Here is a 144,179-nt window from a genome sequence, read left to right on the forward strand (position 1 = left end):
TGGGGGAAATTATATTTGCATGTTTGAGAGCACTGAATAAATTATAACATAAAATAAGACTTTGTTTAACGTACGTAAAGAATCTGTTCTCAAATACATTATTCCTTGTCAGGCTTGAGATAAGTAAAGTGTCCTACCAAGCCTAGGAAGGCGGTAAGCAGGGAGATGGCYGGTGTTCAATGGTTGATTAGCAGTCTGGAAAACAGATACGGAGCAACCACAGCAGATTGCTCAGTMTTCATGCCAGACCTATCATTATTAATTTTTTTTCTTCCTTGCTGCTATTCTTTTGCTTAAGCCTCTTAAAGTCTGCTTGTCCTTTTTCCAGTTCCTATGAAAATATCTCATATAACTTAATAGCCTTGAAATGATTTATTTTGATAAATTTAATGTTACAAATTGGAAAGAGGAATGGATATTTTGGCTCCTAGGTAAGCCTGAGGGAATGGAGGAAATGAATCGAGTTTAGTGTATGTACTGAACTATGTATATATTTTTTTTCATGGCCTCAGGAAGACCCCAGAGCTGAAAGCTCTATATTAATTTTTGATGGTTAGCTTCTATTCTGATGAGAACTATTTCTTTATACCTCTGAGAATAGAATTGAAGAAACAAGAGCTATAGGGCTTGGAAAAATGTCAGTAATACTTTTATGATTTAATTTTAAACTTCTGGCCATACTGGAGAAAACAGTTCTTGAATCATTTTTCCATAACTCATGTATTATATACATCCATAATGAAATGACTGAAAAGAAAATTGATTAGACAGGATTTTCCAGCTTGTTTCATCTCCCAAACATGAGCACTGAGAAGTGCAAGATATAACATTTTTGAGCCATTCTGAAGAACTGACAAACTCCAAATTTGCTACTATACAAAAAGAATTTAAAAATCCAGATCGTTGGGGAGCGGGGGATATTCACCACCAAACTATAGTTTTTGTGCTAAAATAGACGCATGTGCTATAGGCCTGGTTGTTTGCACTCACTCTGCGCGGATGGAAATAGAGTGATACGGAATTGGCCCAGCATAATGAAGTCTGTTTGCAATAAGTTTTGGTGAAGTTCTCTGATGAATAATATGCCATTCTCTGGGACAGTATGGTGGCTGTGTAGCATCCATAATCTCCTCTGCAGTTGTTTGGAGGTCACTGGGTGCTTAAAAACAGGAACGTGGTTACCTTTTCTCAGCTGTGTGCGCCATGGATAACTCGGTGCATTCCAGGGCAAGGAGTGCAAAGCATTTCATGTTGGCAAGGCATGCTGAAGGTGTATTTAAGCTAGTCTCTAATGCTTTCTCTGTGTCCTCCATTGTCTTAATATCAAAATAGCAGGGGATTTGTTTTATTGTAAAACTAATTTCAAATGTTTATTCTTTCTTTGCCTTTTTTTTTTAAAAATACCCTCTTTTAATCAACATTTTATTAAATAAGACAGAACCATGTGAAAAATTGTGAAATACTACATAAAGGAAAACAAGCCTTCAGAATTAATTGCACAGAAGTAACAAGTGCACAGAGTGGTCTAAAACAGAGTTGTATGTGGTTACTTAAATATGTTCTAAGACACGATTCCTAGGTAACAATAGGAAGAATAATTTTCTTCAATTTTTTTTATCTACTGAAAATTAATATGCCCTGCAATATACTGAGATCTGAAAACAGAAACTGATGGACCTATGCCATCAAACCTGCTGAAGACCTGGCTTGATATGCTGAGCTAATTTTGCTATGTTCAGTGTTATTTGGAAAAGGCTTTATAGGCAATGGCTGTTTTAAGGAAGTAAAACATATTTGYACCTGTCTGGAGTAGTTCTGTGCAAGGGGTGCTGTGTGCAAGGAGTGCTAGCTGGTAGAAAGCAAGTGATGTTTCTGCTCATGTAGCATCTGGTTTTGATTTCAGAAGAGAGACAGAGGAAAATGACTTCAATGGGTGGTGACATTAAATACAGCTGTTGCCTGGCAGAAAGCATGTGAGCTCCCTTTTACCCAAGTTAAAGTACTTCTACCTTGCATCATGGATAGGATCAGAGCTCCAGCTGTGTTCTCCCAGAGGAAGAGGCAGAAAGGATTGCATTCCCCAAACCCTCCCTGCAGCTATGAAATCAAGTTCAATAAATTTGTCATTTTTATTATGCAGAGGAAGATGGGGATGACCAGAAGGACATTTCTGATGGAGCTGGCAAGAAGGAAAGGTTTCAGAGTAGAAAGTGAGCTAAGGTAGGAAAACCCTTGTATACGTAGAAATAAAATATAGTCATAATGCTTGAAACATTCTAACTTAACAAATACAATCATACAAGTGATTGCAGTGGAAGTTTTTGTGTCTTTGGTGTTTATGCTTTGCTCTTCCAACTATAWTGATGTTTCAGGATTTCAGCATGTGTTCTTAAAGTGCGGCTCATCCCTGTTATCTTCTGGGAAGAAAACGGAGATCAGGCATAACACAGACATTAGCAAAAATGCTAATTTTTTACCTTTGAAATCTATATTTCTAATTTATCTTAGTCTGTCAATTTTAATGTGTTTGCACTTCTCAGTGTGCTACTTCTCACATGGAAAATCAAGCAAATGTAAGGTCTGAACCTGCAAATGTTTCTCACAGAATTTGTTTCTGTGCGTTTGTGTAGTCTCACTGGCATCAATGAATCATGTCGTTAGCCGATGTAAATCAGTCATTGTTTATTTCCCCATTGAAGTCGGGTTGGAATTGATCTAAATTTAATGGCCAATTCCTGAAACGAAAAAATTAAATATACTGGCATGGAAAATGTGATGGGCTGACAGGGATATGTTTCTCTACAACATTTATGGCATTCTAATAGTCTTTCTTTGAATTATACAATTCGGTGAGTTTCAAAGTAGTGACTTTTTAAATAAAGAATTACTGTCATACTTTGCTCATACAGAAAAGCACTGCACAAAAGGCCAAGGAATGAAATACCACAGATGTTGCATTTCAGGATGAAGGTGTACTCCAGCTGCAGATTTATTTGGTGGTGCTTGGGTAACATCAACACGGTTTGAAGCAGGGCTTCCTCCAATTAGTGCTCTTCAYGAGTGCAAGTTATATCATTGTATAGTGTTCAATAGGTTTTCTGAAAAGTTGGAAGAAACCCAAATATTGATCACTTCTCTATRTCTGTATGCATATATATATCACTGGGTCTTCCTTGTAAATGCTCATTTTCCACAGATTTTTCAATCCCATCAACTTTGAAAGGCTGAGGAAGGAAGAAGAAAGTTCATAGGTAGAAATAATTTGTATATCAAGATTCAAGTAGGTATTGTATAGAAGTAGGCAATTAGAGTCTAATACAAAACTAATTGAATTCTTAGAAAAAAATGGATGGGGCTGTGCTGAATCCTACATTAACAGTCCATTAAGGAGTGAGTGTAGGGTTCATCTGGGCTGCTTTGACAGAGGCATTTATTGCTGCTATTTCAGGCTTTCTATAAGTTGTATGCAAGCCAGACAGGTGTATGTTTAATTTCAGCTCAGCTGCTACTGGATAAAACAGAACTATTTAACTGTTAATTTTTGTTTTTGAGAATGCCAGAGGAAACGCTAAATTTGTTACATTCTGTGCCAAGAAAAAGGCACAGCTGTACAGGTACCAGAGGAAACTGGTGCACAGCAACTAAACTGCTGCTGCGAGCATAGCGATGGCAAAGTTCCCAGATCTGCAGCTTGGTACAAATACATTAAATATGAATAATTTATATAAAGTAAAATAAACCACAGGAAGCAGAAGTTCTGTGTGTCTAACTGAATTTTTTTTTTAGTCAAGTGAAGATGTGACAGTTTAATTAAAGTAGAASCTAGCAGGGTTAAATAATAATAAAAATAATAATATTTCATGGAGACTGACCTAACCTAGGTTTGTCATGTTTTAGATTATAACAAAATGGCCATTTTTTTCAATGGTCTCTCTCTACAAGTTGAACACTATAAAAAGACTGTGTTATACTGTGATATTTTTCTTATTTCTAAAATATAGCAGATTCAATGCATTTTTTTCAACTTTCCAAGATATAGTAAATTGAATGCTTTGGAGGGCTATGTTACAACAGTTTTCTAGGGGATGACCCTACAGCATTTGCTTTTGTAATTAGGCGATTTAATGAAATCACTGACTGTAGGTGTGAATCAGGGCCACAGGGATAGRTCCAGGGGTTTTGCTGGTCTCCTAGAATGCAGTTTGCTTTGAAAGGTTGTGCATGATCCGTCTCCTCCAACAGTTAGCACAGGTTTTCTTAAAGTCCATATTAGCCAGACATCTTCACCAGTGGTGCCCTGCCTTCTAGCTGGCCGCTTCACGTTGTCTGGTGTTAGGGAAGGGCTGCAAAGCGACCTGTGCTGTCCATCAGGATCAGACAGTGCTGTTGCCACTGCGAGCTGGTGGGAGGATGCGGTGGCTTGGAAATGGGTGCTGTTGCCATCRGGACAATTCATGTTCAAAATTTGGGCTGTATTTCTATTAAAAACAAGGTAAAATAATCACACTGGATGTATGTGTGTTTTCCCCAGTAAGTTTAGGAATATGGTGGCTGATCTCAGTTAATTTTGACATAGATTTCAGGGATATTGAGGTCCTACACGTTGAAAATCAGCATGAAAATCAGCAGTTAGGTAAAGATGGAAATGCAGCAGACACAGGTAAAGGAGAACCGGGTAGGCGTGTGAGAACAACCTTGCACTTTATTATGTTCTAGAGACTCCACATGGGTGAGAGCCGTGCTCCAAATGCTGGAGTACCATCAGCTGGAGGTTGCTTCTGCTTAGATCCCAAAGCCCATCAACCATGAAACACAGTTCCTTAGCAAATCTGTTTGGGGGTCAACTTGTTCTACTGTCTGTTTAAACGGGATCCTTAGTTTCCTCCTTAATTAGTTATCGGYTTTGTGGGTGACTCTACAACACTGACAGGGGAGACACGCTAGGAAGTTCGCACTTAAAATTTCCTACTGTGTTGGTAGTTTTCTGAACTTCCTGAGGAATATCAACAGGACAGGAAATTTACAGACCATGCCAAGCACATACATAGTTTCTTGAAACATAAACCTTGTCCCTGTCTATTCTTTACCTGGAGAAGATGCAAAACAGTAATTCTTTATAAAAATGAAGTATCAGGTGATTCTTTCCCATGTTATTCTAATATATCAAACTGACTTTAGTATAGTAACCGTTGTGCTGCCATATTTTTAAGCAATGTACACGTAACTACCATATAATCTATTGAACAATAACTCAAACTAATCTGTAAATTTTGTGTCAACTAAACTAGGATATCAGTTTTCTAAGACTGGTTCTTAATAGCAAGGAAGAGGTTTTTAGAAGGAGTGCATAATTCATAAGATTTAGATCACGAACATTTGCCAATGCCATATATAAAGAGCTTAATATAAGCACAGAAGATCTAAATTTACAAAAAATATTAGCTGTAGAGCTTTAGAGGATTATTGTTAACAGACTTGCTGACACTGTAAAGCTTTCATTCATTGATCAGGAATTTTGAGGGGGGAGGGAGTCTGTCAGGTACCATGAAACAGCCTCTTCGTTCTGCTACTGCTTGTACAAGCTAAATATTTTCAAGGCTGCAAAAAGATGTGTAATAGCATAGTGTCCTACAGAAGTTAAGTAATGCCGAAAGAAAGAAAATGCTGCACTTACAGATGGTGTCAGGCTAAATTTTTTTCTTAAAGTAGATTCGCTGAATGGAAGAGCTATATTGTGATATGAAAACGCAACCTGCTTCCCACATCCTTACATACGACACGTACTACAATTTTCAGGAAGTGAATGGTATTTAAATATGGTAATAGCAGCTATATAGTTGTCTACAGTTGGGTTCAGACAAAAAGAAAGCTTATTTTTGTGTATTTCCTGACAGTGACTCTGTCACTCACATTGTGGCAGAGAACAATTCCTACCCGGAGGTGCTGGACTGGCTGCGAGGGCAGGCGGTGGGGGACAGCTCCAGGTTTGAACTACTGGATATKTCCTGGTTCACAGCCTGCATGGAAGCTGGGAGACCAGTTGATTCAGAAATGAAATATCGACTGATGGTAAGTCAGATACTTCAATGTGCATGCAATGTCATTCAAAATGAATGACTGTGATTTTTTTTTCTACCCCCCCAAATATATACATATTTATATATAATTATGTTGTGAATCAGTTTTTGATTTAAGCACATTTTTCTGAAGCTTACATTAGTAATTCACACAGTTTTAATAAATTAAGAAGGATACCTTCCAAACCTTTTCTAATAGGCTATGTTGGTGTCTGCCAATATAAGTCATCATGCTGATGCAAGTTACAAACTGCATAATATCTGTCGTTTATGCAAGATTGGTGCCATTAAAGGGAAAAGATCCCTCAATGAAATATTTGCTTTTGTTGTGGTATTTGTGGTATTTCCACAAATGCTTAAATGCCATGGTAAATATACCACTGAGAGGGATGCGTTTTAGTTAAGCTCCTGGCAGAACACTTTGTCTCTTCAAAACAATACAAAAATGTTAAAATCTTCGCTGTTCAGAGCRACCAGCTGACTAGTTGGCCCTTGAAGAACCTGTGAAGCGCAGGCCRCTGCAGTCTGGGGCCAGACACTTACAAACTTGGCACCAGCAAGCAGGACGGCGGAAAGAACTGAAGGTTATTATCGTKTTGCGCTGTCTCACAGCAGGCTGGTTATTCTGTGCACAGGGTTTGACCTCCAAGCCATGGATGCCCTCTGGTCTACATCTGATAAAATTGTGCACTAGTTTCTCAGGTTGGAGTATTGTAGTGAAACGGTGGTATGCAGTGCACCCAGGGCAGACAGGTGTATTTACAGGGTGTAAATGACGACTGTGCGGTGGTGATACCTGCACGCGCTGGGCACGGTGTGTCTACAGCGTGTCCCTCTGGGCCAGGAAATAGATCCTGGGCTGCGGTGGGATTAATGTGTTTCCCTGGGYTGTGTGCGCCCGAGTCTCACCATGGTGGATGTAACGTGGCCTGGTGAAGACGTTGATTCGTATGTCAGGAGAATTGCAGGTCTGATCTAAAGCCCTCCGCAGCGACGTGCAGGGCTCCTCCTGGCCTCGGGGGCCTGGACCAGGCTCTGGGTGAACGATGCTGCCGCTGCCAAACGGGATCTGGGAAACCCGTGAACACCGGGACCGCAGCAGGATTTGCACTGTATATCTCCCTGTTAGGTAGAGCAGGTCTGAAAATTAAACAGCAATGTCGCACTGTTTTCTTCCTCTTCTTCATCACCTGGATTTTTAGAATATGAAGACTGATTCAGCAATAAAAGCTATTGCTTCTGATTCATTTTTCAGTCATCTTTCATTGCCAGAAACTGTTTTCCCAGATTTTACACACAAAAATTGCTGTTTAATAACAATTTAAAAAGCAATGAATACACCAGATGGAGCTGTCGCTCCCAGACTCAGCATAATTCTGTGACAGAATGTGTGTTTATATTTGCAGTACTTCCAGGGAAATATTTCTGCAGTATTTTTGCAATATTTCCAGTGAACCTGCTGAAAGAAGAATATGCTAAAGAAATGAAAGCAAAAGAGAAATAAAACTAAAAACCTTGTGACTGCTATATTATATAATCTTATAGACAAACAGGTCATAAAAATATAAATCCTGTGATTGCAAAAAATTTCTCTAAACAAGAAACAAATCCCAAACAGGTGAGGAAATCTATAAACCCCGATAAACTATGCTGCTTTGCACCAGGATTAGAAAGTGAACCAAATCACCCATTATGCAACTTCCACTTAATTTCAGCAGTGCTGAAAAGCCTGTGGCTTCAAATGTCTCAGAAAGTATCTTTTCATAGACTGATTTTTCTTTTCAAAGCAAGAAATACCTTTGTCTCTCTCCAAAATGTCTCCAACTATGCTGAAGCTTACTTTTTCTTTTTTTTTCTTTTTTTTTCCATCAGTGAGAAGGCTACTGAAAATTGAACTGCCTTAGTTTTCTTTTATATATAAAAAGTAGGTCTTTTTGGAATAATGCTAGAGCAGAAATTTCTGAAAAAAGCTAGCAGCACTGTCATGGGATCATTACTATACTTCAAGGCTGGCTCTGTAAGCAAGAGCTTCTATATTTGTTGAGGCATAGAGACTTCATGCTAACAATTGTAGAGCACAGCACGCAAGCCAGCGATAGCAGTACTGTTAACTTTAAAACTTATAGTTAAGACTAGTCTTAATTACATAGTGGTCTCCAAGTAATAAACATTTTTGTAATGCAAACAAGGAAGGAAGTAAAAGGATTCTAGAAATTCAGCAAATTTAAAATAGTTTTATTATTGCTATGTCGTCAGGATTTTTTTTTGCCTGGAGAAATGAGGAAGGACTGGAATAAAGGGTAACTTTCCTTTTAAGTATTGGGCCAGACTTGTAAATAAGGTGAATTAATTGGCGTTTCACTGAAGACAAATTTGGTCCGTTACGTCAGTTTTGTGAAATGAAAGTGAATTAACAAAACTTGAACTCAGGCTATATCATAAAGGTTTGGGGGTAAAAAGAAAGGATGGCAGTGGGTGAATGTCGTGTGTGAAATCCCATCTACAGTGGGTTAGTGACAAAATTCCCGTTAATTTCAATAGCGACAAGATTTCATCTTTCAGGTCTCACAGTAGTCTGGAAGCTTGTGCTTCCTTCAGGACATTTGTTTTAGTGCGTTGCTGAAAAGAAATGTCCTTCACAGTGCAAAACAAGGGGAATAAGTCAGAGTTACAGACCATTAGGTAATATACTAATTAAAACTGTCGTTAAAGTACAGAACGCTCTGCAAGATGCTCTGATGTTAAAATGATTTATATAGTATAAAAGGTTGGGTGAGCAGGCCTAAGYTGGTCTGAATTCTTAGAGATTCATTCAGCGACAGTTGACTTTTATAGTTAATAGCCATCACTTAACTCCATAGGCTACGCAGRGGTGGTGGCCAAACAGCAGCTTTAAAGGGAAATCCAAATATTTCTGTGCTTTGCAAACGCCTTTGTCCCGCTGACACCTCCGGGCAGAGAAGCACCTGCGCAGCCGCCAGCAGGTGGGTTTTCGGGGGACGCAGGCGTCGCACGAACGTGCACGCAAACGCCGGGGCCCCCCGCGCGTCGGCCGGCCCGGCCGCCTCCTGGCTGGGGGAGAAAGAGGCAGCGGGGAAGCTTGCGGAGGGGTGGGAAGAGGGGCGAGGGGCCGGAGGCGGGTTGGCCTCCTCGCCAGCCTTGCGAGCCTTCCTTTCCGCGCTGGGAGAAGGAAATCCCCCTCCTCCTGAGCCCCTGCGGCAGCATGCGACAGGCAGCTCGTATTTAACATTTTCCTGAGTGTCTCGCTCTATTGCCTCATGAAAGAGGGAGGCTTTAACTAATGGAAGAAATCTTTCATACAGACAGTTAGAGTTCCCCAGAAAATAAAATGAAACTTATAATCTAGCCATCCTCTGTTCATAAAACGCTGGCTATCAGCAGACTTTATTATTTGATCAATGCTGTCTGGACTTTACAAAGCTGCTGGCTGTTGAATAATGTGGCCTGACACCGTCCCTAGTATCTACCTCGGCGCCTCATTCACTGCTGCTGCGCTCGCCCTTTCTGCCTTGTTTCCCTGTGCCGTTATGSTGCTTTGTTTGTGTAGTCAAAGAAATATTTTGACAAAGAGCAAAGCAGGCGCTTACAGGATTGATTCTGCACCTGAGCACCTCTCCTGTAAAAACTGGTGTTAATGATGCAGGCTGCTTCTCCTGCTTATGCCGTGCTGAAAATGTCATTGCAAGGGAACGCGAGTGACAGTCGCTGCTCGGCACGTTGTTCCTGCAGCACAAAAGCAGGGTAAAAATGCTACCAATAGGGAAAGAAGAAAATGGGCCAATAAGAGAAGTATTAAATTGAACACTTCAGAGACTAGAACTTTGTCACATTCGTACAATACCATTCATACAATACCAAATAGAGCCATTTTGCAGGTTTTCTGTAGCAACTCTACAGAATTAAGGCATGGGTTTTATCAGAAGCAAGCAAGCAGCCTGCACTTTTGGATATTTTCATGCCAGTCCCTGTGTAGTTTGCCATAATTTGGTTTTAATGCAATGGAGATGTCTGCAAAAGAGGGATTTAAATGCTTACATTTTGCTCATGTTTGTAGTTGTTTCCTCCCAATACTATAAATTGTTCTGAGGTTGTGCGAGTTTTGCAGGATTGCTTGTATTACACTAATTGCCACTGGACAGAACTTTGTTTTGTCCCATAATCTGTACAGATTATATTCTCCCATCTGCTCTTCCCACCAAAAAGCAATATAAATTCTGCTCTTGTGTTTCACTGATGATAGGAAAAGATCATTTCTGTAGTTCTCATGCAGACACTGTAATATTCCCTACAAATCAGACTGTAGCAATTAGAGTTGCAATACATTTTTGCTATTGATTTCTAGCCCAATTTTGTTCTGTTATTTGTATAACCAAGTCCTGCTAATTAAAAGCATAACCATGTGGATGCTGAATGAGGAAAAATGCTCAAATAATTTTGCTAAGGTGAAATGGGATGTTTATGCGCCAGTCTATCACCCTCCTAAGTATGTTGAGTTTCTGCATTAATTTTGCTCTCATTAGGCTGATGCCAGATAATGCTATGCATGGGGCTTTTGTTCCTGGATAGCGTGTCTATGTTCTAATGAAGATAATAGCTTATTGTGTATTCTGTTCAGTAACACTGTGTTTGTTCACAGTCTTCTCAGCTGGCACTATCATTGCAAGCAGTATATTAGCTATAATCAATCATAGTTTATATGATTTAAAATCAATTTTAAAGTATAATACATGAATGTGTGCAAGAGTGGATGAGTAGTGCTGTTGATCCTGACTGAAACCTATTTTGGTTATTCCCAAGAGTGGATTTAGGCATAAAATAACTTCCTTCCTTTTAGCATATACTATGCAAACTGCCATATAATTCTCTGCTCTTTCAGCTGTGTAAGCAAATGCCTTTATTTTTTTGTGAATACTATCATGTAACTATTCTGAATCAAATACAAAGGCAATTTAGTATGAAATTATATGTGATATGTGTATGCATCTGTCTCTCTCTCACACACACACACTCTTACAGGTTTGCCTAGCATAGTTGCTATCTTTATGCCTGCATTTATTTTGAGAAAGGGGCCATTATTCCGTTGTTGGGATGAAAATTTTCTCAGCATATCTGTGTGATTTTTTTGTTGAAGCATTTGCCTGTGGCTTTTGGATAGTGCAATGTAATATGTTTTTGACAGATCTGCCAAATGTTTTCAGGCAAAGTGATAAATGGGAAAAAATACACAGAAATGCTGAGAACACTGTGGGTGTTTCCAAAGTATTTCAGATTTGGGCACTTTCAATGAAAGCAAAGGAATTAAAGGGCTGGATGTATAAGGCAGTAGAAAAGCTGGTGCCAGCTCCTCTGTTCCCAGTTGCTCACTGGTCAGGACACTGACATGTTGAGGACTCGTGGACTCGGGACTCCCTTCTGCTCTGGGGGATACGAATCGACATATCCCACCTTTTAGGAGATTCCCTCCTCACTAGGCTGGAGAGACTCCTGGGGTCGGAGGTTGCCCTCAGACTTTCTTGTCAGACTGGTGCCTTTTGCATGGAACAAAATGAGAAGAAAAGAGAGCGATCACATATGTGGCCTGGTGCTTAGGACGCTCTCATTTAAGATTAGGCACCTGGCTCCTTTTCCTTGCTCCAGTGAACATTTAAAAGTAATGTGTGAAGTGGATCATCATCTACAAAAGGAATTGAGTGAGAGACGACATCGTCAGGTGAGCACAGGTGGCTGGATGAAAGGATTTTAAGACTGTTTGTGATGTTCCCTTTGCTTCATAATGACCCCGAAATAGAACATTTGCTTTTGGCTGAATCAATTCAATCAAGGCCAAAAATGTTTTCTTTTGTTTTGCCTAGAAGACAAGAGAGGAAAAGTTTATTTTAGAATCATATAAACATTTTTTCTCCAGCACTAAATTCAGCTACAGATGAAAAAGTCAGTTATGGGAGCACCACTATTTTTTTTTTTCCATCTAACATCCCTGATTTTCYGTTGAATCAGCTAGTGTTTTCTGGTTAAAAAAAAAAACAAAAAAAACCTGTCTGTGTTCTTTCAACTTTATCCACTTTTACGGCTTTATAGTTTTGGAGTCCTACTGTAATAGCAACAAAAGCAATATTTTCCATGTAAAGCCCCCCTGTTTTTAAATAACAATGCCACTGAAATCTCTCTGCAATAACTTTCTGCACAAAATGAATAATCCTGGTAGTCACCAGATAAACCAATTTTGTCAGTGGAGCTAATGGGAAATCAATTGATTTTCCTAGGAAGATAGTAAGGGCATTATTGTTCTCTTATTACATTTAAAGGAACATATTTTGGGCTCAAGGAATGTATTTTTGGTATTTTAAACTACTTAATAGATGCAACACCATTTTACCTCCTCCCCCTCCCCCTCCCCCCCCTTTTTTTTTGCTAGGAACAGCAAGATCAGTTTCCTGCTTTGGATACATCTGAATCAGAAGTACCATCATTTACTGCAAGCAAAGTATCTCAATATTCATGTCAAAGGAAGACAACTTTAAATAACTTCAACAAGAAATTCACGGTAATATGTATTCCATCCATGAAATAAAAGCTAGAACAAATAAAATAATACAGTACTTGGGTCAATGCTATCCATGGTATCCTCAGAAAATTAATGGGTTAAACATTCAGCACAATGATAGGAATCAAAAAAAATTAAAATCTGCCATATTTAAAATAAAACTGAGTGTAAACTTAATTGCATCTTTTATGTATTGCTGCTGAAAGCTTAACACTGTATCTTTAAATATGCTAATAGCTTGCAAGCACATGATTTTTTTGCAAACAAATGATTGAATAACATTCTGAAAATGTCTTTTGGCCTTTCATTACAGTCTTATTTGACAAGATTAAGGTAATAATAAGCAAAAGTTTGGTATTGTTCAGTCGAAGACACTTTACAATTGCTGTGCTCTCCGTTCTTTTCCCCAGGTGTCCAGTTCTTCAAAATGAGGCTGTAAGCTTTGTATTTTCACATTTGCTTAATTATAAAGACAGATTGTGTGATCAGTGTAATCACTTTAACATGATGAAAACCTCCTTAAACTGTCCAATTAAACAGGTATCTCAGAAACTGTCATATATCCTATTTAAAGCTCTTAACAATACAGACTTCAGTGGACATGAAAAGCCTGAGTCAMCTAGTCTAAATTCCACTTAAGTTCTTGCGCCTTACGTCTCCTCTTGGCTGGCTCTGGACAGTCGGCAACAACAGGTCAATAGGAAACATTTGACACAGGCGCTCTAATGTAATTTAGTCTGAATCAGTCTGGCCTAGATACATTCATACATTTTCAACTATAATATGAAACAACTCTSCATCTTCGTGAAGATTTATTATTTATTTGGTTATCACTTATTATTTTATTAACTTTTACTTTTGGGGGGTGTGTGCCTATAAATAATTACAAATCTTACAGATAAATATTATTTGTGAGATCCATATACAAAGAAAATGCTGTTCAGAGTAACAATAGATACCAGTATTTTGGAAATAAAAAATATTTACAAGAATGTAAATATTAAAAACACTGGAAGTTCAGAATTAAAGCTAAACCTGACAGAAATTTCAAAATGCTTTGGTCTGGAAATGCCCAGTTAAAAGTTAAGCACCCTGGGTCGTGCCTTGAAGTAATGCTCTGAAATAATCATTGGTTATGATGAATATATAATAGTGTTTATGGAACTCAAGTAGACAAAACTGGCCATTTAGAAGTTTTCCCTTCGTTACATAATCGCAGCATAGACAATTAAATTTAACTGACAATTTTGTTCTTCACAGCCAAAGCTTGTAGCTGGGTAGGACTTGAGCAATGTATTACTGCTGAAATTGGATGGTGGCTAGAGGGCTGGAGCACGTGACTGATGAGGGGCACCTGAGAAACTGGCCTTGTTTAGTGTAGAGAGGAGATGGCTTCATGGGGACCTAATAGCAGCCTCCTTGTTCCTGCCAGGAGGCTCCTGGGCAGATGGAGCCGGGCTCTTTGCTGAGGTGCAGGACAGGAGAACAAGAGCCAGGGGTCATAAACTGAAACAGGGAAGGCTCCAAAGGGGGAGAAAGAAAAATTTTCACTATGAGAATAATAAAGCTTTGGAGCAGGTTGTCCAGAGAGGCAGTGCAGTCTCCATCCTTACAGGTTTTCAAAACGTGATGGGACAAAACCCTCTTTTGAACCTGCTTTGAGCATGAGGTTGGGCTTCCTGAGCTCCCTTCCCTCCTGAATGTTTCCATCACTCTAAAAACTGCTGCTTTCAAAATAGCTCCCGTGTCCCACTTTCTTCTAGAGGAGCAAAGCTTCATACTATGTTTTCATTTAGCCTCTTGAAAATAGTCATTGTTTTTCATGATTCATAAAAAACAAATTCAGGTTGTCATAAAGGAAGATGTCAGACCCAATGCAATATGACCCAAAGTTTCTGGAAAATACTGGCCTTCGTGAAGAGGTTTGAAATAAGTATCTTAGTTTTACATTTGCTGAAAACAGTGAAATATGGTAGTCATTTTGAAAGTAAAAAGGGAAAAGCAAAGGGAAAAGCAAAAAGTAAGTGTAATGGAAAATGACAAAAATACAATAACTACTCTTAGAAGGCATGACGTTGTCATGATTTTTAATTATTAATAAGATACTGAGCACAGAAAGATCCAAAATAAGGGATAGTCCTTTTTAATGATACATTTTAAATATAATTTTAACTTATTAAATAATTTATCTCTTTACTTGTAAATTTTCACAGTATTTTTCTATTTTCAAAGAGGGAGTACTATAATTTTGGGGAATATATAGTTTGTCTTCAAGTTGTTGAGTTCCTGAATTTAGTCCAAGATTCAATTCAAACTTTACTGTAAAACTATGATAGCAGCAACATATTATTTATTGAGTGGTTTCTCAGTTGTACCTGCTTTTCATAGAGAGGCAGTCCCTAAATTATTTCCAGGTTTTTCATTGCAGCAGCCTTAATGTCAGACTACAACTTGTACTTGATAAATTAGCTGAAAACATTAGAAGGAATATAGTTCAATGACTGAAGTACTGGGGCTGTGTTCAGTTATCCTATATATCAAACATTTCTAAATCTGTGCAGAAATTAGGTTTAGGAGTGACAAAGGTGGCCGTTTTTCATCCTCCTACTTTGAGAGAAACTGTTCTGAGCTCATGTTGTATTTTACTTCTGGAGGCGGTACTGCACAAATTGATAATGCTTATGAGTCTATCCAGCATCTGTATCTTGAAACTTATAATGTAACTCCTTAGGGCTGTTCTTTTTCCTCATAACCAAAACTTGCAATGACAGCTGAAGGCTTAGGTGTTTATGGACTGCAAGTGTTGACCCATTTCCTGGAGGTCTGCCAGTCAGTCTGCCTAATGTCACATGGGCTTGATTTTCAGTTTTGCTGTTGTTTTGTGGGTCTTGTATTAAACCTGTAATTCACGTTCTTGAATAAAAGTGTTCCAACATATTTTTCAGTGCTTAGCACTTAACAAATGCAATGAAGCGTTGGTATAATTTGGTTGTGCATGCTGTGGGCAGCCAACCGTTAAATGATAGATTTTCCCTGGCTCAATGCCATACATCCCGAAAATTAGGTCTAAACCATCTTGAATAATGGGCTGATGATAGTATTTTGTTCTAACAACTTTATTCTATGAGACAGAGTTATTCTCTTTTCTTACAAACGTTTTATTTTCTTTGGTTAGCTTGAAAATACTGAGTTTTGATCTTGCCTTTTACAGGGGCACAGAGCTTTTATTTGCTTTTGTATTCTTGGATGAACTCAGGGGTCCTTGCTTTTGCTAATGGACCTTGATGCCTTGATACCCTAGATCAAATTCTTCCCKTGAATGAGTAGAAGTTGTATTTGAGAAGGAGTAGCAGTTATATTTGACATCTTTTAGTCTGTCCATAATAGCATGAAAACAGTCACTAATATGGCAGTGATGTGAGTATAATGAGGCTTTGAATCTCCTGCTTTCTAGAAAGAGACACTGTTGGAGACTTGATTATCTGGAGCTCAGATAACTGTAATTAGTCATCAGTTTTCATCTTAAGTCCTGTTCTGTATATATTTTACAACTGAAAGACCATTTATTAAAACCAAAGGGCAGGGAGATTTGATGAGAGATCGTGAGAACAATGTGGAGGAGGTCTAGTATATGCTAGATGCAATTTCTATGCTCGGCTGTCCCATGTTCCCTTTATAGGGGAAGACTTGGGAAATGACTTACAGATAGGTGCAGCAGATCAGCTTTACATCATGGAAAAAGCTACAGAAAGGTTGGCAAAGACAGTTCAGATGTGAAGTTTTCATGCCTATGTTCAATATGATGCAAATTCTAAAAAAATCATTTTTTGCGGGCCACTGAGTAGTAGCAGGGCCTGTTGTTTGTATAGAGAATAAACTTAGTATGTCCGGTCACGTGCCAAGGAAGAAATAATGGCATTGTGTGGCAGCTTACAGAGGAGAAGTACAACCCCTTCAGACCTGTGGGGCCTTCTGCAATCTTTGGGACATGCTGCAGGTGACCCTTTTGTGTAATGGCAACTGTTCAAATGACTAAAGATGCAAAACAAAAGGCCAAATCATTGCACCAGAGGCTGTACTTTAACATGTTTCCTTTATGTTTGTCTTAAACATTAATGTTATGATAGAATATAATATTGCAATATTGTTCTCTGACTCATTTGGAAATAGTTAGCCATCCTCCCCCTCTCCCATCAAAAATAGACACTTGGGGGCTGCATTGGGTTTTCATGTGGTAAAATAAATGGAGTCATTCTGCTTCGCCCAAGAGGGATTGCTGGATCTGAATATTAATACCAGACTGCAATAAAATTCAGAAAGACATTCTTGTTTGAGAAGAATACAATTTAATTCTTACAGAAGAAACTAATTAAGTTGGTGGCAAATGGTTCTTTGATTCTGAGGCTTACTGCTAATGCTACTGACTTACCCTGCCTTGGCTGTTACTCGAGGTAATGAGAATGTGAATGTTTAGCCTGGGAAAGATGACTGGTTTTCTTCCCAATCTCTTAGTGAAAAAAATAGTTTGCTTTTTATTTTCTCTTCTTTTTGTACCTAGAGAAATACTTATCAGTTCTGCGAGTGGCTCTAGCATTTATTATTCTTCCATTTTAAAACCAGACCCTCAGGAGTCCCTCATTTTTAATTTTATAATGAACTTGAAGGCTCTATAGGTAGAAAACCACTCACTGAATACATGTTCTAAATAATGTGTACTGTGTCTTACTGACATGGCTTATTTGAGTAAAATTCTCCAGAGCGTACATCAAAATGGCAATGTGAAGTGTATATCTATCCAGAATGAACTGGCAGCTTGGTCTGAGGAGAAAATATGTCTTCTCATTTTTAAGACAATTAACAGGATGTCCCCGAAACACAGGGAGAGTATAATACATTTGCACCTTTCAGCAACTCAAATTCTCACATACACATCAAATCTATGCTGTTTCCTTTGAGCATATTAATACATGTAATATCTTTTTAACATTTTATATTTCTCATTTCCCCGTCTGTTTTAATCTGCTCAGGGTCAGTGTTACAGAATTGACACTCTGTCTGCATTGCTGTCCTCTGCCAGTGAATCTTCTCTCACAGTTGTCTGGCTTATCTTTCATGTTATGTGGAAAAATATGGAAACTCCTTGAGAATACTATTCTTTTCTGTTATAAGAAACTAACCTGTTACTATTATTTAATATGAGGAGCAGTTGGAGTTAACAGATATTTATCTCTGGAAAATATGTGTATATAAGAGCCTTGAGATTGCACACATCATACTGTTACTGTTATTCTTGTTCTCTCAGCTCCTCTGTTTCTCTATCTGACTTAAGGTGACATGATAAAGTCTTTGGAGTTGGGCAAGGATTGGGCTTTTCCCTTCAGTTTAGATCTGAAAAATCATAAAAAAATTACTTCAGATTGAATCAAAATAGATCATTTTTTTCACTTGGAAACCTCTTCAGTAAATACTACAAGTTGACTCAACATGTTTAATTATCCTYGAAATAAATACTTGAAAGTATATATATATTTTTCTCTGTGTGTGCATTTGTATGTGTGTGTATATATATATTTATGTAAATATATACTATATATATAAAAAGGTGTATACATGCACGATGTCTCTTCTCATTGACTCGTGAAATTACTTAGGATTTACACTGGGGAAAGTGAGAAGAAAATTAAGCCTGTTCTATTTCAATGGATTGTTCATTCTAAATCTCTTTAAAATCCCTTTGGTCAGTTTTGAATGGACGCTGAACATTGGCAACAGCAATATTATGAGAACTAACCCCCCCCCCCCCAGATGTACATCTTACCAAATAAACTTCAAGTGGAAAAAATGAGAGAAAAAGCAATTTAACTCAAATTGCTGTTCTTAGTGTAATAGTCCTTCATAGTCCTTCAGCCAAGTATCATGTGGTTTGGTTTCTTTCTCTCTTTCTTTCTTTTTTTTTTTCTTGTTTAGCACACTTCAATATTTAGCTTTTTGGCTGATTAAGTTCACCTTTACAATGACATGATATTGTTGTTTTTTTATTTGTGTTGCAGTAGCATTTGAAGGCCCGAGTAAGACAGAGGCCTTTTTTATAAGAGATGCTGTACAAACACATCGTAAAAGACAATTCATGCCCTGGAGAGCTCAAAGCCCTAAATGGCGGCAGAGGAAAAATAGCAGGGGAGATGACGACAGGGAGAGCTGAAGCAACTCCCCAAGGTCACACAGCAGAAAAACAGCAGACATGGGCATGGAGCTGAGACAAGTGTCCTGTCCATGCAGACATAATTCTTCTTATTGTGACACCTTCCTTTGCAAAATAGTACAAGTTTAAAATATTTTCTTAATAACACAGTATTAGCAATGTCTGTCCTTGCAGAGTTTTAAACTGAGGTTATTAAAGACTATTTTGCAAGTAGCAATGCAATTTTCTTGATAATCTTATTCAAATCATATTCTTCTTGAATCAGATTCTTATCGAATCACAGGCTGGAAGCGTTAGCTCCTTTTGCTCTTCTGACTGTGAGCAGTCTCGTGCTCTCGGATATTCATGTTGCAAGTCATGGGGTCAGTTCTTCAGCAGGCGTAAACTGGCATAGCACTTTCGATTGTTTTTTTTTCAAGAATCATTTTCATTATGTATTAGTTGAGGATCTTGCCCTCTGTGTTGATTTCAGTATTGTGATTTTCAGCAGTTAAAATCTTCTAATATTTTAATGTGCATTTTTACACATGGAAAATGCTTACTAGTGGTTTTGCTTTGTTGATGATATTTAACTTCGTAAGCCTTCACTACAAATATTAAATGAGCTTTGAAATTTCTGACAGTAATTCCATCCTATTCCCTATTTTTAACATAGTTCAGTAAAATCTTTGTTTACCTTTGTGTCTAAGAAGCTGGGATCTGGAAGCCCATTTCACCCCAGAATTTTTCCATAGCCCAGGTCTCACCAAAGCGCGTTCCACAGTTTTGGGCACAGTTAGAAAATTTGCAATCAAAACATTTCAAAAAGTGAAGAGCTGAAATGTAGCCCAGCTATCTTTTACATTTAATTAGAGCATCCTCTGGAGAATACTCTGGAGATTATGAAAATCCCACATGTGCTGGAGAACTCTAGAAATTTAGTTTCCTGTTAAATTATTATCTTTTAAACAGGCAATCTGAGTATTGATCTCATTGCTAAAGACGGTAAGAAGTTTAATGTAATAAATACCAAGGTTTAGACTAAAAGAGAGGTCAGCAGCTTTCCTTCTTATAACACCATAAATAGATTTCACCAGAGATCTAATAGACTGTAGGCTTTTTCTGAGTTAATATGGGAGTTTCATGTGCTTTTCCCCTCTGGAATATTATCCAATATGGACTATAATATTGAATAGATAGTAACTCCACTTGGAGATTAGTTGCTTTCTTTTTTTAAAGCAGAAAGACTTTATCAAAAAGAATGTCAAAAGCAGTTTTATATAAAGAGACAGATCTGTAATTAATTGCAGCATTTGCAGGCACTGTTTTCTACAGGGAATAATGCATATTCAATACTAGTTTAATTGTTTATTTAAAGTAGCTTAATGAGCCCTGCAGAGGCAGGAAAACACTGAATAATGCAAACTAGAATGATAAAAACGCTTTGATAATATTTTCTCATTGACTGTCAACAGCCTCTGAGTAAAATGCTACATATGATCATCTTTTTCAATAATGGTGGTGACACAGCTTTTCTGAAAACCGTCCACCTGCTAGCAAAAAAGGGACTAACACCTCTCTAAAATAGCAATGGTACTGGTATATACAGACAAATTTGTCATGATGGCCGATTCTGCTGTCTAGAATACATCTATTTAAATGCCCATGTGAGATGCCTCCTATTGGGAGTGAGAAGAAATCTCCCTAAATTTTTTCAGCTTCCTTATCCAAACGATGATGACTTTGCTGGTCTATGTCATTACTACATACTGCTGAGCAGGTACTTACAAGAACTGTTTTCTATGTGTCTGTCTGTATAGGTTATTTTAACAAGAAGGCAGCACTTGTACCTTTTTGTTTCCAACCTCTGATTAATTCTGCTAGCGTTAACCAGCAATAAGTGAGAAACTTCTCGCCAAACACTTCTTTCTTTGAGTATTCATTTGCATGGATTATAAAGGGGGAGACAGAGGGGAAAAGTAATCCTAATTTTGTGAGGGGAACTCCAAACCTCACTTGAAACAAGAAGTGGCACCTCTTATTTAGTTAAAAAAAAAAAAATTCTTTGAAGCTGTAACGAACATAAAGAGGAAGAACTTGGCAGAACAACCTTTGCAGCTCATCCGCCCTGGACTCCTTGGGCACTGTGTCCATCCAGGAAAGAGGGCTGCCATGGTCCCAGACCCGCTGCCAGGACAACACTGAATCAGGGCAGTCCTTAAACCGCTTGAAGCAGAGGCTAGCTACGGAGCTCACAGTAAAATTTTGTACTTCATTTAAAAAAACAAACAAAAAAAGTAGAGGAAACATCTGGCTCCTATCGCCTCGCTTGTAAAACGCCTTTGCCCATTGGCTTTGCAGTCGGTGCACGCTGGGTTTGTTCTTCCAGAAGGAAGCTGGGATAAATCCATGTTGCTCATGATCTCAAATTGGGCGTTAGTTTTCTTTCTAAATGGGAATTACAATGTACACCTGACTTAAACCAAAAAGATGTGTAGTTAGGTACAACATAAATGAATCCGTCAAGCAAGTAAAGACCTTAAATGTTTAAAAAAAAAAGGGGGTGGAGGGGGGAGTAATACTTGAATGAATCCACCAATTAGCTACTGTGAGAGCTTTAAAGACAGTGGTAAGGAGGCTAAGGTTTTTTATACTATTTTTATAACTTGTTTTCTTTCAAAGGAGCATTCTCTCCCCCCATGCTTTGAATTCTTATACCCAGGGGTTAGCTGGATGTAAATAGTGATAGAAACTTCCACATCAAGCATCTTGCTAAACAGCTCTCTATCTCAAGAGGTCTTTCATTAAATGTTCTGAAAACAGAACGGCACAGCACTTACGAATCTGGCATAAGCTGATAAATAAATATGCAGCTAAGAGTAGGATTTCTCTAGCGAGATGGACTACAGGTGACTGATCCTTAGAGAGAGCAAGGAGCGAGGCTGTGCTGGGGATGTAGAGCAAACCCAGTTCTCTGTGGTAAGCCCGAATCAATTAGTGTTATAAGAAACTTACCCTTGAAAACAACAGAAGAAACAATGACAGATTCAAGATGGAACTGGTTCTAGACCTATTTTAGCTCTATGCTGAAGACCACAGGAAAGCAAGCAAAATATTAACCCCATTTCAGTCTATAAAAAATACAGAACTACAGATTTTAATGCTGCAACAATAATAATAAGTATTAACTTTATCCTATAATTTTGATTTTATTTTTTTCTTAATAATAAAATTAACTATGCATTTTTGCCAGGGTGGTTACTTAATCACTTAATGACTTCATTATTTCTTTGAAAATTCTGGTTATTGATACTTTGAGTTTATTCAGAATGCAGAACTCTGTCCATTTCTGGGAAGTCTATGAGAACTGATCCAGCCGAACAGACCTGAATGTCTGAGCTAATCTTTGAAGATAAACTGTTTTGTTTGGGATCCTGTTTTTTTCCTAGAGAAGGAAAAAAAGAAAGCACAATTTCAACAGTTTCAGTCTGGATCAGATCATCTTCTATACTAATGGCTGAAAAACAGATATCGGACAGATGTGCTGATAAATTGTACATACAAGGTTTTGCAAGTTAACTAGATCTTAACTGTAAGTACAGGAAAAACTAGAGAACAGCAAGCGAACCTCCCTAACCCAGAACACAGAGCAAACCATCAGCTTCAATATTCTCTTAGCAAAGTCTACAGGTGTGAAGAGAAAGATGCAAAACTCTTCAACATGGCACCACAGAGAAAAAGAGAAAATGAAGTGTTTTTGATCACATAAGGTGCCTCTAAAGGGATTCTGTCAAGCCAATTAAGCTTGCATGTTTTTGTTTTGTTAAAATGAAAGTTTTGCAAATCCTAGGGTCAGTAGAGATAACATTTTCTTCAAGATTTTGATTAAAACCTTCATTTTGCTTTAACGAGACAATAATGTTTCTGATCTGAACAACACAACATCCCAGATGGTCTATTTTTCCAGAACTGACCAAAATGAATGGAATTTAATATGTAAATAATCTACATTCTATGTGAAAGGCATATTTAATTTTTAAAAATCTTTCTGTGCTTTAATAATTTAAAGGATTGATGCTCAAATAAGATTTTTTTTGTGTGTGTAAATCAGACTATTTCACCAATGCAGTGTGACAGAAGCTGTTCTCAATTCTGTGGGTGTAAGAAAGGAATGATTCACTGGATTTGCAGTCATGTCAGTTAGTGGGATTGGAACTGAGTCCAGTTCATCTGGAAATATTAAGTATATAGCATTTAGGATGTGCGAGGGCTGTTGGTTTTCATTTGGCTTTACCTTCCAACACATAACACATTAATGCAATGATAAAAATCAAAGCAAAATCTAGAGTTGTTTTTCTTTAAACTATTTAATCGTACATTTAACTACAAATGATACAAAATCTCAACCCTAAATACAAAGAGCAATCCCATAAATACCGAGGGCAGGAAAAAGCAGTTTAATCTTATTCTCTCCTACTATGAGTTGACATCACTGTTCTGATAAGTTGCTTTCTATRTCTCTGATACCTGTATTATTCCCGCTCTAATCTAATGAATGGCCAGATAGTGCCTCTAACCCTGCGTGCAGGGTAAAGTATAGGTAGGTTAAAGTAAAGGGAACCAAGTCCAGTGGAAGGAGGGATATGATAATATGGGTAGAAAGTTACTGCCAGACGTACAGGTTGTTACTTCTCCTTATTCCTAAAAGACTTTCTGAACAGCCACGTGGATTAAAGCTCAGGGAAGTGTCACCAGCAGGCAGATGCATGCCACTTCTTCAGTGTTTCTAATGGCCTGTGGGTCAAAGAAGAAACAGCAGCAAGCTGGAAGACAGGCAGGATAAGCAACAGCTGATAAATACAGCAAGACCCACTAAACGCGACACCTGGCACTTTCAAGGCTGAGATCCCTTAGCTGCTCTTGAGAGACTGCCGGAACAGTGAGAAATTGGAAGAAAGCACTTACCTTTGCAGACGTAGTAAATTTTGAGGTTTTGTGTAAGGTTTTATTTCACTCAGTAAAATTTCTGGCTGCTAATCAGCAGCAAGTCTTCAAAAGTTCCTATCTTACTATTTTAGAGGTTATTCATATACTTTTTGCAGCATTTGTTTTCTCTCAAAAAGAAGTATTCTACACAAGGGAAGACAAAACCCCCCTTCTTCTTTTCAGCACTGTGGGATATATTCCCTGCATTTCATTTCTTAAAATTGTTGCTATTGAGATATATATATATACTATGGGAAGGAGTGGGGCACAAAAGCTGCATAAATGACATGGATAGTAAAAAAAACAACAACAACAAATCATATTGGCAATCTCCAAGCAGTTTTGTGTGCAATATCTTCAATAAACCTAGCCATGGATAGATGAAGAACCATAAAATAAAATGTTTTTCTCATTGTATGGATCGTACAACTGGAAAGAGAGGGAAAGAGAGTCTGTTCCTTAAACTACTAAATAGAAACACGGCTACAAGTTCAGAAAGAAGGCGGTGGTTTCCAGTGTTGGCACAGACTCCTCTTTGGTTTTGTCTGAAAATGAAGATGTCACATACTGATCTGCTGCATTAATTACATTTGGGTGTAACTCACGGAGTAACGTAAAATCACAGAGATACTTCATATCGTGAGGCTCAGAGGGTTTCCTTAGCTTTTCAGAAGTGCTGAAAACATCTCTGTATGTGAAGCTGTTTATTAGATCTTCACAGAAGATGTAAAGTCTATCTCCTAAAAGATTTTAAACTTTGGCTTTATTCTAAATTAGAATCTTTTACCACTTTTGTCTCTAAAGTGAAATTTTAATGAAACCTGGAAAATTTTAAGCGATTAGATAATAATGCTGTTTTTTTCTTTTCTGGCAAGCTCTAGTTTTTCACCCCAGTATAAAGAGGTTATCTGTGAACTAGTACACAAACAGTAACTTTTCTAAGGAGTATGCTGAACACTTTAAGCGCTGATTAACCTTTTTTATTTTCCCCTCATAGGATGCCTTTGAAATAATGGCTGAAAACTATGAGTTCAAAGAAAATGAAATGTTCTGCCTGGAATTTCTGAGAGCAGCTTCTGTGCTGAAATGTCTTCCATTTCCGGTGGTCAGAATGAAAGATATACAGGGGTTGCCCTGCATGGGAGACCAAGTCAGAGACATCGTTGAGGTAGCGTAACTCTGAATTCTATGCCAATTGAGTCTTTTACAAATTTACTTTTAGAGGTCACAGGAAACATTGATATTTATGTCTGTTTACACAACCTGATGTATCTTTTGCAATAAATTTTATCCTTATTACTAAGAACACAATGATTTCTGGAAACCTTCTGTAATAACATAAATTTCTGTGCTTTCCTTAAATCTGTACAGAAAAATAGCTGTCACAGAAAGGCCCCTTATGAATAAAGGTAATTTATGAATAAATACAAATAAGTAATGTGGTGTGATCTGCGTGTGTCATTTTAATAGGTTCACTCTAATTTGGATGTGAAGGTTAACTGTTAATAGTTTTGCTCATGTGACTTATTCTGCCCTTGGCAACATCATTTTTCTCAGTTGAATGCTTTATTGCAAATACTGTTTTTGCAAAACTAGTAAATATTTTAGTACTTTAATGTTAAATCCTACCTTGCCATGAGGTATAACAGGCCCTTTTATCTAGGTGATGGACAAACTTTACATTCTTATTGGAGCTTTGAATATCCCCTGCATTTTTCTTCTCTTTAATTCTTGGCCTTTTCAGGACCCCATGTCTTAGTTACTGTTATTCCAGTAGGCAGCTGATGGAGCATCTTAGCTGTCTGGAGAGGTCATTGCTGAGTGCTGTGATTCACTCCAGCTCCTCTTCTGCCTCAATCCACCAGTTAAGAAAGCAGCCTCTGAAGTGCTCTGTGTACCTGCTACCTGGGGACTGCAAATTCAATTACGGTGCCTCAGACAACAGGATGGAGTTTTTTGTTTCTTTATCAGAAAGACTAAAGGGAGCATAACTCAACAAAAATATGTCTGCTCTTAAAGTGCTCCTATTTTTTAAGAGAGGTAAACTCAAATAATGAAATTTAATTTTCAGGGCAACTCATTGATAGCTTAATTATTTTCCAGTTGTCAATTTGTGAGTAAATAAATACTGCAAAATATATTTCATGGTCCCAGTTTTTACTTCATCCTTGAGTAAATGGGAGTTCTGTCTGAAAAAGGATTGCAGAATTTGGTCCTAATGGAATAAAACAACATGCTTGTTAAGGGTGCTCTCCATGTTTGTACAGGTTGATAAGAGTTTCAATTAGATTATTTTATTACAGCTTTCTGTAATCTTGATTTTAAAAAGTAACATGTTTTTCTTTGTTTAGGAGATTATTGAAGAAGGAGAGAGTTCTAGAGCTAAAGATGTGTTAAATGATGAACGATACAAATCATTTAAGGTAAATCTTTTTAGGTGTGCTACTGCTGCTTAAAACTGCATATAATTCCCCATTTAGTGGATCTTAGGCATAACCTTCAATTTTATTATAAAGGAACATCATATATGAAATCTAAAGAAAGAGAAAGACTTGAATGAAGAGAGAGAGAGAGACTGTGGTAGAGTAAGAAATAACTCTGAAATCAGTTACCTTTTTTTAATAAGTGTGATGCATATACAATGACTGTTAAGCTCAAACTAAACAACCTCTTTTTCCTGAAAACTAATGTAAAGCATTACGTCTTCCTTGCTGTAAGTTTAACCCAATGTATTTTTCTCAGTTGGTTATCATTATTACGCTACACCTTCTTATTCTGATGACTCAGATCTATTTTAATTCTGTTGTACCTGAGGAAAAAGGAGGAAGACTGGGGACATTTCTTTGTTGTTAGGCATATTATAGATTCAGAAGCATATTCATGCTTCTGCATAGTTACAGGGAGTCTAGAACACATAGGAACTGCAGTTCCTATTTATTAAATATTTGTGAATTCTCTGCTGGAAAATATATTTTCAATTTTATCTGCATTTTTAGCCTCTGAAAATATTCTGTTTGTGTCTTCAGAAAAATTTAAAATCTGAAAGATTTAAAGATTTTAAATCTGAAAGAGTAAAACAAATTGGATTGTTTAATTGTCCTCTATATTATTTGCTTCTACTTCAGCTATTCAAGGGCACTTCCATTCTCTCTGACTCATAATAGAGGTATGAAAGGACATTCAGTGATAGTTGTTGAGCCCATAACATTGGCAAGATTCAAAAAAAGAAGTGCAGATTCATATATATAGCAAGATTCAGGAACCAGACTTAGAATTAATGGTAATGAAGGTTGAGGAACAATCATAAAATGTTATGCTTTAGGGTTTAAGAAAATCTCTTGGAGATTAGAATAAAACCTGTTGGGAATGGATTATTTCAAATATGCTTTATGCCGCCTTTGACATGTCAAATTACAACAAACCTATGTGGCTCTTCTGTTAGCTGAGCGCAGCTCTCAACATTTCGGCTAAACTGGCTGTAGCCAGTTTTTCCAATGATTTTGCACAGGTATCTGGGAAAGCCAAGAAAAAGCCCATAATATAGTCACACAGAATTACTGAATTCCTGAATTGTACTGTTTAATATGGTTCTGGTGACTGTTGCGAATCACTCATCATGACTTAAAAGATCACCACTGGTCCCAAGATCACAGTTATCAAACCACCAAAATAAATTATACAGTTTATGTTTTAGATGTAGGGTATGTGAATGGCATGGTCAATTCTCTTCCATATGGAGGTAGATGCTACAGAGAAGGAGTTCATACCGTTCACTTGCACCAGCTGAAGCCCAGCAATGCTTGAATATGCAATCGAGGAAATGGGCTATCTGTTCCACAGAACACTCTCAGCAGTGTCTCTAAATTGATGTCTCTAAATCTACTGAGTAATAATGGATCTTAGTATGGGAAGAAGAAAAAGGTTTTTTTTTTATCCTAGAAATTCAGATAGTGGCATAGAATCCATTTTCTTTAGTCCTCTACACATTGCACAATATCAATAAAGTTTCTTGGAATAGTTCTGAACCAAGTAATAGACTCTTTTGAAAATGCAGCACTAGCAAACATTAAAAGATAACAATCTAAATGATTAAAAAATCACATTTTTTCAAAACTTCCATGTCTCAGACAAAGAGTAGGTAATTTCGTGCATTATATATAAAATGTTGGATAATTCCTATTTAATATTATCCAAGATTTTCATCCTTCAGTTTTCTTTATCATAATTATTTTCAAGGAATTAATCTCATTAGAAAAACACAAGATAAAGCTAACAAGTTTGGAGTTTAAAGTTTGTAGATTCAATGCAAAAGGACAGTTATTTGTGTCATACATAGCTATTCATTGAATTCAGTAATAGAACAATGAAACTGTTGAGAGCTTCAGTATTGACAAAGTAAAGACAGAATGTGCTTTTGGATGAGCATGAAGGTTTTCTCTCCTGCTTTCATATCACTATTTATCTGAGATATTGATCCAATGAATAATGCTTACATCCGTGACATTTTTGCTTTACATCCTTTTTTGGGGAAGAAGTTAATGTACAAAATGACTTTGTAATGAATGGAATATAACCGTAGCAAAACTTCAGAGAGTGGTTATTTTTGGGTGATTTTTTTTTTTCTAGTGGGMAAAATAGTGAATTCTGTATTACAAATGAGACTGATTGGAATTTAGTTTGGCTCACATAAGGACTGGCAGATTGTAAGACTGTGCTTATAATACGGAAGCAAGCAAAAATTACCCCTCTATTTGTACTTGGAGTTGAATCCCATTTTGGAAAACAATATTCGATATGCCTTCCAAACGTTTATGTTTTATAAGATGCAGTACAAATTAGTACTACATGATTAGATGCCTTTATGTACTTATCATCTGTATCCATGCACCACTGAGGCCCATTGCCCTCAACGTAGAATATAAAGAGCTGCAGTGTTGCCGCTCATCCCATCTCTTGGGAGTGCAGTGGCACCAACATCAGATTTACAAGTGAAAGCTGGTAGTGCATAAAATAAAAAATCATGATGTCAGTCAAAATTAGTAGATTGTATTGAGACATTTCTTAGACTTTGATGTCGGTGTGAGGTGACCCATCTGCATAACATAACATTATTGTTTGTGTCTCTTAATTACTTTGTGCAGTAAAAACAAAGACTACTATTCTTATTTCAAATGTTTGTTGAAATTGCATGATTAGCTTCATCATACAAAGATGCTGGGTATACTGTATTATTGCCTATATGTCACTCTAATGAGAACTGTCCATGTATAAAGACTACTGTCTGCTGGAGGTCACTGTGCAAAGAGAGGAAGTTGTATCTGTATGTCTGTATTACAGTATTATTTATCTTCAACAGATGGTGAATTCTGCCCAATATTTTCATTGTTAAACCTGTTTGTTACCTACTTATTGGTAACTCTTTTAGAAAAACTGAAATGTATGTTCTTTCATTGAACTTAGCAATTTACTTCAGTCTTTGGAGTGGGAGTGAAGACATCTGAGAAATGGTACAGAATGGGTTTACGGACTCTGGAAGAGGTAAAAGCTGAGAAGACCCTGAAGCTATCAAAAATGCAGAGAGTAGGTAAGATCCCATTAAAAGTCCCATTAAAAACTCGTCATCTCTGTGCTCTAAGAACTTGAAAACAGAATTGGCATAGAGACAAAGTTCATTTATACATCCTTTATCTTGCTGCGGTATGTTTTGAATACTAAATTATGTTAAAAAATAATATTTGGGGTATCAGGAACCTCACTTTAAAAATGTCACTCCAAAAATACAGATATGCAATTTTTATTGCTTACGTAGATGCCCAATGAAATCTGCTCTCATACACAAATCTATTAATAGGACATAATTACACAGGTTGTGGAAAAACTCCAAAGCTAGGACAGGCCAGAACTATTTTTCAGAGGAGACTTGTCTCCTTTAAGACAGCCCTACTCTAGAGATGAATCAAGATTTGTAATAAAATATGGACACTTGTAGGATAACACCATAATCCTAGCATATCTTAACTCATTGTCATTGGCAATGAGTATGAAACATCGTCAAATGAATAATGTTGCTTCACTTTTCTGTGCCATTTCCTTAAATAAAGGAACCCATTTAAACAAAGGAATCCGTCACATCAAAAGAAGAGATTCTATAGCGTGGTATTAGAATCATATAACTTTATTTTTTGCGTCTGTGTGTTTTACACCTCCTTAGAATCCTTTGGATTAGTTTAACTACATTCATGCTCATTTTTCCTTTTTCCTTTACAAATCATATCCAAATGGGTTGAAGCCCAGCAAGACTGGGCTCTTTTAATACCAGGCAGACATAAAAATAGGTGGGATACTTTGCATACCCAGTAATCCTCTGAGCCCTGTACTTGGGTAGAATCCTGTCATTTCACGAAGAGTGTCTTTCAAAGCTGTATACCCAGAAATGCCACTGATGAGAACTGGTAGGCAAGCTAGAGTGATTTATAAATAGCCAGGTTCTCAAAAAGTGGAAACAGGTAATACTATTACTCTGACTGATATGCTATTATAAATTATAGCTGCTCTGGAAGGCTAGATGTTGTGCATGTGTTCCACAGATGAAAAGTCCTGACCTTTGGATCAGTTTGAGCTGGCCTTTCTGAAGAGCTGGATCTTGGTGGGACCTATAGTAGAACTAGGTCATTCCTCTGTTTGGCTCATACAATATTTATGACAAAGATGAGGCAAAGAAGAGTTAGGTCTATAGCAAGGTAAAAAGATGGTGTTTGCTTCAGTCAGAAAGGGAGAGCTAGGACTGATTAGGACAACAGGCTGGACTGCTGGTGCTCTCTGAGGGAGATGGGTAGGATCTGCTGTGTGGGGGGTTCTGTGGTGCTCTCATGGGCCACATGAGTGAAGCATAAGTATGGTTTATGGGGGGCTTAAGGGGACACTGCGATCCTCTACATATGGAGTGACTTGGCTTCTTGGTGGCTCCTTATTTCACACCTGGCTTACATAATGCAATGTAGATTGTCATAATTTCACAGTGGTCACTCTTTTACCTTTGATGTTTAGGGCTTCTCTACTATGAAGACCTTGTTAGCTGTGTATCTAAGGCAGAAGCAGATGCAGTAGGCTTGATTGTCAAGAAGACTGTGCGTACGTTTCTACCAGATGCTTTAATTACCTTAACTGGTGGTTTCAGAAGGTAAGTGAAAACTAATGAGGTCGCTTGACATTTTTATTCATACAAACCCCAATGATTTTTGCTTCTTGCAGAAATCAAAGAAACTCAGTGGGAAAATATCAAAGTTTATTTTTAATAGTTTCTTTAAATGGGAGAGCAATCCTAGGGCCACATGATTCTTCTATGACATCCCCAGGTTACTTTTCTGTCCGGTTATTTTTCCTAAAGCTTTCAGCCTTGCTCTGTAAAACCAAAACCAAAACTATAGCTCAGAACATACATGATTAATACTTCCAGCACTCACTTGAGAGTTTTCCTGAAGCCACAAAGCAAAGTATTAAGACTGGGAATAGTCTTCAGGAGTATTGGGTTCCCTGCTATGTATTCAGTCCACTGTTATGTCACTACTTATACATGTCATGCTCAATAAAACAAAGCAGGCTAACATCTTAGTTAACACCTTAAGTGTGCTGCTTAATTTGTTTCTTTGTGAAACTTTGGCTATATTTTGTTATAAAAAAAGACTTTCAAGAATAGTTAAAGTATTCTCGTAGGACTCAGAAAATGCAGTTCTGTCAATCTCTTTCTTATGCAACTCAAACAGTATGGGAGGGAAAGAGAGAAGAATGAAACATTAATAATTAGCATCTCAGTYGCGTGATTTAATATTGTGTACTTGGATAGGATTTCATAGACTTGCTCCCATGCCATTGGTAGTAAAATTAGGACCTTATACGATTTGTAATTGCAACTGTAATTGCACAGTGCTTGTGATGAATGTATTTCATCCCCTTTGTGCCACCTGGTATTTATTTGTAATTATTCTTTTTATGTCCCATAATTACTGCAAAGATATTTGCAGCCACCATCTACATATTTTCTACAAATATGTGAGGTCAACAAGAAGCATAAGGCTCAAATATGAACCCTGAGCAGAGATACAGGAACATGATGGGATTTTATATTTGGGAACCTCAAGTGTCGTCATGCTGCCCCTCCCGGTTCAAGGGGAATGGGATGCCAATCTGTTCATACGGATGCAAATCAGCCAGGGACCTTGTGTTTTTAGTAGCTTGGATATAACTGATTAACACATGCCTGGGGAGGTCAGAGAGTTGCAGGGACATAACTGTCATCCCACTCAAAACTCCCAGTTTCTTCTGATACAATGTGTATGTGAGGCTTGTTGGCAGCATAGTTGTCTGCAATGTGTGAATGTCAGAGGTTCAAATGTAAGCCTGTTGTGTTGCTTATTTATTTCAGGGAAACATGGTAGTTAGCCTTTCTTTTTTTATATTAAGAGTAAGCCTTTGTGTTTCTAAATGGTTGTGGCAAACCAGAAGTGAAAGTACTTAAGTATTTAATGATGACTTTGGTGAGTAATCCTGTATATTAATTACATGCCTTTAAAATACACAGAGAATATATTAAAAGCTCAAAATATACTCAATATACTCAACATACTCAAAATCTCAGTTGAAATTTTACCAGCCCATGGAAAAGAAATGCTGCAGTGTAGGATTTGTAGAAAATTTGATTTTTAAGTGGATTGAAGTAACTTTGTTAAGCACACATATTTTAATTACTGAATTACAATAGGGGGTTTGTAAGACTGTGTCTGTTCTTTTTTTACCTGTATCATATAGTTGCATTGTTCGAATAGCTGTAGTATGACCTATGTGTAATCTCACTAGCTCACAGTTTTCAGTTAGCAAATCATTGCTTCTTTCTTTCATTCTCTATTGTGTGAATATCTTAATAAAGAAGTAGGCAAATTTTATTCATCAAGCATCATGACTGGCATCCCCAAACACTACACTTTGGACATGGCTAACATAACAGAAGAATAAGCTCATGATTATTCTGAATAATATATTCACTCCCCAGGACCCTGATTTGCCTTGTTTTTCATATTTGTTTTGTAACTTTGGAAAAAAGAAGCAGTGATTGCCTTCCTCCAGGTTTGACCAGAGTGTTGAAAATCAAGAGTCTCATTTTGATTTGGCTGATAGATATGCCTGGAGGCTGTGTTAAGGCCCGGCTTGCTTTATTTTGAGGAAGCAGGGTTTCAGGATTAAGCCACTAGTTGTTTTTTATTTGCAGATTATGTAACATTGGAGATTATTACTTGTGTGTTTCCAAGTCACAGTGGTAGAAGTAGAAAAAAAGACCACAGACAGGAAGGAAAAATCAAATTACTCCTTTGGATCTATGTAGTTTATCCAAATTGCAGGACTTTCAAGTTTTTCCAGTAAGGCATGAAAACTGGAAGATGTGCTTCTGTGATGCCTATTGAGAATGTACCAAGACCTATCTCTCTGACCAGTTACAGCTAATTTCTTTCTTCTTCCACTCTAACACCTTTTAGTCACAGCTCAGCCCCAAAATTCCCTCTTTTACCTCTTCTCAAGGGTCATATTACCAGACTTCATTATCTGCTACTTCCTTGGTGCCTTTTCTTTCTGCTCCTTTCATCTTTCTGCTACTCTTCACAAAACAATACCTTGTGAAACATCTTTATTCAGAAGTACTTTCCATGCCTCTTTGCTTGGAAGTGGTGATAATGCTATATTTGGTTGAAGGCTACTCTTTTCAGCTATCTGAATCCATAAGGGAACATAACAACTTTTTACAAGTACCTGAAATAAAGGGTTGTGATGGCAACCCTTCACAGCTCCCAGTTTTCATGAGCCTTAATTAACCCTGTAACAACCCTCTAATTTGAAATCATTCAGGAGCAGAAAAAAAACGAATAAACTGATGAAGTCTGGATGAGTTTATCCTTTGTTAGTCTCCAACAGAAACACTTGTGCAAGTATCTGTAAAACATGTTCCTTGAGGGTTTGAGTTGGTATAGTCTGTTATGACAGATTGGGAGAAGTTTTTTTTTTTATATATATCTTTTTCTGACACTTATCTGGGTCATTGTGAAACAGAAATTACAATGCTGAAATGCAAGGAAATACAGAAGTGGAACAACTGTACTTATGAAATAAATCACTCTGCTACCCACACTGTCCATGGGAATGCATTTTATTGCCTCTCTTGTGAGGCCTAGCAGCTCCAGTGTGGAGAAGGATGTACTGAAGGTGCTGATAATGCACTGTCGAGCACCCTATGGACAGTGTTATCAGAAAGACTTGAATCTGTCATGCAGTCTGTTTGATTCAGGAACTGTCATGGCACTGTTTTCAGTGGTCAGCCTCTCTTATATCGTATTGCTGAGGTTTAAGACTATTTTCTTCATAAAGTTAATGGGACAAATCCTGAGGGGTAAGGAATAGCATCTCTTAGTACAGGTTACAAAAGCTGTTGAGGGTGAAGTTTCCCTTCCAGCACTGAGTTAAAGTAGGTCCTTGGATGGGGGAAAAATAAGCTTTATCTTAACATGAGACAAACCCAGTACCAATCAGGAGTAGTCTCAAGTGACTCCAGTGAGGGAGTGTAGCATTATGACTCTCAAATGAGAGCTAAATTGAGGGCCTGATTGTTTCTTCTAGTTATTAAAAATCTCATCCTATGAAGAGAATTAAGAGCTTTTCAGTGGTAATAGYATTATCTTGTATATATTACTGTGTTTTGTATAAAATATGACTCCTATTAGCAGTAATGCTAATGCTGCTAATAGTTAATGCTTTTATTAGTAATTTTACCTTTATTACAGGATTGTTAGTAACGAGAAGCACACAGAGAACTTCATACTAGGTTTCCTGGAGGTGAAAACTCCCATAGCCTCTCCCTTAACTCCACGTCAGGACGTGGCTCCACAGTGACTTCAAGCAAAGGTTGTCGTGGGCAGAATCATTATCACCGCACTCTGCAGCATCCTGGATTTTTGCTAACTTGATTTAGCTGCTGATATTTGATTTTACTACCAGAGGTGGTCTAGATTGAAGGCTTCCTAAGAGCAAAAATGCTTGGAGAAAATTCCCAGAAAAAAAATTTTTAAGTGAAAAGGTCATATCAAATATAGTTTGTGGCTTCAGTCTCTAGACTAATGATTCATATCCCGATACACAAAAAATCTATTTTGACAGGAGAAGTAGAAGAAATAAGATCTGTTATATAAAATTATCCTGCTCATTTATTGTAGCTGCAGTATGGCTTTCTGTTAACCTTTCTGTGTGCTTTGTCCATATGAATTCCCTATGACTTAAAAGTTAAATTTGAGTTTTCATGTATTCCATGTAGCATGCTCAAATAGTTGTGGTTAGATCTGCAGTGGCAGGATGTTTGTACGTATTTTGTAGGATATTCAGTTCTGAAGACTGTTCTGAAGAAAATAAAATAGCCATCGAATGTATTTTGCTCATAAAACTTTTATAAGCGCAGACTACAGGCTGCATAGTCAGGGGCTATGGCAAATTAAAAAAATAAAGGAGTCTGTGAACAGTAGAAGAAACCACTATTTCAAGACTTTTCAGCCTTCTCTAAAGTCAAGTTCTGAACTTGACTTGATCTGTGGGTTTTTCTTCTATGTTTATTTTTAACAATCTGGCAGCTGAGTTAAGTAAGTACTTTTTGTGTTGAGCAATTCAGTTATAGTGTCATTCTTAATGGATGACATCTGAACATTACTAGTCTCCATTCTGTATCTATATCCTTTACATCCAGGAACCGTTCAGAATAGCCACGCTACTGGAAGACCTTTGTGGACTCCATTGGCTAACAGTATCTACCTGCTCACTCTTAATTAGAATAGAGAATGAAATCTATGTGTAAATTGTTCTCAGCTTTGATATAAATAACTCTACACCTGTGCTAAAGCTCCATAGCACCTAACAAAAATCAGTCCACAACTGGAAGACAGTAGATTTCTTGCATGCAGAGCTATCAGGAAGATTTGCTATTTTAGCCAGCAGATGTCCCTGTTAACCTCAGCCAACCTCTGTAAAAGGTGTGCACCAACAGCAAAGAATATTTTAATTTATTTTGTTTCATTGTGATATATTTAGTGCCTGTGTCATTGTGTAAAAATCATCGAGCTTTTGCTTCTAAAACTCTCCAGAAATATTTCTGGACCTTTTTTTTTTTAATCCTGATATTTCAAAGTACTGCTGTGACATGAGTACATACTGCCTAGTGATACTCTATTAATTTATTTTTGTTCCCAAATATCCTATCATTATTATTATTTCAGTTCTGAATTTCCTAAATATGATTTGCTCATATAAACTTTTATCAACTTCTACTGGTGTTTGCCTTTAGATAAAGTACATTAAGGAGACATTCTGTTTTAGAAAAGTTTTTATATTGCAGTCTCTACCAAGATGTTCAAGTGCCACTGACAATGCATCAAGCAGAATAACTAGTGTTTATCATGTATTATTTGTCTGATGGGAGGTCCTCAGTCCCAGATTAGTCTTCAGGGAAGTTTTGTCTCAGATTCTCTTATTACTGAATTCTGTTCTAACAAGAGTCTGTGGATCACTATCTCCTCCCTTGAATTTTATGTCACCACACGGAAATCAGGATTTGAGGCCCGGTAGCATCTGAAGATGAGACTTGTCTGTGGCAAGGCAGTAAAGAGAGCAAAGGACAGGGTCAGTGTGTTCATCAGACAGCACCGCTAGGGGAATGTGCTTCTGTATCGTGCAATGCAAAAGTTTCCTTCCTCAGTGCAATGAAGTTTCATATGAGCTAAAGGAATGCATAAAGGAATGGCATGGCACAGGACTCCGGTGTTATTGTGTGTTTCAAGAGAATAGTTTAGATATTCCTTCTGTTCTTCACAGAAAAAAAGAAAAATGTAATAGCTGGGACAAAGAAAAACTTCCAGAAATTGTCTTACAGGCTCACACACTGAAGAATAACTGGTGTTATTGTGGGACTCTAGTTTCCAAAATGGGACATCTGTAAGGCTTCTGGAATCACAGTTATCTCACAGTATCGACACAGGCTCATAAATGAAAGAATATGAGATAGAATATATGAAAGATACCACACTTCCCAAGCTCTTGAAATATACTCAGGACCTTATGGTCTGTTTAACAGAGCTAGTCATGTGGCCTCTAAGTGAATTCCTTGGTAAGTCCTGATAAAAAGCTTCATTTGACCTTGTCATATTGGGATACTCCTAATAAAAGTATTCCTTGGCAGGAGACAGAGGGTTTACAGTGAGTCTAGAACACTTGACATGACTCCAAATCTCTGGTAAGTCTTCCTACACAAATTATTTGCTTTCTGCTCAGATCTAGGATTCAAATACTACAGATCTAGGATTCAAATAGTATAATTAATTCAGCAAAACTTGTTTTTGTTAAGTTTTTAGACAAGCTCACTATCAGAAGTTTCTTATTCTAGTCACACCTTGGCATAATAGTATATTTTGGAATTTACACTGTTCCTTAGGTACAGTTATTTCTTTGCCTTTTTACTCCAAAATATTAACTGCAATAAGAGAATATGTAACCAGTACCCAGATGCTCAAGTCYGAATAATTTCTGCTAACTTGCTTCTACTGCTGTTACAGGAAGTACATTTTATCTGCTCTTATTTGATTTTTTCAGGGAGAAAACTGCTATAAGGGAGCTGTGAGGCAAGCTGCACACTGAACATTTGAGCTGATATGGTAGTTTGCACACTCTAATTTAAGCAGATCCCAGAAGAATCTGGCAGTTCTGCTGGCCACAGAGTGAAGAGACAGTTTGGATATTGTTTATGAGTACAGGTTTGCCTCTGATAAGCGATAGCCCGTCCAGCTACAGCCTGGACGATGCTTCCAACCCAGAGGTCTTCTGACCTGGTCTGTTGTGAAGCAGTAAAACACCTTCCCCTCACAGAAATCCCTAAGATTAGAAGTGTTTGAGCTTGTGCTGCCGGGATGCTCTGAATACAAATATTCTGTGGCAGGAGGTTAGAGGCACTACAGCTGAGCTACAACAGAGGTCATCACTAGTTTCTGCTTCAAATTTTCCATAACCATTACAAAATAACTTAGGGAAGGAGAAAATAGTTTTCATCCAACTTAATGGCTAGCTAAGTCCATTTAGAAGATAATCTATTGGACTAATTCAGACACTTCCTTTGGTCATTAGTATTTTGATTATTTTTCTCGCTCATTTCATCTCCTATTAGCCATGAGGAACCACGAGGTGGAAGCTGATGGAAAAGGTACGTGGGAGTCATGGACTAAAAGAACTCCATATGAATCCATGAGACAGCTGAGATCTCAGCAAAGCATATTACCTGAAAGCCTTTCAGAAACTATCTTGTTCCAGGATTTTTAATATGCCTTACTCTGTATGTCCTTAATATGAAAGGAATCAAAATCCCCAAACCTTTACCACTTTCACAGGCTTATCAGCTCATAAGAAGGATGACGGATGACATCCAACTATAAATCTCTCTTCTCTCTAAAGCCAGTTCAAGTGCTAGGTCCAGAGTAGAGGTGGCAATGCCACTGATTTCTGTGAAGCCAGAAATTTTACACCATATATATAGAGCCAGAAACTCCCCAGAGCAGCCTTATGGTTTTTATGATAACCTTTACCTCCTAGAGTGGATTTGGCATAACCTTAACAACATTTGTTGTTTTCTGTTTGTTATCACCATGGCTGATGAATCTGAGCAAGTCAGCTAGAGCAATAAAAGCAGTATGTATACAGCAACATACGAAACTGCATATTATATTATTCTAGGATCTTTACTGTATAGACTTCTGTACTATCATACTAGCATTTAAAATTATATATAATATGCAATTGAAAAAATAAGAATGTAAGACAAAACAGGGAAGAAATACGTTTCCTTGTCAGGCAGTGAATCTGAAATTTTGGTTATTTACTGATACATGAACAGATTTATTACTATTCTAATTCTAGACAAAGTGTTTTATATGAAATTTACAATTGGCTAAAATCTTTCAAATTACTCCTTTGAAAATGCTCTGTTATTTTCAGTATTTGCTGTTATATGTAAAATATGAGAAATACTGGCAGTAGTATTTTCAAATCGCGAAGGCAAACTTGTAGAGGCAAAGCAGCATATGACAAGTACACTAAGAGGAGTAAAATAAGGTATTGTTTTTAAAATAGTTTATATCTTTAGAGTTCACATAAAATAGTGTGCTGTCTACTTGACATCCAAAGCTGATATTCAATGTTAAAATGAAATCCAGTCCGCAATTAATATAAAAATTCTAGCGTTTATAGTGAAGATGCCACTAGTTTTAATATAATAATAGGACTAAAATTCACAGGACTCTACCTGTTTTTGAGGACTCCAACTATTTTTGATCACAAATAGCAAGTAGGTTGCTTTTTCCTATGAGAAGCTATTTTAAAATAGTTTATGAAAGAAAGTTTCCAGTTGAGCTTAGGTTTTTAAGTTAACTACACAGATCAAATTGGCCATTATCAGAGGCAGAAATGCCCTGTTACAGAGAATTCTGCTGATAGTTGCGGTAAGATACAGTAGTTTAAAATCAGCAATAATAAAAGAAAAGTGATTTGGAATATGAGAGAGCTTGATTGTGAGCAGATAATTAGTATATGCAAGTGTATGCGTTTGTACAGTAATAGTACACTTACATACACAAAGCTGTATATATACAAAAAAAAGAGCAGAATGACAGATAACCATAGTATTCAAAGAATTTTTCTGCTTTTTTCATATTTGCCCTTTAAGGTCACTTTCAATCATTTTTGATACATAAGGGTGAGCCATTTGACAATTCAGGGTTTCTGAATTATAAGAAAATATTTTTAGAATGCTTGCCACTGCATGAAACCAAAATGTTAATGGCCTCACTAAGTCAAATTAAATTTTAATGGCCATGGTTTAATTTTTCTTTTAGCCTGTTCTCATCCTTTAAATAGCATTAAATGTGATTCAGTTGTCTTCTAATATCACAGCTGATCTGAATAGCCTTTTCAATTAGCCTTTTAGATGAAGCAAATCTGATACATTTTAAATAAATAAAGATCTCTTCTTATGGCTAAATGCTGATATTCACAGATCATTTAGTCCATTTATTGAGATGCAATGTCAAAAGAACAGTTTCTTTGTGTAGTGTTGGTGAAATATGTGTAGAGATGAGACAGAAAAAATTCATAGTTTCTTTGCTTTGTAAATGAATGCAATTTAAGAAAAAGGAACTCCAATAGATCTATTTAAGATATATTATTAAGAAATTAAGAATTTTTTTTTGCCAAGAAATTGTGTAACTTTAAAACATTTTAGGAAGTGGTAAGTGGGAAAAGTAGTGAGCTAACAATGTGGAGTTCCCGCCTAAGTTTATTTGGACATCTTGCAAATAATCTAATCTCAAAACAGTATATGGATGTCCTGTGTTCTTTAAATCTGTTCATTCTGTATTAATGTTATATTATTTAATTTAGTTTTTTCATAGATAATTTTGGTGTTTACAACATAATATGCCTATTACTTATACAAAAAGTAACTGAAATTTTTAAAAAGCTACYATGGTCCACTCAGAAGCGTCTTTAATGTTTCCGTAATTCTGTTTGATGTTTGTTCTCCTTTTTGGACAACAGGTTCTCAATATCTTCCCTATATAATGGGGACTACTTACTGTGATAAAAACCTTCACATTGTATGGGGGCAGAAGTGGGGAAGGATCCTTCTGGGCTGAATGCTCAACATGAGATATGACAAAAGCAATCTCAGGTGTCTGCTATGTAGAAGAGCTGGGAGGAGGAGGATGTGCTACCTAGATGTACCACTTCCAGTTGCTTTGGTCATCAAAGCACAAGGGAGTGGCATTGTCATTAGCTAGAGAAAAGATTTCAGTACTGACTTCAGTTTTGTCATTTGAGTAGCTTTCAGGAGTGTCGGATTATAAGCATGCCCACAAGTAATGTGCTCTCTCCTGGTGTGAAGTCCTAGCTCTGAAACAGGCACCAGCTGATCCTGACGGTTGGCTCATTAGAGTCACCCAAGCAGAAAGCAGCCGTGACAGCTGTGGCTACGAGTTCCAGCACTCCCAGTTCAAACTCCAGCTGCTCGTGCAGTGGTGCTCTTTAAGATAATAGATGATTAGAATTCAAAAACATTGAGACAAAATTTGCGTTATTTAGACTACTTTTTGTAAAGTTATAGAAAAGGGGTTATAATGCAGCTGTTTATAATCCTAATATGTCAGTGAAACAATATACTCGGCAACCTATATTCTACTGACCCTTCCCTTTCTTATGCAGTTAGATATAGGAATTTTAGTGATTTTTATTATGCTAGCTTTACTCAGAACTATTCATTCAGTGTTTTAGAACAGTTAACATATGCAATACTGGTATTAACATTCTGAAAATGTAACATATAAATGACTAAGCTCTGGGCTACCTTACACTGGAAACACTTCTCTGTTTTCTTGGAAGGGGAAATCCTTTGCCTTTCCTTGAAAAGGAATCTCCGAAATAGTCAATTTTCAAAATGCATAAAGCACATGTATTAAGTTAGCTTAAAAAAGGTTTGTTGCATGGGACATAGGCACAGTGCTAATACACTTTGTGCAGGAAAGCGTTTCATCCAAAAAATCAAATCTCTTCTATACTAGGTTGAAGTCCAACGGACCTAGGGATTATTAGGAAATACAGTCTGGGGGAATGGGGGGCTGTGTGACACAGAGCATGCCAGTTGTACTAAGATTGACTTACCAGTATAATTTTATAAAGTGGAAAATCTGCATCCTACAGTAAGGGTGAACTATTGCTCTTTGAATGTTTTAGTAATTTGGGAGTACATTAGTATGATGTGTCATGAGGGAATAAAAGCTGTTCTGATTAAAAGGAAATTGTACAGGTAATTGGTACCTTATATTAACATGTAAGGAGAAGTATTCACACTGAATAAGCTTCGTTTTCAAAATCTGTAGAGAGAATGGCAAGCAACTCTTTACAAGAATATCTCAGGCAAGATCAATAATAATAACCTTAGAACTCTTCTGTAGCAGTTGAATTATGTGTGTTGCAGGTAATTTGAAGGGCATAAAACAGTGTTCATCTACAGTTGTTTGCAGACTGATTCTTCTTCATGCTACTGATATCTGATATATTATTTAATGGTAGGAATATGCTAAACAGAGAATATGAATATCCTCCTCTAATTTTTAGTACATTTTGGATTTTATCACTTACATCCTTCACTAGGTGTGAGGAAGTCTAAAATCAGCAAAGATTTGATTAACTCTTTTTGAAAAYTTACTTTGGTGGCTTTTCATTGATGACTTTTTTCTGAGATACTGGGGGACAGTAGATTAGTATTTAGGAAGAGGTTAGATGACAGGGGATGCTGGCAATGTGAAAATTGCAAGCAAAAATAAATCAGTGGTGTTATAAAACAGCTCATATACAGAAACTGAGATAGATATAAATGTATAATCTACTTTATTCACTATGGCTAGTTGGAAAATATCTGTGAAAATATTTATAAGAATTGTCTGTTTTCTGAGAATTTTTTTCAATTTTTTCATTGAAAAACTGGACTGAAATGTGATTTTCTTCCTTGGTAGATGCTATAATTCAAGTGATTTGTACTCCCTTTGTGAAATGAGCTCTTCAGCCAGAATTTCTCTTTCATGAAAAGCCTCARCTATAGAAGTCTCATTCTATTTTGTCTCCTTTCACCTCAAGAAAAGAGTATGTATATTGTGGAAGGTGTAGTCAGAGGCACAGAAACCTCTGAGAGGTGTTGCAATGGATTTTCAAGATCCCTGAAATATTTTGATTCAGGTTTTGTCCAAGAAATTGAAATGACAACTTGAATTAAACAGCTCTTCCTCATTTACATTGACCACTACATGCAAATCCTTCTGCTTTCCTACATTTAGTAGAGTTGCTCAGGAAAATGTTCATTGTTAGTAATAAATTCAGTGATTAGAGAGTGAGAGAGAATAATCTGTCAGCTATAATTATCACTAAGAGTTTGTAGTAAAATCAAGCACCAGCAAATATTCTCCAGTCATTAGTGATTTTTCATGGTTGCGTTTTTTGGTATTCTACGTGGATATTCCTGGGAGGCATCAGATTTTCAAGTACTGCTTTGAACACCATCAATAATCCAGGTGTCTCTTATAAACATTTAGCATGAAGGCAGCTAATATCATGCATTGATTTTGAAATGCTCAGCCACTGAGTTTTAAGACTCAGGCCAGGAAGCTTGGTAAAGTGGATATTTAAAAGACGCTACCTGAAACTGTTTAAAGTATTTGCTGTAAATGTGTGCTAAGGGTTTAATGGACTCTCTCACAATAAATAGCTGTAGAATAAAATATATTCATGACGGCACATAAAACTGGTAAGTAAAAATCTTTTTCTAAAAGTTATAGAGCATTAGGTACAAGTATTAACATAGTGGAATACATAGAGAGAAAGATGAAGTAACAAGATAAAAAGAAGAATAGAAGGGAGATTTGAGATCAGGTGACAAGATAAAAGAAAAACATAAAGAAGAGCAGGTCAAATAAAGAAGTTACATGGCCTCGAATAGATGGGATACTTGGTTTGTTAGATCATTTTCTTGTTGCTTAGATTTTTTTCTATAAAATAGTTTCATTGGAGTACACCTGCTAAAAACAGGATGCTTTACAAACCCAGCAACTCAAAGTGGGAATGGAATAAAAAGAGACAGATAGTGACCAAAAATGTGTTTAGAACAATTGAATTTTTCCCTTCTCTTTCAAAGAGCTGCACATGGTGCTTGGAGAAAATACAGTGCACACTTAAAAATCCTTAATGAGCTCATCCTTGCACCAAAAAAAGGGTGAGGGAGAAGGCTCTGTCTGGCCTCATTATTATCTCTGAGCTTTGCCTTCTCACTTAGCTCGGGAAGGTCAAAGTGCAAGCAAGAGTTAAAAGTTGTATTTCCTCATGTGAACATATATTTGAAGAAACAGTAAGCTTCCTTTGAGACTTGTCATTTGTCTTGTAGAATATCCTTTCCTGACTTCTATGGCTATGAAGTGGCTTTGTTGGGCACTGATTTCTGTTCAGCAGGTTCCTCTGTGACTGTTTTCTTCCTTTATGACAGTCCCTAGATTCCTCTCTATATGCATCTACAAGGACGTGGGTTACTGCTTAGGTGGGAAAGTAAAAGTTGCCACAGCATTTTCGGTGTTCCCATACCCAAGTGCAACATGGAGTCTTTGAGGAAGTCTGGCATGTCATTCAAATGCTGAACACATTTTTTTCCTTCTTTGGCTTCATTAAAGGTGTGCTTAGTGCACGGGTTATGCCTCRGTGTTCCTGTGCAAATGTGTCAGCAGCTGTAAAGATTCCTTTGAATTTTGTCTCCTCTMTGTTCTAGGGGTATGGATCTTTGTAACGCTGAGAGAGCTGCAAAAGAAATCGGTACTTTTGTCTAAGGCAAATCTGGTCAAAAATCTGTCAGCGCTCCTAAACTAAGTTTCCAGCAGTAGGGTCAGTTGTAGCATTGACGGGCCAAGGTTAGTGTCTAGTTCTGATTAAGAGATACAATTAATACATCAAGAAAGAACAGTGTTAATGACTCCTAAGCAGCTTTCAGTCAGACGTGTCTAGAAGTACCAGAAAACAAGCATCTATTTCTTTCTTTGGTTCAGACAGTTGCACTTAAGCATCTCTTTCATGTATAAGCTCTGTTGTCTGTCCTTAAGCAATTCAGGAGAGAAACAGAAATAATTCATTACACTTTGTTTGTAGTTCTAATCAAATGTCAGTTGCTTGGTCTGAAAGCCTTTTGATGCCTGAAATGTTTTCAGGGATATTTCTTACTATTCATGTAGCAAGATAATTTTGTTTGTTAGTCCTAAGTGTTTCAGGGCATCTACTCCAGAAATGAGGTTGTTTTGAGCGTTTTACTATTAGTGAGCAGTTATTTAACTTAATAATATTCTTCTATGAGTTACTGTTTGCAAAAGACATTTTGCAGGCCCCGATACCAGACAGTTCACTGGGATTACTTAGGCGAAGAAACTGATCTCAGAGTTTGCAGGATCAAACACCAAACTGGTTGTTGTTTAGAGTCAGAAGACTAAACCACAATTCTAATTATAATATTTATTACATTGCATTGCTTTTGCCATTCCTAGAAAGTTGGCTTGAAAACAAGATATTAATAGCAGAGTTTACTYGTTGCTGCTATTTACTCTAGCAGAAGTCAACATTTATCATAGGCTAGCTAGTTGCTGTAAGTATGGTTGACAGCACAAGCAAAGAATAAGGTTTTCCTGGCAGATAATCATGAGGAAAGTTGCAAGCACCAGTGACCTTGTATTGTGCTTAGAGCAACCGCAGTTTGGTTGAGGGTATGTGTTGCAGATCCCCGTGAGCCAGAGTAGCCATAACATTTTAATTGTGTGACATAATCATACTAGTGATGTGGGGAGATGATAATGAGGAGGTAGCTGCTGCCTGAATTTTGTTTTATTAGGATGTGATTCAGAAAGGACAATTTTTATATGTCAGATAACATGGGGGGAAAAAAATCATGTAGGAAACTCCCGAAGTAAAAGATAGAGCTAGAATTCATCCTTATAGTTGCTTTTAATGCTTGGGGATGGCAGAATTTATCATGGATTATTGCTGTTCTGTGGGAGAGCTGGAGCAAAACATTTCAAGCAATTTTTTTAAAGAAGCGAAAACCAGCACTAAATAGAGAACAGCAAAGCCTGATAGGATAGACTCAGTTATAACCATCAGCTATCATAGGTGTCTCATGATATGCCAAGGGACTAACCTGGAGAAAACCTCCAAACCACTGAAACCTTATGGATTACCTCTTTTCACGTGCAAGTTTGTAAACTCATATTAGTTCATAAGCACTAGTTGCACCTAGTTTTTGCTTTAGTAATAATATCCTCATTAAACACTGCTGCTCATGAAATGTCTCATGTTTGATATTATAGTATGCATTCGTATTACTGTTAGTAGCACTACATCCAGACTTAGTAAATGTAGATCATACCTCCACCACTCAAATATCATAAATGAAACATGAAAAAACTATTGCTATATTCTAGCTAAAAGACCTGATGTCAGTGGGAGTCTTGATATTGATTTCAGCTGAATCATGACCAAATRGATGGGTGTTCTCATCTGAATGTTTGAGAATTTGCACAGGCAAGAAATGGTGACCCAGGAGAGGTATCTTCACCTTTCACCTAAAAAATATATATATATATGTAACTACAATGAGAGTGTGAAGAAGCCCTTAAAATACTCTCAGAATTTTGGGGAAATTATTTGAACTCACATGACAATGCAGGTTGAAAAAGTCAGATTGTATTCGGAAAGAAGTCAGATTAAGAATTTAGTATTCAGAGCAATGGCACAGCTGGCTCTGAGAGATACTCCGAAAATGCATGGGGAGAACTCTGCAATATCTGGATCAGGAAAAAGGGCGCTGAAAGAACATTCAAAAGTATTGTTCTCAAACAGAATATCTTTTTGCCATGCTTTGGGATTAGGAAGTTGTTTAATAATAACCCCAGAACTTTTCAGTTCAGGATTAAATCAACTAAGTCTGCTTGATGAGCTCCTTAGACTGATGGAGGGACATGTCTGGAAGCAGAGCAAGGGAATTTTGTAAAGGAGGGTGAAAAGATTTCAGCAAAGCCAATCTGCTAGTGGACCTCTATGGAGAGATTTACTTAGGGTGGAAGGTAGATTTAATGACAAGCCTGTCTACACTTAAAAGGGTTCTCTGGTATGCTTATACTCATAGTGTACACTGGCAGCCTTTCTCTGTGGAGACGCACTATCCCTTTGCCAGTATAGTTTAAATGATTTTCTCGAATGGAATAACCTATATTGGCCCAAAAGGTGCTGTATAACTATTTCAGCTCCACAGAACTGCTGACTTGTAGTGTGATAGTTTTCACACAACACAGCTGTCTTGGTAAAACAATGATGTAGACCAAATTGRCAAGTTTTGCATTTAAGTTTATATTTGAAAACTGACTGCAAAAATGACATATTCATTCTGTCTCAGTAATTTTGAAGTAAAATATACTCACTTTAATAGTAAATACTATTTTCTGTGCAGCAGTCTAGTTTTCTAAATGTATCCCATAGTTTAAGAGTAAACTGTTCTTCTCTTGGACAAAATTGGTAGATTATGCAGTCCAAATTAGGTCTCGGAAAGGGAGCAATCTCATTTTCTTCAGGTTATGCCTTCTGAGAAATTCCCAGTGATCTTACTTGCAGTAGGGATATGCAAGTATAGTTATGGAAAATGTGAGCCCAATCCTGATAATGCTTAACAGTTCCCTGTAAAAATTCAAGCAAGTGAGCAACGTCATTGAAGCTAAAGGGATTGTACACACGCTTGGAGTTTAACCTGTGCATAATTTTTTTCAGACGCRCTTAAGTAAAACTTTAAATTCTCAAGGCTAGCCTCAAACTCACCAGCCTGCAGCTATATGCTAGCAACCATACAACTGTTTAAATTCTAAATTAGCAGATACCRTATTCTATTAGATGGAATAGATGAACAAAATGTCTTAAAGTAATTACAACTAAAGTAGAATTATACACAGGAACTCCATTTTGCCACAAAATGMCGGAAAGGTCAACTTCATAACTCAGCTTCTCATGTCTTCGTGACTGACCCACATGCCTCAACAACTGTCTGCTCCCCTCAGCTGCCACACCGTCAGCTCAAACACAAGCCKCACTCCTATTTTATGTTAGAAGTTGGGATTTTTTTTTTCTTGTTCCCTTTTTTTGGCAAATGTGAGTAATCTATTTCTCAGTTCAAGGAATTTTAATAGAAAAACTGTCATGTATACATAACTTCCAGTACAGCTGAGCAAGAAGCAAATAAAAACCTTTCTTTTTATGGTAGGTTGATTCTACATACTGTCCCATCACTGCCAAATAAGTGAAACCCAGGCCAAGTGTCTAATATCATTCAGACATTCTGAAAATGTGTGTGTTTCCTTCCTTGCATGAACATTGATAGTGTCTTTTAAATCGTTTAAAGAGAATGTTTTGACTTTTGAAAATGCCAAAGTAGACATGCATGGAAAAGAACATTTTGATGGARGTTTCTGTGGTAAATACGACAAAGGAATAATCCATTTGCAACTCTCAAAGGAGTTAATGAAAATTAAAATGGGCTGGGATTAAATGCACATTTTAACTCTGCCACCAGAAAGCTTCAGCACAGCAAATGTTGTTGCTATTAAGCTATTTGTTAATTTTATTATAGTGTCAGTATAGAAAAATATCTTTTCCTTTCTTCTTTCAAAATAAAATATCATCTCCTAAGTATTAGTTTATATATATTAATGAGATTCTGAGTAAGTAGAATAGAAATATAATTCCAAACCAAACAATTCTCTTTTGGACAATAAAAATCTAAACTAGTAAATGGAAACTGCCCTAGTTGCAAAATCTTTTTTCCAGTGGTTAAAAAATATAAGTGCAATGAATAGCTTCATAAAAGCATTTTTTGAAATATACAGCTTTTGTAATTAATAATGCAGACTGTTGTCTACTTATTTCAGTAAATAATTTGAATGCAGCTGACCTTTCTGTTTTCCCTGCTGCATTATTAATGATGCTGAAGAGATCACTGGGTTATTGTTCTAGCAAATATATCCTGCTTAGCTGAGGTTCAGTTTTACCACTAATGCTGTTTAAAATGTGTCACCTGAGTAGATTATGTACAAACTGAGRAAGAAGCAATAAACTGGACAGTTTTCTGACTGCACAAACTCAGAATGCCAATGTATTTCTACAGTTCAGTTCCAGCTTCAGACATTTGGAGTAAAAGTATTATCTGTAGCAAGCTCTTAATTATCAACATCTAAATACGGCATGATGACAAACTTCGCTTGTTGGCAGAACACCAGCAGAAAGTGAAGCAGGACCTCAATTTGCCTTGGTTCAAAGTGATCTATATATAATGGCTAATCCAGATCTGGAAAGATCCATATCCCTCCCTCTTTGCAGGAGCCTGTCCTGAGAAGTGCTGATCACCAGCCACCTCCAAAGAAATCAGRCAGTATAAATGTTCATCCCAGACCATTAGAGGTTCTCCTGGAGGAAGACCAGATCAAATCCTGAAAACCATAACCCTCTCTTTTCATTATCTCATATGAATTTCTTGTGGGAGAGAGGTTATCTTCTTTTCTTTTTACAAATTTCATCATAATCTCTGAGATATCTGGCATTTTTGAGTGCACTGATCTCTCTTTGTTGCATTCTTTAGAAGCAGAGGCTGTTGAATCTCCTTGGCTCTCACTTTGAATAATTCTCATGTCTTTGTTAGGCCTTTGAATTAGGGACTAGGGATTTCAAGATGTCTGAGTAGGTTTAGTTTGAGATTATTGTTCTTATAATTAATAAAAATATGTACCTTTTCTCCAGTTAAGGCTGATTCTCCAATACTTACTAAATATTGGAATGTGTTCTTTTTTCCCTGCAGATTTCAGAATGTTTAAAATTTTATAATTGYTGGTAACCAAATATACTGTACCAGTATCATACAGAGTGTTTTTTAAGAGTGAGAAAGTTTACTGCATGTTAGCATATATAATATGCTGACAGCAGAGTTTGCACATGCAAAACTAGATAGATGTTTTAAGACTAAAGTATCATCTTCATACTCTTATATTTCAGCTGAGTACATGAGATCCCAAAGCCACATCAATACTCATTGGAGGGTATTTCTTTTTCAAACAGCATTGAAGGGATTTGGCTTCAGCATTGACTGGCACTCAGCAAAATTTATGTATGCAGGAAGTTTCTATGATGTCATTTGAAATGCTTGATTGCAATGGAGTGTAATTTAAAGGATTTGCCAAGACAGCAAAAGAAAAACTTCAGCAATGTATTTTATGACTTTAAATAAAACTGTGACAGATTGGAATAGTACATTTCATAAGCTTTAAAAGCTTGAAATTATATGGACAGCTTCCAGGTACAGTTGCATTATCTACATGAAATTGAGACAGCCCTCCCAGTGATTCAAAGCTCACGCATAGTTTTGTTTTGGATGGTAGAACAGTGGGTTTACTTGAAACATAGAATTTTGAGAGTCTAGAGCTGTTAGCAGTAAAAAGTGTTATTATGCCCCAGCCGAAGCAGGATAAATCTTCAACATTAGGGTATAATTGATGACAGCTATGTTTATGTGCCTGAAAGCTAGAAGACAATAATGCCATGTAGGCAATGCAGCTATGATAATACACATAGGTAGCCATACTTTCTAATTAAGAGGTGGTTGTCTAAATTCTTGTATGGCCATCATCTTTCTTTCTCTCAGTAGAAACCCAGTTGGTAAAGGACTAGTTTTATAAACAATTTTAAAGTTGTCTAATAAAATTAATTGAAATTTATTTTTAGTAGCTGTTTTCATAGAAAAATTAACTTTCAATAAACTTAATAAATTTCAGATTTTATATTCCTTTACTAAATCAACCTGGTCAGTCAGTAGTTTCCTTTGCTAAGGAAACTTCCTTCATTACTTATGTGTATTGATGATCTATCTATATACACACACACACATATATACATCATACATATATACAAATGGAAAGTTAATTTTGCCTTTGGTAACAGCATTTGATTACAAAATACAGTTTAGAGCTACAATTCATAAAAAGGTATATTGAATGAAGTAGCTGAGGAAAGAAGATTCCTAATTTAACTTTCTGTATTCTAACAGCTCTGAAGTTAAGGCAGAAGGGAGTTAATTTCAACATGTGAGTAAATATATGGTCCTCCTCAAGATAATGCATAGAAAAAATAAGTCAATAAGACTGTATGTGTGTGTTTGTGGAATACTTTTCTGTTTTCTGGTCAATTTTTCTCTGATCAGGTCTTCAAATCTTGACTTTTGTTAAATTTTTCAGAAAGCTCCACAACATAATATTGTTCTTATATATCCATATATGAAAGAATCCTCATATGGATTTATTTTAACCTGAATATGCTATRAAATAAGCATTTGGCCAGGAGTCCAAGGAAGCCAATACATAAATCAACGACTTGRCATTCATTCCTTTCAGAAGATAGGGAAATAAATCTTTTCAAGGTTTTGCATTATGATATTTTCAAACTGTTAAATAATTTTTAATGCAGATAATATGATGGAGCTTTACAAGATTAGTGGATAATTTATTTTTAATTTAGCTATGCTGCCAGTCATTTAAATTCTTCAGTGAATAACCATTTCCTGATTTCTCTTTTCTTCTCATTGTATGAAAGAAACATCAAATATCTGCTAAAGCAAAACTTGAAAAAAGACATCAGCATGACATGAAGAGGAGTACCCAGGTGTCCTGTTCTCTGAGAAATGGTGTCTAGGCTTCATTTGGGTCATAAAAGTAAAAGACAGACATACAGTCAAGCATAGCATGCTATACACTTGGTCTTTGAAAGAGCATTTAATGAGATACTAGGTGAATGGCATGCATTACTATACATTTTTGAAGGGATGCAGTCACTGAGGGTGAAATTAGCTTTTAAGTAAGATTTAGGTGGTATTGCACAGGTCTCGCACTGGTTCTCCACACTTCAGTGATTTATGCCCTCAGAGCGTAATTCACATAAATATTCAGAGATGTGATCCCTTCTGCTGCAGCAGGTGACACTTTTATCCTGACTTGATAAAAGAAAGATAATCTTTCAAATAGGATATTACTTTGTATTCTATTGGGTGCTTTCCTAAAATTCTCCTTGGATAGCAGCTACTGATGCTCCGTAGTGCTGCTATCCCGCTGAATAAATCAGAATGCAAAAGTGCTTGTTTTGTATATCCACTACTGAAGCTATATTCCCATAAGCTCCATATGCTGTATAAGTAAAGTTCCTGCTCCTAAAGGGAAAGGGATTTTTCTATTGCTATTTCAGCACAGAGTTGGATTAACTTCAAAAATAAAATAAATAGCTTCCACAGCTACAGAAAACGAGTTCTGCTTTTGATGAATTAGAATTAGTGTTCCACTGTGCAACAAAAGTAGGATTTTAATGAAGTCTCCACCTTCAAGCACCTCTCTAGAGAAGACACCTGTGAATCTTAGCCAAATACTTATGTAGCTCAGCTGAGTTTCTGTTGAATAACTTGCCTGGGTAAAGAAGCTGCTATATACTATCTTTGGCAACTCAAACCTTGGTAGAATACAAGCCTAATTTATGGCTGCCCAGGAGAACACTGGCTCAGTTTTACTTTGTTTTCATTTCATAGACCATCTAATCTAAAGCTATTTTATTCTTAAATCAGTGGAAGAAGTAATTCTGCAGACAAATCTACAACAGCATGGTTTTTCATCCACAAATTGCCTCAAATGAGTCAGAGTATCTCTCATAACTGTATGTTATCTTTTCAGTTAAATATATCATGAAGTCAATTTTAATTTTAATTGTCCTTGCTGGTGGCAGAATTTATTTCAGTTARTTTAATTTGATTATTGCCATTTCAGACATTAATCAGCATCTTATTAAACCATTGCACAAATATTAATTATGCCAAAAAAAAGCCCCATGATGTACAGTTAGGAAAGAATAAGAGAGCCAGAAATTCCAGAATTTCCCTTGATATGGAATATAAAACTTTACTCAGTTTGCATTTAGATTTCCAGAAATACTAAACTCAGATATTTTTCATTGACTGTCCCATGCTTGTACAAATCATGTCCAGTAGGATAACTGAAATGCCAGATGCTAAAAGCAGAGTCTGGTTTGAAATGTTTGCACAAATAACTCTCCCCGCTCACCAGCACTTCTCATCTCAACAGGCATTTTATACAGCATCACCATCTATCCCATATTAGAAGGAAAAGTAAGTGAACTGTGACACTCACTGTGAACCTGTCCATCAAAGGCAGCTAGGATCTAACTCCCCAAAACAAAGCATGAGAGCAGAAATTAGACAAGGAAGCCAGATACTGTCATACCCTTCCTCTTCCACAGAGCCCTGATCAGATGCTCCAGTATTGTTTTCCTCATTACTTCAGGAACTTTATTCCTGAAAAGCAGCGAACTGTATGTGGGGAGTGTATTGGGATTCATCCAYTTATGGTAAAATAACAAATGACTCCTGCCCTAGGTAATCAGAATGTCAGGTGGATACGTTCCTTCACAGTTATTCATTTTTAATATCCTTGGGCTCAATTATGATCTTGGATCATAATGGATAACTGTAATTATCCATTGCATTGAATTAGCTGTCAGTCTCTACAGCTCTGTCTTCCTATTTACCATCCTAATCCTGCAAAGGAAGGCTTCGCTGAGTTATAGTTCTGGAATTAGCTCAATTTATGATTCCGGGAATTACAAAACTTGAAAAGTTTACTATATCTTTGCCATAATAAATAGTATAAATGAGGCCTTCTGACTATACAATTTGATGAATTATAAAACAAAATCTTGCCTCTGAGTCTCTATCACTCAAACTATAAAGTCCTACAGTTTTCGATAAAGCACGAAGAGAAAAGGTGTCCTCATCAATGTTGTGTCTTTGTCATGTTTAGGATGGAGGTATAAAGATCATGAGATCTTTATAGAGAGCAGGTGAAGTTAGTGGTAGTTTCATATCTTCAAGTGCCCCTAGTTTATTCTAGCTGACACTCCCTCTTTCACGATCTCTGTGTTGATGAAGGAAACAGAAAGTGAGCAGTGTAAGTCAGACTTGAGAACAGTTACCTTCTGCATTCTGCTATCTCTGTTTTCTCTGTGTCAGTGTTTTTTGGACAGTTAACTTTGAGCCGCTTTTGCAGTTCAGCACGCCTTTATTTTCTCACCACTTACTCTGTATGTATGTGAACCAACATTGGATTGACACTGTTGAATCTAAATGTCGTTTTGGAAATGGGGAGCTGACTTGAACATTAAGGACAACTGCCGAGCTAAAGCTGAAAGTGATTTGAAGAAAAGCTTGTGTGATATCTGGGGTTTAGCTGGTAACTTATGATAGCGATGGACTGGTATAGTATTTATGCTGCCTCTTAGGCTGTTAGTATTCTTTACAGTATTGATCAGATTATATAGTTGAGAGGTTTTGAGGAAATGACCTCAAATAAATGTTTTAGTATTTTATTGTAATTTGGAGGACTCTTTTTGTCACTTACAAGATAATTTTCCAAGTTCTGTTTTTATATACATTACCCAGTTCTCATTGTTGTAAATGCTGAGAAACATTCTTATTCCTTTCATTCGACAGAATCCCTCAGCATATCATCTCCGTCACAGAAACCCTTTACAGATCTGGTTCTGTTGATTTCTTTGGAAAGTGCCTTGTTCCTTGCTGTCAGTAAGGAGTACTGTACCTTGCTGTCCCTAGGAAATGAGAGTGTGCTTTTGAGCCGCTAAAGCCACCTACTCTAGGTCCTGTTTTCAGACCTGAAAAAAATCATAGAAGAAATAATTAATTTCTGCTTATATTCTGAATCCAGTAAATTCACTCAGGCAAAATTTTCTGGCAGTTTCACTTATTGGTCTGCTTTGCATTTGTGTTCTTTTAAACTGCTAGTAACTTTTACCTGAATATGAAACCTTAGCATAGTTATTCAAGAAATTTTAGGGAATTTGTAGTATTACAACCAACAGGAATTCGTGGATGAAATCTCTGATCACCTTGCAGTTGATGGGTTTTTTTTCTTCTGGATGTTAAACAGTCCAGGATTTTACCTTTTATGTGAAAGCTCTAGCACTGTTATATGCCAGTACTTCCAGTTTAAACATCTTTCCTCTTTGGAGTTTATCAAAAACTGTAGGACTTTATAGTTTGAGTGATAGTAACTCAGAATTATTTTCGTATCTGGATATAAGAAATTGTTCATCTTTAGTTCAAGGTCTCACCAAGGGCTGCTTATTAAGCAAATCCACAAGCATGCCAATTACCTGGAACTTAGGACAAAATTTTATATCCCTCTTCCTCTAAGAAGCACATAATGGTGGGAGACAGGTAGTAGAAGCATCTTAATCAGGACTGCAGATATTCAGGCCAGAATTCCCATGCTATTTCTGTTTGGCCCAACTAGGCTCATGTCAAATAACAGTTTTACATTGGGAGCTAGATCAGATCCAGACAGAGCATACCTCCCTAGAGTAAAAATGTGGCATCAGTAGGGTATCAGAATAGTCGGAAAGAAATCTTAGAACTATATATGTGTTTGTGTGCACGTTTGATTATAGGTGTAGTTATGTTTGACTATGTATGTACACTGAGGCTACTAGAATTTTCCTTCAGGAACATGCATTTTATAGTACCTATAAATTATTTGTTTGCTGTATCTAAAAAGAATGATTGTCCTGCTTATCTAAGCTTTCTCTCTGCTGTTTAAAAAAAAAGTTCATTGTGCTGTATCTCAATTTGTCCATTCCTTCAGCTATGTGTAATGTTCTGCAACATTTAATCCCTTTTCCATTGCCACACAATCATCACTTTAGCAATTGCATTTGGTCTTCCTAGATGTTTATGCATACGGCTCATCTATATTCAAGGCAATATTCAAATGGCCTCACATGTTTTCAGATCACTTGGGGATGTCTGTCTAGAAGCTGTCCTCCCTGCATTACCCAAAAGAAGAATGCTTGGAAGATGGCACTTAATTTAACTTATAACGAATTCCTGTATTTCTTTCCACAAATAAAGGACTTGTCATTTTTTTTTACATTGGCTTTTAGCATTTTAGCTAGTGTGCAGCTTGATCTACAAACAACTTTCATCTGGATTCCGTTTAATCTAAGCTCTTAGGAAGGGAGGGAGAATTATATCCTGTGATATTTTGTTCACACTCTCCATATGCTATCTAAATCCCTGCTCCATGTAGTTCTGGTCTGGGATTCTTTAACTGGTTATCCTAGCTTTCTGTATCAAAATGTGATTAAATAATAAAATAGTGGAGAAAGGGAGAGTTTAAAAATCTTACCATTTTACGGTGAATATTGGTTGCATAGCAATTCCTGATAGCCTGATTTTTTTCGCTGTCTTTCCTGATAGCAATCATTCTCTAACAGCTATTCCACAGCTGAGGCTTATTTTTTGCTTACTCAGTGTAAAGGCTGCAAATGATATGAGTTAAACACCCACTAACATTTTTAATACCATTTGAATCTGCTAAATCTGGATATTAATATTAGTGTAAATGTACTGTTTTAGTAAATACAGTCCAGTTTCATCAAACAGATTAACTCAGAACATTAGCCAATATCCAATCTTTAAGAGTTCGTATGCCTTCCTCCACAATCAATATTTTCCCACAGTTTTAGCAAGAGTAAAATGTTCAATCAAAAAGCAAGAAGCCTGAAATGTCTGTGCAAAATCTGTTTGTATTCTCCAGTATTTGTCCTCACTTTAGTATGTTATATTTTGTGGCAGTCAAATGAATGAGTATATCATTTGAAGATTCATGGTCTGTTATGTAATTAATTATATGTAATTAATTTGCTTCATTCCATGAACCTTAGATGAGCTTGTTTCTTTATTATTTTATGTAATTCATCAGATATTAAAAATAAGCAACTGCTAGTTGTTGTTAGTCCTCCAGGATTTTACCTATGTGCTTGACTTAGAAGGCTGAGAGGAGATCTTATCAATGTGTACAAGTATCTGAAGGGAGGGTGTCGAGAGGATGGGACCAGACTCTTTTCAGTGGTGCCCAGCGACAGGACGCGAGGCAACGGGCACAAATTGAAACACAGACACTTTCATCTCAACATGAGGAAAAACTTCTTCACTGTGAGGGTGACAGAGCACTGGAACAGGTTGCCCCGAGAGGTGGTGGAGTCTCCTTCTCTGGAGATATTCAAAACGCGCCTGGATGCGATCCTGTGCAATGTGCTCTAGGTGACCCTGCTTGAGCAGGGGGGTTGGACTAGATGATCTCCAGAGGTCCCTTCCAACCTCAACCATTCTGTGATTCTGTGATTCTGTGACTTCATGCATGTGACTAGTTTCTTTGGTATCAGTGGAAGTGTTCTCATGTGTAAAGTTCAGTAGATGTGTGTAAGCATGAAGGACTTGGCCCGCATGAACCTCATTCAACACTTAATAAACAGAGACTTGGCTATGATGTGACTGTTCCAAAATGAACATTTTTTAAAATGGAAGTTTTCCATCTGTTTTTCTGAGAAACAGAAACAAAAGTCGGTTGTCTTCTCTTTAGTCCAAGCTCTGAGAATGCAAGCCAGTGGGTCAAAGTTATTTCTGATGATCTTTCTGAGCAGTTTTTGGAAAACCTTTCTCTTCTTTTAAATATTAAGTGCTTTCTTCCGCAGCAAGAGTGTTCAAGTACTCTCAAAAGATGCTTTTGAGAGCTGATTACATTACGGACTATGGCAGGTATTCCAGCTGCCATGGAAAGTCTGATACTAAATTGGATTCCTGGTAAAAAATTCTAGCCAACAGAGCAAGGTTCAATTTGCATGTCTAATCGGAAGTTAGACAAATCACTTGTTATTTAGCAGACAAGGATAGAGCTGAGATGAATCATTCAACTGTCTTCACACACAAGTAAAGTCAGTCTTGCTTGAGAAGGACTTGTAAAAACTGTAATAATCCCCCTTTGTGTAACATGTGAGCTTCTGAAAACATCTAAAATGTAGCCTGAAAGGAAAAAAAAACACCGTGCTCCATTACCAAATAACCTAAATAAACCAAAGACTTATCTAATACAGTATTCAAGGTTTTAAAGCCAGAAAGGATTGTTATGATCATCTAATACTGGGTAGATCCATTACATTAATCACATAAGTGTTTTGAAGGATTGCATTGAAGACTTTTCTCCAAGGCTAGAAGAAGATTTATGCTACTCATTCTGGTTTATTCCACAGCATTGCAACAGTTTAATTGTCAAACAAGAGAAAAATTTTATGTCTACCAGAATACTTCTGGCTTCTAGGAACATGAAAACTAACAGGTACATTTTGAAGAGTTGTCGGGGAGAAAGAACAAGAGAGTGTACCTAAGAAGAAAAATCTAACACTACAGAGACAACAAAATTAAGCTAGGAAAGAATTCCAGGGCAACAAAAAAGCACCCAGATCTGACTATTCCTCTTCATCATTGCCCAGTCTCTGAATTCCAAGCAGACAGACAGGATGAGACTGTCACAGCAGTACAGCATAAAATATTTCAAAAATAAGTGATTATTCAGGAAAGTATTGTGAAAAAAAGGGAGGAATCATATTCTAGGCCAAAATCGTAAAGACTTAAAAGAAAAGTGGAGACAGAGGATGTCAGTAAGGAAAAAGTGTAGTATTGCAAAGTTAGCTGGAAAATACAGGGCTGTGTGAAAATACTGAGTGAGTAATGACAGACCTGGATACTATCAGAGCATAGCTGAAGAAGGGGGCTGCCCTTGGAGAAGGGCCCTCACAACTGAAGGGAGCTGACTGAGATGGTGCTGGTGGACAAATCTGAGACTCAGACTGCAATGATTCAAAGAAACTTCTTTTCCTTGGTTTGCAGGCAGAGCCCAACACACTTTGGCAACACTGAGAACTGAGCAATATTTCTATGCACAATGCAATATCAATAGTAAAGGTAATCAGTGTTATGACAGATCTATCCAAAAGTATTGCGCTGTCTGTGATTTTACTTTGATGTTTATATTTTCTTGCCATATGCCTGGGCATGAGATGCAGTTATTCTTATAATCATAGGCTGTTGCTGTTCATTTTGCATTTCACATGCTTCAAGGGGCTAGAAGGTTAAAGAAAGCTTACAGTTTTACCTAATGCAAGCACACACATGGAAATACAGTATCTTCTTCCATATCCACTTGAACTCTGTATAAGCACAAAGATTGCTAAATAGTTTTCAGGCTTTTAACGCATAACTCACCTCTGCAAAAAAGGTAGTTCAAGCTACTCCATTACTGAATCTTTGTAAGTGGTAGAGAAATGTCACTCCATCTTTCCTCAACTAAATTCAATTTATCAGAACGGGTGTTGCTATGCATTAGTCATTAAAGCAAATCCTGAGGCTTCAAAATACACTTGGCATGGCACAATATCTAATTTTGCATATGTTGCCCTTATAAGGTAATCAGTGTGATTTCCTTTACAGTCTTTTGATCCATATATTTAAGTCTCAGTCATAATGATAGTGATGTTTAATGACTTAGAATCTAGATTTTATATTAAAACAATAAAAGTGAAAAAGAAAACTCCAACAACTTTAGAGTTAATTAATTGACTACTCAGAGACACTTATCAGCTTTACACAAGTTCAATCTGCCAAGAATTCAACACAGTTAATTAGCAATGTTCTGTCTTTTATAGTCTTCAGGCCTGAATAGATTATTAGGACAAAACCTAAGCTGCAAATTCAGTTCTGCAAGGTGCTGGTTTTCTTTTAGCTCCAGCTCAACAAGCACTTCAGATTAGATTTAAAGGAAAGTAGAAGAAGATGTAAATGGATCTGAACAGCAAATCCAAAATTTGAATCCATGCCCCTCCTGTTCTTAGCCTCAGAAGCCTAAACTCCCTGGTCATGTCCCTGATTGCACTGCACCTAGGGGCACACAGGCTTTTGCTTCTTTACAGCCCAACACTTCCTGGCACAAGCAGATCATTTCCCAGATCCCGTTTGTGCCCAGCTGGAATCTGGACACTCGACTGAGTGTCACTGTCATCTCCTAGAAGGCCTAGAAAATAGACAAGCTCTGAGCTAGTTTCATACGCGTTAAGAGGGCGTATATAATTCTTTTCCTAAAATGTCATTGCAGCTGTTTCTATTTTTACAATAGTATTCAACTTTTATATAAAAGCCTTGTGATTAGCAGACTTGAGCAGTGGCATGCCAGAATCACATCCCTACATCTCCCACCATCCATTTGCATGCTAGTATCACTACCCTGGGTGGATTCATGCCACCCTGCAGTATAAAATGCAAGATTTGTAGAGCTGGGAAGAAAGGGTGTGATGCAGTGTATACAGTTAGTTTTTGATTTTCCAATAAACTGCTGATCTGCATATAGTTAAACATATGCTGAAGTAATTCCTGAACTGGAGACAGAGCGCCTTGGCACTGTCAGATCCGATGTGTCCTTCCTGTGAGTTTCTGAATATCCATGGTTGTATGCTTTTATATACATATGATATATATATATATACACAAATATATATACACACACAGACATATACACACATATACACACATATATGTGTGTGTGCGTGTGTGTAGCAATATATATATGTATGTTCTGTGAAGAAAAACCCTACCCTGATGAAATAAATGGCCGCATTCCCATTAACTTCAACAGAATGAGTATTCAAACCAACATGGGCACTTTCATCTATCTTTTTGCATGATTTACAAGCTGTGAGAGCTATATATTATATAGCTTTTGAGTTTACTAGATTATTTTCCTCATTTGAGAGAGGCAATAAATTTATCTAGAAATTATTTGGTAAGTAGTGCTAGTGGAAATTGGACTAAATGTTCCAGTAACCTCCTAACAAATTCAGACAATTCAATCCAGTGAGAATTAGCTCAAAGAGAAGTTGAAACATAACTCTGATGATAAGTATAATTTTATTTTTTGTGCTTTTATATCAGATCCAAGCACTCTAACTTCACATATAAACAGCATTTCAGTAAATACTCTCTCTCAGGAAACAGACAGCCAGTGAAAATCCCTGGATTTCATGAGATTTTATGGTAGGACTGAGGCAGGAGGTTGTTGATAGGGTTAATTTAAATGTGCATGTGTTGAGTACTGGAGTAAGAATCGGGAATCGWCTCCTGATTCCATCAACTTCCAAGTTCTTCCTCTGCTTAATTTTTTTATAATTTTAGACAAGTTTCCTTATGCCATCTTCTGCATCTCTTAGGTAGGAATAGTAAATTCCTTCCCTTTGAAAAAATATTTTGAGACTTGTAAGTAAAAAGTGCTATGCAAGGGCTTTGCATTATTATGGTAATTTAAAAGATAATGAATGTCATCTTACAAAATAAGTTAAAAAGTGTTATGTGGAATGCCAAATGTTTTTTAACTTCTTAAGTTTGAATTGCTATTCAGATTCTAAGCCTAGACTGTTGCTTTGTTTGAAACTTCTTTTGAAATCATTTCCACCTGTTTAAGCAGTTTTGACTTTGCTGCAGACATGGCACAATAGTTGCATTATACTAAGTTAGACTGCTTGTCAAATGTAAAACCTTGGTTTTCATTTCCTTATATCTTGCTGCTAACTCTCTTCCACTATCCATCAGTTAGATGATTTTCTATCACACAACTGGCAGTTGACATATCTGCCAGTCAGATCTTTTCGTACAAATTTCCAGGTTTGAGAAATCAGATTCACTATTATAAGAGAATGAAATATTTCATTAAATCCAAAAAAATGCAAATCCTTTGTTTGGGACAATTCCAATTTTAACTTCTTGTTTAACAATTCCCAAGTTCTCTGAAGACTGGACACAGTTTTGAACTGAAACACACCTGAGCTATAACACCACATACCCTCGTAACCATCACAAGGGTAGCTGTGCTGTGTCCTGTGTGACTTATATAGCATGACTGCTAGTGTGCTGAGAGGACAATGCACGTGCCCTGTATGGGGATATAAGGGTTTCTGTGAAAGATTTGCAGGGCGATTAGACTTTTCCCACCAACACAGAAGAAGGATTTGAAGATGTGCTACACCCAGGTGCTGCTACTCCAGATCTTAGATGTTTACTCCAGGTGCTGCATACCACATGCACAAAGTTTGGGCAGGGAGCATTGGATCTGCTGCAGAAATATCTCCTCTACTCCTTTCCCCTCAGGCTGCCCAGACATAGGCTGGCCTCATTACAGCCAAGGAAGAGATGTGTATGCAGTCCCTGTGGCAGTACTTAGACCAAAATGAAAACCTTGTATGGGTTCTGCAAACCTCACATGAGTTGCACACTAAGATAAATACTTATATGGCCTCAAACATTTTATAATTCAAAAGAGTAACATTCCAGATAGCTTGCTTTTGCCCATTTATTCTAATGATAGCTATATCTTAATCTGATTTAGGTTTAACACATTTGGTAAGTGAATGAAAGGCAAGCTGAATGCTTAGATTTAAATGAACAAAAACAAGAGGTTATGACATCATTTTTCTTTAAGAACGTTTACAATTAAATTTTGTGCATAGGGGTTTAATTGTGAAATCCTTAGTGAGTGTAATAAACAAGCTCTAGTCACATTAAGGCTGAACTGTTCTCAAAAACCTTCAAGTTCAATCTCTGCAAAAAAACACATTTTAAAAGAAAAGAAATGTAAAATATTCAGACATTTTATGTCTGCCATAAAAAGGAATAATAAAATAGTCCATAATCACACTTTTGTTCATTAAAATGTTCATCAAAAGCTAAAGAATAATGTTTAAGCCTGCGTAGTTAGACTGGCAAGTTTATCTGCAATGGATTCATAATATGTACTACGGTATTTTGATTATGATTTTTTTTCCAGAAATGACTGAAACTTCTTTTCTGGGACTTAAGGGGAAGAAAGAGAGAGATTTAACATCACCAAATGGATCTGCACTATTTAGCTGAATAACAGAGAAAATGCATCAAAAACTTTAAATTATTGCTTAACAAAGAACACTGAAAGACCTGATAAAAGAAATAGATTCCATTTTGATTATGTTTCAAGAAACATTGCTATCACTTTATCCTGCAAACTCTTTTTATAATGCAGCAAAAAATATGCTYTTTGAAAGTAGTGTAAAATTCATCAGGAACTTAACTCTTTTAGTCTTCTTGTTATTTATTACTTGCAGGGGTAAGAAGATTGGACATGATATAGATTTTTTGATCACCAATCCGGGACCAAGAGAAGACGATGATCTTCTGCATAAAGTTGTTGACTTATGGAAAAAGCAGGTATGAAGTAAATAATATTTGGCTAAAGAAGACATATTCTAACAGCACTGAATTAAGCCTGTGTAGTGTTGAAAGGATGCCAACTCCTTTTCACAGACGATGTTAAGATTTTGAAGTCAGATATTTTTCCATTTAGTTATCAAGCATGATGATCCAGGTGCATCCTCCAGCTCTGAATGCTGACATTGAAGGTTATATCAGGGGAAGAGTAACCCTATGCACACTCTGTTATGTTTTCCCCCAAGAATCATCTTCTGGTCAGAAGCAGGAAATCAAGATAGATGGATTTCTGGGTGACCCACTATAGCTGTTATTATACTTTGAAACAAAACAATATTTGTTTAAATTCCCCTTGAGATGGGTTTAGAGTTTCCCTGTTCTCTAGGGAACTGCAGCTCTAAGAGTAGTGGATTTCTGTGAACTCACATGGTGAGGTGAACAAGTCCAAAAGCTTGGGTACCAAAAATTTGGAATTCTGGCTTCTTTTCAGACCATAGATTACAATGGTTCCTGGTTTCCATTGGAATATTGTCAAAATTGACACAGTCCTCCATAACGTCTGGATTTTGATGAATGCACACATTTCAGAGGAATATTTCATTTAAGTTTTTTTCTGTTCAGCTTTCTTCAGTTCCAACCAGCTTTAAAGTTGGAAGATTCTAAATTATAACAGGTGCAGGTACCTGAAAATATTCCTAAGTCAGAAAGACAGTATGTTGGGATTAACAAGCCTTTCTTTCTTTTTCTACCTTTTTAGTCAGCTAAGATATCTTTCAACATTTAGAACCTGTACTGTTCAAAGGAACTGACTACATTTCAACATGTAAAAGGGCAGCTCTCTGTCTGAGGTGAATCATCAAATGTCCCACTGCCAAGCACAATCAGCTTTCAATTGAGATAGCCTGGAGCGAATGCTGTTTGAATTGGTTCTTGAACTATGTAATTAATGTGTAATGGGTTAACATGCAGAAGATATTAAAAAAATCCAAACAGACAAAAGCTTATCTGACTATATGACGAAGTGATCTGTTTTAGATGTGGTCAAAACCTTTTCTATTGACTTTAATGGAGAGGCATCAAACTTGCTCTTTCCCGGTAAAATACTACCCTAGCTGCATTTCTCTTTCTCCAGGTGACTTTCAGTCTTTAAAATGTTAAAAGATTATTACTAATTTCCCAGATTTATGTGACTTTCATCCTAATTCTGTACAGTAAGTGTATGTATTGAAGTAGATTGCTAGCAGATACAGTTTATCAAAAAGCAGTGAAGCTGTGGCTATTAATGAGTGCTGAGGAGCTTTTTTATTTTTATTTTTTATTATATTATGTAAAGCTTTTTTCTCAGTGATTCTGCTCACTTCACTCTGAGCAAAGCTGCCTTTCTTCTTGGAAGCCATCCTTTTGCCTTCTAAAGCAGACTCAAACCTCTGGGAAGCCATGTGCAGGTCCTCCAAAAATCCTGTTTATTATCACACTGCAGAAAGGAAAAGTGCCGACAGGTTGAGAGCAAGAGCCTGCCCCTGAGTGCAGCCTTTCATTCCGTCTCCCATTCCATCACACTCCACTTACATTAATGTGAGAACAATGCCTGTGATCTGAGAAGCCTGGCAACTGCTGAAGCTTTGCAGGTCACTCCGCGTTGCTTTCATTAAATGGAATTGAAAGGAAAGAAATAGAAAATAAATTGCTCTTACTGATTTTTTTAAGGATGAATTTTGGCTAAAGCGAGTGCAGAGAGAGTGAGGGAGGTCAAGGGTGGCCAAGGGTCTGATGAAAAGATTAGGATTCCTCTAGAGAACCCAGAATGAAGAAAATGTCTAAAGGGGAGATACACAATGGCAGTAGGAACCAAACCTAAACAAGATGGGGATTGTTTAAGCTGATGGACAAAGATTTTTCTGTGTTCTGTGTTTCCTCTGGAATCTTTATGGCTAATAATACTACTTATATGGCCTCTCAACTGTGACAGTTGTCATATACTGGCTTTTACCRTCACTGCTAAAAAATAGCTGCCAGCAAAACCAAAATGCAAAAACAAAGACAGGAATTATACTCCCCTTGCCTTCTTATTACCTTTGATTTCTAAGAGGAAAAAAGGAAAAAACCCCAAACCTAAAGCACTTTCATACTTTTTGACAGTACACCTGTCGGCTGCTTCACAGCTTTCCACTTTTGTGCTACTGCTTCAAAGCCCAGATTCATCAAAGAATGTCGCTGAGGTCATGATGTTCACTTCCTTTCAGCAGCTCTTAGTGAAGGATTCTGCAATGTTTAACTTGTAAACCATGAAAAAAAACCCTAATTTAAATAGTTTAAAAGGGCCTTTTTCTTAGCTGAAAAGTTTACTGTAACAAGATCCTTCCACCGAAAGTTGTTGAAAACTAAGTGGTTAAATCAACACCATCAAACTCTTTGATGCAGCACCATCAGAGATAAATGGGCTGAGGAACAGAGAACACAGAGTCTCCACTGAGCTTCAAAGTGGAATGGAAAATGGAAACGCTGCAATGCAGTACACAGGTTATAGTTTTAATGGTTCCAAGAAGCTTAATAAAGAAAGAAATTACGTCCTCTGTGGGTTAGAGTTTGCAAGTCTGTGTGCTAACAGGCTGAGCCATCTGTGTCAATGCAGCCTCATGCAAACACTCTGTAAAGAGATCTTTATTCTTTGCTAAAAACCTATATAGCTATATTTAGCACTGTTCACTTGTTACATATATACCATCAACAGAGGAAGAGATATGATTACTGTTGGCATTTCAGCACTCTTAATTTTTTTCCTTTGCATTTGTGCAAGTATAATGTTGCATTAGCCCATATTGCCATTCCATTTTTCTTTTGTCTTTTAAGAAAATGAAGAATAGGGAGACCTGCTTGTGCTTACTCATTTTAGTATCTAAATGGTCCAGTTTAGATTCTGTCATTCATCCTTGCTGAGGTGCATGGATCAGGAAGGGGAAGGGTTGATGTCCCATTAAGGTGGATGGTAAGGAGCAAGTAACAGGACTGACTTTTCCATTGCTGGAAACAGTTTTTTGTAAAGAGGGTTCAAAGGACAGCAGCACATTCATTATCCAGTGACAGCTGGAGTTTAGCAGTAACAAAACCTGTTTCTAAGACAAGATAGAGAAACAGTTATGAGGCTGGAACAAAGAGCTTATTTCTCTCAGATGAATGCCTTGCCCATAAGACTGTGGAGTTGTGTTCACATATATTTTCTCTCCTTTTGACTCAATTAATTCCGAATTCTTTATTGCATTTTGGCCCAGCTTCAGCAGGAGCTGAGGACATCCTTACTTAAAATAGACTATTGCTTTGTGGTTAGGGCAATAAAGTGTGAAGTGAGAGAAGTCGGCCTAAATCCCCTTAAGCAGAGGAGGGGGCTGAGTCTGAGTGTCTTGTCTCCAGGGTGTTGCATAAAGCAGGGAGAAGTGTTCCACTTCCTGCAGTGTTTTCAGTGAAGCTCCTGACAGTGGTGGCATTTCATATGAAGTCTAATCTTGCTGGTGTGTAWTATACATCCATATGTGGGTGTGTATGCATATGTCCCTATCTATCTATCTGTCTGTCTTGCCCACCTGTGCAAATGCTTGTGGCATGGAGAGGGGGAAACATCTTCATTCCTGGACTCCAGTGCTGGGTTGTGCATTCCTGTCAAAAGCAGGTTTTTCAGGACATGATCAGAATTAGACCATTCTGACACGTGGGGAACTTCAAGATGAAAAACTGTCATCAAAGGAAGCAAGACACCTGCACAGTTAGGCAGCAGCTGTGAAGTTTTGTATTACTGATTAAGCCTGGGACGCCATTAGCTAATGATTCCTCGCTCTAGCAGGCCTAACTGCTCCCAGGCATCAGTTTCTCGAGCTGCTCCACTTTATAAAATTCCATTTGTCTTACCTAGCTAGGGATTTTTTTGGATTGAAATCTTGAACTAACATACCTACGTCCTATTTTGGATTAATCAGAGCTATTTCACTAAAAAAAAAAATAGATTCACTTCTGTATGCCACCTTAGAAGAAAATTAAGAACAGCATATATACATTTCAGAAGAACATACTGCAATACATTTTGAAGTAGTATAACATGGTCTTACTTAGCTTTAAGAGAATTAATCCAGCCACCAATACTTAGGAATAATGACTACTGGTATCATTACACATGGGATAGGATTTAATTTAATTAAATATATTAAAAAGTGCTAATGACCTTATTTGGAATGATTCTTCAGCTACTGATTACATACCTCTCTAAAAYTTCACCACTCTTTTCCAGTTTGATCGTGGATTTACTTCAATATCAACGCCACTGATGTACAAACATTCAATCTATTTAAATACAAGTGCAGAACCATTTTAAAAGGGGCAAATTGTTGTGGTTATTAACATACTTGCCCTACAAAAATACATTTGGTTTTGATGGTATTGTAAATCTGAGAAGTGATAATGCCCACGTTTTAAAACTTGATTTTTTTAAGGTCTACAACGACTTACAATGTGTAGCTCAAAATGATACTTGCAAAGAGCTACAGATTCACTGATAAAGAGTAATATGAAGGCCTCTGTTTCGCAGCTAGCAGTAGCCAAAGCTTTGCACAGTCTTCAGAGCCGACTACCACTTCAAGCAATCTTTTTTTTCCAAAATGCACAGAAGTGCCATTTCACCGTTATTTTAAGGGTGAGGGTGATGTCCAGTGCCTAATCAAATTAGGTTAATCAGAAACATTATCCCAATAGATATGACCTAGACTTTGTTTCCTATTTAAAGGTGGTTCCTATTCAAATTTGAATCAGATTTCAACTGCTTATTGAAGTCAGCAATCATGTAAYTGTTGCCAGATTGCATTTTTTTAAGGTTGAAGTCGATTTTTACAGTAGGGTACAACCTCTTATATTCTTCCTATTATATAAATTCCTATATAAATTGCCTAGCCACTTAACTATGGAAATGCAATAAAGCATAACCTAGAGATATACAGTCCTAAAATATCCTTCTAGTCACACTTGCTAACCACTGCCATCTGCAAATACTTAAAATGTATTCAAGTAGAAGACATGGTCTAGTCAGCAAGGAAAAACAGAATTCTGGAGAAAGGAAAACTGCTTCATAATTGCCTCGTGTTAAACCTCAGGGGCACCAAGGAATGTTCCCTTGATATTTCTAAACATGAAAATAGGCAGCCAAAAAACAAAAAAAAACAAAAAAACCAAATAGAGAAGTGCTCTATCTTCTGTGGTTTAACAGACAGAAGCTGTACTCTTCAGGCAGCTGGCAGCTCTCAAACAGAGGATTAATGGAATTCTCTACAGGAAAAACAATACAAGGCACTAAAAATCACACCAAATTTAGAACTTGGAAAAAAGTTTGAAAGTTTAGGAAATAAATTTACTCTGACAAAGGTGTGGTATCCAGGATGACTTCAGGTAAAGAGAATTTATTCATTTTTATTTTGGGCAACATGGTAATGTCTCGCATGTCAAACTTGCTCAGTTTTTATCTACTGCTATATATTCCTGTAAAGAGAAGCAAGCTGGAAGAAATGAGTCTGAAACCTAAGTAAAGCTGATACAGAAGAAATCATCCATAAGATAATAGCAGAGCTAAGTGTCAGAATGAAAATAAAGATGAAACAGAGGATACAGTGTATTACTGAAAGTTAAAAATGAAAGGCTCTTAAAAGGGTGAGCCTGAGCATTTCATATTAATGCCATTATATCTATTGCAGACACAGGTGATACATAATCATAGCTTCTCAAAACCTTATGTGTTAAAATTCCAAGWATAGGGTGTTGGTGGCCATGTGCTGCTGTCCTCGGATCTCACTGAAAGATCCCTCACTAAGGAGTTTTAAATACTTCTTAGGTGCTTGTCTATGAAGAGAGAAATCACCACAGTGTCCTCACCAAGACTGAGGAGATTTCAATTTCATTTGAAAAGACAAAGAGAATTCAAGTATTGATATAAACTGTGGTAAAYGTGTAAAACTGGTGATCGTTGTCTGAGCACACTACTTGCAAACAGAATACAGCTACTGGAAATGTAGGTACTTGGAAAGACAAAAAGACCAGTTTACCAAAACTTAAAGAAGCTGTTAGAGTTCTGCCTAGAGAAATATATTTTAAAATAGATTTGTTTGGGGTATGTGCTACGTAATGCCCCAAATCTCAAAAAGGAAAAAGAAGAAAAAGATGTGAAAGCATTGATGAAGCATCTAAAAGATATTCACAGAGAATGGGAAGAATGTCAGTGCTTCAATTCATCAATTAATAGTCAATGACCAACACGATTAAGAGCATTTTTAGCATTAAAAGCAACAGAAATAACCTGAGGGCAGGCATGGTTTCATCAGTAGAAGTGAAATTATAAGCAGTTACACATTAACATTCAATAGCTATTTTGTCTCTATATTTGGAAATAGCAAGCACCAATCCCTTGTGATGTTGGGGGGAAATCAATAAAAAAATACTATCTATTTTAAAGATGAATGTGATAGAGCATCTGCTAAAATTAAGCATTTCCAGATCAGCAGACCTAGAAACTAGTAACCCAAGAGAAGGAGCTAAGTAAGGAGTTTTGTTGTATTAGTTTAAAATAAATCATCAAAATCAAGAAAAAGTCCATAGAAGTGAAGGAGTACCAATGCAAGTCAAATAGTTATCATTAGTAGGGCTGGCCCAGTGACCCATAAAACAGCCTATGACTGACGTCCAGTAAAATAATAGGATGGTTAATTTGGAACTATCATCAACAAAAAACTGGAAGCCARAAACGTAATACTACTTATCAGTGTCACTTCATGGAAATCATAACTTGTTAAATGTTCCTGTTACACTTTTTTGTCAGAATTATACCTCAGACTGATAAAAGTAATTTTATTTGCTGTAAAGTATTCTCTAAAGTACAGTATATGATACATTACCACATAAAATTAGCACACTTGCACTATATAAATTAAATAATCACAATAACATATTTCAAAATTTRGTGCTTAATGGGGAGACAACCTTCCAAAAATCAGCTAATTGCCCCCTGTATTCAGAAGAGGTCTGACTTGGAGACCATCATAGCTAACCATCAACAACATCAAAGAAAACCACTTCTATGTATTTTCACTTCAATATAGCAAATTAAAAAAAAMCAAAACTAATATGATCCTTTATCATATATTAAGGGATATAAAAGTCAGGAAGCATTCTTGACCATACATTTTATGATGAGACTAGTATAMGAATTGCTAATCTAGTGGAAGGAGGATGTGTAAATATTTGAGGAACTTCAAAGGAGAGACTTTGGAGCACTTCAGAATTGATCCAAGGACCTAAAACAATCCTTACAATGGAAATTTTAAGAAACTCAGTCTATTCATCTCATCACAGAGAAATTTGAGAGGTGGGTTTGATCAATGTGTAGGTTTAAAGAAATGTAAAAGAAGATATGAAAAGACATCTGACAGCTGCAGGCTTGTCGGTCTTGAAGATTAAGACAAAACTAACAAGCTCTTCTAGCTGGAGGATGAAGTTAGTAAGTTCCGCTTAGTAATAAGATGTAGTTTTCCTTCTAATAATAATAATAAAATGCTTGATAGCCTGTGAAGGAGGTGGTTAATACATAGTTGTTGCTAGTCTTTATGATAAAGTTAAATTTATTTTGCAAAGCCAAATCTTGGAGATCTCTACTTTCTGTTTAATCAGGAGCTCAGAGGAGGCAGTCACTGTGGTCTCCTATATTTTATGAATTTATAAAAGCTAAAGTAAGGTTGAGAGTACCAGGACTTAGCACCTGAGTATTTTCATCTTGTGGAACCGCTCTCAAAATAYGCAGTCTTTTTGCCAGCTGAGCCCTCCTGCTAGAGATGGCTTCAGTGATACTGAGCATCCTTATATTACTATATATCAAGTTCTATTTCTATTCTGAAGACCCAAGGATGACTGAAGGAAGCAGTGTGATAGACAGTATCTGCTTTATTTCTTTGTTTATTGTGTATGCAATGTTTTGTTCTTTAAAAGGGTTGTGCTGGGCAGCAGACACAAGGAGGCTGCTCCTTGTCTTGTCCCTTGTCGTTGCTGTGCTTTGAGTGGGCAGAAGTCTTCTGGCAGGTGGGGAGAAACTGTGCTTTACCTGAGGGCAACTGAACATGCTCAGGTGTAAGAAGCTTTGGGAGAAAAGGGCAAGTCTGAGATGCCCAGAAAGCCAGTAACCTTGGAAATTGCTTAGAAGTGCAAAGTACAGGCATACAGACAGGCCTGAGGAATGACAGAAAGGTCATTTGCTAGGAACCTAGATGGGATAGTGCAGAGTTTATTGCAGGAACCCAGGAACCATGGAAAGGTTGCTGGATACAGAGCAAGGCTGGCGGAAGGCATTGCCCCTTTCCACCCAGACCTCCCTACACTGCTGTATTGGAAGGAATGAAATTACAAACCTCCACTAATTCTATTTTGTTTCACTGTGAATTTTCTTTATTATAAAAAGAAAATAAAATTTATTTTAAAAATGTTAATAAAATCTGGCTCTTGCRGTTCAACAGCTTTTTGGTATGCTCACTTCAAACAGACAGTGTGGGCAAGGCCATTGCAACGCTCTGGTGAGTCCAGGCCTTGTCACAAGGAAATCTCACGCAATGGACACTGTCTGAATGCTCTACTTGGAAGCTGTCAGCAAGACTATGCTCTGGACTAATCTATTTTTCTAGATGTCTGCCACGTGGGAAAGAATCAGTCCCTACTCAGAAATTTCTGTTGACTGTTGACATCCACAACAAAAGGCTTAAAGGGAAAGATGGGGGAGAAGARCTGCAAATATCGTCCTCTGAGTACAGAGCAAGGCATTGCCACTCTCAGATGACTACCACTGCAGATTTCCCTCTCAGGATCTGCTGATATTTTTCCAAAGGCTGCAGCTGTTTCATGTCTGAACTGAGCCCAGATTTAGCCCTGCTGTGCAGTTCTGTGTTTACTGAAACTGTACTTTACATAAATTTTTAAGACAACTGTCTAGAAACTCTGAAATTACAATAAAACCAGTCCAGTCACTCAATGTGAGCAATGTTTTCTCTTTAGGGCTTACTCCTATATTGTGATATCATTGAATCAACATTTGTAAAAGACCAGCTACCAAGCAGAAAAGTTGATGCCATGGATAATTTTCAGAAATGTTTTGCCATTTTAAAGTTGTATCAGCCAAGAGTAGACAACAGGAGTTACAACGCATCAAAAGAATTTGATATGGCAGAAGTCAAAGACTGGAAGGCAATTCGTGTGGATCTGGTCATATGCCCCTTTGAGCAATATGCATATGCTCTGCTAGGCTGGACAGGCTCCAGGGTAAGTAACCACAAGAGCCTATTTTTCCTTAGCACTGCTAGCCTATTTCCGCTCTTGCAGGACTGTTCATGGAACTTTTAAAAATGTTCCTTCTCTCCACATATCACATTTTGTACTGTCATCACCCCGAGATCAGAGCTTAGACTTGCTGAACTCATCAGTGACATTTCTGTATTGTGTCTAAAAGAGTTTGTTTTCCTTGAAGCTTTGCATGTAGCTACATARAGTTATAAGCTAGATTTTCAGTCTGCCAAGTTGTTTTTTTACATCATCCCAGTGTTAACACGCAACTTAAATGGTATTGAGTAGAGGGGTGTTTTGGAAGGGTGAAAGAATTATCACAATGATATTATGAGAATTAAACATTTCATGAAGAAATGTTATGAATTATAATTCAATTTGCTTCATAGGAAATTGAAAACAGAACTTGAAAATTTTCTTTTTGCATTAATGAAAATATTTTGTTTCAGTTTTATTTTACTTGAATATTGTGTTTATTCATTAGCTTTGAAGTAAAATAAAACATTTTGATTGGTAATCTAATAGGTAAAGAAAATGTTAAATGATAGCTACTCTGGTATTAGATATTATTGTTTGTGGGTAATTGCTATTTTTGTGGGTGTAATATAAAATTTTTGTGGGCATATTTCCAAAGTAAAAAGTTCTAGGTAAATGTAAACTCAGAACTCAAATGATTAATATTTTTCCAGATAATTATTTTTTAAACTATTCTACATGCTTGCCCTCTGATGTTAATTTTTTTTTAGGGAATGATTACATGGTGTAACAGAGTGATCCTTAAAATTATCTGAGCTCACTTTGAATGAGCTCTTTGATGTGCTAGAAGCAGTACAGGTGCATTAGTGCTCTATTCTACTTAGGTTAATTAGAAGCAGGATGTTTTAGACAAGGCAGAATGCTGCAATTGATGTGTTTTCCTGCTGTGCTGATGAGTTACTTCAGTCAATTTTCTGTTTTGAGATAATAAAATGTATTTATTTGGACCTTGGAATAAGTACTGCAGACTTTAGGGTCCTTTTTATCCTGGAAGTGTTTGGCTACTTAAAAGCTTGCCTCTCCTCTCAGCTCTGCAAGGGGATGCCCCACTTTGTGAGGCCTTTTGGTTAAGTGGGTAAGGACTTCATCTTTCTCTGCTTCGCTCAGCTGCTACCCTCTGAGATGATTCACCTGCAGACTGTGGGTGCCCATAACAGGCCTTACGTAAGTCAGGCTTACTTTCTCTTGTAAGAGCCAGCTGTTCTCAGGCTAGTTATAAATGACGGACTATTGCCTATCAAAACCTTGCCCTTTTGGATTATCCATATGTTCAGACTATAGTCTTTTAAAGAGCTAAGTTTTTCCATGTATTCATTTGTCATGTGATTTGGTGTTGGAATTCTTACATGAAGGATAACCATTTGGGCTTGTTGGACTTGCTCATATTTGTTACCCCTTTTACAGCAATTTGGACGTGATTTGCGGAGGTTTGCCAATCATGAGAAGAAGATGATATTGGATAATCATGCCTTATATGATAAGAGAAAGGTACTGTTTGTTCTTTTAAATAAAACTATCATGTTTTTATTTCTGTGTATACATTTTCAGTTTATTTTTGATATCCAGATATATAGTATATTTTGTCTTGAATATCTATTTGTTACATGGTAAAACAGTCCCATCTTCACAAAATCTAATTTCATTGACTAAGCCTGATTCAATCTGAATGAATAAGTCTGGAAATCTTCTTTGTCATTGCTGAGGAATTTTCTGAAGTAAGTGTGTGTTGGACAGTGGTGTTTGGAGAGAACTGGGAAACCATCACAAAAATCAGAACGCATCATCTACAGGCATTTGTAAGAAGTATTTTACTCTTCTGTTCTAGAATGAAATGTCCTTTCTGTTGCACAGGCACAATTTCAGGTGGGATTGTGCTGATATTTCAAAGAAAAAAGGGATCTTGACTGGTACTGACTCAACTAAAAGGCCTGAGGAAATTTCTTTTGGGTAAGATACTAAGTGGACATCAGGGATCATGCTGCTCTTAAAGCCTTGGATTAGGAAGTCGGTCTACATGAAATTCTGTTTAGCCAGGCTTACTAGTCATGGTCAAGCAGTAGTAATTCTGGTTTAAATGCTTTTGGCTGCAGGTACACTGATCTCTGCATTTATCTGGCTTAATGTCTATATTTATATTAGGCTGGTTTAATAAGAAGCAAAATCAATACTGAAAATGTTTATTGATGTCATTATAGAGAAAGGTAAAAGTACCAAGTCAAGATTTTACATTAATCTTTCCTATAGGCTCTTTATAGAATGGGGACTGCTTTTAGCATCTCTATTTACATGCAGCATTTTCTCATTGTTTGCGAGAATCAGCAGTGATCTAATCCCTCACGCTACTTCAGCTGTCTCCATATGCGCTTGTCAGGCTTAGATGCTATAGAAACCTCAGTCCACATAGAAACATGGGGAAATGATCGGACTAATGATTCATTTAGTCAAATGTCCTGTCTCCAGCAATTGTCAATACCAGATGCTTCCAAAAAAAAAAAAAAAAAGTTAAATCCCACAGTAGATAGACATGTAATTAAATGTCTAAGGGAGAAGCTTCTCCGTGTCCTCAGGTATGATATCACTGCCTTCCTTTCTTTCGAAAGGACGTCCGTATTTTGTATGTTTTCAATATAAATATAAATTCTGCCTCAACATAACATAGCAGAGCTTATTATCTGCAGGTTATTTTGTGCTCTGTTAAACAGTTCTTTGTGTGTAACAGATTTCTACATTAGTGAAAAACAAAGAAGTTAAGAAATCCAGAATTTTTTTTGTGTGCAAAAAAACTTGCATGTATACATCATGACATTTGCTTTTTTCACATGGAACCCTGATACATTCAATGATGCAAAAGGGGCACYGTTCATTCACGAGCAGCATCAATCAGTATTTCTTTTCTTTATTGTGCTTAGACTCTATATCTCGCCTACCATTCAAATACTTCTGGGAAAGGAAGTGTGAGTTTCCATGTGGCTTTCCACTGGYGCTAAACTGGATGTTTCACAGCTAAATGATGAGTTTATCTTCACAGTACCCTCTGGGAAGAAATGAGCTCTTTTCATTCCAAATCTTCAAATAAAGAATTGAGGTAGAAAAAGATTTAAGGGCCAAAGCATCCGTTGATTTGGAGGTCCCCCCCTGTTTTGCACTGACTTGCTTGAATTTTTTCCTACTGGATATCTGTCTCAGGACTCTAAGGAATATGTAGAATTTTATATATGTGTGGCATGTTTCCCAAAGCCATCAGCTGTAGCTGTAACTGAATCATCCAGAGCTGAGCAGAACTGAATCTCCATGTCTGAGTCTCAGGTTGCATTGTCTCACTGCACTGTCCAACAGTAAAAAAAACAGACCTAACGGCTGGCAGTGGGAAGTCAGATTTACAAAGTTTTCCTTAATATCATGCAGGAACGCTCTGGCAAGGGCAAGGAAAAACATCCAAGCCTTTAGAGCAAATTCAGAGCAAATTATGAGAGAGCTTTCTCTCCCATAAAGTCCTTAAACTGGGACTTCCATATGTCAAATGAACTACATGAATGGATCAAATGTCCATTTTAGATGGACTCTTTCTGTTTGCTTTGCTTCCTCCCCCTGGAAATAACAGAAATAATAGCTAAGTCTCTGTTTTCTTATTCTCCCAGACATGGTCATTTTTTTTCCTGCTCCAAAACACAGACATACTACAGATTTCCAAAGAAGTCATCAAAATCTTTTGACATAGCAGAATACTGTTTTTGTCCTTGTTGCTTTCCTCAGAAATTCTCAGAACTTATCTTAGCTTACATTTTCCACAAAGAGAAAAAAATCCTGCCTGAGGTAGATACCCAATATGCAGAATTTCAGACCAGGCAGCACTGAAGTCTTAATCTGCTAAAAACAGTGTCTTCTATCAAGAAGTGTCATTCTAAAAAAAAGGCAGGGAGACCATCTCCATTGTCAGTATTCTTCTACTATTATGGTCTAATGTGTTAAATTCAAAGGAAGTTTTTCTTATTTTTAACCTTGCAATTTCACATGAAGCTACTCATAAAGGGCATTTTGAACAAAAAGCCTTCCACACTGCCACCCAGTGTGTAATAGTCTGGAGTGTGCATGCTACAGCCGTGGTGTCTGTAATTGTGACAACTGAGATGATAACCCATGGTGGAGGAGGAGAAATTTGCAGTAAATTATGTGGCCTGGATGCATGGTTGCCAAGACTGATTCATTTTTTTAAGGTCATCAGGTTAGCAAGTCAAAGGTAAGCTTCAAATCGATGATGAAAAAATAATTAATAACTTGAGTGCTCTTTCAGGGAGCACATGCTCAAATCAAGAAATAGTCTTTTTTATTTAGTTATGAAGACTAGAGAATATTTCCTTCTGTAGTTCTAGTGCTTTTATTTCAAAAACATTTGACTGGGATAAGCACTCAAAAGTGTGGATGTTTTATTTGTACCTTTTTTATCTAATTTAGGCCAGAACATGAACGTATGTGTTTCATATAGACACTTTTTCCTGTGATAAGAGATCTTTCCCTGATGGGAAAAGCCGAAAGTAATCAGAAAGTTGTGCAGGCTGCTCAAGATCCCGCAACACAGCCCTAAATTAAGGTTAATTAGAGACCACAGGTGAAAATTGAATCACATCATCTTTTGCATGTTACACTCCTGTTCGCAGAAGAGAGGTTATCTGATGGCACTGGTTCTGTCCAGACAGACTGACTTTCATACACGACTCTGTAACAGTCAATGGAATACAGCTGAAGAACTGGGCCAGATCCTTTCTGCTTCTTTCTTCTTATTTTTATTACATTAATAATTACGTTATTACAGAGCGTGTGTGCATGTAATGCAAAAGGGATAGAAAGGTCAGGGAGAGTCAGGTTAATTAATTTATTTATTTTAACACTTGCCCGTGATCATTTAAAATTCTGCAAGCTGGTATAAGAAGTTAATAAACCATTCTAAAGCAAATATACTTTTTTTTTTTTTTGATAGAATGTAACAGTGCCTAGAAGAGAGTGAGAGTGAGATTTTCTAGTTCATTTTTGTTATAAAAGACAACAGTTTCCTGGTTTACTCTACATTCTAATATAACTTTGTATATTTTATTCTTCTTCTATATTAATATTTATCAGCCCTTTGGCACTGGAGCTTCCACTGTGGCCCACTGCCTGAAAAGTGATGCGTGTCAGAGCATCCCAGACTCCAATATTGAAGGGATTGCATCAGGAGAGAACCCTGGATACTTCAACATATTTCCAAAGGGACTCTGACAGGAATAGGGAACATTAACACAGCAGTTAGGAATCAATTACATAGCTTTGCAGAGAGGAAAAAAAGGAACAGATATTTCCTCCAGGGACTCGTTACAAAGTTATGCTGTGAAATTATTCCTCAGTCTTGAATTTTTTTTTTTCCTTGTGTGCATCACTTTCATATATCTATAGCTTTTGGAAGATAGTACAACTATTGAACTAATAAGATTTTTTTTCAATTCTGTTATCAAAAAGACATTTCATAAATCTACATTTGGTATGAAAATTGCCACAATGGAAATTGAAAATTTACCACCAATTAACTGGCAGCTCTCCTTTTCATAAAAAGATTATTGGCAGTTCAAATCTGAGTCTCTGTAGAGCTGCATCCTAAAGTTATGGAAATCAGCATATTTCAGTTGACTTGTATGTACCAACTAGAAGTATAAAACTGCTGTGATATACATCACCTGGAGTTTAAACCTTACGATGATTCCCACACTTGGAGAAGGAAGGAGTTCATTGATCAGCCATCAGGAAGAAAAAGAAATTGTATGTTCCCAGTGTCTTACAATAGTATTATTGCTGTTGCATTGGTGACAAATGGCATGATATATTTATGAACCTTGAACCTATAAAATTCTCAATGTAAATTTTTCCTGTTTTATGAATGAATCCTATACTACCTAAAATAGGTCAATTTTTTTATTTTTCTGTGTAAATCATAGATCAGGTTAGCTGAACAATAGGGTCTTAGCAAAATTCAGATGTTTAGGATGAAAACCACGGCATCTTTAGTTGCTATGATATCCCTCCATGTCATTCATATCTAAACCCACTAAAAAGAATTTTTGGTTACTACATGCATTGTGTCTAGACTTAATCAGAACCTTATAAGAGTATGCACTGATCTCCGTTATGCATTTATGTAATGTGGTCATCATTTCAGTGTCTGAACTGTAGTTTTCAATGTGTGTGTGTATGTATGTATAGTTTGCCACAAACTGAGATTTGGAGGGCATTTTCTTTGCAATGAACAAAAAAAAATTTTTGATATACTAGGCCAGTCATTAGTGAGTTCTGACAGCATCCTGACAGTTTTTTAGCTGGGTGAAATGGAGAGAGAACCTATTGGATTTAATTTAGGAAGATATAGCTCTAAGTCCCGTTTTCCTTTATTTCTAAACACTTGTCTCTAAGCTGAATAACTGTCATCTGCTCTTGCATCAGAGGGTAATAAATGTATGGTTTAATTTCGCTTTAATATTTGCTTATTTTTCAAAGTGATTTTTAGACTGGCTGGTGAATCCCAGGCTTTCTATCCTGAAAGGAGCAGCTGTTCATGAAGTGCAGGTGCTTCTCTACTTTTACAGTATCAGCAAGCTAGAATAAGAGTCAGGGACTGTAAAATTTGTGGGTTGCTTCTTCATGGTGGTGTTGGCTAGAGCATCCTTGCCACACAGCATGGCACCAAGAACAGTATCTGCAGCTGGCTTTGTAAAATTGGATTTTTGCACTCTTCATCAAAATACTGGGATTGTGCAGGATTCTTAAATGTGGCATTGGAATTACTGGTCTTCCATAAGATGGCTCTGAGACTGAAGTATGTGCTTTTTTTGAATAAAGAATAATTATTAAGGAAAAAAGTCATTCTTCAGAATATGAAATGCTACTGCCATGTCTGCTTACAAACTTAGCATCATCTTTAACTTTGAAGTTTGCTCCACCATATACATAACATGTTGCATTAAATGCCTGTCCCTTCTACACTATCTTGACTTTATCTCTGTGATTAGTCTCACCCAACCCCCCTTTTCTTCTTAATTTGACTCTTTGTCATTCAGTTTTGCAGACTCCAAATGTGCCCTGTGTTGCCACCTACTTTTTCATATGTGCTATCAATACCACTGCAAATTCCACAGCATGACTGTAGAGTTGTCAACACCTTAGAGGTGTAAAAGGTCAGGTCATAAAGCTGTTTTCTTTGCCCCAAAGGATCTGTCTGGCCTTGTGAGTTAGCAAGAGAGCTGCTGTAGCTCTGGAAGACATAACTTGGCAAAATTAAAATTAAACAGTTCTAAATATAGCTGAGTCAGATTCCAGACTGTAAGTATTAAATTGAAATTCAAGCCCCCCAAAAGATTTCCTCATCAAGAAAAGATTTTTTTTTTTAAGCTGATTTTGTTTTAACTTCTGGTACTCCAAAAAAACCTGACACATTTTCTTTTTTTATTTTTTGATAATATGCCTGTCATTGGTATCTGATGTGTTTATGTTGATGACTGTGAAGACAGTTGTCCTACAAGCTTCCATTCCTGTGTGAGAAAAAGCTTATATGAACACGTTGAAAATAGTGTYGGGTTTTATCAGTTTGAGTCTTCAGGGCTGTGCACTGTCCAAGCTCTGAACTTGGAAATGTCATAAAAATGCACAGCCAAACCACTCTGAAATTTATGTGTAAAACTTTGCACATACTGCTGGTATTTTTGGCTCAAGAGAGAAAACATTCAAGAATAGCTCTTAATATGTGGGGAAGGCATTCATATGCAGACTGGAAATAATGTCTGGATATGATCTACCTTATTTGTGCCTTTTCTTACTCTGCAGTAAACCCACTCTTGGCCAGTACATATGCCTTTTCTCAGATCAGTCTGTAACAGTACGCTGTGTCAGGCTGGTAGACTGCCATGATTATAGTTAGTCAAAAGATCACGTATCTGTTTCAGACATGTGACATTGGAGGGCATATTCGAACAATTTTCAGGTTTTCGTGTTCCCTGTAGGTTTTCTGATCCACCTTTTAAGCCTGAGTTGGCTCTCAAAAAAAGCATGAGAGGAAAAAGCATTTTGACAGATGGTGACAACTGTGTGCACTAAAGAGAGCATAAATTGTTGTAATATGGCCTGAGGCGGTAGGATGGTCCAGAGGTTTGAGTGTTAGCCTACAGCTTGGGTCCCAGATATAGCCAAATTTCCTCTCTAGTTTTAACAGAACCACTTAACCTTCCCTGATCTCACTTCTCAACAGAAAATCTAATTCCCACAATGCAGATGTTCAGTAAGGATAAGTCATTAACCACTGTGGCAAAAACTAGTTCAGTCTAATGAAGGTTTTTGATCATTCAGCGTTTTGCCTTTCCCTCTAAGTAAAAAGAGCAATTGTTTAACGAAGAATTTTGATCATTCAAAATTTGCTTTTTCTTTCCTGATCATAGAGAAAGTCAAAATGTTGACATTTTCTGTAAAGTGAAATGCTTTTTGAATATCAGCTTTGGAAACAATCCACACATCAGACTGTTCCAAACCCCTGAAGATCAGACAGCTCTTGGGGCTGCAAGCTCTAAGGCGGTCAGCTTGGCTGGCTGCTCCAGGATCATGGAGCCAATAAGCTTAGGGGAGCAAGGCTCTGATATAATTAAAATGACTTATTTGAACTCAGGATCCCAGTAGCCTGTCAGGCAGGTTGTTGAGAAGATGGGCAAGCCAGCAGGAGCCCAAATAGACTTGCATTTTTAAAAGCGCCTGGTAAGTTTGATTCTACTGGAATCCTTTTTCTTTTCTCCTTCTTCTTCTTTTTTTTTTTTTTTTGCCTTTTTGCAGGGCAATGTTTTGATAATTGAATCATTTTTAAGGAACACTCAAGTTTGAGTAGGAAAATTCCAAAAAACCCACAAAATTGATGAGAGTTTTGCTGAACAGTTCTGTTCATGAAGCACTGGGACATTGTTTGTGGGACTATACACATCTTAAGTAGAAAGATTGTTCCCTAGAATTGTCTTCTCTCTAGAAATCCTAAGAAGTTGCAATCCAATTGTTCCTCAGCCAGCAGAAACCGTATTTTCTGATTTTGTATAGCAATGAGCATGAGGAACAAATAATGCCCCAAACTTCATGAGTACAGAAGATGCTTTTGAAAGATCTCCTATGCTGTGCAAACCCCCAAACTCTACCACTTTCACCCTTGATAAACTTGATTTTTATGAAATGCAGGATTTCTCAACTATTTTAACTACTACTTCATAGTTAACCTCCCTTGCCTAAACTGGTTGAAAAYTAGTATCATTACCAAAGGCTTCAGAATCCATTATCAGAAAGTAAGCTGCTTTTTGGCTGTTCTAGATTTTACTGGAAACTATTGCTTGTAGCTACAGAAGAGAAGGATGTTTAAGACTTCTCCTCTGTACTTTGCACATTCACCCAGTGGCACCTGTGGTGGGATTCTTTATTGCTCTTTCCTTTTATTCAAGGTGTATTTAGTGTTCTGGACACCACTTGCTGTTCAGCAGTTTCTCAGAGCCAAAAAGCCTGGCAGAAGTCTGCTGCATTCAGTTTCTGAGATGTCTTATGAAATGGAAAAGGGTTACAAGTCTCTGCATAAAATAGTTTCGCCTGGTGGTGCCAGAAGTTCTTAACGATATATTTCCTCAAATCATTATCTTTTGAGAACACCAGGGACCATGTGGAAGTCGGGATGAATGAGAGGTGGGGTAAGAGGAAGGATGGGATAGAAGAAATAAGATGCTGCAGGTACTTCTCTATCCCTGTTTTGTGGAGGAAGAATTTTAGGGATGAAGTGTGGAACAACTCCCCAGATGGATGATGGCCTTGTAGAAAGTATCTCTTTCCTTCAGCTTGATAACCACTATGCAGCTGAGATCCTCCGGCTGATTATAGGAGTTGAGGATTGGGTTTATCTTGTAGTATTTAGACTTTCATCTTGTATAAATCCATATATTTTCCCAATGATGTTTCAAAAAATCACTTTTTACTGCAATTATTACTTTTGGCAGTTCAAGACAGTGAAATAAAATGATGTAAATAATTAGTATTGCTTTTCTGTAAAAGAGCAGCTGGCGTTCCTAGTGTATAATAAATTGATTAAATTATTAGCATATGAATGTTCTTATACCAGCGTTGTAGGTTGTTGGGCTTTTGTAAGGATAAGGTTACAAGCTCAGAGTTATTTTGAAAAGTCATTGGAGTAGAAAGCAGTTATTAGTCCTATGTCCTATGAAAATTTAAGATGTGAAATAGCTGCTGTAATGTTTTCTATTGTTAAAGAAATATTGGAAAAAATGTGACACTCTGTGCAGAAGATTGTATATGATTGATGACAGTTTTGCATTTAAAAACCTTTGTGTGAATTTGAATGGCATTAAATGCTTTTTTGTTGCTCAATAGCTAGAGAGGTGGTTTACATAACTAGTCTGAATAGCAAATTCAAAAGATGCCCTGAAAACTTCTTAATGGGAACCAGCTTTGCAAAATATTAATTGCCCTACAGTTGCAATGAAAACAGTAAAACCCTACCCTGACAACCATTTTTAAGAGAATACTTACTTTTCTTCAGGAAACTGGTATAAATATGAAAGGCAAATGTTTTGCTGGGATTTCTTAGTACCACACTGTGAAGATGACATGCATGCAATAATCACCATCAGGATTGCACAGATCACTTGCCTTCAGAAAGGATTCCTGCTTAAGAAAATTCTTTAGCTCTTGAAGCAGGGCTTGCCCTGTCTTTCTTTGCATATATCTGTAAAGCCAAATGAAGGTGTGATTGCAGCCTAGGTAAACATTTCCATGTTGACTTTAAGCTAACTAGCTCAAATAAAATGAGAATTTAGCATAGACTAAAAACTGGAGAATATATCAAGGTCCCCAGACGACTTTTACTGGCACTGAATTTGTTACTACTGTTTTTGCTGGCTTTCTGTACTGCCCAGCTAATCTTACTCTTTGTGATAGAATAAAACTAGTTTAGGAAGAGTGTTTTCATCCTAAGATCTCAATTTGAATTTGTTGTGTAAATGCATCCTTTATCCTAATCTGCTTGTAGGGGTTTAAAGGTTACAGTAGCCACAAATATGCAACCAGTATAATCCATCTACACAAAAGGTGTCCAAAGCAAGACAAAAGATAACATAGCTCTACTAGAATAAATTCTAAAAGAATGTAAAGAACACAAGTAACCAATGTTTTGCCAGAAAGCATTTAAAGAAACAGATTATTTCCTTATTCCTTCAAGTAATCTCTCTGTAATGAGACCTGCAAGAGAGAGAGGCTGGAAGAGCTATGATGTGATAAATTCTCTGTCCTTTTCTCCTTTTTTTTTTTTTTTCCAAAACAGTCCTTGTGTGCTGGTGCCTGGAGGCATCTTGTGCAACTGAGCACTGCACAGATGTGGTCTCAAGTTCTACTGCCACGCATCGCCCTGGTCTGCAGGGCTGGGGAGGGCTTGTCTCTTGCAGAGCGAGTTAACAAAAGCAGAACTTGGGTACAGCTACAAAGCAAGAACTATGTGCTGCTTTCCTTATCATTAAGTTAGTGTGTAGAATCAGAAGCTACTGCAAAAATAGAGAAGTTATGCTCCAGTACTCAAACAGCTCAAACAGTGGAAAATTTAATATAAATGCAGTCAGTGTTTTTCTGCAACATTCTCTGGTGCCTTACGTCTCAAGCTTTTTTAAAAAAAAAAAACCCAAACTTGAAAACTAAGTGCTTGAAAAGACCTGGTAAACCATTGAGGAAATCAGCCTGTTATTTCAGTTCTTCATATATGGCTCTTGTGAGTCATCTTTCTCATTCAGAAGTTCCAGTAAATCACTGTTATTGTTTTAAGAAATTAACACAGAGAAATACTTTCAATAGCGGCACATGTTGAAATTCAATCTCTGTAAGAGAAGAGCCCATACCTATCGATCTAAAATTGATGCAGGTTCCTAGTAACAAACAAGTATGGTTGAAGAGCAAAGGTACTTTTGGCTAGGCCAAGTGAAGTAGTGCATTGGCCCACATTATTGACTACAGGCACTGTTCTGCTTTTGCAAAGAGATTCAGGTCAAAAGCAGCATTGACGAGTGGGTTTCAGAATCTCATTTTCTGCAGGCAGCCAATGTGACAGAAATTTCTTAAAAGCACTTCCAGTCAATTTTTAGAGGAAAGGAGACTTTAAACAAACCTGCACGGGGCTCTGGGCTACTACAGCTAAACTATTTGTTTCTTGTACTGGTTTGTTAAACTGAATCCCCATGCTGCAACCACYCTTTCAGGGAACAAATTTCAGAGACTGTAATATGTGAGGATAACAAGTTTTCAAAAGAAGTGGTTATCTGCTCTGTGACTCTAAATGATCCGAAGATTTTTTTCAGACACTGCAGAAGCAGCCTACCAGTCATTCAGCTGTTGTGCTTTTGACAATGCTATCAAATCAATGACCAATTTGATTCTAGCTGGCTTGTTAAACTTTCTGCAGGATAAAACAGGCAACATGGATAAATAGCAGTATTAGGCTAGAGAAATGTGATGCTACATAATAAAAATATTCTAAAGCTAGTGGAGAAATTCAGGCTGTCAATAGGAAACCAAACAGGAGATGCTATCATGTGGAGTTACAAAAACTGGTGAACAGAAAGGACCATGTACTGCTGAGCTCTGCATCAAAGATTCTCTTAGTCTGGGAAACCTTCAAAGAAAGAAGGAGCCAGAGGTAAAATCAGGAGTGGTCGGGTTGTAAGCAGCAAGTATCACAGGGGATTATCCCCTTTTATCTGATGAGGAGGGAGATAGGCACTCTCAAAGGCAGAATGCTTTTGTAAATGGAAGTAAATGATGATCATAGCAAACTGAAGAGCTGATAAAATACACTCTACATGTCACAACTTCTGATGAAATAAGCTTGAGACAAACCCACGAGGCATCCAGCGATGTGGATCGGTGTGAGAGTGTATAATGCACAAAATCAGAAGGAGATTCTTCAGTCCTAACCCCTTCTAAGGAAAAGTCAGAACACAGCTGTCCTCTTCGAATGACAGGCTGCGAGTCCTGACAACCAGGGATCTGCTTGTGGGGAGGCGAGTGCACTACAGCAGAGCAGAACAGACTGTGTGTAGACGCTGTCAACACAAAACCAAATCAAGTAGGCAGCTACAGTGACTAGGGAGTAAGAATGGAAAATCATGAGGAAAAAACCCTCACTTTTCAGAGTAAAAGGGAGCCAATCAGTTGTAGTCAAGTATAAGTCATATGACAAGAATGGGATGAAACAAAAGCAAAAGTACTGGCAGTGAAGGCCATGACCAAGACTCACTAACACAATTTTAGAAAAGTCTCTGATGTAGTGGAGTCAGAAGAAAGGAGTATGAGTAGCAAGGCATCAACAAAATGTGGTCAAGGACAACAAAATGTGGTACAGTCTGGTAACAGTCTAGACTAGATAAATTAAATAACTTTAGGGATTAATAAGCTCTAATGACAGTGACTGTGTTGGTGGGAAAAGTTATATCTGTAGGTTGGACTGGTTAGTACATTCACATGCAAAATTAAAAACAATAGTAAAAATAGTTAAAAGGAAAGCTACAGCTGCACAGGACTTGGGACAGTACAGGATAGAAGCAGCCCTGAGGAAGCCAGACAGGCTGCAGATGGCTGGATTGTCACCTGCACTTCCTCCTTCTTTGTAAACAGGTCCCTTAACAAAAAGCCAGTTTTGTTTTCCAAGCATTCTGTCTCTACCCAATATGTGACATCTCAAAAACGTACATCACTGGGGAGAAGAGCTGGCTATGACTATGCCTTCATTTTATTACATAAAGACATGTGGTATTCATATGTGTGTTTAGCTGTGTGTTCAATAGCTATAGTCTCAAAATTAGTTTTTTTGTGTCATCTGACAATGTTTATTCTGCAGTCTTTCACTGAAAGAAGATACCTGCAGAAATTTTCTTTGCAGAGTTAAGGAGACTTTTTTTTTTAAGATTCTTTAAAAACTGAATGTTATAGTCTTATTTTGGCAGATGCTGCTCTAAAATTATGAAGTTATAACAGTGAGACAGTCAGCCTTGAACGTCTTGATGAATTAAACATGCTGCAGCTGCAGAGTTTGCTTTAGATGGCTGCAATAATGACTGGATTAAAACTAAAGTAAACATAAAGATCCAAAGTTTATAATATTGATTTCCAATGTGATCAGAGCTGTTCAAATAATCATTACTACAACTAAGCACTGAGTCACTGCAAACAGATGCACATACTTTCATTTTCTTTCCAATTCTTTTATCTCTCAGCAAAGTGGCAATTGCATTTGGGATTTGAGGGATTTGTTCTTTTTGCACCTGGTCTGTTTTTAATAATTAAGAATTAAAATAATCTACTTTTTACCCTTGATAAATAAAAAATGATTATGCATTTTCTTCCAAAGTGTGCTTCTCCCCAGCGTTCTCTTAGCAGTTTAAATGTCTCACAAATCACATACAATAGGTCATTTTTACAAAGCCTGTATGTAATTCATGTATCTATTTATCTAAATTTAATCCCTTTGTAATAGCAAGTTGTACACCTAACACAAAGATAAATATACCTAATTGCTGTTTCCTTTGCATGGTGTGTTCAGTGAAGCCTGGACTGTTAGTGAAAAGAGAGAGCTCTCAAAATGTGTAAATATGTGCAGATCCAAAATATTTTGACTATTTYAGTTTCTAGGGCAGTACAGAGCAAATCATTTTCAAGTTTTTCATTTCACCTGTGCTCAGGAATGTTATTGAATGTGGGACAGGTAATGTAGCCTCAGATTTCCTGTTAAAAGTGAAGAGAAGAAACCAATTAAGAAGAAGCTGGGTAAAGAGGAAGCTGGAAAAGGTAGGACTGAAGGGCCAGAGGGAGAAATGGGATATGGAGTGGGAGTGAGAATGAAAGTTTGGGATGGATGCACAGATCTGATGAGGAAGTGTAGAGCTTAGGAGTGGCTGCACAAAGCGATGGGGAATGAGTCTCCTCCGCATATGGGGAGAAAGGGTATATGTGATTCGCAGTTGCAGTGCAGAGAAGAAGCTGGGTTCCTTCAACAGAGAGTGAGTCGAAAAGGGGCAGGTAAAAGAATGACTGGGCAGACATATGAGTGGAAGTTTGGTAGACTAAAAAAATTAATAAATTCATCAGGCTAATGCTCTAAGCTGGAAGCAAGGACTGGGTAAACTTTTGATTACCCCAAATAACTGAGCAAACTGAGTTTATCTCGGTTTACTCTGGATATGGCCTGGTAGAGCCCGAAGTTACATGAGAAATCTGAGGGGAGAGACCAAGGCTAGACTCAACAGATAAGCAGGGAAGAGATGGAGCTCTCTCCCAGGTTGGTCCCACATTAGTCTGCAGCCCAAGATTCCCATCAGTGCTGTCATGAAATAATTGTGAGCCCTGTGACACAGTGTATTTCCTGCCTAGTGAAAAAAGACTAAATATGTTACAAGAATTGAAGGAAGCAGGATTCCTTTCGAGAACAAGAACTCTGTGTCTCAATGCATATACATTAGAAAACTGAATTAAGGTTAAAATGCAAACAACCACATTTTGGGATGTCTTAAATTGCAGGTCTTTGGCTTTGCAATCTTCCTAATGTTCTTTCAAAATAGTTTGTTTATAATAACCCTATATAAATTACACTCAACACAGAATCACAGAATGGTTCAGGTTGGAAGGGACATCGGGAGATCATCAACTGTGCTTAGTAAAATCTGGGGTGCTGTGCATTTTTCTTGTTTCAGTCATTCATATGAAGCTTTATAAAGACAAATATAATGAGCCAGCTAAACAGTATTTGACAAAGTAAAGCTACTGTAAATATCATAGTCTTCAAGCAAAACAGAAATACAGCGAACCTGGAAAAGCAAGTAGTCCATGTTAATCATTTCAATGGCTTTGTGACAGGATACAGATTGTCAGAGGACTATAGGGGGCAAAAAATACAGTATTCCTATTATTTGCAAGGAAGCTCTGTTCTTTGTGTACACCAATTTGTTATTTAATATGTTAAAACTTAGCCTGGCTGTCAGATCGGAAGTTCCAAGTTCCTCTTGCCTTTGTGTGCCCAAAACTGAAAATATGTTCTCCTATTCTGAATGGTAATATATTATTGTCTTTATTTATTGTGGAATATTTTTAATTGTTAAAATCATAATGGGAGATGGATACATAGCTATTTAGTGTCTTGCAACAAAGCAACAATGCATCTGTCATTTTAAACAGAGAATAGTTCTATTTTGTGTTTACAAATTAATTTTAGCAAAAGAAAAAAGTGTTTCTTCAGTTAAGTTAAAAGTTAATATTAATGTTATTTAATATTTTATTTCTCAGAGTACCAAATTGTCAGCTCTTTAGCACTGGTCTTTCTGTTTCTCCTTCATCAAAGCTGCTTGCAATAAGTACTTTGATTGTATATAGGAAGGCGAAGTAGATTACTTTAAGCCTGAAGATGTTTTGTTAGGATAGCTGCCTAGGATATCCTAATATGAGCCTGATTAATCTATTTTACTCAGTGAATCGACTTGTGGTTGTTCAGAAATTTAATATGTCTAAATCTATAAGTTATTTCTAATCTACAGTTACAGAATAGTTACAGAGTGAAACATTCAACTATGGCATTTTTGATTAAAAGCACAGGACATGTCCAGTCATAAAATGAAATAAGAATTTATGATTCTGGCTTCTATTACACTCAAAATTTATTCATGCCCAGAATTATTAGAATAAATTCTACTGCACTATTTTGCATCAATATCATTACATGTGATTTTGCCTGGGGGTATTGAGTCAATGGGTAATGCTTGTAATACTGTTTTTCAATCATGGTTTGTTATAATGTCATTTTTTCCCTCTGATTTATTTGTCATCTTATTTGTAGCTGGATCAGGAACTGATTAAAGCAGGAATGGTAATGTGAATATTACTACAGAAAATACCAGTTAAACATGAAATTTACATTTGGAGCATAATAAAATGTCAGAGGCACTTCAGATTATTTGCTGCTGCAAGTCGTTATGATATCAGCAAAGAGAAAGAGCACAGCGTGTACACAGGGCTGTAGAATATTACTATTGAACYTGATGAAATACTTCACATTGCTAGCACAATTAGTACTTCAGGATTTATGGTCTATAATTATCATGAAATTGTTTGTTCTGTTGATAGTCTCATTCATAAACAGAGCACAAATATTTAGCAAAATGTCTAATTACAAGCAAAGCAAAAATCGCCAACACCCAGTCTCAAAACAAAACCTCTCCAAAAACCAACAAGAAGAGATTGGAAAAAGGAAGGAAGGAGAAACACCTGACGGTTGTTAGTTGTATTGCTTAGGGAAGTAATGGAAGATGCTCAGATATTACAGTAATCAACAAAATGCAAAAAATGTGTTGATCATAATGAAGATAAACATTATTCAGAGTAAAAGATATTAATATGTAATTATTGAATAATTCCTTAGGGCTTGATTCTGTCTCCTTTTCTCATCAAGCAGTACCTTATTCTGAGAATATTGTCTCACTGACTACTGATGGAATAAGATGTTGTCTCTCAGGCTGGCTAGTAGTATGAATATCGGACCAGTGAGAAGTTTGATTTTTTCCATGTTACTTTCTGACAAAGTTCATACCAGAAAACATGGTCACTGAATACAGTGATTTCAAACCCCTTATGCAATGACAGAATTGTACACATTTTTCTCTGGAAATCGCTTTACTTTTGTTTTTTTTCTTTTCTTGCTGTTGCCCTCTGTAACTGGAAAATCATTTAACTAGCTGTGAAAGTTACTGATTACAGTGATCCTTGTTACCATTCTGTCTACCTTAATGAGTCAGCTAATGATTTCAGAGAAGTAGCCACCATTTTATGGATTGCTGGTACACTGTATTCCCATACTTCCATTGTCAATTGAAGGAACTCAACCTCATATTGCTCAGTGTCTTGCAGGAATGTATGGATCTGCTGAAACTCTTTCTCTACAGTTGCTTTACCTAATTCTGGGGCTGTAACTGGAGCAAAACTGTAAAGGTATTTGCTAAACTGAAGCTCTGAGCAAATTTATGTTTTCCAGCAAAGAAGTACAACTTTTTCTCTTGTGCGGTTAACAGTAGTATATAGAAAAGGAAGAGAAAATAGCTGGCTATCTGAACACTGTTTGCAAAGTACCTTCATTTCAGGTAATATCTGTCAGTAAAGTGGGAGCGGAGCTGGTGGTGTAGCTGAATACAGGCTGCATAGCAGAGCACGATGGACTTGCATGGCAGAGGGACATGCTCATGCAGGGGCATCACCCTTTCATGCAAGTGCTTGAGCAGGCTCACAGCAATCTGCTGAAAGAAAATAGACTCATAGACACTGTGGGCAAACAGCCACATCTCCAAATTCTGCCACTGAAGTCAAGAATTTTTTGAGTGTTGATGGCAGGATTGGGCTCGTGTTAGTTATTTTTGTAAAAATTTGTATATAGTACCATAAGAATTTTTTTTGGCATATAAAATAAAATCACAGTTCCTGTCCTGGTTAGGGTGATACTCAGTGATTCAAATTATACATGGTAGGGTGTAGAAAACAGCATGGAGCTGGATATTCAGGGAAGGTTTGAGAGAAATATGCTCGAGAGAGGCTAGCTTTCACTTACTTACTTACTTACTTATGTATTATAGATCATACTAATCAAGTAATGTTGCTCACCTTTAAGCTAGGAAATTCAAATTCAGATGCAAGCACAAGGTAACAACCTGAACAAAATGTTTCTTTTCTTTGAAATCTGTTCCTTCTCATGCTGTAGAGAATTTTTATGTATTTTCTCATAGATTTCTTTAAACCGTGTGGATAATACCTTTCAGGGCTGCTGGCTGGCCCGGTTAGCAACGCGCAAGCTTCGTCTGCAAGCAACTACTGCTGCAATGAGCAGGGAGCGATCGCTTTTGATAATAGGGAAGGTGCAGTGCATAGGGAATCTCTTTTTTCTAGTAAACTATTTTTGAACAGAAAGTGATTGAAATACTGTAAATTTGCACCATCCTTCCTCGCTTTTCCCCCAGCAGCTATTTTTGCTGAGTCACTTGGCAGGTCACCATCTGCACTSTGCTCTCGCAAACCCGTTCTTGCAGAAATCCATTAAGATGAAACAAAAATCGGTTACCTTTTTTTTATTCAATCTGTTTCAGGACTTTATTAAGATTTGAAAAGGTTCAGCTAGATATCGTTTCTCCCCCATCTTCTCTTTCTATTAATTTCTGTTCTAGGCACCCTTTCATTCTTGCTTTTTGGCTGGTGGTTGGAGTAAATTTGTTATGTTGTCTTGATACGGTACCAAAAGCTACCCTGGACAGGCAGGTAGGATTAAAGTTGTCAGCAAGCTGGCAATGCTCTAGCAGTCTTCAGTGTTTGCATTCTCAACTTCAGTGGTTTTTGTTAGGACAATGATTTATTCCACATAAGGACTGTGCTTCAGTTCAAACAGCACCACTGCTTTTACACRAGAATTGTAGGTAGTGACACAATCATTTACAGCTATTTATATTTTTTCATAGGATTCAGATGTTATTTGAGCAAATAGCATCAGAGGAAAAGGGACTGTGAACAACTCCACAGCTTTGCACTTTCAATGTAATAAACCTATGTCAGTACGCTCTGTAAGCTGTAGGTCTCTGACGGTATGAGCGCACTGCTCCACTGAATGCACCGGCCTTTCATATCTAGAGATGTGGTTTCACATCTTGGAAGATACTGCAAGCAATGTGAGTAGCATCATCTCTGCATTAGTCCTAACTAGTTATTAAAAAAGTCTTTAACTGACTGCCCCTCACTGGGCACTTCACTGAAGTGACAGATGTGTAAGATGCATTGAAGATGCATTGTCGTGTCTTTAAGTGTGGTTTATTAAGCAAGYGTTGTTGTTACCAGCTTTCGTCTAGAATTGACTTTACCCACAAAACTGATTTTTAAAATGGACTGTGTCCAAGCACAACGGACAGTTAAGTTCCAGGTTTTCAAATGACACTGTCCTCTTTTGTTCCTTTGTTTATTTGTCATTGTCATGCCTACAGCCACTGTGATAATTCCAGACATGTACAGTGCTGGGGGTTTAGTCTGCTTGGTATTTATCATTCAGTATACTGAAAATATTACAAATTATCATGCTGCCACTTATATCTCCATTTTAATAATTTAAAAATGAGAAGCAGATAGTAAGGTAATTAAGCTAATGTAGATAGATGTCAMATGCCACACTCCACATAAAAAATAGGGAGAGCAGACCAAATTTAAATGAGAAAATCACTAACTATCCTATGTAAGAATTTGCCATTTTAAAGTATGCAACATTATTGGGATACAAAGGAAAGGTTAGAGTAAATGTATATGTTAATGGTATTCCCCAAAACTTGTCCAGAGGCCAAGCCTTATCAAACACTGCCTTTCTAATTTGTTAAGAAAATATTGTTGGCAATGCTCTGTCTGTGTTTCTCCCACTCCCATTTTATTTGATGAAACAGTATGTCAGAAGGAGTCCAGAGGGACCTTAATGATTATGGCCTTCAGGGTCTTTTGCAAAAGAAGGAGGTTTGCCTCCTCCACGATGTCATAGGTTTCCAAAGGATAATGAAATCCACTGGGGTATGACTGCATTCTTCCTGAATTACTGCTGTACAGCAACAAAGAAGTTTGCACTACGAAAAGGGTATGAAAAATGGAAGGAAATTCTTCGGTCTTTGAAAGGGCTTGATTTTGCTATGTTTTATTCAAGAATGAACTCTCAAATAATATACATATATGTATGTGTGTGTGTGTGTGTGTGTRTATATTATATATATATATATATATATATATGTATGTGTGTGTGTATAAAAAAAAAGTAGAGTTAGGCCAGCAATGATATAGGAAACTTCATAGCTAGAGCTGGCTTCTTGGCTAATACAAAGGTTGACAAGGATTTAAATAAAGAATTGAATCACTGAAATTTCCACCACGTGTCTCACCTTCAAAATTGAGGAGTGCACACATAATACTGCACATACTTTGTACATACCAACTTGAAGGAGTTTGCTTTCTAGCAGACACTGGTTCAGAAGCACTAAATCCACTTTCATCAGTGATATTGTCTACGTGGTCCTCCTGGCTATTATTTTGGGGTACCTGCTTTCAAAGGCTAACTTCCTAAGTTCATCTTGAGATTGGGAAAAATAGGTAATAAAATGCCACAGCAACAGGCTGAGAGTTATTTATACTAGTAGCCAGTTATAATAGATTACTCAGTTTGGTATTTTGCAATATGCTATTATTGCCAAGCTATTTGGTAATAATAGTAGGATATCAGCCTATGTGGAATCTGATTAAATGTGTGCCTTTCCAGAAGGATGAGTTAATACTGAGGAAGAGCATGAGTAGGCCTGGTTTCAGGAGCGCAGACAAAACTGGCAGAGCAGTTGCTGGCAGAGCCAGTGGATTCAACAGCTTCTGCGTCTCCTGAGCGAGCGAGCTCAGCAGAGCGTTCGCTTGGTCGGTGCGGTGTCGGGAGGTTGCTGTCATTGCAGCATTTTTCCTTCCCGAGCAAGCAGTGGAAAGGAAGATGGATGGCCACAACAGAGGCAAGTGTGGGCTGAGTGTGCAAGCTGTACAATTTCATTTTAACAGCTTAAAGAATTTATCTAGGTTCAGTGAAAGTGAAAGTACAGGTTGTTCAATAAACTAGAACAGTGCATATCTTGTGGCCTAAATTTTCATAGACTAGCAGGATCCTTTGTGTTTCATGTGAAAATCAAGAATTTCTACACAGAAATTTTCAGTAATCTCAGATTTTTGGGAATATCTTTTCCTCTATGTCTTTATAGGACAAATTGCTAACCACACTTCAAGGGAGTACTAAGTGTTTCCTGTCTTGATATGTAGGTTTAATCTATGTAGGTTAGAGAGATGCTCTCAAAATAGAAGAAGGGAAGAGGTTCAGGGTATTCCTCAGAGCTTTCAACTTTTTATATTATTTAAATGATATCTATACAAAATCAGTAAAATCAGTATTTGGCCCTCAAAAGAAAGATGCCCTGTTGGCCTGTCCTGATCTATATGTCTAAAAGTAGAAATCTACTTTATTGATTAATAGTTTTGTTTAGCTGGTTTCACTGTATTAAAATGTGCAATGAAACCAAATGACAATAAAAGCAGTACAACAGCTGTTTGAACTCTGGTAGTGCTAGTTAGGAAATCTTCACTTAGTGCCAGCTATGTGTCTTTACTCTCTGGTTCTTTTTTTATCAAAAATATTATTGATCATTAATGCCAAAATGAAAAATAAGAGGAAGCAGTTCACATAAGAAAACATTTGGATGGCAACTATTCTACATTAAGTGTAGTCATGTTTACAGCCACAAATATAATATTTACATCCATTGAAATAACAGAATTCATTAATGGGATAAGAGCAGAGTGATACCAGCTGCTCCAGAGTATTTTTTTTGTAAGTTTGATTGATGTTGATTGGGCATGTCTTGGCTCTGTTGAATATCAGTAAGAAGCTGCAAAAATTTCACAACTGGGCAGGCTGTTCATTATTTACTTCTTCTCCTGAGCAAAAAGGAAAAAGAAGAGAAAAAGGAAGAAAGAATGGTACTGAAAGCAATAATCAAATTTGCATCACTGTATAAGCTCTGCACAGACTGACAAAGAGGCAAAATAATAAGTTATGATTAACATTAATAACACTTACATTACTAAAGCGGTTGGCAGATATCAACTAGAGATTCATTTAGAAACATGGCTTGTAGCTACTGAGAATGGTATTCAGCATCAGCTACTCTGTATTAGAAATTTTCCCTGTCAGGCAAATGAAAAGAGTTTTGCTTGCAGAAAAATATAAAGTGACAGAACAAAAAATATGGGATGTAATTTAGAGTCCCAGAGATATGAAGTGCTTCTATTAAACAGTATCTATAACATATGTCCACAGGTGTAAGATCTTTTCCTGTTTTACTTTTTTGCAATGGTTTATGTATGGATTGCCCTCCCTTGTTCACAGTAATAGCTAAAAAAAATAACTAAAATCCAAGTCCTGTCCTCCCAGGACGTGCTATATGGAAGAAGTATGTCTGGTAATTCTACTTGAAGGGCAGTGTTCAATCTTTTCTTTTTTTTTTCTTTTTTTTTTATTCTGTTCAGTTCTTTTCTTCTACCATTTTTTTAGTCCTTTCTGTATGAAGAAGGATTGATTTTTCCCCAGCAAGTCTTTTCTGTAGGTACTTTTTATTCTAAAAATTGCCATTAAACTTCCTAGAAAAAAGAACATAATCTGTTTATGCTTTAAAAGCAATTTTTACTATTACAGGCAAAATTTTGAACCAGAATTTCATTATGGCTATATGATTATTTTCAGCTTTTCATGCTCCAGCAATAATATTTATATGCTGAGAACTTCATGCAGGAGGATAAAATATCTTAAAAAGAAAGGAGCCTGCTTTTACTCTACAGGTGTCAAAGCAAAAAGCCACATGATGTTTGTCCTGATTTGTTTAAAAAAAAATCCATGAAACAATGAATCAAATTTTTCCCTCAAAGTTCTGATATGGCATGTTTGCATATGGAAATTATCTTATACAGGCAGAGTTCATTATGGAAAAGTGGAAACAACTTCATATACCTTGTTAAGCACTTTTACTATGCACGCTAGTGAAAAATGTGTAATCCACATGGTGTGTATCACTGCTTGAAATCAATGCCTTTATTTATAGTAGGTCTTAATGCAATGCCACTGACCACAGTGTGAAAGATTTTATTTCAGTGGGGTTTTTTTGGGCGATGAGTGGAGTACAATTGATACACAACAGCTCTAAATCCCTATTATTTCACTATATAGCAATAATTTTCTAAGAAAGAGCAAAGACTTAGTATCTTAGGATGGATTCAAGAGGATATCAGCCAGAACCGCTCTTAAATACTTATTTATCTGGATGGGAACTTGGAAAGAGCAGAATTGGTACCTCGTATTGTATCCTCCCAAGCTCAATGCAGCTTCAAAGTCTTCTAGCTAAATTCACTCAGGAGCATCTGACCTCTACCATTCAATTTTGCTTTCTAGTCTTCTAGCCTTTCTAGCACAGTTAAACTGGCTTTCATTCTGCTTTGTGGCACTGAAAAATGGCTGTTAGGAAAGCTGCCAGCTTGACTACCCTGGCTACTGGAATAATCAGCATCAATGAAAGATGGGCCTTTACAGCAGAGTTGAATGTAGACCTTAATTTTAAATACCCCTACAGTGAAGTGGAAACAGGTTTCTGATTTGGTTGAACCCCTGATAAAGTTTGAATTCAGCTGGCTGAGAGTGATGTTTCACTTTGGGAGTTCAATTCCTCATTATGCCTGGGCAAAACTGCAGGTCCTGACAGGACTGAGATATGGAAACCATGGGGCTGATGGAGAATATCAATAAGCCAGTGGGTCCAAAATGGTGAGGCAGATTTCACTCRTGATGCCCAAGCATATTTCAAGGGCAGAATGAGGCTGTCCTGGGGTCAGTGGTTTTGCTTAATCTTTTTGGCTCATCGTTCTTTTCTGCTTTCCTTCCATTGTGGCAGCAGTTTAGACAGCACTATGTGGCTTTCACACTCCCTGATGCCCTGTAACTTGGCCAAGCTGCATCCCCAAGTCCTTCCTACCAGTGTCAATACTCTTCTCTGGTGACTAAATAAGGGGTTTGACAGGGAATTTGAAAGGAGAAAGAGAGAAGAAGCAGCAACCAGAAGCAGGGTCTGTCTGCTCCAGTAATCTGCTATCTCCCCTGCCCACTGCTTACCAAGACCCTTGAGTTATGGAGGCGCAGTGGGAGTAAGAGACAGGGAAGCACCATCCAGGTCAGAGAGTGAAGGATGGCAAGGAGGAGAGCACAGAGAGGAGAAAGAAGAAAACATTGATAATTTTCAGTGCCAGAAGTTGTTCCACCATACCATRGGCTTGCTCTGACCTAGTTCTGGACCCCTCTTGCTGTCCGCTCCCAGGGGTATGCAGGACAGCATAGCCCTCCTGGAGGCAGTGCTCGGCAGCCACGAAAGCAGTGGTGGCAGCATAGATGTGCCCTAGACTGCACAGGAGTCAGAGATTCTCCAGACTCGGGAGTTCATCAGTGGGTAATTCTCCAGTCAGCTTCTCCTCTCTCACAGCAGAAAGTAAATCTAGAAGATTATGAAACCTAACCCTGAAGTTTTGGTGATCCTAGAGTTTGAGATTGTTCAGAACTAGACACCAGTTGAGACTTATCTTCAAACAATTCAGGAGTTGCTGAAATTTTAGTATCATTATTCAACAGAAATGATTTCTTTCTTCCCTCCAAACTCCTCCAAATAGTGAGGTTCATCCTATTTTAATGTTCATCTATCCTAGCAGTTTTTTTAATTGATGTTGTAATTCAGCGATGAAGGGAATGCACGTGTACTTTTCTATATCACTCTTCTTAGTGAAGGTAGGGCTTCTGTGTGGTTCCTGTGCAAGAATGCTATACTGTGTTATAAGAAGCCCAGCTATGAAGAAGTAAAACTGAGTTTTACTATAAAACATTTATTAGGGGTATGTATGTAAAAACCCAACTGTAGTTGCTGTTTCCTCGTTTGCTGTCGGTAGTCACGGAAATAAACCATCCTCTGCTACCAGATGTCGGTAGTCACGGAAATAAACCATCCTCTGCTACCAGATGTTGGAGTCGGGGGACAGACCCGGAGTAACGATGAGTCTCAATATGAGTATGGTCGTTCTCCCTTTATTAGAGCTTACACAGAGTATATATAGACAAGCAATAAGCATGCACTAGCAATAGCTGTATGATTGGTTTACAGTCTGTTCACGCGCCTAAGGCGAATACACGATTGGTGCAAAGTTGCTGTTCCCGTGGAGGGGCTTGTCGGCCCCCTCCTTTACTTGTTTACCACTACTTGCCTTCCCCTTCTGTAATGGTCTAGGAATGCTCAAGGACAGTTCACATAGCYGTGGGATCCTCCCTTCATCATGAAGGCAGGATTGCTCACTTCTAAGAGATCATGCCCTCTCTCGCTTAACCATTCTCCCACAGTTTGCAGCTTGCTTTTGTGGATTTTGTCTTTTCAGATGAACCTTTTATATTAGAAATTTGGAAAGCTTTGCCGCTTTTAATGTTTAGTTATGCACACCTAGTGTAACCGTGGAATCATCYTGAATGCATCTATAGAGAACATTACTACAGTAATTTATATAACACTGATGACCTTATTAAGAAAGTCAAACTTTTTACCCTCATGGCAGGGAAATGTAGGTTTTATTTTAGTTCTTATGCACAGAGAATTGAAAAAGTAAATAAAAATAAAGAGCTGTAAGCTGGTCATTAGTAGTGAAAGGATCAGCAGTATTAGAACTATTTTCTGACTTGCTTTCACACTTCAAGGTCATCCTTGAGCATAGTGATGAAAAGAATGTATTCTGTTGAGGATAGCATGGGTAGAACTGCCAAAAATTAACCCCTGTTTTAAACAGCAAAAACATCAATTGAAATTTTCTTCTAACACCCTTACTGACTTCTTTTTTTTTTCTTTTTTTTTTTTTTTAATTCTTTCACAGAGGATCTTTCTCAAAGCTGGAAGTGAGGAAGAAATCTTTGCACATCTTGGCTTGGATTATGTCGAACCATGGGAAAGGAATGCATAAAAACAAATTGCCAGTGTACATTCATCAGCAGATGGCAATGATCTTTGTGCCTATCTCTCAGTCTGCATTAGAAATATATGCTACACGTATCTCTATGGCAGCTAAAAAATTTTTTAAATATATTAGTTACAAGTCACTATACATGCTGATGTTCCTAGAAAAGAAGAGCTTAAATTCTTCAGAATCCTCTTCATTTTTTTCAGTTTAAGTCTCTGAAGTTTCTACACTGGCGTCATAAACTGGGGTAGAACTTGAAGATTTTTTTCAGGGATAACTTGAAACTGGTGAGATTTTTTTGCTTGTGATAGGAATTTAAAATTACTGTAAATAATACTTGCTTGTTAAAATACTGTTAGTTATGACAATACTTAAATAATACAAGATATTTGGAATAAAATTCAGAAAATTACTGAAATACATGCTTAGCTTTAACTGAATTTCTTAAGTATTTTGCTGAATCCATATATAAAAATGCTACTGCATATACAGCTTAAAGATCTAGGAAGTAATTATTCTGGCATTCTCAGCAAAATGAGGCTTCAGCTGTAATATTTGTCTAGATTGAGGCACCATGCTACAAAAACTGTAAACAAGTTGGAGAGAATTCTGAGAGAGTTAGAAAACATCTGAAGGGATTTTGGAAAGGAAAAGTGGAATAACTTAGTAGCAACTGTGGGGAAAATTTTTTATAAACTTGGGGTACTAATTTGGACCAAAGAAGATTCAGATTGTGATTGTCTTTGATCAAGGATTTGAATCATGACCTRTATCAAAACAACTGCTTTAACTGAGGCTGCTCTGTGATCAATGCTTTTAATGGTCTGTGCTCAAATTAGATAACTGGAAATTTAGTTATTTATTAATAGCTAAACGTGCATTGGAATGGGAAGCTTAACTGAGATATTTGGCTGTTCTAGAATAGTATTTCCTCTTTTGATCAGAAATTAATCTTGGATGTGAGACACTTTTTCTGATGAGAGTACTCCAATGAGATATTTTGGTTTCAGAAAATTTCCAAGTAGCTCTTGTGACAGAAATGATAACCAATTTGTAATACCTTTATCCTTTAATGAACAAGGGCATTTATTGTTTTACACATAGTTATTTACTGACCATTCATTTGTCATTTGTAGAATAAAGGTGATTGGGAATACCATGACTGGTCAATTAATTTTATTTCTCAAGTGACTGACCTTTTTCCCCTGTTAAGGCTGAATTCACATCTCCGCCTGATAGGGGGAGAATGGCAGAATGACAAGGCCATGCACAGCAATTATTACTGACAGTAATGGCTTCCCATATTCAAATAATGGCAATTTTCACCTGAAGGGTTCTCATATGTATAAGATATGCCAAGGTTTAGAAATGTAGTGCTTAACTGCAGGATGACATTAAATGACATTAATAACATTAAATAAATGACATTAAATAGGAAGTTCTGAGAAGCTGTTCCCCCAAAGTACTATTGTGTTGTTAGTACAGTAAATAATATAGTACAAGTATTAACAAATTTCCAGTGTACATTTTTACATACAACCCCTCCTTTCTGGTTATTAAAATAGGTAGTAGCTGTATTTCTGTGAAACGAGTACATTATCATGGATTTTGGACTCAGAACTATAAAAACCCTCTGAACATATCAGTGCATATCAAATTCTATATATTCAGTGCCTAAATTTTGTAGGATACAGCTTATGCATCCTGCATTCTATCTCCTCTACTCTATTCATTAAAATATTCCCATTCAGTTTAGTGGAGTTATTCATCTGAGTAAAGTGTTACAGGATCAGGCCCAAAAATGACTGTGGAAAAATGAAGGCTATTTCCAAACAAAGGATCAGTTTTTGAAGTAAGGATCTTGCACTGTTCAATACACACAGCCATCTGGCTCACGGATAGTAGGGAGATTTCCAAAGCTTTAGAAAAAAAGCTGAAATGAAAGCTAAACAAGAATGGCTCTACAATGCTTACAGCAAGAAATTCAGGCTATGCTATGAATCCATGCTATAATTTGTGGTAGTCCTAATTTTATGGTTTATTTTATTTTATTTTATATGCAATTCAAATTCTAGAAATTAGGCATAATATGATGTTGTTAGTAGAAAAATAGGCAAGACTGTTTTTACAAATATAGTTACATGAAAATTTTGAAATCAAGGAAAAGTATGATTTTTTTTTTTACTGGTCCTATTCAACTGAGGAATGGATATTTAAAAGGACTGAATTGTAAACCATTCTAAAACCTAAACCAGGGAAGTAGAAAAATGTGATAATAGCATGGAATTTTATTCTTGCCTGTGCCAATAAACTCATCCTTTTTAAGCACAGCTTTGCTAACTGAGCTGAAAATATAATACTACTTTCTAAATTGCTCTAACTAGAAAGCACTGGCATTGCTTCCTRCTTTATCATGCTGATACACGAAGCACCGTCTCTATGTTTTGCATCAAAATGCTGACACTTAAGCAGCAATGTGATTTTTCAGTCCTAATGCAAGAGAACAAAAGCTATGGTACTTTATCTAAAAACACTTCTTACTTGGCCAAAATTTATCAGAAATTATACATTCCAATTGTGCTGTTTCTGCATACTTCATACCACAAAAGAACTATTAAACATTCTGATTTCCTTATAAAGAAATGTTTGAAATGTGTAACTTGCATCTTGCCTGCCTATGCAGTAYTTATAACTGTGCAACCCATGAGGGAGAAGATACTAAATGCAAGTTCTGTCAGCTCCTTCAAGATTGGAAAAAAACAACATATCAGTTTATTCTTTTCTTTCCTTTCCTTCCTTTTTTCTGAACTTTCTTTAGAATATATTTTACAGAGAATGAAAAACTGAATTACTAACTGGATCATGAATGACCAAAAATTATGGTTATTATTAAGCAAGGATTTAGACAGGAGGTCAGATTAAATGATCAGGATGGTCTGATTCTGAAGATGGTAACTTCTGTTATGATCACCTTTCCTGTAGAAGCTACTATCCCACATGCCATTGTACGCAGGATCACCTCTGATAGCACTAGCCAGACTCACTGTAAGGGCAGAGTCGGGAAGCACAGGGGATGTTACTGGCAACAGCTGTACATGGGAGTAAGGAAAATTTTATGATTCAAGAAGAAAATGTATGTACATTTTTCACTAGAGAAGAAACATAAGTTAATAAGAAAATTCAAAAAGCATAAATTTTACAGTTTTTAGTAAACAAATTCTGAATGATAACATGATGCTTCTTGCAACAATTAAATCCAATCCTACGGTGCTGTACAGTCTCAGCTCTGTAATGATTTCAGTGGTAGTAGTAGTAGTAGTAGTAGTGTTAGGCAACTGGGACTATAATTAGAAAAGATAGAAGTCATATAGGAGAAACGGGATGGGAGAGGGTAAAGAAAATAAAACCTGTATCAATTGTACATATCCTGATCCATAAAAGTACTGAAATCTCCTTACAGCGTGGTGGAACTGTTGGAATCGATGGTAATAATGCTTCTGCACTCAGGAAGCAGAGGTGAGGCCTGGGGGACTGCAAAAGGGCAAACCCTTGTAGAAGGAGCAGACTGATGTTTGTGAAGGAGGAGGGAAAGAGAGAATTTCAGATCAGTACACTTAATACCTATTAAATTGCTAGAATGATTAATAGACTTTATTTTTTAAGTACCTAGAGGAAAATAAAATGATAAATTATGGGTAACATGGGTTCATCAGAAACAAATCAGACCAAACTAATACAGTTCTAAAGTTCCTGGAGGTTAATTTTTAAAATGTCTGTCCCTCCTCCCCTGCTTCTATGCCAAGGCAATTTGGCAAGCAGTAACAAGAGAAGGATCATTGGTTTTATAAGCATCTACATACTAACTCTCTAAAAATTGATCAGTGACTTCACATGTAGAAAAAACAGACATAAAAGTTAAAATAAGAAGAAAACCACCAAATTTCTTTCATTATCTGCAGTAATTTGTGATTGTCAAATACCCCAAATCATGTTTTCCAGTGACAAATATGGTATAATATGCATTGTATGGGCAACGTGATATACCCACAAAAAACCCAAACCCAAATGTGAAATCACACTATTTCCAAACTCTTTTCTACAAATTCTTTAAAGCAAAAGCAATGAGTATTTACATTGGTGGGTAATAATGTAGTTAATATCATCAGCGAACCTAGGTGGTATAACATGCTATGGGAAGAGCTTTTTGTGTCTACACAGCTCCACAGAATTGCGAATCCAGGCAATCTAAATATTGATGCGGCTGGCATTATAAACTCAAATCCGCCCAAACTTTCTGACACTGAGGTTGTAAATTATTGGAAACCTGAGAACTGCTGCTATTTTACTTCAGAATTAAACAAACAAACAAAAACAACAAACCCAAAGATCTGCAAACCTTATAGTCCAAATGAAATGTGGTTTTTACAGTTCATGGCCAGAATTGTTTGGATTTCTCATGTGAGGCCATCTTATTCCTTAGTGTGAAACAGGGTATGTCACCTGTTAAACAGCTATTTCTATGATAYAGTTTCCTGCAGCAATTGCAGTTAAAAGAATCAGGTCCTGGGGCTAAAAGGTTAATCGAAGAAGTGAAAAGTCGCATAAACAAATGAAGACAGGGAGCTCTGAAAACCTCCCACAGAGGTAAGCTTCTGCTTGAATGGCTGTCAATCTAGCTAAGAGACAGTGYCAGTAGTTCTGCCTTTAAGGGCCCAATAGGGGTTATATCCATAAAAAGTGTTATATGTATGCATCATGCACATGGCTGAATCAGAGCTTAAGAGCTCTCCACTTCTAAATTCAGCTAATTAGCTGTGTGTGTGTGTGTGTGTGTGCACGTGCGCATGTGCATGCACTTGAAGCTTTTTTTTTTTTTTTTAATGTGTTATTTTACTAAGAGGACCAAGCAATCTTTACTCCTGCTGTGTAGGTATGCTGAGTGCCTTTATTTTAATCAGGATGCACCAGATGTAACTTGTTTTAGCTGATGATGTTTCCTTAGAAAAACAGAAGACCAGTTCATAGCCACTGTTAGAATTCCACTTTTAAGATCTAATTTACTTAGGATGAATTGTCTCATATCCATTTACAGCTTCTTTTCCATATGTYGTGATATTCTGCATTAGCTCTGTCAAATTCTAACTCTGGATTGGGTCTATTTATTTTTAACTGAAAGTTTCAATCTTTGACTTTGGAAATTAAGTGCCTTCAGGTGGCCCATATCGCTGAAGATATGAGAAGAATGCCTTCCTGGGCAGATATGGGCACATTACACTGGATGCAATTTGATTCAGAAACATATTAATTAACAGATAGTCTCTTTGGATGCAAAAATGCATACAGGATTAAGTTGGAGTCGTTCTAATGACACTAGAGTGTATGTCTATCCTGGTATTTAGATGAATCTTTATGTCGTCTTCACCGACTCCAACCTCTTTCTGCATCATACCTTGTAGCTSTCATCAAAGTTGCTTATTCCCTAGACATTCTCCACAGTGTGACATTAAGTCTATACCATCTAAATGAGAATGCTTCTAGTGACTGGTCTGTAAACTACCTGTTGAGGCTGCAAATTGAGAAAGGAGTGCACAGGAATAAGGAATGACTGCTTTTGGTGGACTTCTCTGCACTAGTCCTGAAGCACACGAGTTGGTGTCAAATGTGGTGGCAGAATGCAACTGAAGGTAACTGGAGAATGGGTTGACCCAGAATTTCAACAGACCTCCACGGTTCACTTGAACYAGTGTTAAGAGAGAAGCTGAAGGATTTACAGTGCAGTTACTCCACATGCTTATATTCAGATGACCCTAAGTATTACCCTGACTCTTAGCGTGAACATTGCCTGGTGGWCAGGTCTGAATGCAACATGGAGCTCCTTTAGCAGTCTCTGCTCCTTCCCTACTCTGTCTGCCAAGGAGGAGACATCTCAGCCATCTCGAGCTTCCAGACAGACTGTGGAAGATAATGCAGTGCTACCTAGCTCTATTTCTAAAAYGTCTTCAACTCCCACATGAAGAAATGCAGTTTCATAATTCAGTCCTTGCTGGCCTGGAGAAAATTGTTCACTCGCTGATTTTCCTACTTGGCAATTGCTGTGTGCCCTGTGGCTGTGCAATGGTTAACAGTAATAGTAAAAACGATTATAATTCTTAAATTTAAGGTAACAAAAAGGACAAAGTGTGTCTTCCTAGCTCAAGCTCAAGGGAGTTTTCTAATCATTCAAAATACAGATCAATTTATAGTACTTTCTGGCCTAAGGCATTGTGCTAAAGCCTAACGTTCTCTGTTCCAGTATCACCTCACACAATGTCAAATCGTAACTAGAACAGGGTTCCCCCCAACCAATCCTGTTCAAACCTCATTCAAATCCTTGATTTAAAAATACATTTAAAAGCTTCTTCAATCAATGTGTATTACAGGCAATCCATAAAACCTAACACAATTTTTTAAACTAATGTCTCCAAACAAATAGTACTCTCTAATACCACTGTCTAAGACAGACAAGCGCTAAGGGTTGTTTTGCGGTGGCTCCTGAACTACATATCCCAGAATCCCAGGGGCCACGGCCAAGGGCTGGAGCACCTGGTTTGGCCGGGGCACCGCTGCTGCTGCTGGTCATTGACCATGAGGAGGGCGATCGTGTGCTGGGTAAGTACCGAGGCTCTAGTTTGCTGCGCTGCAGTAAGCAGGCGCCCTTATCTGCAAAGCAGGCTGCCTTTTTTTTATTGTTTCAGGCATTAGACTCTAGTTCCTCTGTCACTGTACGGCAAAAAACACTGCTCCATGTTATATTGCTTTTTGTCTCCAGAGTCGGTGCCCTAGTTCAGAGGGGATTCCAGAAATGACTAAGCTTCAAGATGCCTTTGTCATTAATGTTTAAGTTGTAAGGGAAAAACATTAATATGAAACCAGCTCAGAAGCATTTCTGTTAAATAAGCAAAGACTTTCTACAGGAGTAATGTCATTTCATGTATTTTTTGGTATATGTGCATACACTATATCCAAACTGTCCTAAGTTTTCTGTCTGCTTCAATGTGTTTTCCTCTCCAGGAGGCTATTCATKAACAACTAATAGAAAATAGCAAGGAAGGTCATTTTGAACGAATACATGACTTGTCTGCCAGGAGGTTGGTGGACTATATTCCAGAAATTGGTTAGTTGCAACATCTTAAAAAAGGGGGGGAGGGGTGGAGAGGAGGAATAACTTACCTTACCCCAGCACTTTGAAGAGGAAAATAGTAACCTTTGTATATTTTTAACCACCAAAACCAAGATGGTTTGGRATTGTCTTCACAGCTGGGCAGAGAGAGTGAGGAGTTTGTAGTTTCAAAAATGAACTTGCCAAGGTTATGTAATGTGCGACTAGGTAGGAGTGATTCTGCAGCTGGAAATTATTACTCATGATACAAGTCTGAAATTTTTTGGTAGCCTGTGTGGATGGGTTGAAAGACCATATGGTCATGCGACATCCAAGTCTGTACTCTATGAATCCCCCAGTTGAGATCGTCCAATGATCATATGCATCATCCAGGAAATTTTGCTTTTACATTCTTCTGAAAAAGAAAAAATCAAAGAGACAATGTTGAGCAGGATGTGCTAGGGCTTCCAGTGATCCTGAAATCCTTCTGTTCCTGGTTTAAATGATACGTGGTATCAGAGATTCTCCCTTCAGTCTTATTGGTGGGTCAGGTGTTACTCTGCTCCATAGCGTTTAGTGTGATCTTCTTAAAATCATCTGGGCGTTTGCATCTAACAAATCCCAGCTGTTAGAGTAACTTAAGGTATTGGTGATGCCTTTGATCTTTTATCTCTTTGTGGCAAACTATCAATTCTATGCCTTTTGGTCTTTTTGTACCTACCTCCTAAGTGTGTTAAAGGCTGCTAGAAAGTATTTTGTGTGTTGGTGGTATGAGGGTGGGAAGCAGTTGTTCTGGAAACCCTTCAATCTAGTTACATGACTGTAGCTGTTGCAAGGGGCCTGACAAATGATGGATGATATCATTTGAATCTTTCAGGATGCCAGTACCAAAAAAAGGATCCAAATACCACAGATATCAGTATTTAGCTGGACAAGACATCAGGATTACAGGGGGAGTATGGGCATTTCCCTCCCATCCTGCCTTTACACCCTCCCTTGCCCCCAGTTTACCTTTTCTCATTAGGAGGCCAGGGCATGTGTCTGGAGAAATCTGCTGGCAACTACAGCACAAGCGCTCTCCTTCTCCTGCCCTTTGATAAATGGGACTCACAACCCCTTTCACTTTACTTACTTGCCCCGAGGACCCAGAGGTCCCCTTTGGCATCGTATGAATAGAATGCGGGATATCATTGAATATCATTAAGCAAATTTTTGTCAGGTGCAACTAATGAGCCCCTAATGAACTAGATATTTTAAAAATAATGCTGCAAGCTACTCTGGTACATGCCTGTGTACAGGGAAAGACTTTCAAAAGCACCCAAGTGAGAAAGAAAGTGTAGATGAGTGGGCCACTCCACTGCAAATGTTAGCGACAGATGGCTGCTTTGACAATCCTGACTAGATGATAAAGAAGTATATTTTAATGCCTACAAACCACAAATAAACACAAAAAAAGTGCCTCCAAGGAACATTTGGACTGAACCTTATTGATCACACAAAATTATTAGCAAATCGGGAATTACAAGCTCTTAAAAAAAGAAAGGATAAACCTAGAATAAATATTCTACTAACTTGAGGTGGAGGGAGACAGGTATGAGGACTTGTGAGAGCTATTAGTGGTGAACTTAATATTGCAGTGATTCCTGTCCCTGAGAAATTAAAAGAAGAACCCCGATGAGATGTTGCAAGCTCCCCTAAAAGCAAGCACTTCTCATGCCTAATAACGTAGGCACAGACTAAATGCTGCAAAACCAAACTGACTTTGATGTATAGGGTGGGACGAGTTAGCCACAGATAGATGGACAAAAATAGTGMAAATGAGTGATGATGAGCTATTATGAGTTGCAAATTTTAAGATAAGGATGTAATACAGTATTTGTAAAACAATAATTGAGGCCCACTTGAGAGCTCAAGTGAATTACATTGTATTAACAGAGTTCAAGAAAAATAAATGGCATAAAACCTCACAGTATGATAAACAGCTATCTCAATGGGCTAGTTGTGACAAATCACCATTATGGGTAATTATTTACTGGCAGTTAAAGGCARTAGTTGCTTCAGAGGTGTCTAGCTTCCAGATTCTATAAACTTGGTATTTGCTTATAAAACAAGCAAATAACATTGATGGTTAAAGTTATTCTTACTGCAACAGGTGAACTGGATCGGACAGTCTGTGTTGTAAGAAGTTATGTTAAAAGACAGAGGAATTTCATAAGAAAAGAGCACAGAGAATAATTTCTAAAGTAGAGGATATAGGCAGAGGTTTACYGTATGAAAAAGAACAATGTTGCAGATAATTTTTTCCTGTAACAAGCCCTTCCATTCCCCACCAGAACCCCCTCAAACTACTACAGATCCTAAAATCTAAAGAGCTATGAGTTGTTGACAGCTGTTAAGTCTGGAGAGTTTTTGATTGAAATAACAGAGCAAGACAGTTGTAAATTTACTTAAAGAAGACATTGGATCGGTATCAACAGAGAAATGTGTTCAATAATCTCTATGCAAGGCCATGTTAAAAGTGATTCAGACTGGATGAAGAAGAAAATTACATCACCATATTAAATTACCCACCCATGACATCTTTACTTTTTTTTGGAAGCATGTTTTTTCTAAAACTTTTTTCTCCAAATTTCTTACTGGTGGAGGGGGAAAAATGTTCATTTTCCCATTTCATCTTTTCAAGGAAGATCACACAAACAGGCTTACAATGTTGAGTACTAGTTGAATTTCATTGCAAATAGCAGGTTTTCTAAAAACAGACAAAGAAGAGGCAATGTAATTGCAATTCATTATGCTGATATATCAGTCACGAGTTTAGATTATTTGAATACCATCAGGCTCTCCATGGGAACAGAAATTTAAGCCTGAAATCCTCAGCCTTCTATATGTGTGATTCATATKGTTGCTGTTGCATGGATTCCTTATTGTAAAACTCAAAAGTCACGTTTTTATCTTTTGGTCTTCAGACAAAGCTGATCAAGAAAGTACTATCAGGAATTGCAGTGCCACATCTCATCAGTGGTCCCCCCACTTCTGTGTTCTCTGTCTGACCTGGGTTGTTTCACAATTTGTACAAGACTTCCTGAATCCATGCTGCTTCATTACGCACAACACAGTCATTTCTGCRTCAAAACAAACAAATTCACAGTTTTAAGACACCTAACAGCAGCATAGTGTTGGGCAATGACTGATTTATGTGCGTGAGATTTTTTTTTTTTCCCACCCAGCACAAACCAGACTCTAGGTTTCTGAATCAGAAGACCTGATTCTGCTCCCATTGTGCTGATTTTAACCTGATGGAAGGCCCTTGTCTTTAAAGCAGGCTGTGCTCATGTATGCAAGGGAAAGAGCTGGTTTATACTCAGAATGGCTATGTGGGATGAAATTGATGGAAGAAAAAAAATCTGACAGTAAGAAATTTGTTTGAATCAAGAAAAATCTGTAATAATATTCAGAAGGTCAGCAAACAGAGCTCAGTTGTATGAAAATATACCTTGGATACTGTAAAAACAGAATACTGCTGAGACCTGCATAGGCTATTCAATATATCCCTTCTYGGAAAGTTACTTACCAGGGTAGTCCAGATACTTCTTAGAGGCCATCTACATTCTAGGATCCCAAACTAATGAAAAAATTAATGTGACTTAAGAATAAAATCAAATATCATACAGAATTTTTATGTTCAAGCAGGACTATCATCATGCCCAGGAGAAGTGAAGTTACTGACATTATCTAGCAGCACATTGCTCAACTTGCAGTTATTTCACTTTATTTATGCGTATGCAGACTGCRTGAAGTAAACTGATCAAATTTTCTTTCTAGGAAGTTATTTTTTAGAAATAGGTTGTAGCTTAGAAAATTAGGAAGTCTTATAAAAGTAATTCCATCTTGGAAGTTGAATATTTAACAGCCCCAAATGGAATAAGTATGCATACATTAAATAAAGGTAATAATTCTGTTGCCCATTTTTTTWAATTTTTTCTTTTTGATAAATATCACCCTTAGGTGTGCCTCTGTAACTGAGAAAATAATTTGGTTCACTGATTGTATTATCAAACTAAATGATTTTTACAAAGATGCTGTGGCTATTAAAAATGTCTTAGCAAAACACAAAGCTATGTTTATGGAATGCATTAGCATTCATGACTGATAATGCAAATGTGAATTATGTCACAGTGCACTCAATATACCATCTGCTCCAAAAAGAAAACAGCTGTTGGTAAATGTAAACTGCAGAGCTTACGTGGTATGCAATATGTTCAGATACTGTATGGAATAAATAAATTGGATGTTGACAATCTATTGTATAAGAAGCATCCAGCTACTTTCTTGAGTTGGAAAAAGGAAGAGCTCAGCTGCAAATATTTTTGAGATGGTGGAGGAAATTATTGTGCCATGTCCCATCCAGATGGCTTTTGCTGAAGCCAGTGACTGACAAGCTGCTGTAGTTATCACCTGCAGTTATGAGCCACTTTAACATAGCATGGACATAKATGAATGTGTTCCTCTCTATGGCAGAAGTTTCTGTGCTTGAATTTTCATGACRGTGATGACACTGCAATTTGTGATGTTGTTGAAAATGACTGGAATGGGATGTATTTTCTTGCTTAAAGAGTAAAAATCATGAAACATGAATGTTCATAAGTATGAAAAAGAATGTTTCATCTTTTAATAATGATAAATAGCATCAGTACATCTTCATCTGTATATCTTCAATGTGTTGCACTAATATAAAAAAATTTATAAAGTGTGTGAAAAAATGGGCAGTAGTTTTAGAATACAAAGGGCCATGCCAGCTTGTTGAATTTAATGCTTTTTTCCTTCTAATTTAGAATATCCAGTTTTCAGATTCATTTGTTCAATTGATTTTTAAGCACTTACACAAAAAAGTTCATTCCTTTACAATTGTGTGGGAGAGCTCTGGCAGAGGTGAAAGTCTCAGGGGACATCACTGTTCTGCAGCCATATGTTGCCCTAGAGAAGGTGGCACCAACAGTACTTCAGAAATTTCTTTGACATTCATCCATCCATTCTTTCTCAGCTCATGGAAAGCACAAAGTGGTAAACCTGTTAAATATGCAGAAATGTATATTTAAATGTATATTTAAAAATGCAGAAAACTTAAAAAAAAATCAGGAATTTTGTTTCAGTTTAAACTTTTTTTTTTAAACATTGTGAGGAGGAATTTACTATAATCTGTTGCTAAATAAGTCAAGCTAACTTGATGGTGATGGTTTGCATGTTTTGCTTACTTAAGCATCTAAGACTGCTAATGTTTATTTGCCTGGGAATAAAAGACATTCTGTAATAGGTACAATGCTGGTGTTCCTCCATTGTTGAGTAATCCAGAATATTTGTGAACCCCTGCTCAGAACGGAATATTTGGACTTCTGTAATTTTCCTCTGCAAAAACCCTTTTATGCTTTCAAGCTCAGTCTCCACATAACCTTCAAACAGCTTTTAAGCATTTTACTCCACTGTCCTCCTTGCATGTCACTGTTTTTGGTTTGTTTTTGTTTTTTTCAGCTTTCCAGCATGTTCACATTTATTTTCAGGCCGCCAGTAGCAATGGAAGAATGTTGCAGACAAAATATGTTTAAACTATTTGTTCAAATCAAACTCATGAGTTGACTGTTTGTGGTACTCCTGATACCTGTGGTACTCCTGATTCCATTTATGCATTATCTGAGAGAGCTTTTTATTCTTAAGGATGCCAGTTGAAGCGAGTCTCACAAATCTTTGTGCCATCATGAATTGTTAGTATTAGTCTAACAGCAGATTTAATCACCTGTAACAGAACTGATTGACCAAACAYGGGATGAAAAGCCTTTTCTAAAAATACCAAAAAAAAAAAAAAAGCAGCAAATTGTTTTCTTAAAAACCATGTGTTAGATTATTTCCAAATATTGCTAGATTGTAGGAAGTACATCCTATGGATTTTTTTTTCCCCCCACAATAGTAAAAAGGGATCAATGTGTGGACAAAATTATTTGCTACCTRTAGTTGCTCAGCTGTACATCCTGGGCTCTAAGGAGAGTCCCTACTTTTAGCTCATTATCTGTGACACAATTATTGTGCCACACATCTTCTCTTAGTGGTTCCAGCTTTAAGTATTATTTTTGAGGCAATTTCCTGGGACTTGGGGTTTATTCTGTATAGTCCCTCCCTTTTAAAAAAACTGGGGCTGAGATATTTATTTCAGGTCTCCTGTGTACAAACAGAGATTAACTGTTGAACATAAATGGTTTACARAATGTCCAAGCAGACACAGGTAGCAGTGTTTTTGATAAACTCAAATTTGTCAGCAAACAGATCAGGAAATATGGCGAGGTTTACAGCTATCTTGCTGGAAGAAATAAAAGCATAGACCAGGATATCAATATCCGGATAACAAGAGTGGTCTATCTTTCTTAGATGAAATAAAGTTAAGTTGATAGAATGGACATGAGCCTTAAATATCAATTGCCAGACTAGAAGTTCTCTTTTCTTTTTCATACCTGGACTGAATGTTAGATATAGGAATGGCTATGCCCTAAAGCGAAAAATAACAGCTAAACARCTGTCAGCCAGTAAGAATAGCCTGCTTTTTTTTTTGTCAAATTTAGATGCAAAATGTTACAACACATCCAATAGCAGAGATCAGACAAACAGTGTAAGAACAATAAAAATGCCTGAGGGACAGAAGGTGTTGAAGAAAGATATAGCTGAGTATCAGCATCCATTTAGGGATGCACACACACTGCCAAAGAATTTGGCCTCTAAGTGCCAGCATATAGATTAGGAATGGTGCTGGGCCAAGGATGAAATGCTCTGAGGGATGTCAGAGCTGAGCTTATGCTCTGTAAGAAAGAAAAACCCCACAACAGCCCAAGGTCACAAACTGACCACCAGTCTGCAAATTACAGCTAGACAAGACTAATATAGGCACTGTAGGAGAAAGATGGTACTTTAAATCTTATTAGAGTCCTATGGTGCAGTGATGACTGAAGGAACACAAAGAAGTGCATAAGCAGTTGAAAGTATTTTTAAATTTTTTTATGTACGCTCAGTCACATAATTCTGAAATAATTCATAGCAGATCTAAGGAGCTATTTGGATGCAAAGGAGAACTAGTTAAAAGCTTACAAGATAAAGGAGACTTCTTAACGGAACAGTTGTGTCAACAGCAAATAAAAGCAAAATGTCAGTCAACAAAATGTGAAGAGACAAATATTATAAAGGTATAGGAGAGTAATCAGCTATAATTTTTTATAAATGATTACTGCAATATTTCAGCTTGAAAAAAATTAAAACTGTAACTGTAAAAACAATAGTTTTTATATCACTTAATATATGTTGTCTTCTGTAAATCTGGGGGCCTTCTTAAACAGGTGCTTACATTTGGCAGCAGACATGGAAGTGTGTGAGCAGTTGTTGGTGACTGCAGTGGAGATGCAAAATAGAACCCGATCCTTGTGAATTTGTAGAGTCTGTTAGAAATCTTGTTTGGCAGCCTTTAAAATAATGGAGAATAGTCTGAGAAAACCGACAGGGCAGTGAAATCTAAGAAGCAAAGGGGATTTGGGGAGTGAGGCAGTAATAGCAGTCACAAGAAGCTGGTCTCTCCTGGGAGAGAGCGCAGGTGCTGGCAGTTGACAGGCCAAGATAAAGGACTGTCTTATATGCCTGACGGCAATGGAAAAAGGACATGGAAAAGCTGAAGGAACATAAGTTTGAAAAATAATGCTTTAGTAAGGCCCAAAAAGAGCAAGTTGCTATAAAGCTAAATACATAGGAAAAAGTGTTAAGTAAATGAAAGGCACATAAGGAATCAAAGCCATGGCTGTGATTCTCCAGATCCCACTTCACCAAGTGGGCAGCCTGTCCTTTGCATAGGCATGACAACGGGGGGGTTCTCATCCGTTATAGGATCAGATTTAGGTATGTCCTAGATTGTTATGTCTCTGCTAGTTAAGCTCCTCCTACGTCATCACAAAAATCCTTCTCTTTTCTGAATCTTTTTTAAGATAAAAATGCCACACTGCAGAGTTAAAATAGATCTGAGGCTCATAAAAGCCCTCCATAGCAAATACCAGTTTCAGTGGTTAAAATGGGATCAGAAAAACTAATAAGCATTATGCAATTTACCTCTACTTATGGCGAATGATTTTCTGTAGCTTTCATGTTAGTTACATTCTGCAGTTGAAAATGCTGCATTATTTATAACATGTATAAAACTTGATTCTTTAAGGTTTGTGAAGAGCTTTTTTTATTAAAATGATCTGGCAGCATGTTGTGTTTCTTGATGTCACACCAACAGCAAACACTAAAGTCAGGTGTGCTGCTACCTACCTTGTCTTGTATCAAGAGCATATCTAGGATTAATAGTGATTTTTCAGAGGATCGTAGTTTTAAAGGATATTGGATATTTAAAATGTGGAAGATGGCAGGATGATTAGCTTTTATTTGTAAAACTTTTAGAGCTAAGAATGTAACATAAATAATACAGTGTTATTTTCAACTGGTGGAAAAACAGAGCAATAGCAGTTGCAGCAGAACATCAGCTCCTGTTTATCACCAAGGTATTTTGGAGGAACTGTGTTACTGTGGTGAAAACAATTATATCGCACACAGATTCAAATTGGACACTTGATATACCCAGTAAAAATTACCTTTTTGTGAGTTATTTGACATTCTAAATATTGGAAATACCGTATGGGTATTTCATTTCCTTAAACATTGCCATTTTCAAAGAAGTATTTAATATGAAATATCTGTTTGGTTTTCTTATTGCTAGAACTCAAAAGATGGCCAGCTTATGGATTAGATGCTGGTTACAGTGCCCCACCTCACCCTGGTATCTTAAAGTCTGCAAAATACCTTCCAGCTCAATATGCACTGATGATCCTAGAGTGGGTCTAATGCAGGGAGGAGAACTGGAAGCTGTGATAGTGATGAGAGGCAGTTACCAGTAAGAGGAGAGAAGCTGCCTGGAAACAGCTGAAGCAAAGGTCTGGAAGGAGGAATGAGAGATTGTAAGGTGTGGGGGTAGGTTAAAATAGGAAGCTGAGAGAAATAGAGGTAACATAGCACATTTTGCAGTGTTTCTCGATTTCTGTTCCTCTTGTGTATACTAGTCCTAGTAGTGTTGCATTCATCTGCCCCTTAGTGRCTCCCTAAAAATCCATGTGGTCTGATCAGCTAAAAAATGTAGAAGCTTCTGATTTATATCTTTCTAATGATTTACAGCTTCTGGTTCTGTGTTACCAATCTTTGTTCCCCTCTTCAAAGGCTTTGCTACAGTGATGGTTTTGTGTTCCTAATAGTTCTGCAGAGCCAGTTTCTCTGTTAAACTGATTCTGCTGAGGACAGTAGAATGATGCTAGTAGAGAATTTGGCCCAAAGAGCAACCTGTGTTACACARTTTTTGAGTATTTAAAATCCATTGCATTGGCTGCTTCAAAGGAACTTTCTGTCAGTACTGTGTAACAACTGCTGCAGGAACAAAAAGCCAAGGGTTGCCCTCGTGAAAAGTTCCAAATTCACCAATCCTTTTACTGTAAGATTAAGGTATTTGTCCCCTGACACTTTTAATGGGTTAAAATATCAAAGTTATGAGCAAGCGTGAGCTTTTTTTTATCCCCCAGAATTTGTTTTGTTCTTGTAGAAAGGCCTCCTGAGAGGTTACTAGATTCCACTTATGGAAGTCAGATGAAAGTCTAGCTGGGTTCTATGTGTGGCTAACACAGGTGAAGAATATTAACTAAYGTATTATCTTAAAAGGATGAGCAGTCTCGGCAAGTGATGTCCCAAACACCTGAATCGCCATGAATTAAATCCTACACTGGAGTTTTCTGTGAGACAAAAGGATTCTAGTTTTCCCTCTCAAAAATACTTYTGATGCCCAGAGGAGAAATATACACAGGCCATGAAGACAACTTTGACCACGCTGTGTGTTCTTGGTTCACGAATCCATCTCCACTGGGATGAGTATGGACATATCCAAACTCTGAGTAGCTTCAAACAGCTGACACTTCTTTAAAACATCCCACGATAATGTTCCTCCCTAACCTCCTCCTAGGGAAAAATATGCTTGCCCACTAATGGCACAGTGAATATTCAGACTTGAATTAGTTTAAGGTCTGTGACAGCTTTGAAGGCTAAAAGCTTGTGGAGTATCAGGGTTAGAAATGGATGACTGCAAGACTCCTGGGACTTTCCCATTTCCAGTGGTAACCAACGTTTGTTTTTTGTCTCTGATCCATAGCGAGGTATTGAATAAAACATGAAAATGGTCTTAGATTAAAAGATTTTCTGATCTTTAACATATTATTTAGTATTTTTATTCATGAAACCTCTATGTTCAGAGTTACCAGACAAACAGAACATGGATTTTGCAGGTGAAGAGATTGAAAAAAATGGAATGAAGTATTCCATTGAACAGTGGTTTAAAAAAAAATTAAAGTTTTTACAAATTCCAGTATAGTCTTACAAACTGTTTATTCCAAATAAGTACTCAGGACAACAGCTTTATGATTTTTCCAGATTTATGAATTTCTCATTTCTCACTTAGGTTCTGGAGCACAATTCTATATTTGCTCAATATGTTGCTATGCCTATCACTTCTACCACAGATCCCGGCACCTTAATCCTACAAATTTGGAATTTCCTACATAATATTGAAAAACAGTATTTTTAATTCTTGTTTCTTGGCATGTAGAGGATCTATTCTAGTTATTTTGAAGTTCCTTATGAAAACTAGTCATAACTACTTAACTGTTTTCTCTCCTCTCTAATCCGTACTGGTATCAGGAATATAAAATATACAGATAAGTTGATGTACGCACTAAGAGCTAAAAGGAACAGGAAGGGTCCTATCAAGTCTGTAGAGTTCTTGAATAACCCTGATTTCCTGCACAACTTGTTCATTCTTTGCTCCTTGCAGGTGCTACAGATGGAACTTTGTCTCTTCTTGCAATTGGTATCTGGGCTTCCTGGAGCAAATTTTCGTATTGCTGGAGATAATTTAGTTCAGCAAGTTTCAAAGTGGCTTTAATTGCTCGTTTTCTGAAATTAACCAGCTAGATTTCTCATAGTGAGATAGGGAATTATTCTTCATCGATTAGTGAACAGCTTTCTTTGTATGACATTACCTAATACACTATGCCAAAGCCACTGCTGCATGAGTAAGTGCCTTGAATATATAGCATGCCTAGCAAGACAATAATTGGCAGTGAGAATCTGTTACTTAGTGATTGCTAGTATTTAAAACTTTTTTAGAAAGAACAGTGCATGTCAAGAACACCAGGCACGTCTGTCATTTCACCTTTCATGTGGTATGAGAAGTAGGGCTGTGAGAAACATGTTGGGGGCATGGCATCAATGTACGCTAGAATCTTTTGGATAGGGAAGTGGTATAAAAGACAGGAAAGTTACAGACTGGAAAGATCTTGGTTACATTCTTTGGGTTATTCTAGGCCATGAAATTCCTGGGCTGTTAGTGAACAGCAACTACACTGTAATTTCTATGAAATTAGTAAGTAGAGCAGTTATTTCTTGGCCTTCTTACAGACTGTGCTCAGATATACTGAGAATTATTAAAATGAATGCATCATCAGTATAATCCTAAAAATAACAAAATAACAGAATCAGCGTCTTTTTTTTAAGTACAACATAAAACAGAGTAAAAAGCAAACCACTGCCAACTGCATAAATATGTAGAAGACTTATCTTTGTAAATATTTAAATAAACATTAAAGTGACCTTCCCAGTTTTGTACATAGTGCAAATTGGAAGGATTATGGTTCTAAAACTGCTGCTTTTTCAGTTCTGTAATCAATGCAGGGATAGAATGGGCTTTATTTTTAAAGAGGATTCACTCAAGTGAATTGTCTGTTTTCATGGTTCTGTAAGACATAAATTGRATGCTTTCTAATGCATTTTTAAGGAAAAGTATCATTTATTTGCAGATATATACCACGGGGAGCTAAGTAAACCTGGGAATTTTTTTGTACATTTTTTGGCTTGGTAGCAAATAGTCCTTGTTGAAAAGAATTGTGTTTCACCATTCCCCCTTTCTCCCGGACCGATAAACTGATCAGATAGTCAGCATCTGCAATGGACGCTGACCTTTGCATGGTTGTATCTTAGCCAAGGTCACACATCACCATGCTGACTTAGAAGCAGGCCATGGACTGTGTCACTCTTTGCTCCTTTTTTCTGCCACAGCAAGATGAAATAATCTGTGCCCATGCTATGTGTCTATCCATGTTTCACTGCTGTGTGTGGGAAAAGCTTTGCAGAAGCTATGCTTTCTCCATGATGCTGCTAGACTGTGCCAAGCAGCCAGGAGTTATACTAGACATTCTGTATGTGAGGAAATATCCCCACACAGCTATTTTACACAGGGTCCCTGTTGGACACACACATTTWCTGTAAAGAATGTATTTTTTTAGCCTACTTTGGAAGTGAATTAGACTCAAACACAAAAAGACAAACTTACAGAAGCACAGAATTGGTTTCACATGCAGCCAGTGAGAAAGAGCTGTTGTTCTTTAAACTCGCACCAAATTTATTTTACAAATGCTTTCTGATATAAATGAGTCCTAAAACTAAAACTTTCAAGGAGCATGAACACAATACAAAATAGTGAGGAACAGTTGAAAAGCAGATAAATAAAATGATTCAATTTGATACTGCTGTTTTACCAAAAACATTAAAAAAAATCCACATAAACAATTGCTAGASTATTGTTTTGCTTTAAAAATGTATTTTTTATCTTGTGATTCATGTTTCCCACCAGGTGTGGGATGTGCTGTTCAGTGATGAGAGAAGTAAATATGACCAGGGTTGCAAGATGTGCTGGTACTACATTCTACCTTCAGTTCTTCCAGCCCCTAGCAATGGGGATATTTCTCCTTGTTTTGGTGCCCTTTCTGCCCTACTCTGCCAAATATCTGAATGAGACCATGGAACATGCCTAAAACATTAGTATTGGGCATATAGTCAATATATGAGTATATGATTTTCTTTTTTCTGAAAGTAGCACTGGCTAATCCTGTTGATTATTGAGAATGGGGACTCCTTGGAATACACTTAAATGAGAGATGACAATATACCATAGAGCTACCCCCAATCTTCCACTCCTTGCTCACATTTCATTACAGTGAACTCTGGTAAAGCAAGACCCTTGAGAGTAATGTTTTTACAGTCTCATTACTATCTAGTGCATTAGAGCATGGCAAAAACATAGCTTAATGTAACATATATCCTTTTATAGTGAATGATCACTTGGCAGCATTGGTTATTTTAAAATTTAAGGCCTTTAAACTAAGCTTCACCATCTGTTYTGCCTTCTAATTATAACTGCAAAAGAACATAATTCACAAGTATATCATAAAAGAGGATAATGTAATTGATTAAATGATATTGCTGTGTGTATGTGTATTTGGTTATTCAGCCCCTCTCTTTTCCTTTTTAGCTCATAAATCAGTCAGAATGCACTGAACAGTGACTTTTTGCTGGCAAACATACAAGTGATGTACTCTCTCACATTGGGGGGCGGCAATGAATTGATGCTAATGATGGATGGAAGAGAATACCAGAGAGGTACAAATACTGTCCAACATTAAGTGTGTATGCTTCAGTTCTTTGAACAAGTTGGACCAACTTATTCTCTTGCAGTACTTCAGCACATAAGGACCTACTTAGCAACTGCCTTACACTAAATAAAGAGCAAGGAAGAATTTGCTTGCGGAAGTGGAGTTTGACAGTCTGCATATAACCTTTTGCATGACACTACAATATGTGTGCATTGCTGTGAATGGAAATATTGGAGCTTTGTTTTGGAATGTCATCCAGGTGCTTGCATTACCTTCCAAGATGCTGAAACGAATTACATTTCTATTACATGCTAAGGTTAAGTTCAACTTGTCTTGGGCGCTAGAAAAAGGGGGAAAAAAGTGCTTGTACAGTAACAACTAGGAAAAAAGGAAGATCAACAGTAAGTGAGAAGGAAAAAATATTTTATATGTGTTACTGAAAACAACTAGTAAAAATAGCAAATTAACTGAGTTCACAGACTTCAGACAATAATAAAACTTGGAGAACAGCATAGCCTTTACAGTATTTAATTCCCTTATCACTAGAGAGTTTAAGTGAACCCATAGAAAACTCTGGGTGGGAACTGATACCTAGCCCAAAGTCTCTCTTGATGAGAGCTTACTGAGGCAGGATGAAGTAGAAATTTGAAGTGCCTATGACAAAGCTCTAATAAAATGTAGCTTCCCTCAGTGTCATCTGTTTGAAGATGAAGTTATGTATTAACTGCACTTTCATTTCATTTTTGATGTTTGTGCAGTAACTTTTCTATCTTCATGTATTTTAAGTATGTGTATTTTGCTACAGTGTCCTAAGTGTGTGCATAAAAGCGCACTGCACGATAATGCATTTGTCAGAACAGATTACAGAAAATAATCAYGCTGAAATCTGTTTTGAAAGATGCTTAAAATTAAGCAGAAAAAAATTTCATCCCAAATTTTTAGCAGCTAGATTTTTCAGTACCAGTCTATCCATTAGATTCCATTTATGCTGTAACTTCTGTGGTTCTCAAGCATTTTTAGCATACTTCCTCCCAAACAGCTCTTCTCTGTTATTACCTTTGTCCCCTGATTTAAGAGATAAGGAGAGAGTGACATTAATGTATATTTAATCGAGATCATTACTTCTGCAGTTTGGCCTCAATTTTCTTCCAAGACTATAGAACACACCCTAGCCATGTCTTGTCACATCTTTTGCTCTTTCTCTAATGTCTCCTTCCCTCATTCTGACAGGTAATTTAGAAAGCTTGTCACATACCTTCCTTGGATTTGATTCCACTGGATGTGAATGGATTGAAAGATGGAATGTAGTGGAACAAAACAATCTGTAGCATGTCTGAATATTTTTATAAATCTTTAAGAACATTTGTTTTGACTTTGCAAGGATTTCCTGAGTATTGGCGATGCAATCCAGGTAGAGGACAAACATGAGTTTGCCAGGAGATAACACATGGCTGAAAAAAGATTTTTTTTTTTATATTGCTGTATACTACTTTTTTATTTCACTAATATACAAAAACCTTATTCTTAACATATATTTGCTTGGAGGTACAATGTATGTATGAGGGAGTTTTAAAAAGCAGATAAAGATGAAACATGGTGAAGTTTAAAACCCCTGCTAAATCTCTAAATGAGTACATAACAAACTCTTTGCTATAATGCCAATATCTCTGTTAGTTGTGATTTCATCTGCCAGGGTGTATTGCTCAGAACAGCAGACAAAACTGGCAGGTCCCAAACTTGGCACCTAAATAAATCAATAAAACCTATAAATTAGGCCCTAATACTTCACCTTACAATGTATGGACATATGCAAAGTCTCATTTATTTCACAGGGCTGAGCCAGGGCACTTGCGGGTGGATGGGAGGACCAAGCACAGATTGTAAATGGCAGGATTGGAGCCTCAGGACTGGAGCCAAAGCCACTTGGATCAGTGGGAATTCGTATGCCAGCTTTCAGTGGATGGTTAATTGGTCCCTGAATCACTTATTCTGAAAGCTGAACAGATATTTCTTAATCCATCCAACCTGTTGTTCATGAATATGTAATTTTTGCAACTAGACAGTTCTCTGCCATTGGAATACTGGCAYGTCTTGAAATCAGCTTCACAAAAGAAACTCTGTATTACCTGAAACCAGAAAATACCTAATTGTACTGAGTTCAGAGCAGGTTGTTATTTTTGGGGTACACTAAGGTAGCTCAAGTTGATGAACTGTTTATGTTTGCTGCTAAAATGTGCATAGTCTCCCAGAGGTCAATGGCAAGGGAGCAGTTTTCTAGCAAAAAGGGAATTATACCATCTGAGAGGCAGACCTCCCATCTAGTAGTAGGTGATCTGTATACGCAAGATCTAATTTATCTGCTTTTTCCCCACTTCTTCCAAGCCTCCATTCACCTTTCACACCGTCTCTGTTCTGCTGTTACACTAGAATCAGAGCTTAATTTTAAAAATCGTATTTTCCTCTTTGGTTTGAAACTGGGCAAAGAAATTTTTTTCCTTGTGTATTACACTCAATATTTGAAAATTTGGGGAGGTCCAGAAAAGAAATTTCCAAGGGTTCAGTATATTTAAAAAAAAAAAAGAGAGAGCGATTAATTCTTTTTCTAGTGCAATGATTTAATATGGCAGATCTTTTTCAGTTTTTCTGTTACCAAAGATCATTCTTCCTTACTTTCCAATACGGAACAACCACAGAGATACTGACTCAGCCTGACACTGTAAGTAGTAGGCACTATTTAAACTATAATATAAATGATTTTGAGATACGAGGTCAGTTGCAGAAAGACTGTAAGAGACACTCTTAGCAGGGATGAGAAATTGTTCAGTAGATGACTCTAATTTATGTGGCTATCTGTGGAACAGAGCTGTTCTGGCCAGCTGCCCAAATTCACTTAATCACATGCTTAAGTTTAATTAGACTTTACAGACTGGCAGGTTATAAAGCTGAAAGGGGCTACGGGGGGGGGGGGTAGAACTTTCCTGAACAAATTCCCGTTTCAAGCACAAATGTCTCTTCAGTCACGGAGCTGCTTGTTGGTTGGTTGTGGGCTCCCGTGGCGGCTTGTGCCTCAGGCCGGGGGCTCGTGTGGCAGCTTGGGGGTCGTGTGGGCCTGGTGGGACCCGCCGTTGTTTTCGGAGGAGAAACAAATGCCATCCGCTGTGCTCTTCAACTGCCCCGCAGCCGCCTGCCCCTCCTGCCTGCTAGGAGGGGATTAACCTGCCCAGAAGGTACTTCTCTTCTTTGTCCCCCCGCCACCTCAGGAATTAGGATTTTAAAAACCCACCATCCGTCCGTGAGCAGCCCGGCTGCCTGGAGCCGTTGGGCCACGTGACGCGGCGTGCGGAGCTGGCCGGGAGGGTGAGCAGCTCCTGTCAGGGCGCYGGCGGCCATGATGAGTGTGATCGAGGAGCTGTCGCTTGCGTTAAAACAACTGTAATACTTTTGTTTGATCCTTTTTTTTTTTTTTCCTTCTTCTTAGGATATAGTTTAGTGTATGGTTTGTTCCCCCATCCTCCACCAAATCTCCTCTTCCCTCATCATTACTGCAAAATTTTGGATTAGGAAGTGGCTGTCGATCACTTCTTAGAAAAGGCAGAGGTGTTTTAGATCTGATGGCAGGGGCTGCCGCATCCCTCCCTTGGATCCGGGTTGCTCCCACGGCAGCACAGAGCCGCTAACCTCCTCCTTCGGGGGAAGCTTTCCAGACYGAGGTGCGCTGGTTATTTTGAGGGGCTGCAAAAAGAACACGGTTCTGGCCCTCTGCCTCTTGCCAAGAGAAAACAACAAAACACGTGGGCAGCCAACGGGGTGCCATGTGCTAGGTTGCCTGTTGATAGTCACACTTGCCGTAGTTACCAGAAGGAAGTCTCAAATAACTGTTAACAAATGGTTAACTTCCAGTGGCAACCAGCGTGGGTATTTGGAAATCTAACGGCCGGCACTAAAGGCAGTGTAATTGCCGTACTGAGAGCTCCCCGCGCCTCACTGCTTCCACTTGGAAGTATGCAAGTTCATCGTTAATTGAAAAGGGTACTCATTTTTAGCACGAAGAAATCTGTAAAAATGGAATGAGCTGATCTGAGGGAAAAAAAGAAAAGAACAAGAAATAGAGAGCTCGGTTAACAAAATGAAAGAACAGTATTTCTCTTTTTTTCCACATAGGCAATGAGTAATAGAATGTAATTTTTTATTTTGCGTGCTTGTACTTACCATTACATTCAGGAGAAAATTGTCTCATTCAGGCTTAAAATGGCTGTGGTTACAGTCTGTGCTGTGTCTGTACTTGAACCTCATAAACATTTATACTGTGCTACTAAGGTCAGCAGAACTCAGCTGTAGCTTAAAGTTCGATGGGGTCATGCTGGCCAGTTTCTGAGTTTGATAATATACGAATAACCTTCTTAGACTAATACTAATTAACTTTGTACAGTTTCTCCTGTAAATTATTTTCTGAGCCTCTTAGGGTTGCTCTCAGCCAATTGCATCCATGGCAAAAGGTTAATTGTTTGTGAAAGACAAAGAAAAGGGCACTGCTGGGACTCCCAGTAGAAATTAGGAAAATAATAAAGTCTTTCACTGGGAATTCACCGGYTTCATGTGTGATGTGCCAACTGCAAAATTTCTTCTGTAATATTCTAATATATATCTTCAAGAGCAATATTTGACAGAGTGTGAATGAATATAAAGTAATGGCATAGATTGCTGCTTTGGTCAGAAATCTGGCTAGCAATTGATGTTGTGATCATTGAAGCTGGTCTGTTTTGAGAGGGATATATATATATATAAAAAWATATATATAAAATATATATTTCCTATTCTGTTCAAGGTATGCTGGTTTGCTCAAAATAAGTCTGCAGAATACGGGGAAAACAGTACTGTACGATACATACATGGTAACTACTGTCAGAAAAATAGGGATTGCATAATTGTGGTGTGAAGTATTTTGGGGACACATCATTACCAGAAGAGGCATGAATGAATCATGCCAATTGCACCCAACAGATGCTAAAAGAAACTTGCATGTGATGCCACACAATGATGTTATTTAGAGCTTATTTAGAGCATATGTATGATGAAGAGTTTATAGACAAGTCTTCATTTAAAATGTGTTTAAAGTTTGTAATGTATTCTTTCCTTTTCTGACTTCCTTATAAAGAAACTCATCTACAGAGGGGTTGGTTGGGGAATTCTGAAAATCAAATAAAAATTATTCCAAAYGTTGTGTAAAAGAGAGAGAAGTACAGAAATAATGTGACCTTGTCAAGAAATTATTTCTTTTCCTTCCTCCTTCACTTAAATTACTTTCCTCTGCTCAAGGAAGAGTTGTTTCCTTCTCTCTCATGCTACCGAATGGGCATGTATTTCCTCCTCAGGTTGGTCTTTTAGAGTTGATTTTGTAAACAAAGCTTAGTTAMTAGAAGGGGGTCAGGATTTCTGTGGGTGAGTCTTGCTTGTGTTAAGACTTTACACATGGGGGAAAAAAGGGTGGAAAATTATTTCTTTCTGGTTTTCAATGGTAGGTTTTTGGAATCTAGAATTCTAGAACATTGTGGTTTTATGTTATTTGTATTTATACATACTGTTCTGTAAAAATAACTAACACTGCGAACCCCAGTGTTTAGTCTGAAAAGTGTAAAGTGTAACAAAWATCAGAAAAAAAATTAATTTCCACTAACAAAATTGATAAGGGTAAGGAAATATGCTCAAATGCTAGAAAGTGAGCACATGGGAAACCTGATGGTGAAAGTAAGGTAGAGGTAAAATTCTGAGCTTTTCATGCTGAAGGATTTGTTGATAATTTGGTTTTGCTTAGCTGAAATGATCGAGCAGGTTAAAACCTGGGCCCTAACTGATATTTGAGGAACGGTGTATATTTATTTTATAATAGATCATGTAAAGAAATGGTATCGTTGATGTCGGCCTGGTTTCTTGCATGTTTGGTTATACGCTATACTTGTCTCTGTACAGCTTAGCACTGATTCAGTTTCTTGGGCATCTGTGTATAATCACGTCCTGGGTGAAATGTCAGCTTCACTGAATCCAAGCGGGTGTTTTGTCATTTTCAAGCATTTCATGCTTGTATTTATTTACTTCTTACTAATGCTGATCAAGCACGACAAGGTAAGTGGTTTATAATGGAAAATTCCTCTTTCTCTTTGCAGTTACAATTTCCAGCTGCTTGCAGATTCTCTAAATTGGTGGACATGGCATTTCGAAGTACGATATGGCAGCAAATCCTCCCCTCACCATCAACAGTAGAACCTCCCAGCAAAACTGAACCAGCAACGCTGACAACTAGTAGAACTTGCATTGATTCTAAAGCATCTTAATATGTGAGTAACTTTTGAGTAGACATTATTATCCCTGGTGTGCAGATGCAGAAAATGAAGTGTAGAGTAGCGTGATCTATTTAAAAATAAAAAAAGTTTTTTCACATAGATCTTTTACACAGTTCTTCCTTGTTTGGAAGAAAATGAATCATTGATAAGCTCGAGCCAGTGGAGAGAAGCTGCAAAAATAATGATTTTTACTGAAAATTTGACAAGGAGTCATGTCATACCAGTCTGAATTGATCTGAATTGACACTGACAAAGGAATTAGTTTCTGGATAAGGTTTCAGTTGATAAACTGATTAAGAGAGAGAATGTGAACCAAAATGAGGGAACCTTTTAGGATCTAGAATGGGCTGGCTGATTTTGAGGGCATTATGTGTACAAGCCCCAGTCTGAAAAGCAATTTTACCTCTTAAGTTTAGTGATTATTTTCCATGCTGGAGCTCAATAAATGATGCTTCTATTACTATATGTTCTGAAGCTTACTTCTCACTGTATGAGAAAGCATAATGTTTTCAGGAATGAGGGATCATCTGAATGTCATTACAGCATATTTAGAATTCTCWCAGAAAAAGCTGGGGAAAAAATCACTTCTTAAGGAAATAATATCTACCAACTACTCACTGGAGCTGAAGGTTGGGGTCTTTGGTAATTTGGATCTGTGGAGTCATTAAATGGAGGGGAGATTGACCAGAGGGTTAGTTTTGGTCCCATATAAATATAAAGGAAATATATAATAATGGTTGCAGTGCAACCAGTCATGATTGCCAGTGCAACTGGTCATGACTGCCGTGCATTTCTTTTATAGTCAGTTTTATGCAGGAGATCAAAACCAAAATAGACCTCTGTGACATGTTGTTACACTTGAGACTGGATTTAAATTTTTCTACAGCCCTCTGTTGAAACATTCAGGTTACACAGAAATAATGAATTTGGCAAACTGACAGCACTTGGCCTTTTTGGCAAATGGGTATCAGTCACACAGTTGTTTTCTTGTCTTCTGCAGACAGGTCTGACTGAGGAAGCATTACGTTGGCAGGTGTGCTCAGCTACCACTCTTTTGAGATTTGGTGTGTCAAAAACATTAAGCTTTGGAGTAGAATACAGGTTGTACGATAATACAGTGTTTTGATTTTTGGCATGTAAATTTACACAGCTTGGCAGGGGCTAAAACAGAAGAGAAGGAAAAAGGTGCATGTGAATACCTTGGAGGAAGAAGTCCTGCAGAAATCTGCAAACATGGATATGTGGTGACTTATGCAGTAAAGATGATTTCTGTAGAAGTCAAAGGCAGAATAAGCAAAAATTGATGATAAAGGATTCCGGTATCCAGCTATTACTACTCTGAAAGATTAGGCAAACACAAATGTGTCATTAAGAACACTTGCTTCATCTAGGTTTTTTTATTGTTCTTAATGATGGATTGCTGACATACTAAAGCTTTCAGCTCTTTGCTTCATAGTTAGCTCTGAAAATTCCAAATACACCAGAAACATGAAGCCCACAAATTTGTTGTCTTTTAAAAAAATGTTTTGTTTTGGGTTGTTAGGAGGGTGGACTTCTGCAACTTGGTACCATTTTGCTTTAGTCTGTTTTTCGCTCTAGTTTCTCACATGTTCCTTGGGTCCAATAGAAGCAAGCCTAGAAGTTTTTAGTCCTTTTGATAATTTTATATCTACTGATAATCAGGTGTTTGTTTACTGTGGAGAAGAGTGAATTGTTATATTCCATTATCATAGAGACATAATTTTCTTTTTCTGCTATTGGAGAACAAAAATATGAATGTATGAACTACCTTCTTTAATACTACTTATTTGATGGTGAGCATTTGATTTAGTTGCTTGTAACAAAGTTTATATTTTAGGCTTACTAAGTATTACTCTGTGATTATTTTAAACTAGTTGCTGCATATTTTAGTGTATCCTACTGTGTTTTAGATACAGAGTTATTAGGAACACTGCTTCTTTTTGTTTTCTTAAGACTCTTTAACAAAAAAAGGTGATTTTGTAAATATGTACTTGCCTTCAGATCTATTCTAGATTGGCTTTTACAGCTCAGTACCACAAATTTCATGTGATTTCATATGATTCCATCTATTTCTCAGTTTAAGACTCGAGAAATATTTACAGAATCTGTTTGGCTTAGGGACTGATGAATCACTTTAGCAGAACTAATTTGGGAATTGGCTTATTTTAGCATGTACCACTCTTTGTTTATCAGTGTTCATTCTTTAATCTATATTTTGATTAACAATAAGAAGATGGCCCTTTAGGTTTTCTGCTAACAAACCAACTTACAATTCTTTGTTACAATCGTGAGTGCAGCTGGGCCACATAATAGTGCATTATGTTCTTATTGTTACTTGACCAAGGAAGAGCACAAATCCAAGTATGGTGATTTGAAGGTTCAAAAACAATAGTAATTTAAAATGTGTTTATACTGACATGACTATGATATTTGTATTCATGTTTGAAAATATCTGGACAACCTGACTGAGTGAGAGGTCACTATTATTAATGCTGTGGTGTTCTGTGTTAGGCTGCAGCAATTGTATTACAGACAGGATAAGGGAAAAGAAGAGGAACTTTTCCAAGAACTGAAGCACTGCAGGGATCTCAGCAAGAGGTGGCCTAGGAGATGAGGACCAAGTTTGTAGTAACAGTGACAAGCCGCAACTATTTGGCTAAAAGAGTAAGCCCATTGTAAGCCTTCAAACATCAACAGAGCTGTGATCACTTCAGATGGATAAGAAGGCAGAGATTCCAGTTATAGATCTGTTCTAGTTTTGTCCAGTGTCACTTGCTTGTAGGAAGGGTAACAACCAACTGCTCAGCTCATTCAGCTGTAGTATTCAGTGTCCTGAAATGTTCTGCTGACTTCAAGGGATACAAAAGATGTTGGACGAAGTAATTCTGTAGGTGTTTTTACGGAARTTAACAGAGGTTTCAACAAAGTTTTGTGGTCTAATGGATCAATTTCTGTAGTTGATTTCTCTGATCCACTGTAAATATAATAATCTTCTTTTACCACAGAAATTACATAGACCGTAAATTGGTAAATAATGGATACCAATCCACTTTATAAAGCTACATCCCTCGTTCTACTTGTCCATCAAATCAGTTTTATATCACTCCTTTAGAAGTCAGACTTCTTTAAAGAAGAATCTAATATTCCATGCAAGCTTTCTGCTTATAATATTTGAAGGGGGGAAAAAAAAAGAAAATAGACATTTGTCCTCTGCTGATTAACTTTAAGTGTATGGAAAAGATTATATGTATCCATGAACCAAGTAAAAGATATGTTAGATTCTCCTTGAAAACCCAGTAAGTGACAGAAAAGCAAGCAGTAATGTACGTAGACCTTGATCATTCCAGGATGCTGGAGAATTTTAGAATGCTTTAATTACTGACAAAAAGAATTAGGATGGAGATGATCTCAATCCTGTAGCTAACGTTTTATAGCATGGAATAGTACTTGTATTTGGAATAACTACAATGTTGTGTTACGTCCTTAAAGAACAACATATGACAAGCCAGTTTTGAACAAAACACATACCTTTAGAGATTGTTAAATTCTGCTGGAATGCTCAAACATTTTCTTCAAATGTAGCAACCCAACTGTCTTCTATGTTTGGAGATTATATTGAATTTTACAGAGGCTGGATGAATTATTGAATACATGCATTGTTGCAACCTGAATGTCCTAGTATTAGTAAAAATTACTATTTTATAGAGGAAAAGAAATTCATTGTTGTGATAAAGAGAATATATAGTAGCAATGCACAGCGTATACACTGCATTGTACCCAATCAAGCTCTCTATGGGAGACTTGTTACTTGTTGGAAGCTGTATGACAGTGTTTATGCATACATGCATCTGAAATGCTTACACAATAATCAACATGATAGTATATTTCTCTGCCTTTGACTACTCATCCTCAGTGTTCGATTCAGATACAGGAATGCCATTATTCTGAAAATAAAATAAAAGTAGCCCAAAATGGTTTCAGCAGGTGCTTCAGATTTCTTTTATAGATACTTGGAGATGTATATGTGAAGAAGATTATTTTTAACTGATTTTCTTTCTCAAAGTTAGATGTCCGATGAGAAATCGGTTAGTTTGGAGTACAGTGGTGGATATTGTGTTTGTTTTTCAAAGCAGGAAAAGTGCTGATATTCTTGGTAAATTGTTCATATTACAATCCTATAAATTTCTACTAGTAAATACTTCTACTGTGGGCTCAAGCAGATGGGAGCATTGTTCATCATCCATTTAATTAGCTGTATTTTATTCTTTGCGATTTACAGGTATAAAGTCCACATTATTCAAACCCCTAAGCATTAAGTTTTCTCACTAGAAATGGCAAATATAGTGGCAGAAGTCACTTGTACTTGGCCAGATGTCTCCAAGTTCACTTACTGTTAGTATTAAAAATACTTTAGGTTCTTTCTATAATACCATAGATAGTAACGTGTTACAGATTACTAAGTTTCAAAACAGAGCAATTTGTTTCTGAACATGCTGAAAAAATCACAGCTTTGATCACGAAATATGGAGAGACAAATGCTGCAATTTTCAGTAACACATTTACAGTTTGTGACTAGAGATTTTCACACATTGCAGCTTTTATAATACTTCACATGTGTTTCCAACATTTTTTAGTTAGTGTTCCATATTTTAATCTTAACATAAACAGGATAATCCTAAATAGGAGTTGGTGTATGTGTGTGTGTATGTATGTGAGTGTGAGTGTATGTGTGGATATAAGAAAATTTTGTAATTCTGTATATTATCAAATATTCTATATCACACTGTATTAAATGATATGCAAAATATCTCATCTATTTTCTTTACAAACTTATGGCCCTTCTACAGAAGTTAAAACAGTAAGGTTAGCAATGTAGGAGTTATAATACTTTACAAACCCACATAAACTTTATTCCCAAAACAATAAGATAGATTTGAGTTCAGGTGAAGATTTGAAAATAGTAACCTGATTGGTTACTTCCATTGGTTTCATGAGATTTTATTTCTAATGGCAGAATTCAGTTGTCTTGTAATTTTAGGCTATGCTCAAAATAAAACTGAATGCTAGAGTTTAGTTCCGAGTCTCATATAGAAGCAAACTATAAGAGTAGGTTTTGATCTGCGGACTTGAATTTTTACATATCCCTATCTTTGTGATCCCTGTAATTAATGAATTGCATGCATTTCTGTGACCCACACTTTATTAATCTACCTGTGTCTACAGACTGCTAAGAAGAAAGCAAGCAAGAACAATTACAAGCTTTAGGGCCTGTTCTACTTTGATATTTGGTAGGGAAATTGCTTACTGACAACCAGAACAGATRATTAGTTGATTGGTAACACCTAGAGAAGCCTAACAAGTACAGTTTCTATACCATGTCTACAGGGAAAACGATTATAGTACTAAAGAGACCTGGAAAGGTCAAAGACCAGGGAAAATAGACTATGTGTACGTTGGTAAGAGGGTARGAAAAAATGAAGTGTTAGTCAAAACCCGTCTCTCTCTGGTTGATCAAAAGGAGGAAGAGAATTTTTGAAACAGTTTTTGAAAAGTTGGCTCCTTGAGAGGGCCTGTCCTTCTCCTTGATCTGTCCATCACCTCTGGTCTGGTTTTCTAACTAGTGAAATAAGTAGTTGACAGTGTAGGTTGAAGTTACGTATTAAACTGCTTAAAATTATTTTTATATATTATTAATACATAAATTTATATATATAAGCTTAGGTTTTACATATTTATTTGTATTCATATATTTAGTGATCTCTTTTGTCTGTATCGTTCAACTAAATCAAATTATTACAGTGAAGTCCTCTTTGRAGGTAGAAGATTATGCTTCCATAGCACTTAATCATGTCTGTTAGAAAGTTCATTTTTTCCTGCCTCTGAAACAATTGTAAAATAGAGGCTTTTTTGCACATTCATTGAGAAATAAGACTATAACAGAAGAAAGAGTGCTTGAACTTTGTCACCAAGAGGCATTAAGAGGAAGGCTAAAATATAGCATGAAGTCAAGTATGATTTGAAAACTAACTTGATCTTTCAAGTAAGACTACTCCTCACTGTCTTTTTATTATTTCCCACATAAAAACAATCAATTTATGCAGGCCAGAGAAGAGATGGTGGTCAGTTCTCCCAAGCTAGGATCAGAAGCTACTGGTTTGTGGCATCATTTAAAAACATTTCAGAAACAAAAATGATAGAGTTTTTTCAACTTCAGGATACTTGAAGCAATGCTCTTTGTGCACTTTGAATCAGCGAATGTTGGAGGGAAAGTTTTCCCTATATAAAAGCAGAAACGGCTTATCTGGCTTGTGAGGAAAGTCTGTGCCTCAAATATGAATGAGTAAGTAAACTGACTTCTGAAGAATGCTTCCCCATCTTTGTAGCCAAGCGGAGCTTGGAGGAATACTGGCATTCACTCCAGGCTTGTGCAAGATGGTGTTCTAAACCCCTTTTTCCCCCTTCATTTACAGCGCAGATGGTGCAAACATTTAATTTAAACAGAATGTATTGTTAGAATAATCTAGAGAAGCTATGATCAAGAGACCACAAATGGGAACAATTTGATTTTGAAAACTTTTTATCTSATTACAGGGATAATAGCTTGAAAATCAACTTGGCAATTTTGCATGATTAGGAAAGTAATATTCATGTTGATTTCTYGTTGTGCTTCCGAATGGAATCAGATTTCTACCACATATTACATATCATTTATCTCATAAGATGACTCAGTGCCTCTCGGTTTCAATCTCTGAACAGTCTCAGCTGCTCCATGCATGGAACTGTTCTGCTATTTTGACAGGCAGAGACGTATCAAAATCGTGTATTAGCCACTTTTCCACACCACTGAGTCTGTATAAAGAGCTTTGGAGACTGAAGACAGAGAATGATATTTAATCTTTAAATTTTTCAAATAATATCAAGTTTGATATTTTTGTAAAAGTAGAGTCCTTAGAGAGCACTTTTATATTGACCTAAAAACGTATTTCCTTCACACATCTGAATGACCATTTCATTTTGAATCCTTTATTCCAACATTGTGCAATTGCATTTAAACTCATAGATCTGCTTCTGGCTCTAGCTAGACACTATTTCACTGAAATGAAATAGGTAGAGACAGTGCAGCTGATCTCTTTTCATCACTTTGGCTGATCTTCTTACAGAGCATTGTTGTTGTGACATCTGTGTGACTCAGAATTTAATGTGGTATGTTATACATAAAAACTTTCCCCACTTTTTGCTTTTTCTACAGTCTCTGTTTATAATTCATTTGATGCTGTTCTCACACATTTGGTTAAAGCTTTATACCATAGGGAAAATGGAGTTCATYGTCATCCAGGTCCTTTCTGTGAGTGAATTTCAGTCATGGATTTGTCTCCATAATACTTATTTGTATCTTGGTCTCAAGATGAATGGTGAATATAACAATTCTTTTTTCCCCCCTGTAGCATAAGGTAGTTGCTCAGATAACTYGCAATGAGCCTGTCTTTGAAAATAAGAATGAAGCCATGAGTGAGGTAGCAAAGCTGACTGTTGATGACAAAGCTGATTGATGTGACAGACACATGGTGAGCTCTTTTTTGGATTAGTTTCTCTATTAGTTTACTGGTTATCCAGGGTAGTAAAAAAGGTGAACTATTAGAATTTTGGAAGGATATAACAAGACAGAAGACTGAACAATAAAAAGGTGGATGAAATGCAAGGCAGATGAAATGCAATGCAGATGAATGCAAAATCATATAAGAAAGGCAAAAATCCTAATGTCACATGTGAAATGATGGGCTCTGAGCTGGCCATTACTATACAGGAGTGAGAATTTGGGATTATGGTAGTTCCATGAAAATGTCAGCTCAATAGTGATAAAAAAAAGAGCTATGGATTACTAGGAAAGAAATAAGAACAAACAACTAATGATGCTAGAGTATAAATCCATGGTTTACCTCAATAACTGCAGGCAGTCTGCTCCTCCTATTTCAAAAAATGGAACAGCTTCCAAATGAGTAAGGCTAGAGATTTTTAAAAGGGTAGATTTAGAAATTTAGGACTCAAAAATGATCTACTCACTATCCCTTACACTCAGATTGTTCTCCACAGTATAAAGCTAATATATTTCCTGTGGTATTGATCAGTATATCTGCAAGAAGTTATCATAACTTCCTTTGGGATACTATTTGTCTTACTACTGGATTTCATTTTCAGGTGTGTACAACCTCTAAATGTTTGAGGAAGGTTATCGTTCATGCTTGTTATTTAACTAGGGAGGTATACTTATTTGTTTCAATTTTATTTTGTGTTTCTGCTGCTTTTATTTTTCCTTATTGTGTTACTTTTCTCTGTGGACATGGAAAGAAAAAGTAATTTATGCAGAGAAGAGGTAATATCGTTATGGAACTGAAGGTTGTTGAARTGATGTACAAAAACCATAAATTAGGAGGAAAACAGGGTTCAAGCAAATAGCATTTATCAAGTCAAGATGGAAGAGACTTCAAGTGAATACAAACAATAAATTGACTCAATCAATGTTGTTTTTAGCTCTGATTTTTCTCTGATACTGAACTCTTCTTCTTCTGTGTTCCTTATGCCCATAAATTTGTTGATCACCAGTGTGTAACACTGCCTGCTTTGACCACTGCCTGAACTCTTCACAAAAGCCTATAACTCATGTCCTCTTCTGGTTTCAGTTAAATTCACATCCAGGGCTTCTTTCTCTCATTTTCTGGTTCTTGCTCTCCTCATACTTGGAAATTTTTATAAATGTTTTGTATAAATCTCTGACTTGTGTGAGCCTCTGTTTAAACATTACGTTCTTTGTTCTCCACTTAGGGTCATTCGATCTACAATGTTATCACAGTGTCATAGGAGCCAGAAGGTCCAATTAGTTCATTTAGTCCAAGTAATTATCACAAGCCATTTAATTTTGCCCACCTATTCTTATTTTAAACCTGGTATGTTGGACTAGCTTAACTATTCCTGTCCTTTGAAAATTGAGTTGTTCCACACCAAAGGTAAAGAACAGGAGATGAGAGAAAGCAATATAAGTGACTAAGGTGTTTCAGGAGGGAAATGTAGCAAATGTCATAGGTGAAAGCAAAACTTCCTTTCTGTTCTCACCCAAGGAGATGATTTTTTTACAGTTCAGATCAGAGAAACAGTTTAACCCTGGGTTTGTGAGCAAGATATGCCAGACAAACAGCTGCAAAACAATATACTTTGTTTTTAACTGTTTTTAAAAACTTGTTTTTAAAAACTCAATTCAAGACTTCTCTGAAACAGCAATCTTWTTCAGAAACATCTTCTCTACATGTGGAGAGGTTTTCTTACATGGAATAAACAAAATAACTTCCCATCTTCTGTCAAATTAAGTCTTAAAATTTATCTTTCCTTTCTTGTCTATAGCTTTTAATTGCTCTCTCTCTCTGCCTTCTACTGAATATTTGAATACATTCATCACCCAACAGCCTTCCTCCTTCCCTTTCTGGAGTTTGTGTCACAAACTGCCTACTGTATTTTTTGTGGTGATTTCTAGATACAGTTTATATGATTAACAGCCAAAAAGTCAATCTGTATTGTATCTTTATCAACAACAGCTTTGACTGATGTTRGTTATTGAGGTCTTTTTAATCAATGAGATAGGGGCATTCTTTTTTCTAAGGTTTTCCAGGTCACATTTGATCTTATGTTCCRTTCACTGAATTGTGGCTTTAAACTCCAATTCATAGGGGATTTCCCTATTATTGAGTAAGGCTTGTGGTCTATAAAATATCTAAAACTTTAGTGGAGAAAACCTTTTGGTGGTTGAAAGAGGTATTCACTGCRTGAATGATATTTAATCTGAACTATACATGTCACCAAAAAAGAGGTCRCCATTTTAGCATTTGTCTGTTAACTCCAGAAATTCAAATTTCATTTGATTTCTTAGATACTCCAAAATGTTTATAGACAATAGGTGACATAGATAGGAATGGGCAAAAACTGGGAAGTGGTCAGAATAATSAGTAATGAAAGCTTTCATTTTTTCTAGTGAAAAGCTTTGTCCAAAGGCTGCTTTCATACAGAGGTTCAAACATATCAAAATCATGATTTTTTTTTCCTTTTTTGTCCTTCCTCACACGAATGAACATTTTTGAAAGAAAGGAAGTTGTAAAGCACCAGGTAAAGTCCAGATAGCAATGCCAGTCTTTGGAAAACAGCAATTACAGCATTATCAGCCATTCACATTATTTAACATTACCCCTCTGTCTGATCATAATTAGCCATACATTTGCAGCTTGGTAGGAGAATTTCAGAGCTCTTGTGACTGTCTAGTTCAGAGCTAGTGGAATGAAGGAATCGACTCTCCTTTTTTCACTCAGATAACCAGCGTTGAGCAGGGCAGCACATCTTTTGCATCAGCCTCTAGTAGAGTGTTGATCCTTTGCCTTCTGAGGATGAGAATTACCWGAAGTATTTATAATATGTCAAAAGATTGCTGTTCATTAGGCAAAGGAGCAAATTGGAAAGGGTGTGACAAGTCCCTGTTTCAATGGGACCAGTGCCTATTTCAATGGTGTATTTCTTCCACCACTGTAAATCTTATGTCTGAGAAAGTATGTTTGTCCAGTTATGATTCTTGTACCATGAGKTTTTTTTTCTGCTATTTCTAATAAAGGTCACCACTAGGAGTGGTGAAGACTAAAGCTTAGGACAAAACTATAAAGTCAGAAGACTGGTTTGAATTATACTTTTACACAGCAGAGAGTATGCTGAGTTAAAAATACTGCTAGCAGAATCATTCAGTGGCAAAGAGGATTGACTACTCACCAGAGACAGATTCTGATGAAAGAAAGCAAAAGCTGARTGGGATCTGTCAGTAGTTTACAATGAAGAAATCAACATTCATAGTCATTTCTCTAATGTTGCCTGTGGTGAAGAAGATGGTCAAGTGCTTGAGTTTACTAAGAAATTGCTTTATGATTTCTCAAGCATTGCAAACTGGAGCAAAGAATCTGCAAGGCCCTCGTCATCTCCCTGTCCTAAAGAGCACGCTGGCCCTCTTTCACTTGTTGTTCTAGCCAGTTTCAAAAATACCATTAGAATGATTTCAGTATGTGGGTCAAATATTTTGTTTTATTTATTTTCTGTTTCATATCACTGCTAATCCTTATGCAAGGACACATACAACCAACTTGTATGGTTGTATTATTAACATGTGTTTTCAGTTTTCTGTAGGATACTTTCTTACTTGGAAATTGGTGCATGCTTGTTATTAATTCCAGTCTTCAAGTTTCATATATTCACTTTGTAGCAATATTTCTCCCTTTCATGGTACTTGTTTTTCCTTGAAATCAAGTCTCCCTTTGCATAGAAAGCCAGTCTCTTATGTCTATGTGGGAAGGACTGTCAGGCTATTTGGTTATTTTTTATTATACTTTATTTTGGTACACCAACTACTTAAAAAGGTCTGTGAACAGTGACTAAGAAAATCAGACAACCTGTCAGTACCTTGAAATAGCTGTGCAAGAGTCTGCCTCTCCACTGGGGGGGGGGGGGGAAGAGGGGCTACAAACTGAAAAAGGCTGAAAACCTTCGTTTAAATTCACAAGATTGTTTCAATAGTAAAAATTTGGTCTTTTTTTCCCTGAACTTTTTTATGTCTAGAAAATAATTACATAGTTTTTCACTGCCTATGTTGAGTTGAGAATGAAATGAAAAGCCTGTATATTCTTTTTCCATCTTTTGAAAGATAATAATTTTACAGTTGTTAGAATCCATCTTCTTTCAAAGATATAATGACATGTTTTCCTCTTATCTATCCTTAAAACATTAAATCTTTTATATGAATTGGTTGACAGTTTTTGAAGGATAACCTTTTCAACATCATAAAATAAATGAAAGTGGTGAAGGATTTAGATTCAAAATGCTTTACCAGTGCACTAATAATTTGATGAGCACTGCTATCATTTTTCTAAAATGACATTAGATTAAATCTTATTCTTCCAGCGAATCCTTCTGAAGAGACTCACCTTTAAAAGTTGGTGACACAAACCAGTTTGAAAATGTGATTGTGGTATTTGAAATGCCCCGTCTCTGGAGTCAGTTATTAATGATGCATGATAAATATTTTGTATGTTTCTTTACAAGACTTGTTACCTTAGTATTATTWTTTTTTTAACTAAACTTACAAGGACTTGATTTAGTTCTCTCTCTAGAGTAAGATCTTGTCTCTGGTAACTTAGCCATTTTTCTTCAGGCATTCATGTCAGCAGCACACGACCATGATGTGAAAGGAAATTGCTTCCAACGCCTCCAAAATTGCTTGCTTGGCTTGAATTAATCTTAATCGAATTTCTGTCTGAGACATTTAAAAACCTTACAGAATCTCATCGTTTGAGCACAGCTTTGCTAATTCGATTCCACATTGCAAAGTGACGACAGATTCTGAGGCCTTGCAGGGCTGCTGGTGCTGCTAATGTGTCTGTGCGGGTGGCATGAACCACGCTGTTCATTAATGTGACATACCTTGGTAGTGAATGTCCTCATATAATAGTTACGGGTGCAAGTTCATTGTTTGCCTTTTTAAATGTGTGGCCTCCCTGTCTGAGAGGCCAAACATGCCTTCAGCCTTGAGAAAGAAATGGTAAGCAAGATGCTGTATATTTATCTTTAGATGTTTAAATTAGGAAGAAAGACAAATTACTAACCTTGTAAATGTGATTACTTTTTAATCAAAATTATGCCCCAAAAATAAAGGTGAAACAGAACGGGCAGAATGATCCATGCGATATTACCCAATGACTTAGCAGTAACTTTGAGCTTGTAACACCCCAAATAAGTTTCAAGTATCTGATAAATTGAGTTGAGTTTCTTTCTAAATGAGGAGCCACATCAGAGTTTCCAGTTACTGAATTGAGTGTAATTAATTCTTTTAGGTATTTCTAAATTTAAGATGTTATTTAATTGTACAAAATTTATTTTAACTTCATGTCCAAGATGTTTCTGAAGATACTTTGAAAAAATTTTAGTTTCTGATCTGTAAGAAAAATTGTTCCTATTGATACCAAGTTGGTCAGAATCAGCTCCAAACAGTGGATGTTCCTTTTTACAAATAAATAAAAAATGGCTAAAAATAGTTAGTAATCTGTCTGGCTAGAGTTTGTGAAAAAATCTCTCTTAAATAGTGTGGTGTTAAAAATAAGAGTTGCCTAAGTGGGCTTCGTAGTAATAAAGCGTATAGAATCCTGCATAAAGAAGGAGGCTATATGCTGAGAAATGAGGTGCCAGGTCTTAATTTGGATAAACTCTATTCTGTGCTGGTTGTTCATTCGACGAGTGGGGGAGGTTCTGTAGTGTTCTTCCCAAACCAGCTTCGACTTTCTGCCACGTCTAATGCGCAACAAAGCTGGCAGGCAGTAGCAAGCATCTTTTCCTTGGCTTTGCCTCACGTTTTGTCACCTATGGTATATCCTGTCACAGATTAACGTGATGTACTGCAGGCATCCTAATGCAGCCAGGAAAGTCAGACGTGCTGTGATAGTTGGCGACACATTTTATTTCTGATTCTAAGTGATACTTACTGCATTTAGGCCTAGCTCTTTTAGGCTATCTACATGTAATACATGAACTTTTCAGCTTTGCAGATTGAATCAAAATCAGTCATTCAGTACTGCTGAATCAATATCAGTCATACATATTTCTTAGTGGGGAAAAAAAACCCTTATTTTTGTGGATTCTTTTTCTTCTAAAAGTCAGACTCACCTGCAATACATTATTCYTCATTGTGTTTACATCATTTTGATAGTCATGTTGTAAATAACAATACTTTTCATTAGAAGARCCAGTTTATAGCTTTGCTAGATAGTCAAAATATCGAACAATAACTTTTTCATTCTGATGGTTTTAGGGTGGAGCAGGCTTTAAACGAGGCAACTACCTGACTTCCTTGCACACAGCTGTATGCACACACATGTATTTTAGAATCACAGAAGAAAGCTGTGCTATTTAAAGGCAGACTTACTCTCTGATGGACGTTTTCTCAGTGTAATCGCTGAAGGGCCTCACTGATTTCRACAATAATATAGGGGTGAGAGTTCCTGGAGGATTAACACCTGCTGTTTTCTCCAGTATGCTGGGTTCCTTCTGCATTCAGCAACCAGCTTTCCACCTGCTATACTGTACTATATTATGTTCTTCGCCACACATTGTTGCAATGAGATTTTCTTTGTAAAGCAATATCCAGGCTCCTCTTATTATGTGCTCCACAGGGATTTCCTTAATTTTGACGAGCCCATTATTTTGCTGTTATCTTCATTTGTTCAGTATGTTACTAAGCTAGCAGTTTCTCTGAGTGGGTGAGAAAAATGCTGCTTATGTTTTATGACTTTATTACTTTTTATGTAATTTGTTCTGCACAATTTCTTTTTTAACTACATTCCTGTTGACCCTGCAAAGATAGATTTAGCACCATACAGTTTGATGGCTGTAGTGTACTGTCTGGTAGTTTTTCAGTAATGTAGTTATTCAGTAGCCTGCAGTGACTTCAGTAACCTGCTTTGACCCCTGTATCTGCAGAGAATGAATTGAGGAGAAAATACTCAGTGAGTAAATCTCCACTTTGCTTATCACACTCAATTCTCAGACTTGAGAGAAATGTTTTGAAAGCTACGAAGTGATGTCTTGAGAAGAGGTGACCTTTGAGGACTTGGAAAGCAAAAGGCCATGAAAACCAGTATGTTTTTTTTCTTCTCTGTGCCCCAAAGATCCAACAGGGAATTTGCACTGATACATGCTGATTGATGGTACCAACTCCTGGGTGACAATCTTTTGTGCTTTAAAACCCTGTTACAACAACTGGGAGAAGGCAGTGGTAGCTGCCAGCTGTGTGCTCTTGATCTAGATATGAATTACAGGGCATTGTAGGCCTCTCCTGGACCTCAAAAGAGCTGTGCATTCTGCAAGCTGGCGCTGTTAAAATAATTTGTGGAAAACCCTTTTTTTCTGTTCCTTTGGGGGTTTTGCYGCTTTGGGAAATGTTCAGGGTGTCTCCTACAGCTGGAAGAACAGCTGTCAACTATGAGAGCAAAGAAGTATTACTCTGTTTGATTTGAATTACTGGAGTTGTCGTCCCATCTACCTAGGACAGAATGATCTAGAGTGGAAGAAACCTAAACTACAGAAAGAGTCAGATGTAAACGTCATTTGATTTCTTAGTGAAACAAGCCTATGTGATAGAGGTTTTCTCAAAAGACCCAGTCCATCTTACGCCACGGTGTTCAAAACAGCTGAGTATTTCTATAAGTCCTTATTTGCTAAATTATCCGAGCTGAGTGAAGAGACGCAACTGCAAAGCTTGTTTCTGACTGCATTTGAATTCACTACTGAATCATTCTCCTGAAGTTAGCTTTGTGCTTCTTGATACGCAAATCAGCCAAATATGGTTCCTTATTAGTAATCCGCTGCTGTGCTTGGCAGCAATGACAAAATAATTTCACGCATTGGCTAACATAGGAGGTCTCCCTATAAGACAGAAAGGGAATGTACAAAAGTAATCCCTCGTAAAACTGAGTAGTGAGGAGTGGGCTGTAGTTCTCCATTTCATACCTTTTCTGCTGTTCTAGATGTGCCAAGGGGCACTAGCAGAAGTGCCCTTCAGGTTAAATACTTGCAGGTGTAACCTGATATTCCATGGCATCCAGTGTGGGATTATAAAACCAATTCCTAATCTGAATAAGGTAAAATACAGTTCTTACATTTTAGGGAGTGTGTGTCATCTTTTAGGTAGTTTTTTGCAACCTTGTGCTTTGAAAAACTTATCTGAATGAGAATCTTTGACTAAACCAAAACCCTAAGGATCACTTGCCTGGATCGTCAGAACTAGTTTTAGCCCACTGGCCACAATGTGACTCCTATCTGTAAGAGTATTTGGATATAGGAATGACTAATTAGAGGATCACGTTTCCTAAAGTAGGGAGTTAACTTTATTTTAAAGATTGCTCTGAATGCCAGAATGTGGCTGGATGGCTCCAGAAACAGAGCACAAAATATATCGTGTCTTAGAATCAGAATTTCAGTGCTAGTTGCCTTTTCCTCAGTATGGGAGTGGGTTACAGGCTGGTCTAGCCTCTTTACTAAAGGAAGTTAGATACTATTTTTAGGTCTGTTTTCTTGTGATCCATTAGTTGGAGAGGCTTTTTAATCAAAATGGCTGGCTATGAGCTGTGAGCCAGCTGGAGCTATTTGGTTCTTGGGCTACATGTCCTCTTCCAACAGCAGCCGCTGCTGCTCCTCCAAGGCAATGGTGGYGGGCCAGAGAGCATCATCTTGGAGACTGTCAGGGGATTCCCACTTGAGCCGCAATGAGATGCACCATGTATTTTTATACAGCAGTTGTGTTTTATTGCATTTCTTCATGCATGTTCTTGGTCTTTTTCTACTTGCCTCATTCACTGTGCAGCTTCTGTGGCATGATCGGGTAAGGGGAAGTGTGAATTCTGGTCCTTCATTCTCCCCGGGCAGCTAATTAGGCTCTGTGACAATCTTACCTGTAAAGATGTGGATACTGCTTCTAAGTTCATTTGAAATAAATAAATGAATGTTTTCAATATTGAAAATTTGAGTAGTATCACCTATTGTTAGTTTCTGGTTATTTAGAAAGATCCAAATGGCAGCCTAGTGTTCTGCTTGTGTATTGTGAACTATTTATTTTGAATTTTTGTTACACACTTCTCTTCACAGAGAGAAAAAATACTTTTTTAATCCTGTTGCTAGACTCCTTAAGTTGCAGTCTTTATAAGCAGAAATAGAATAGGTGTTATATTCTATAACCCAGAATACCTGAGTTTGCTGCCCCATTTTATTTTCTTAAAGCTGTAAAATCTATCCCTCCTCCAGAAGACCTCAATCTAAAATTTTTTTCTGTTTGGATCCTGATTCAGGAACAATTCAGGGTCTTATGTGTGTCCAGTTGTCAATGCTAGCTCAGTTATGACAAAACATTCATTACCCTGCTTTTCAGAACAAATGCACGTACTTAAGTGTAGTTTGTTCTGTGAATTCTACCAGTCTGTGGAAATCGGTAGAGATTTTACTGTAAAAAGCTTTACTGGCAAGACTACCTTCAGGTCAAAGCAGAGGTTCTTCCTGGGGAGAACGAAACACCACTGAAGTCAGTGCAGTGAAGTTCCCCCCAGTTACTGGATTTCTGCTGCTTGGCATATCAATTTATAAATTAAGAGGAATGTATAAATAAAAATATGCATCTATAGTACTCAAAAATGCAACAAAAACAGTCTAGGTAATTACACACTCTTGCTCAGTCAGATTTTTTTAACCCACTAAAGTTGTGGAGAAGTATTTATGTGACTTGACCCTGCTAAACAGCCTTTAGGGCAAAACAAGACAGAAGATACATAGCAGTTTCTATTGGTTACTGCCATGCAGAAGAAGAGAAAAAYTAAGTACAGGCTATTCCTCTCCCTCTATTTGTAATGCCTTGTCTTTTTCCTCTTTGCAAATACTCTTATGCATTTGCTGCTCACAGGGAATGGCTGCCATTCCATACTGCCACTGAAAGTGGAGAAAACTGTGAAAGGTAGAAGAGATTTCCTTCTCATCATACCCATTTTCCTTAAACATCTTCTCTTTTCTTCTGATATATTTGAGCAAAGTGGATAGGCACAAAAGGTATTTCTGATATCAAACAAACAATAACTGCATGGGCCTTCCTCTATGACTTTATGGTCAGAGATGTAAGGGTGAGTGAGATAATTTTTTTTTTTTTTAATTGGAATCTTCTTCCATCCTAATGGAGGATGTTCAGATCTAAAAACAATGTAGTTGTAGCTATGAATAAAGGTATTAAAGTACAGCCAGTATCACGACACTTCTATAAACTAGACCACTTTGGCAGTGTAAGTGGACAATGAAGTTCAGAAGGAACCAGCAGGTGAAGAGTGTTACATCACAGCGATGTGGCAGTTCAGTCCCCAAATTACTCAGCTGCCTGGCAAAACCAGTCCAAACAGCGAGATATGAAGGTGAGAAAGCATGCCAACCACACCTCTCAGGTTAGTGTCTGCGAATGGCCACATGTTCTCAAAATGTTACGTACAACTTTAACTTCTTAAAGATTTGCRGGGATGCTGTGCTCCATGTTGATAACACCTTTTTCAAACCACAACACTGTGTTAACTCAGCAGCACTAGCTCACTTGTCTTTGAAAACTGGCKATATTGTTTGCTGTGATGCAGTGGCTGGTTGGACCATGACAAATGTGCTTGCTCCCTGCTGTTGTGAATGAGTGCTTTGAAGCTCCTTACATTCTTTTAAAGCTGACAGACCTGAT

General features: G+C 37.2%; 1 protein-coding gene across 1 annotated transcript; it reads left to right on the forward strand.

Moving 5' to 3' along the window:
• Nucleotides 1–2,017: 2,017 nt before the first annotated feature.
• Nucleotides 2,018–98,789, forward strand: DNTT (DNA nucleotidylexotransferase). The gene is made up of 11 exons (XM_026061937.1): nucleotides 2,018–2,220; nucleotides 5,895–6,069; nucleotides 12,514–12,642; nucleotides 24,807–24,977; nucleotides 26,161–26,232; nucleotides 29,270–29,393; nucleotides 30,857–30,989; nucleotides 62,618–62,720; nucleotides 71,781–72,044; nucleotides 73,506–73,589; nucleotides 98,703–98,789. The coding sequence occupies exons 1-11, from the start codon at nucleotides 2,018–2,020 to the stop codon at nucleotides 98,787–98,789; spliced, it is 1,545 nt and encodes a 514-aa protein (XP_025917722.1).
• The last annotated feature ends 45,390 nt before the right edge of the window (nucleotides 98,790–144,179 follow it).

This window comes from Apteryx rowi, unplaced genomic scaffold, assembly GCF_003343035.1.
Source record: "Apteryx rowi isolate R43461 unplaced genomic scaffold, aptRow1 scaffold_188, whole genome shotgun sequence".
NCBI lineage: Eukaryota > Metazoa > Chordata > Aves > Apterygiformes > Apterygidae > Apteryx > Apteryx rowi.